General features: G+C 22.9%; 8 protein-coding genes across 8 annotated transcripts; 3 read left to right on the top strand and 5 right to left on the bottom strand.

Moving 5' to 3' along the window:
- Positions 1-17285: 17285 nt before the first annotated feature.
- LOC134834401 (chymotrypsin B-like) lies at positions 17286-19697 on the bottom strand. Its single transcript, XM_063849087.1, has 4 exons — positions 19680-19697; positions 17823-17991; positions 17537-17765; positions 17286-17478 (listed from the first exon to the last, which is right to left on the bottom strand). Exons 1-4 carry the CDS (start codon positions 19695-19697, stop codon positions 17286-17288), a joined length of 609 nt encoding a protein of 202 aa, XP_063705157.1.
- An 18812-nt stretch (positions 19698-38509) lies between these two features.
- Positions 38510-45929, top strand: LOC134833570 (uncharacterized). The gene is made up of 5 exons (XM_063847971.1): positions 38510-38545; positions 43342-43550; positions 44271-44583; positions 44653-44783; positions 45503-45929. Exons 1-5 carry the CDS (start codon positions 38510-38512, stop codon positions 45927-45929), a joined length of 1116 nt encoding a protein of 371 aa, XP_063704041.1.
- Positions 45930-49418: 3489 nt separating this feature from the next.
- On the bottom strand, positions 49419-51085 carry LOC134836806 (trafficking protein particle complex subunit 12). The gene is made up of 2 exons (XM_063852038.1): positions 50930-51085; positions 49419-50874 (listed from the first exon to the last, which is right to left on the bottom strand). Exons 1-2 carry the CDS (start codon positions 51000-51002, stop codon positions 49478-49480), a joined length of 1470 nt encoding a protein of 489 aa, XP_063708108.1. The 5' UTR covers positions 51003-51085; the 3' UTR covers positions 49419-49477.
- A 1595-nt stretch (positions 51086-52680) lies between these two features.
- LOC134831383 (phosphatase Herzog) lies at positions 52681-97622 on the top strand. The gene is made up of 5 exons (XM_063845106.1): positions 52681-53242; positions 87253-87491; positions 95370-95551; positions 96921-97074; positions 97134-97622. Exons 1-5 carry the CDS (start codon positions 53170-53172, stop codon positions 97428-97430), a joined length of 945 nt encoding a protein of 314 aa, XP_063701176.1. The 5' UTR covers positions 52681-53169; the 3' UTR covers positions 97431-97622.
- A 7496-nt stretch (positions 97623-105118) lies between these two features.
- On the bottom strand, positions 105119-106206 carry LOC134831440 (large ribosomal subunit protein uL15m). Its single transcript, XM_063845173.1, has 2 exons — positions 106022-106206; positions 105119-105960 (listed from the first exon to the last, which is right to left on the bottom strand). Exons 1-2 carry the CDS (start codon positions 106121-106123, stop codon positions 105175-105177), a joined length of 888 nt encoding a protein of 295 aa, XP_063701243.1. The 5' UTR covers positions 106124-106206; the 3' UTR covers positions 105119-105174.
- A 1326-nt stretch (positions 106207-107532) lies between these two features.
- Positions 107533-115531, bottom strand: LOC134833212 (protein artichoke). The gene is made up of 7 exons (XM_063847493.1): positions 115359-115531; positions 113112-114491; positions 110800-111664; positions 110485-110739; positions 109467-109590; positions 107623-109407; positions 107533-107549 (listed from the first exon to the last, which is right to left on the bottom strand). Exons 1-7 carry the CDS (start codon positions 115529-115531, stop codon positions 107533-107535), a joined length of 4599 nt encoding a protein of 1532 aa, XP_063703563.1.
- Positions 115532-122597: 7066 nt separating this feature from the next.
- Positions 122598-126646, top strand: LOC134827175 (L-threonine 3-dehydrogenase, mitochondrial). The gene is made up of 6 exons (XM_063839745.1): positions 122598-122780; positions 123231-123607; positions 124529-124676; positions 126082-126187; positions 126275-126435; positions 126492-126646. Exons 1-6 carry the CDS (start codon positions 122636-122638, stop codon positions 126632-126634), a joined length of 1080 nt encoding a protein of 359 aa, XP_063695815.1. The 5' UTR covers positions 122598-122635; the 3' UTR covers positions 126635-126646.
- A 581-nt stretch (positions 126647-127227) lies between these two features.
- On the bottom strand, positions 127228-133873 carry LOC134836936 (alkaline phosphatase-like). Its single transcript, XM_063852223.1, has 3 exons — positions 133369-133873; positions 129061-129889; positions 127228-127892 (listed from the first exon to the last, which is right to left on the bottom strand). Exons 1-3 carry the CDS (start codon positions 133696-133698, stop codon positions 127270-127272), a joined length of 1782 nt encoding a protein of 593 aa, XP_063708293.1. The 5' UTR covers positions 133699-133873; the 3' UTR covers positions 127228-127269.
- Between the last annotated feature and the right edge of the window lie 10306 nt (positions 133874-144179).

Genomic DNA, 144179 nt, shown 5'->3' with positions numbered 1-144179 from the left:
AATAATTTTTATTTTTATTTTTTTTATTATTTAAATTCTTTATTTATTTTTTTTATTTTTTCTTTATTTATTTAAAAAAAAATTTAATTAAAAAGTATTTTTTTTTTAATTTTTTATTTTTTTAATAATAATTATTATTATTTAAATAATTTAATTTAATTTTCTATTTTTTTTTTAATTTTTACAATTTCATTCATTAAAAAAATTTATTTTTATTTAAATTTTTTTACATTAAATTAAATTTTATTTTTTTAATTTATAAAAAATTTATTTTTAATAAATTTTTAAATTTAAAAAAATAATAAAAAATTTAATGACTAATGGAATTTTTAAATTTAAAAAAAAATAATTAAATTATTTAATACCCAATGTGAAATTTAATATTCCTTCTATTTTTTGTTTGAAAATTTTAACCCACAGAATAATTTTGAATTTTTGCCCCAATGCAAATTTTAAAAAAATTATAACCAAGTTGGATCATATTTTAAAAAAATGAAATGCACTTCAATAAATATCAGAAAAAGATAATGAACTAAGCAAAAATACCTGCCTCTCTTGTCTTCATTCTTTCAATGCAAAATTATTTCAATATGTTTTTTTGTTGTTCGACAAGAAAATCATAAAATGCAGCATAAAAACATGCAAATTTATGCAGAATCGATTTTATTCATATTTGAAAATCCTCTTTTTTTTTGCATTCCCTACGTTTCAAACAAAAATAATAATGTTTATAATGAAAGTAGTGATTTTATTTATCTATCAAATAAATATCTCAGGCAGACACGAAATTCCGTTTGAAAGCTAGATCAGCAACAAAAATCTGCATAAATCCATGTCTATCTCCTCTAATGCATAAATAATATCAAAAAGTATTTGCCGAAATGAAGCCAATTCCCATTCAAAGTTGATCGTTGTCGTCGTCGTCGTTATCGTTGCTCGTTGAGAGAAATCGTCTGTAAAGTGCCTAAAATCGAGTTTATTTGATGTTTATGGGAGAAAAGTGCATTGCTGCTGATGTTGATGATGATTATAACGGAAATTAGAAAATTTTCTAAAGAGAGATTTGATTGTTAGATGAACCGGAATCCATTTTTTTTTTGCTAATCTGATCGAAAAAAAAATATTTTTTTATTGATTTTCGTCTCCCACACACAAAAAAAATAATTACGAAATTCGGTCAATATTTGCATTATTTGCCACGTGGCGAACCCGTAATTACTGCGTCAACTTTGGCATTTTATGAGTTAGAACAATCACGGTTCACGGTTCGGTTGAGTGACACCTGCTTGCAATATTTCCGCTTCCGATGGCTTTCTATTCACGATAAATAATAACAAAATCAATAAAGGTGCGTGTTGCGATGAAAGAGCTACGCACGCGAGATGAAAAGTAAATCAAATCAAATCAAGTGTGTGGGGAATTATCGCATCAGTTGTGACGTGACCTGTAAAGCCTGTGCTTGACACTCACTCATGGTTTCTTGCGTGAATATGAGAAAAATTTGAATTAGATGGAAAATTATTTATGAAAAAAAAAATTTTTTTTTAATGAATTTTAATTTTACAAAAATTTTCTAAAGATTAAGAAAATTTTAATTTTTTAAAATATTTTTTTTATTTTTTTAAATTATTTTCTAAATCAAATTTTAATTTTTTTTTTTTTTTTTTTGAAAAATGAAAAATTTTAATTTATTAATTTAAAATTCTTCAAAAATTTATGAAAAATTTTTATTCATTAATTAAATTAAATAAATAAAAATTAAATAAATTAAATATATAAAAACTAAAACAATTTAATTTATTTTAAATAACATAATTATAATTTATTAAAAATTTTTTGAATTAAAAAATCTAAACTTTCTATATTTTTTTCAAAAATTCTTGGACTCTTCAAATTTTTAAAAATTTGTTGTTTTTGACTTAAATTTTTCTTTATAATTAATTTTAAAAAATATTTATATTTTATTAATTTTTTTAATATTTTTATTTTATTTATTTTTTTTTTTTTTAAATTAATTTTTAATAATTTTTTTAAATTAATTTTTAATTAATTTTTTAAAATTAATTATTAATTAATTAAATAAATTATTTTGTATTTTTGAGTATTTTTGAATTGAAAATTAAATTTTTAATTTAATTAATAATAATATTTTAAAATTTTGATATTTTTTTTAATTATATGTTTTTATATTTATCTTATTTTTTTTATTAATAATTTTTTCACAGATAAAAAAAATAATTTGAAATACGGATAAAAATGGGGTGAAAATATTTTTATTTTGTTATATTTTTAAATTATTTTACCTTCTAAATATAATGTGTAAATGACTAAGCCAAAAAAAAAATAATAATCATAATCAGAATAATAACACAAAACGTGAAAGGTGTTCAAAAAAAACTTTTTTTTTGCATTTTTGTGTGAAAAAAATTAAAATTTTCTACCTTTTTCCTGTCTGTCCCACAAAATCTCTTTTCATCGAAATAAATTTCCATGAAAAAGGCACCATCTGCGTGATATGCAAATAAATCTCTTGATACCTTTCGCAGTCAAACGAACACGTAACTCCGACAACATCATAAAACTAATCATAAAAAAGCACGTTAGAAGTCCGTTTGAACCTCTTCCTTGCTTTCTAATGTAAACACACACGATGATTTTTTCTGTGAATTTTTTTGAAACAAGGTAAAATAAATGTAAAACGCTTCCCTCACATGACTAATAAATGAATGAATGCATGATGATACCGACAAAAAAAAAGCGTATGTTTACTCATCAAAGAGGTCATTAAGTGCTTTGGTAACGCCACGTTAGTTTTTTGTGCGGAGGGAAAAAAATTCGAGCACGTAGAAAGTTTTGTTCATTCATCGCTTAACGAAGCAAAAGCACGACGACGACGACGTCATTGAACGAAAAACAGGCTATTGAAGGATTTCTGTGGAAGTATGGGTAAGGGAAGGTCAGCTAATGAGCGAACAACAATTATTATGACAATCAAAAAGACAAATATTGATTTTAACGATAAAAATAGAATTATTTATTACTCTTGAGGTCAAAAGTCGTTTTAATAGCAATTTTTCCTATTTTTAATATTTTTTTTATTTATTTAATACAAAATTATTTTATTTATTTTTCTATAGTTTTGATATTTTTTATTTTATTTATTTAATTTTATTTTAATTTAAAATATTAAAAAATTCAAATTTAATTAAAAAGTATTTAATTTATTTTACTTAATTTTTTTTTAATAATAATTTTGAGTTTGATGCAAAAAAATAATTTATTTTTTTTTTAAATTTAAATATTTTTTTAATTTTATTTTTTTTAAATTTTAAATTTAATTTTTAAATTTTTTTTTTTTTGGTTTTAAATTATATTATGAGTTATTTTATTAAATTAATTTTTTTTTTTTTTTTTTTTTTTTTTTTTAATTTTAATTTTAAAATATTTTTTAAAAAAATTTATTTTTTAAATTGGCCTTTATTAAATTTTAATTAAAAAAAAATTAAATTTTAAAATTAAAAATTTAAAATTTATTTTTTTAATTTTTTCGATGAAAAAATATATATTTTTTTTAATTTAAAATTAATAAATAAAATTGTTTCATTGAATTTTATTTTTTTTTTAATTTTTTTTGGTGAAAAATTTTAAATTTAAATTAAATTAATAAAATTATTTCATTTAATTTTTTACAATATTTTTTTATTAAATAAAAAAAACCTTATAAAAGAAATTTTTTTTCCATGAAGTCACGTTCCTCCTTCAAAATCATCAACAAGAGGACAATCATTAATTTTAGTTTTTAAGTGCCCTAAAAAAAGGGGTTTAACGACTCACACGACGGTATCATAAGGAGACTTGTCTCCGGTTCTTGTCATCCAAAATACTCGTTTCGTTATATAAATAGAAAAATATGATGAATTAGCAAAATTATTTACAACTAACCTATTAAGTAGCTCGTCGAAAAAAAAAATAAGAAAAACTCCAGGTTACTTGACCATTTTTGTGTCACGCACTGCTCTCTGTTGTGGTCACTGTCACGCAAGTCAAACAGCGCAATTTACGAACTATTGTACGTTCTTTTTTTTTTGCACGAAAATCATAAATCATAGAAGAAAGTTTTTTTTGCTGCCGACATCGATTCGACGTGCTGCGTGCGATGTTTGAACAATTGTGAACTAATTTAAAAATATTTCGAGGAAAAAAGTTTGGTTTTTACTGCATTTCGATGTAAAAAAGTGTATTTTCATGAATTTGTGTCTTTAAAAAAAAATTCAAAAAGTCACGTGGTTAAAAAATTTTAAAATGTGCATTAGGGCGAAAATTTTAAATTTGCATTGGGTCAAAAATTTAAAACTTTCATAAAAAATCGAAAATTTTTAAAATAATATTTTAATGGGCAATAAAATGTGCATTGGGCTTAACTAAGTAATAAAATTGATCACGTGGTTAAAAATTTTTTAAATACGTATTGGGCAAAAATTTAAAATTTTTATTAAAAAAATTAAAAATATAAAAAATATTTTTAAGAAGCAAAAAATGTGCATTGGGAAAAATTTTTTTAAATATGCATTAGGGCAAAAATTTTAAATTTGCATTGGGAAAATAATTAAAAATGTTTATGTAGAAAAATGAAAAATAATAAAAAAAAAAAAAAAATGTGCATTGGGCTTAAAATTAAAAATGTGCAATGGGAAAATTTTTTAAAATAAATTTTTAAAATTTTGTAAAATGTCAACTGGGATAAAAAATGCGATATTTCAAATGAAAATTTTTAAAACGATAATTCTTTAAATATTTTTTTCTCGATTCTATGAAAAATTTTGTCCGAGGAACAGAAGTGACTTGATTGCAATTTAATTTAAAATTTTTTCTTCATTAAATAGCAAGTCCATTTTTTGCCAAGAAACAAAATTATTCGAGAATTTTTTAGTTTTTTGTTGTCCCTTTTTCTTCGTATCTGTCGGGTTATTAAATATAAATAACAAACTCAACTTGACTTCTCTCTTTTCACTTTTTGCCCAATTGCAAATGAAATGAACATTTTGTATGAGATTTCTCGTCGACTAAAAGTTTCTGTTCAATGAACCTTGCTAAAAATACATTTTGGATGACATGAGAGTGGAATGTCGTAAGTTGTTCGGAGTCATCTCATAAAAGTTTTAATTTTGGAAATTTTTGTCATTTATACAGGCACTTTATATGCAAAATGTCTTTTATTTTGCTTTTATCTGTATAAGATTGAGTCTCATTGAGGTACTTTTATCCTTTTTCTTCTGCTGCTGAGCATTAAATTGTCTTGTTTTTCACCCGAGCTGCAGGAGGACGACCAAATTTTAATATTTATATCGTATTACAGAAAGTGTCGGGTGTGTGTTCTGTTCATCTGGCTTGTGTCAAAAACGGCATGAATGTTGAGAAGAAAGGGCACAAAACAACACAAAAATCGCATTACATTACCATTTAAATTAATATATCCGGACTAAAATTATTGCTGTTGAGCAAGCCAATTATTGTAACTTTTTGTTTTCTTTGAATTGCTGAAATTCTCGAAAGAAGTGACGACAAGGATAATTGAGATAAATTGTGTCATTAGAGTTGTTTAAAAAGAAATTGACAATTTTGAGAAAGTGTCCTTTTATTTTATTTTTGTCATTTCGGAGTCTGAAGAAATTTGGTCCTTTTGAAAAAAAAATATTTGCTTGGTTTGAATTAATTGGAAAATATTTTATTTAAAAAAAATAAATATCTTTAATTAAAAGTATATATTAAAAAATTTGTTAAAAAAAATAATTTTATATTTTAATCTAAAAATTAATAATTTTATTTATTTATTTTTTTTATTAATTAAATTATTATTTTTATAACTAATTTAATATTTTTTTTTAATTAATTTAATTTATTTAAATAAAAAAATTTTAATAAATAAAAATTAAAAAAAAATCGATTGTGCATTGGGTAAAAAAATTAGTTATATTATTAAAAATTTTATATTATTTAAAAAATTTAAAAAAATCGTAAAATTTTCACTGGGCTCAAAATTAATTATAAGAAAGTTTGAGATTCAGAGTGTGCATTGAAATAATTTTTTTCTTATATAAAATATTTATCATTAATTAAAATTTTTCATTTTGTATAGTTTTTAAAATTTGCATTTGGACGAAATTTTTAAAATGTGCATTGGGTTTAATTTTTTTTGTACGAGAAAAATTTTTTTTCCATAAAATATAAACATGTCATGTCACAATAATCTTAAATAAGTCTTAAAATACCTCAAAACGTTCATTAAACCAACAAATGGGAAACGCATGGTACTTTACTTTTATCCCATACAAACTTTTTCCGGATTATCGTTAATCGAGTTCTGTCTGTCACACTTGCTTCGTAATATTTAATGCTCTTCACGCGTCTCATCTTCATCACTTTTACTTTTGCGCAAATTGAAAAAGTAGTTTTATTTTATTTTTATTACCTAAAAACACTTTTCCTTCCTGAAGACATTTCCGCCGAGCTATGGCTCATCTATCATTTTATTCATCCGAAAAAAAAATTGAAACATGTTTATTGTATCTGCTCTCTTTTATTATTATTTTATTAGAATTACTGCCAATCTATCATTATGCCTTGGTACACGAAGCTGAACGAATTCGATGACAAATTCAAAAAATTGAAATATGAGAATTTGTCGCTTGTTATTTATTATTAGGCACGAAATTTTCACTCAAATTAAAAGGAAAAATTTTTTTTTAGTAAATATCAAACACTTTTTAGATTGGAAAACACTTTGTTGGCGATTTTAAGGGACTCTCGAGGAAAATTTCAAATTAAATTAAATTTACGCATGGCGGATTTTCTCATGGAACGTAATTATACGAAAATATTTTTAATTCGTTTCGCGAACGTACGACGAACGAAATGAAATGGAAAATACAATTTTTCTGTTGTTTTTAGATTTTTTTGCTCCATTGTTGGTATTTTTGTCGTAAACACCGCGCTTTTGTTTAAAAATTATTTATTATGATAATGGCGCAATGTTCATCAAACGTATTTTGGCGTTTTTCGGAGGAATGAGTAATGAAAATATTTTCTTGTTATTCTTAATTCACATCACATTGTTGTCTCATTGTCTCCTTGTTTCCATTAAATGTGGATTAATGCCTTTCGGAAAACCGCACAATGGAGGCGCGCAAGCTAATCAATCAATTCTTTTTTATTTTATTTTTTTTCCTTGACATTCTCTTCCCCTGTAGCAGCTTGTTTCTCCTTATTTATATTTTTTTTTGTATTTTTTTATGAAAAAAAATTTCTTTACAATATTCATCAGAGGGATGGATATATTTAAAGTTGCTTCAGTTTTCTGTCTTTATGGAAAATCGATGTGACATTTGATATTTTGTAGTAAAGATTTTACGTTTTGTTATGAAGCAAGCTATCAAGATTTGATTAAAATTGAATGTTGTCTGCTTTTTGATGGGCTTTCATTTGTAATTTAATACAAAAGTTGGAAAAATAGTGATAATTTTATTTTTTATTTTAAAAATATTTTTTAGGTAAATTTTAAGTTTTAGCACGTCATAATTTTAGCTTTTTCTTAATTTTTACTTTTTTTAATAAATTAATTTTTATTTTCCTTTTACATTCAAACTTAAAAAATTCCTTTTGAATAATTAATTTTAACTTTTAATTAAAAATTTAATTTAATTAATTAAAAAATAAAAATAATTTTTAATTTTCTTAATATTTTTAGAAAAAAATAATAAAAGTTAAATTATACGATTTTTATTTATTTTATTTTTTAACAAATTTAAAAATTATTTTATAAAAAAATCTCATTATTTACTTTTTTAAAATTTTATTTTTAATTATTTTAATTATAATTAATTTTTTTTTTAATTTTTAAAGATAATTTTTTTAATAAATTGATTTTATATTTTTTATTTTAATTTATAAAAATTTTTTCGATAATTAATTTAATTTAAAAGTTATTTTATAATAATTTTTTTATAATTTCAATTATTTTTTTTTTAATATTAAATAATTAATAAAAAATAATAATTTATTTCATTTTTATAAAATTTTAATTTATATTCTTTTAACAAATTTAATAATTACTTCGTATTAAATAATTTTTCATTATTTATTTTTTATTTATTTTATTTTTTACATTTTTTTATTATTTATTTTAATAATATTCAATTTGATATTTAATTCAAAATTAATTAATTAAAATAAAAGGATAGAAATAAAAAAATAAAAATTAACATTATAATTAAAATGAAGAATTTAATTTAATTATAAAGAATTAAATTTTTATTTCTTTCAAAATAAATCCATTTAAAAAACTAAAAAATTTCTCATCTGTCAAATAAACGTCACTTCAAAAAAAAAGCAACGTTAAAAATTTTTCTGTCTCAAGCAATTTCATTATATTTCAAATCAACGTCATCATCAGAGAGAGACCTTGTCGCAGTCTACCACACATTTAATTACGTAATCTTTTATTTTTAATTTTCCTATTTTTCCGTGCTAACGACCATGATAATGACTTTTGCTGGATGACAAAAACCAACAAAACTTGCCTGTCTCGCTATCATAGTGGTTCACTCAGGAAATGAAGAAAAATAAAATTACATTACAGAAAGTCAAATATTTTTTTGCTTGTTGTTGCGTTGTGAATATGTGGCTCGTGACACACATAAATGTAATTTAAGAAGTGTAATAAAGATTCATTATTTCAATGTACAGAAGCCAAAATGCGGGTTTGTTTACTTTTTGTTGCGGTATCAAAGGACATTTTTGCATCAGGATCATCAACATTTTGACGCCGCCCGCAACTTTGTTATTATTAAAAGCATCATTTACCGAGCGACATCTTGTTTGCTCAAGTGACATTTTTTTTTGTCGTCGTGTTTCGCTTAAATTATTCATGTTGATGGTTATTTTTTTGGCATGCATCAACGATAACTTTACATTAAAAGGCATTTTAATGTTAATTATATTTTTGTTGTCGCTGCTTTTTGCCTTCGGGGCGTCGAACGTAGATGCAACAGTGCATTTTTTTTTTGAACCAATTTTTTTTTTGTGGAAAAAAAATAAATTGGATGAGATTCGAGAAACTATCATCATAAAATCATAATTTATTTATACGGAAATTTCGTTTAAAATAAATAAAATTTCCTAAAGTACCGTGGGAAATTTTGTTTATTTTTTTCCTCTTCATCTTTTCTCTCGTAAAATCAAAAAAAAATATTAAAGGAAAAAAAATCCGGAACCATAACTTTTATAAGTCGATTAAATGGGATAAAAAAAATTCGCTTCATTATGAATTCATGGCGAACGAGACGCGTCAACTTTAACCTTTTAACCGATGCAAATCTCTCGCGCGCTTCAATTTCAAAAATAAATGAGTTCAAAGAGACAGAAGAGACTTAACTAATTATAATTGGATTTCACAAAATCAAGTCATCACATTGTGGTTAAGAGATACATGAGAATATCGAGTGAATTGAGGGGAGTTGAATAAAAAGAACGATGCAATATTCAGGTAATTTTAGACAATTCGAATGAAACGTGCCTCGAGAGCAAAAGCAAAGTATGTATTGCAGTGTTATTTAATGAAATTTGAGGTTATTCTAAAATCAAGAGATTCAAGGATGGAAATATAAAATTTTTTCTGAAGACTCAAAAATTAAATATTAAAAAATTTGATTTTTATTTTAAAAAATTCAATTAAATTCATAAATATTTAAAATTTTTTTAAAAAGTTCAAAATAAAAAATATTTAAAAATTTTTAAAAAAAATTCAAAATAAAAAATATTTAAAAATTTTTTAAAAAATTCAAAATAAAAATATTTAAAAATTTTTTTCATTTAAAAAATATTTAAAAATTTTTTAAAAAATTCAAAATAAAATTTTTTTTAAAATTTTAATATAAAATTTATTTAAAAATTTTTAAAAACTCAAATTAAAAAATATTTAAAAATTTTTTAACAAATTCAAAATAAAGAATATTTAAAAAATTCAAAATAAAAAATATTTAAAAATTTTTATTTCAAATTTAAATTAATTAATTTCAATTAAATTAAAATTAAAAATTAAATTTTAATTAAAATTAAATCAATTAATTAATTATTAAAAATGTTTGAAAAAATATTTTTTTTAAAAAATGTCAGTTGAAATTTTTTATTAATTTCTTTAAAAAGTTTTAAAATTATTTAATTTTTTTTTATCAAATTGAAAGAAACTTTAAAACAAATTAAAATTCAAAAACTTGAAATCCCATCACTGCGAAAATTTCCCTCAATAAAACGACAGTAACTGCAATTTTACATCGCATTGCATCGTCATATTGTCTCTCCCAACTATTGAATCGTATATATTACATAATGATACAGTTGAATGCATGTCTTTGAAGTTTGTTAAAGCACCATCTCCTCATGTGCAATTCAAAATGAGGTTGCACCAAATTCCATGCCATGCCATCCATAAACTGCCGTCAATATACGAGCATTTTGCGACTTTTACGTAAGTAACGATCCTCTTTCTAATCTTCGCTCGCAAAAATATTCATTCTTGCAAAATAAAGTTGAAAAGTTAATGAAATAGATTTTTGGATTGCATTTTCCCTCCTCCATTTCTCGAGTATGCTGCTTTCGTGAAGCGAGAAAAAAAGAGACGACCTGAGCGGAATATTTTATTGCTTCACGTAATTTCAACCGTGCCAGTGTTCGCAACATGCCTGCTGAGAAAATGATTAAGTATATAATGCACTTAGGCGAAATTGAAGTTGGTAAATCAGTGATAGGTAATTTATAATTCGTGATGTTTGTTTGTCTGGCTTGCCTGCTTTTGGAGAAATTTCTGCCATTAATATAATGATGTTACATTTCCACTCGTTCATTCGTTCGGTTTTTCGTGCCTCGTTCGACGGCCGATAGATAGAATGGCTGAATGGGTTTTAACACATAATTGCCGCAGGAGTTGTCCACAAACGAAAGTAGGTACTAATTATCTGCATTCTAAATATAGAAAAACGTCGATTTTGGACAGTGATGGATTCAAATTTTTTTTGTGGTTATTTGGTTTTGCTGAAAAAAAGTAAGTTTGCTTGGTTTGAATTAATTGGAAAAAAATTTAATTTTTTTTTATAAATTAATTTAAAAAAATTTGATTTCATTAAGTTTCTAAAATAATTATTTTTAAATTTTTATTTTTTGAATTTAACTTTAAAATTTTATTTTAAAAATTTTATTTTTAAATTTTTTTTATTATTTTTTTGTAAATTTTATAATTTGAAATATTTTTTTAAAAAATTTTAATTTTAAAAAAAATTATTTTTAAATTATTTTTTTGTGACTTTTAAATTTATTATAAATTTATTTTTTTTTCATTTTAATTTAAAATAGAATTTTATTTTTTGTATTTTTAATTTAATTTAATTTTTTTTTTTAATAATTTCATTTTAAAAAATTGATAAATTAAATTTTAATTTTTTTGTGACTTTAAAATTTGTTTAAAAAATTTTTTTACTTAATTTGAAATTATTTTAAATTTTAATTTATTTAAATAGTTTTTTTTTTAATTTAATTTTCAATTTTAAAAAATTTCTAAATTTATTTTTTTTTATTTTCAAAATTATTGTAAAAAATATTTTAATTTAATTTAAAATAATTAATTTTTAACTTTAATTTAACTTTTTAATTTTAATTTTTTTTTATTTTTTTAAAAAATTAAAAAATTTAATTTTTTTTAAATTTATTTTTTTTATTTTAAAAAATTAAATTTTAATTGAGGTTTAATTATTTTTTTTTTATTAATTTTTAATTTTTATTTAATTTAAAAATTTTAGTTGATAAAATTTTAAAATAATTTTTTTTATTATCTGAAAAATTAAAAAATTATTTTTTTTTAGTTTTTTATTTAATTAAAATAAAGTCCGTCACTGATTCAGCAAATGATAATTGCTGTCGAACAAAAGACGGAAACATCATTTGTTTATCCGATTCACAGATAATTCGGTTGTTTTTCGAGGGTAGAACACAATCCAGTTAATTTGGTAACGACTTGCAAGTTTTGCTCGACACAAAACGAAACGTAATTAATTGGATTCCGCACGATTTTCGATCAAATCAGGTCAACTACTGTCCCGAAGGAACGACAGAGACATCAAACAACCATCATCATGGCATTATTATCGACACTACAAGACGATAACGATATTAATAATAATAACCTTTTTTATTCCACACCCTCATAAATAAATCCGAAATAAATGCCTATTTAACGAAAATCAATATTCCGGAAACTTGTAATAATAAATTATTACCATTATTTGACCCGTAACCACATCGAGAGTAGGCTCGCACGAACACATAACATTAAAAAAAGGAGAGCTATAAATAATTCATTTACTCGACGGCGGCGCGCAATAAAGAGGATTGGCTATAAACGATCCGTCAACGGAAGACAGTTCAATGTCAGGATAAAAATTTGTTCCTCGTTAACTCGTTGCAACTTCATTAAAGTCGGCAAACGTAATCTGATTAAAAATCAGTGCAAAGCTGAATTTCAAATTAGAAAGCAGCTTGTCGATTATAATCTCCAACTTGATATGGTTGAACGTTGCATTCCAGCTTAAAATTTTAAATATCAGGAAGGAATTGATTATAATCTGCTACATTTTCTCCATCCATCATTCAATTCTTTCATAAAAAGAAAAAAAAAGTTTTTCTTTATAAGAGCTTAAAAAGTCCTTAAGTTTCCCATAAGTTTCCATTTTATTTAGTTAATAGAACATTTAATCGGATAAATAATAAGAGAGTTGCGAAATTGATTGAAATTGAATTTAAAAGCCACTCTTGAAGTAATTGATTACTTTAGTTTCGAACTTTAAACTTTTACGAATTGGTTGGATTGAACAGGATATTTGAGTGCATTTTGTTACGTTTCACGAATTGTACTCTTCGTTGAATTGATAAATTTAATGTTTATGAACTTGTTCAATAAATCATTTAAAGCTGTAAATGGACTCGATTTACATTCGTGAATTAAGTTAAATATTGAAAAGTTTAAAATGTTTGTTCGTTTGAAAAGTACAAGGCGTTTCCATTTTATTATGATAGGATCTTGGTTTTGGCGGGAAAAATTTAAATTATTATTTTAAATGGAAAAATTGGTTTAAAAAATTTAACTTTTGGGAAAAAAAAAATAATATATTTCGAATAAAATGTTATTTAAAACAAATATTTCATTTTAATTGAAAAAAATTAATAATAAAAGATTTAAAAATTTTTGGCGGGAAATTCAAAATATTGATTTTTGAGAAATTTTTTAATTAATTTTTTTTATATCGAAAAAATTTTGTTTTTAAATAAAAATTTCATTTTAATTCAAAAAAAATTAATAAAAATTTCATTTTAATTCAAAAAAATTAATAAAAAAATATTTTACAATTTTTGGCGGGAAAATAAAAAACAATATTTTTTGAGACTTGTTTTTTATTTTAAGAATTATTTTTTTTTATTTGAATTAAATTTTAATTTCAATTTAATTTTAAATAATTTATAAAATTTTAATGCCAACACGAATTTCATTATTTTAAAGAATTTGGCTTCTAAACTGAAAATTATCTCCTTCAACGACTTGAACATTAACTTAAATGTAGTTCACATTCCAACAAAAATTCAACCATCTCTTTCATTGTTCCTCTTTTGTTAAAAAATTCTAAAATTTTCTTTCAACTCACTTTTCAAGAGTTAACATGAAAAATATTCAAAATGTGTTTTTGGCATGAATTCTGTCTCTCTTTTGCGTGCGTTGAGTGCTGTTGAGCAATATTTTATAATTCACATGCATTTTTCATGTTTCCTCATATAATATTCCAAAAAGAAAGGAGAAGATGATTCATAACGAAGTGTTTTGTCTACTGAACAAAAAAAAATCATGTACAAGCGACATATGCACTTTTGCTCCCCATTTTGGCAAAAAAAAATTTTTGGCTTTTCATTCGTCTAGTTTTTTTTTCGTGTGTGCTTGAGACTCTTGATGATGCATTAAGGCAAGGCAAGCGAGAGATATTTTACTGTCTAATGTGTGTTGCCTGATGATATTTATTCACTCGCTCGAGTGACTTGAGTTGAGATGAAAAAAAAACTCACAAGTAAGCGACTGAGCAGTAAAATAATGACGATGATAAGAGAGAGTAAAATTTTCTTGTCTTGAGGAAAGGGAGAGACATAATAAAAATGTTTTCTGGTTTTTAGTTAGACACAAAATTCTGAAACAGAAATGAAGGAAAGTTTTGAATGAGCTTTTGTGAAATGAGAAAAATTTATGGCGTATTGCAGATAAATAAATGTCTTGAAAGACTTTCTCGCATTAGGGATGTTTTCTTGCAGAGACGGATAAAGATTTAAAACTAAAATATTTTTTAGGACAAAAATTTAAAAAAAATAAATTCTATCGAATTTGTTTTTGTTAAATTTGTAAAAAAAAATATTATAAATAAAAAAATTAAATTTTAATTTTTTTAATTAATTTAAATTTTTTTTTTAATTTTTAAAAATTTATTTTTAATTATTTAAATTTTAAAAAAAAAAATAAAATAAAAAAATAAAAATTAAAATAAAATTTAAAAAAAATTTTTTTAATAAAAAATTTGGTTAATTTAATTTTTATTTATTAATTAAAATTAATTTAAGTCGAAAAAATTGAAATTATTATTTTATTTTAAATTCATATCTTTTTTTTAAATCTTTAAATTTTGTCTTTAAAATTAAATTTTTAAAAAAATAAAATTAAATTAAAAATTTAATTAATTAAATTAAAATTAAAAAATAAATTAAAATAATGAAACTTTAATTTTTTTAATTTTAATTTTAAATTTGATTATTTTAAATTTTTTAATTAATTTTTTAATTAAATAAAAAATAAATTAAAAAAATATTTTGTAAAATAAAAAAAAATAATTATTCAATTAAAATTAAAATTTAAGTCGAAATATTTTAAATAATTATTCTTAAATCAATTAATTAATTTTTTTTTTTAATTTTGTAAATTCTTTCTTTTGAGTTTCAAGAAAAAAAAATAAAATAAATAATATAAAGTTTTAAAAATAAAAAAAAGTAAGCCCGATTTTAAATCTTAAGAAAACTTAAAAATCTTCCATCTCTGACTTATTTTATTATCCCAAAAAGAGGTACTTTTTAAGAAGAAATAAATTCTAACCTTCACTAAAGTTGAAAGTTTTGCGGTTTTCGTGTTAAAAATGACTTCATTAGTGCATAAATCCACTTTTTGGTTAAAAACACTTCATTACGTTCATTAAAAAAACTACTTCTCTTGATTACCGTCATTACGGCAATAATTACTTCAAACTTACGAATAATTGAGCAAAATCAAATAATGCGACCCATAAATATGATTGTTATGATAATTATTAGTCATTAGCGTGTTATTTTGACTTTTCATCGCCCGCCTTGCCTTTTGTGATAAAGTATGATGAGTTGTCTGCTCTTAAAAGCTCTCATCGCGGCAAAACATCATTTTATCGCACGATAACTTAATCATTCGGAATAGCACGCGTTTTTTCCTCCTTCAAAATTTTTTTTCTCCCACACCTTCAACAAGTCAACACACGAAAAAACAACAAACATAAATCAAATCAAACCCACAAACGGAATTTTTATGGATAAGGAAGTAAGTTGAACAGTGAAAAAACAAGCAACACAACAGATGTGATCGCAAATAAAGACTGTTTGTTCTGATGTGTGAATCTGTGTGTGTTTGTGAGGAGGAACGTGTGTTAATGATATTTGTGTTTTTATTTGGGAGAGGGAATACACAAAAAACACATCATAAACACAAATAAGAGAGTGTGATATGGAGCTACGGTAGACAAAAGGATTCCGAAAGTATGAGCTAATATAGAAATTATTAAAAAAAATCGAATGGCAAAAATTGTCCATCCGCAATTAAAAAAATAATTTTTTTTCTATTTTTTTTTAAATTTTTGATCAAAAATTATTTTTTTTTTTTTTTCTTCATAAATTAAAATAATTTTAATTTAAACGAAAATTTGTTAAAAATTATTTTTTAAATGTTTAACAATAAATTGATAAAAAATATTTTTTTTTTTAAATTTTAATTTAATTTTTTTTCAATTAAATTTTTAATTTCATGATTTTTCGAAAAATATTTAAAATTAATTTTTATTTGTTTTTAAATTTTAAAAATACATTTTTTAATTTATTTTTTTTATTTTCGATGAAAAAACTTTAATAAAAAATTTTGCAGCAATTATTATTTTTTTATATTTTTTGTTAGAAAAGTTTTAAAAAATATTAGAATAATTTCTAAAAATAATGAAAAAAAATTGAAAAATTTAATTTAAAAAATTAAAATAATTAAAAATTTTCATTAAAAATTTTTAAAAAAATAAAATTTTGCTCAAGAAAAAAATTTTATTAAATTTTTATAAACCTAATTAAATTTTTTTTTTTTGAATTTTTTTTTTAACAATTTATTTTTTTTTTTTTTAATTATTTGAAAAAAAAATTTTTTTTTAATAATAAAATTATTTAAAAATTTTTAAATTATTAAAAAAATAATTTTATTAATTAAATTATTTTTTTTAAATTAAATTTTTAAAAAATACAAAAACTTACCTCAAAAAGACGCTCAAACATCATTCGTCGAGTTTTTATAAATTTTTTCATTTACTTCACTTTTTTTCTCTCTCTTGATTTAACCAATGTGCGGGTGCGGTGAATCATTCTAATAAAAGCATCGGCATTTTTTCCGCTTTTTGTTGTTATATCTCATTGTTAGCATATCAGAAAAAGGAACAAAAAAAAACTCTGAATACCTTCGCAAACATTAGGAGGCACACACAAAAAAAAGTTCCTCATTTCCCTCATCACATGACTCATTTTATGGCTCTGCGTTGCTTATTCGAAGCATTTGCAAATGGAAAATTCCTGCATTGTCTCGCACTTTTTGTATCTCTCTCATACAAAGGATTATCTGCCGATTGTGAATATCAGACACTTTTATACGGATAAAAACCAGCAACAGTAATAAAAATAGAAAAAAAATGTTTCAACAGGTGAAAAGTTCAAGGTTCATCTGAGCACTTGCGGAATGAACGAAGCTAATAAATATTTTCTACAAATGGAATTTTTGTCACAAATTGACTCGTCGTCGTCGTCGAGCGACGATACAAATTGCTATTGATCAAAAGGAAGATAAGCTTTTACATTTGATTGATAATTTTGTTTTTTGTCATTGATTAGACTCCAGTTTGTTGTCTGATAAATGATCGTATGCCCGGATGAGAGATATTTGTAAAAACAGCTGGTTTTGCGCCATCGCAGCTTTCAGAATTTTTGATATTAATCCCGATTTGTAAGCCACAATAAACCAAGGCGCCTCCATTGTCGCTTGAACATGTATCATAACCAACTTGCCCCGCACAAATCGCTCTGTTTGAAAAAAATTTGTTACTTGACCTTGAAATGACCTTTTAAGTAATTCTCTTACGTTTCAGGTATTTGACGATTCCATGCTTCGGAACATTTCTCCAAATCCACGATTGGCAAACTAACTTTATGTAAAATGTTTTCTGAAGACGGATCTTGGTTGTTTCCCCATCCAGCAATTTCAGCATGAAGTCCTTCGTACATGGGCATTCCTTGGGTTGAAAGTTTTACAGGGTTAATATTTTTGCCGATGAAAGGAGTTCGAACTTCGATAACGACGATGTCAAAAGCTGAAAATTTTTTGAAAATTACTGTTGGAATGAAAAAAGATCTAAAATTTAATTTACCGTTAGTTTCAAAGTCAAAATCTGGATGAAAAATAAATTTGGAAGCTTTAGCTAAAAGTCCATTAGATTCTGATGAAATATCTGTAGCTCCTGCTAATAACGTGATTTGCTCGGGGTATTTAAATTCCAAACAGGAAGCAAGAGAGAGGGCGTAAGTTTCAGAAATTATCTAAAAATTATTTTTATTTAGAAATTTTTGAGATTTTATGATTAAAAAATTCTTACAGAAGCTCCACAAATATGAAATCCATAAAATCTCACAGAAAGTTGATATGGATAGTTTTCTATTTCAGTAGGTTCTCCCCTAAAATAATTTTAATAATTTTTAAATATTAATTTTTAATTATTAATTTTTTTTAATAATTAAAAAAATTATTAAAACTAATAAATAAAAAATTAAATTTAAAAATAAATTAAATAAATAAAATTTAATTTCATAATATTGAATTATTCAAATTAAATTTATTTAATTTTTTTTTCAAAATAATTAAATTAAATTAAAAAAATTAAATAAATAAATAAATTATTTACCTAATTATAAAATTAAATTTATTTTTTTTTATTTTAATATTTAATTTTTATGAAATAAAATTTTTAAATTAAATTCAAATTAAATTATTTAATAATTTTTAATAACATTTTAATTCATACCCAATAATTTTCGGTTCCTTCCCCAACAATTTATCCAAGAAACTGCCTTCTATGGAAACAATTGTACAAAAAATTACAATTAAAAATTCCTTCATGATTCTTTTTTCATCGACTTCTAACTAAAAAATATCGATAAAATCCCGTACGACACAAAATTTATAAATTTTTAAACTCTTATCTTTCGATGAAGCGTCAAATATGACAATTTATTAATATTGATGCGATTTTGATTGTAACTTTTGTTTTGTTTCATATCAACAGATACGGAAAGATACGGATGAAAGTTAACGATCAATAAAAAAATATTTCAGTCTAATTTTGATTAAAATTTCATGAGGAGTTCCTCGAATAGACAATTGCGTGATCGCAAATATTTGCACATTATTATCCGGTTCACTTTTTTAAGAGCATATTTCGAAAAAATTAAAAATACGCTTTCAAGCGAAATTACGAGGTTAAATTTTTTGAAATGTGCATTGGGTCAAAATTTATAAAAAAACAAGGAATTTTAAATATGCATTGGGCTAAAAAATAAGAATTTTCATTAATTTTATAAATTTTAAAATTTGAATTAGGCTTTAAGGTAAAAAAAATAAAAATGTGCATTGGGTCAAAAAATTTAAATGTTCATTAGGAGAGAAATTTGAAATAATTTTTAACCAAAAATTCATAATTAACTTCAGAATAAAGTTAAAAACATTTTCTGAAAGAAAAATTTCAAATTTGACATAGGCAGACATTTTGAAATGTGCACTGGGCTATCTCGTTATTCAAATTTTAAACGCGATTCGATCGTTAATAATTTTTATGACGACAACTTTTAACATGTACGTTTTAGTATATTTCCCAATGGGTCCACTTTTTTCCTTTCAAATCGAATTTATATGCTAACAATATGTTTATTTTGCTATGAAAATTTTTTCTTTTGGGTAGACTCCAGAGTACACAACGACTGATGCGATGATGATGTTTAAACTAATCCACTTATGTTTTCGTCGTGTGTGTTTTTCCACAAAAATTCATAGAGCAACCTCCGCACAGCACGAAACGAAAAGAAGAAGACACAAATTGCCAAAATTGTCTCGTTTCCATTTTTGCCGAGTGTACCTGCCGAGCGGAGCTTTTTCCATATCAAAGCCAATTTAATTCCCCTTTTGTGTGTGCTTGTCGCTCGTCGTTTGTTTCTCTGCTCTCCAATCAACTCACTTTGCGCATAAATAGCATCTGAATAAATATTCCGGCATTTTTATAGATTTTTTTCTCGAAAGACAAACACACACAAAAAGATTGACAAATCCGTAAATCCTTTTGTTTGGTTTTTGAATATTTTGTTGAATTGATTCTTTCACGGAAAATTATACACAGACAAAAAAGCACACCTGAGAGCGAGTTCATGAATAAATAAATCACCAGACGTCTCCTTTTTTCGGCGATTTTACTATTTCCTTCCTAAAATAATATTTATTTTGTTGAAATTTTTCGTAATTGAAAATGGTTGTTTGGCTCCGACTTGAGTCAAAAGTAAAATATTTTCTTAAAGAGGAATTTTTTGCGTCGATTGAAGCAAGAGACGGAAGCAAAACGATGGAATTCGAGCAACATTTCACATCATAATTGAAAAGAAATTCTTGGAATTATAGTGCGCGAACATGTTTAATGAATAAATTTGTATGTTTTCGCGAGGAAATGGAAAAATTGAGAACGAGGAAATATAAAAGGGTTAGAAATGAGTTTTTTGTCGCGTTGGTCGATTTGATGAATTTTAATATTAATTTTTTTTTCCACAAATATCTATAAAAAGTTACACTTCCGGTACAACCTTCGGGCAAAGGATAGAAAATTGAATTAATTTTATAAGTTTTCTTTTTTAAATGAGAAAAAAAATTAAAAAAATATATTTTATAAAAAATATCAATATTGAATACAAAAAAATTAATTTAAATTAAAAAAAAATTATTTGAAAAATATATTTAAAAATAATTAAAAAATTTAAATAAAAAAATTAATTTAAATAAAATTTAAAATAAAATAAATTTAAATTTTTTAAAAATTAATTTAAAATAAATTTTTAATTCAAAAAATAAATTTTTAATTTGAAAAAAAAAATTAAAAAAATATTTTAATTGTAATTTAAATTAATTAAATAATTTAAAATTATATTTTTTTTCTTTTGAATTTTTTTTTTAATTTCAAATTTTAATAATAATTTTTTTAAAACTAAATTTTATTTAAAACATAAAAAAATTATTTTAAAATATTTAATAATTTTTTCAAGTGCAAATAATTTTTTAAGTTAGAATTATCTTAAAATCCAACAAAATAATGTTTTAAGTTAGAAAAAAATATATATTTTAATTAAAATTAATTAAATAATTTAAAAATTATTTTAATTTTTTTTTAATTTCAAAAATTTATTTTAATTTAAAAGTTTAATTAAATTTATTTTTTTATTAAATTAAAATTTTTTAAAACTTAAAAAAATATTTTTTTTTAAATTTAAATAATTTTTTAAAAATCTAAATAATTTTTTTTATTTAAAAAAATCATATCAAAATCCAACAAAACAAAATTTTTCATGCAAAAAATATAATTTGTTACAAGTTTCAGTGAATAAATAAAAAGGAACAAGAAAAAAAACTTTATCATAAAGTTATCTTATTTGCGGGTAATCACTTAATGGATTTCATGGTTACACAAGTGAGTGCGCGTCAAGCGAGTTTCTGATCAATTTTTCCCTTTTCGTCTCTTTTTTCATTCACTCTTCAAAGTAATCGAGAAAATATTTTACAACAAACTTTTTTTTTATCGTAACTTCCCCCATTTTTTCTCGTTGTCAATTGAATTAGTCTCCAATGGGCAACGAACATATTTTTCTCACTTCTTCCTCTTGTTTTTTTTTTGTCGTTCGTTGAATGAAGAAGAGTGAAAAGTGAAGAAACTTTGGTGACAAATATTTTTACAACTCAACTCACTGAAGATAAATAAATAAAATATCAAGACGAGTCTTTGACTTTTTTAAGTGTTTTTACGTGACAGAAATGCATCCATTTGCGGTTCTTACTCCCTCGGTTGCCTTGTTGACGACGTTAGTTAGTTGCTAAAGATGCTAAAATGTTTTTAATGGGGAACAATTTATATTTATAAAGTTTTGAAGGCGGCATTATGGTGTCATAAACTTTTGTGCAAACAAAGGCGGCGTGAGATGCAAAAACAAGGCACGAGGATTAATGACACGTTTTGGAGATTATTATTTGAGGTGAAAATTCGAGAAATCGAATTTTAGTGAAAAAATTGATGAATTTTAATTAATTTTTAATAAAAAAAAGAGTTTTAATTAAAAAATTAAATTAAATTAATTTTTATTAAATTTTAATTTTTAATTAACAATTTAAATTTTTTTAATAATTTTTTTTTATTTTATTTTTTTTTTAATTTTAATTTTTAATAATTTTAATAATTAAGATTCAAATAAATTGAAAAAATAATTGAAAATTAAATAAATTGAAAATTTTTAATTTAATATCAATTTATTTAAAATTAAAGAAAATTTTAAAATTTTCTGTTAGTAATTTAAAATTAAATGCTAATATTAAATAATTATTTTAATTAATTTTATTTAAAAAAATTATATTTTATTTAAAAAAATTACAAACAGATTTTTTTTTTAATTTTAATTAAATTTTATTTTTTTTATTCATTTTTATTTAAAATCTTATAAGTTTTCAAATAATTTTTTGAAAAAGAAAACTTACAAAAACAAATTTAAAATGTAATCTTATTCAATTTAAATAAATTAAAATTTTATTTAATTAAAAAATTAAATTGAATTTAATGAAAATTTAATTTTTAAAAATTTTATCTTAAAAATATCTTGAGTTAAAGCGTTACAAAAATTTTATAAATTTTTATGATAAAGTTTTGACCTCAAAACCAAAAAAAAAAAAATAAACGTGAGCCTTTTAAAAAATTAAAATAAAGAATTTTAACCAAAAAATATTTTCTCTTGATATTCTTTAACTTTTACATTTTTTGTGAGCAACTAAAAGTCTCATATAAGCTTGTGTAACATTTCTCAAAAAAAAAAAATGTAAAATTATTCTATTATTCTCTAATGCATTGTTATGTTGTACATTTTCCTCCAGACATGCAGAAACAAAAGATTTCCTCTCCTTTTTTTGTTAAAATTTCTTTACATCCAGATTTTTCTCCTTACCACAAGAAAACTTGTCTTTAGACAAAAATTTATTTAAAGCAAAAAAAAATCTAAAATTTTTTTTCTAATGGACTAACGGCAAAATTTATCATCAAAGTAGTTCAGTAAATAAATCAATAACATGATAAACCGAGATAAATTCAGAAACATTTCAAAACCACAAAATACTTTTTTTTTGTGGAATATTTTATCTCTCGGTTGCAAATATTTAAGGATAAAATTTTATCGATTTTTGGATTTAGTTTGTAAATGCATTAAAATTGCGAGTTAAATAAGCTAACTCATCATTTATCAATCAGGCAAAGCCTTGAAAACGTTTTTTTTTTCTATCCTAAAATCACACGTCGCTCGCCAAGGGACTTGAATAAATATTTTTTATTTAAATAATTCATGTTTGCCCAAAAAAATCAGGAAAAACGGAAGCAAATAATCACGTCGCATTGGGGAACCACAAATCCCACTTTTTGGCGAGATTTTTGTCAGTATTTAAATATTTACTGAAATAATATTTGTTGACATGTTACATCATTAAATCTTGAATTTCACTCAATTTCGAGCTAATTTGATCCTTTTTTGGCTTAATTACAGTTAAAATGTTAAATTTTTACTTCACAACTCAAAATAAGTGAAAATTGCGGTAAAAAACATAAAAACAAGCAATAAAACAAAACTCATTATTATCAATAAACAGCATCCGGAGTCGCAATTTTCCGCATAAATTTCCCAAAATTTTATGTAAATTTATTGCGAGCTTTAGTGCGCGATGCGGATCTCGTTTCGTTACATTAAACGGCTTTTGTTCGCATTTATTTACTTTACAAGGCATAATCAATCATAATTTTGATCCTACATCGTTGTGCACCTGGCCTTGAATGTGAAGTAAATCTGAGAGCACCCGAAAAAATGCGTCGTAAAGCAAACAAAACATAATTTATCACAAAAGCTTCGTTATTGTTTTTCCTGCGTGACTTTTCTGCAAAGCTATGAGAGAAAATGTCCCTTGTCCGACCTACTTTTTCTTTGTAATTCTTCATTATCCATCAAAGTTTATTTCTTTCCATATGGAATGAAGCTAAAAGCGACGAGCAACAATGCACTTGCTCAAGTATGAAATGAAAAAAGTCATGCACGAGCGTCGTTCGTTATGAAAGCGGAACAAAGTATCATGGATTAATAATAGTTAAAAGATGTTGAAGGTTTTCATCAAAAAGGATGACGAAGGATTATAATGGATTTTTATGGAAGCCCAGTGCACATTTTAAAATTTCTTTAATTTTTTTTTGTTATTTCATTTGAAATTTTACTTTAAACGAAAATTTTGAATTTAAAAAAAATTTGCAAAAAATTTTTTTTAACATTTGCCCCAATACACATTTAAAATTTTTGACCCAATGCACATTTTTTATTTTTTGTCTTATTTTTTCATTTAAAAAATTTACTTTATATTTTCCTATAATTTAATTTTTTTTAATTTTATTTTTTTTATTTATTTTCAACAAATTTCCCAATGGATATTTTACTTTAATTTTTTTTTCAAATATTTAATTTAAATTTTATCCCAATGCAAATTCAATATTTTTGCCCCAATACACATTTTGTATTTTTTTTACAATTTTTTTTCTAAATTAAATAAAAAACATTCAAATTTTGCCCTAAAAAGCATATTTTTATTAACTGACCCAATGCACATTTTAAATTTTTTAACTTAAGTTTTTTCTAATTTTTTAAATATTTAACCCAGTTAACATTATTTAAATTTTCCATGTGATAATTCTTAACTCTCATATTCTAAAAAATTTGAATTAAAATCTAATTTATAATTCTTGAAAATTTGTCCCAATGTGCATTTCAAATTTCCTTATGAACTTTTTTTTATTTTTGCCCCAATGCACACCTTGAAATTTTTATTAATTTTTCTGTATTTCTTTCAAAAATTTTACTTAAAATTAATTTTAAATTTTTTTACAAATGCAAATTTAAAATTTTAGCCCCAATGCATATTTTGAAATTTTTAAAGTAATTTTTCATCAAATGCGGAAAAATTTTATCTCGTCTACGGGTTAAATTTCACTCAATTTACCGCCATTTAAATAAAGGAAGAACACAAAAAAAAAGAAATAATAAAATATTGCCTGTCTATGATCTTCACAGCTGATAACGAAAAAAAAAATATAAAAGCTGGAAATAGACCATCATGGCTAAGTGTTAAATTCGGTGTTATGCATGCGATGGAGTAACACTTACTTGATGGTCTATTGAACTAAATAACGTTCCGCATAGCAGAAAACAGACAACAATGCGAGAGATAATCGAAATTGGGTGTGATCGCGTTTGTCTGTAGAAAATTTTGCACGATGGCAGACAAGAAAAGTAAGCTAAATGTTCACTAAACGGTTTGCCAAAGTTATCTGATGGCATGAAGGTTTTGTGTCTGGCAAACAATTGGAAGAATTATTTATTTATGAGTCTATCAAATGAATAGCAGGGAAATGGTGAACTTTTGACTTTTCGGAGTGACTTTTGACTTGAAATATTTTTCATGAGAAAAACATTAAAGAAAATTTTTTTTTTTCGATATTAAATAATTTTTTTTTTTTTAATTCAGGAATTATAAAATTTTAAACTTAATTAAAATTTGTTAAAAAATAATTTAAAAAAATATTTTTTTAAATTTATTAAAAATTATTAATTATAAAAAAAAATCATTAAAAATTTTAAAAATAAAAAAATAAAAAAAATTAAAATTAATTTTAATTAAAATTAGTTAAAAACATATTTTTTTTTAATTTATTTAAAAAAAAAAATGATTTTTTTAATTATTTAAATTTATTTAGTAATTTATTTATTTCATTAAAAATATTTTTTTTAAATCATTTTTTTAATTTTTTTATTTAAATTATTATTGAGATTATTAAATTATTATACAATTTTTTCATGAAAATTTAAAAGCAAAAATATTCTTCAATTTTATTCCAAGAAAAGTTCATTGCCAAAATTCACAATAAAAATCTTATTTCGTGTGACATCAAAGACATAAATCCGATCATCATGTCGTTACTCGACAATTCATTCAAATTTCATATCGAGTCGCATTTTTTTATTTTTTCGCATGTGACACGATCAAAAAGAACCAATTCCAATAATTTTCTGAGACACCGTTGGCAACCTAATTAAAAACTCATTTTCGTCGCGTATCTCGTCGCTGTACAAAGCAAAACGCAAACAAACAAAAATAAACACCCCCGAAAATTGCCAAACAACTCGCAAATGAAAACTACGGATTTCCGGCGAACGTTAATACAACAAATTCAGATTAAAAACTTTTAATTAATTTTCTATGTTTTGATACGACAAATCGAACAAAATGTATCTGTCGCACATAAAAAAGGGCTCAATTTTATTAACTACCTTAAAGACAAACAAAAACTAAAAAGGGATTTTTGTCCTTTTGATTTTTTGGTTTGTTTTGTTCATTAACCTCATAAATGTCCCCTGAAGGACGATCCACGAGACATGTGTTTCTGATTAAAATAATTTTTCATTTTGTTTTTTTTTGCCTCTCTCTCGTTGGAAATGCAGAAGAAAAATATCCTAGAATTTTTTGTCGTGCTAAAAACTACAAAAAAAGAAAGAAAATTGCGCCATAAAACAAGGGAAACAAGGCGACAAAAACGGCACTCATGTTCAAGTAAATTATAATGAGCGGAAATTCTACTACCAAGGTTATCAAGATATATGACACGAGAGCCTCGATGCCGACGAAAATAATTATTTTTACTCTTTCTTTTTTTCTACGACGTCGTTGTTGTTCTTTTTGGGTTGCTTTGTGTTTTTTTAAAGGAGAAATATTTTTTTATCGCATTTTGAAGTAAAATTTAACGTGCTTGAAATTTTAAAATGTGCATTGGGATAAAATTTTAAAACGTTAATTGGGACAAAAATTTTTTAAATTTGCATTAGGTTTCAATACAAAAATTTGAAAAATATTAAAATTGTGCATTGGGCATTTATTTTTTTGTAAAAAAATTTCAAAAGCTAAAAAAAAATTTAATTTTATAAAAATTTTAAAATATTAACTGAGCAAAAAAAATGTGCATTGGACTAAAATTTTTAAAAAATATTTTTTTATTTTTTTTAATTGTGCATTGGGTTAAAATTTAATTTTTTTGTAAGAAAATTTCGAAAATTAAAAAAAATTCAATTTTGTAAAAATTTTAAAATATTAACTGAGCAAAAAAATAAAATGTGCATTGGACTAAAATTTTTATTTTTTTTTAATTTAAAAAAATTAAATGAATGTCAATTTATTGAAAAAAAAAAATTATTTGAGCAAAAATTCTAAATGTGCATTGGGATAAAAAAAATAAAATGTTCATTGGGGCAAAAAAAAAATATTTTGCATCAAGATAAAAAAATTCAGATTTTAAAATTTTTAAACATTTTTAAAAAAAATTAATAATTAATTAATTAATAATTAAAAATGTGCATTGGGTCAATTTTTCAAAAATTCTTTAGTGCGAAGATTTTTTTATTGGGATAAAATATCAATTTTATAAAAAAAATAAAATATTAATTCAGCAGAAAATTGAAAATGTGCATTGGGCAAAAATATTTTTGTAAAAAAATTAAAAAAATGTGCCTTGGGTCATAAATACGATTATACGACAATTTTCAATATTTTTATTTTTTTCCAAACAGAAAAAAATTGTTATGGTCACTGATCAAAGAATCTTGTTGATAAAACAAAAAAAAAGTTATTTTCCTTTCACAAACAAAAAATTCCTCTTGAACCACATTTTCCCTTTAAAACGACATTTTTTCGTTCTTTCCAACATAAAATCATAAAAATAATAATTTTAATCCCTTCTTATGTGCGAGTTGATATTTTATGAGTGAAGCATTTTTACGTTATTTTTTTTTACTTTTTCACGTGATGAACTTGTGTGTGCTACAACAACATAAAACTTAATCCATCCCCCTAAAACCTGGCTTTGCATAGATTTTTGCATTGTGTAGCTGGCAAGCAACACTTACTTACTTAGCAATCGGAAGTTCTGTGTAAGTACAGGAAAAAAATTACTCATATTGTGTTTTTTTCACGAGCAGAGGAAAAAAAACTCGTGAAATTATATATGAAGCAAGTAAATATTTACTGCAGAACATAACATTAAGTTAAGGTAGATTTTTGTGGATGAAGTGAAAATTGTGACACGAAACGACCTTATTTTGAGTTTAACGGGACATTAAATGGAAACGCCTGGTCATTTGTTTGACGTTATGTTTTTTTTTCATATTTTTTGAAACAAAAAAAAAATGAAATGGAGGGAAAAGCAACAAAAAAATTACAAACATGACACTTTTCGAGCACATTTAATAGTTTATTATATGGTTGCAAACAATTCCCAAACACCTTTTCTCGCAACTTTTGCCTCACTATTATTCACTCTCCATCCTCTCGTCGTCGTCGTTCAACTGTTGCCTCATGTCTCAACATGAAATAAAACTACAAAAAGAATTCTCTCCGAAAATTTACTCGTCGTGCACGTGTCATGTACCTACTCAGACGTATAACATGTAATAAGCTTACTCGGTTGCATGTAGAAAGTTTACCTCGACCCTTTATGAAGTACAGAGTGGTTTAAAAATTGTTTTATAATTTATTGAGCCTTAGTTTTTATACATTTTAATTTTTTATTTTTAAAATAAATTTAATAAAAATTAAAAATAATTTAAATTTTATTAAAAAAATAAATTAAATTTTTAAATAAATTAATTAAAAATAATTTAAAAAAATAAATAAAAATAACAAAAAAAAAAAATATAAGAAAATTTTTGAGCTAAATTTTGAATTAAATTCTTTTACATTTTATTAATTAAAAATAATTTTTTTTTATTTATTTTTTAAAATAATTTCATAGAATTTTAAAATATTTAAATTTTACGAATAAATTTTTATTTAATTATTAATTTAAAATTTTTTTTTTTTTAATTTATAATAAAAATTATAATATTATAATTTATATTTTTATATTCAAAAAAAAATATTTAAAATTAAAATTTTTTAAAAAATATTAAAAATTTATTTAATTCTATTTATTATTATTTTTATTTTAATTTATTTTTTAAAAATTCAAAAAATAAAAGAAAATTGTAAAAAAAAATTAAAATTATTTTTCAAGTCAGAAAAATTTTATTTTTTTTATATTTAATTTTTTTAAGATCCTAAAAAATTATCGAAAAAAAATATTTTTTTATTTATTAATTTAATTTTATTTTTTTTATTCATAATTTAATTAAATTTATGCTTTAATTATTTTTTTGAATAAATTTATGAATTTAAAATAATTTTTAAAAATTATTTAACTAAAATTTATTATTTAATAATTTAAAAATTTTAAAAATAAAAAAAAACTTTATGAGAAAAAAATTTGGAACCTCCCTGTACAATTCTCAGACGACGACAAGAACGAATACAAGTCGTCGTTGTCGTGCGAATGCTGTTTTACATGATGTTGTCGTATTTTTTGCCGTACGAGAGTAAAAGCGGAGGTAAACTTTTACAACTTCACGTAAGACCAAAAATTTCCTCAACAGTTAGTTGCTTCGTAGACGTCGTTGCATCCTCGTCATAATTACGTTGTAGCAAAATTTTTGTACACACAAACAACGATAATAATAATAATAAGTTTATATAGCAAGGAAGAAAAAAAAAATAAAAATAAATATAGTATAATGTTATGCGGTAAAGGAAGCGGACTAAGATCGATTTTCACAGTTTTATGTTGGATATTTTTCGTGTTATTTAAATTAGTTATTTTATTATTTTAGTTAATATTTTTTTTTAATTTTTTGTAATTTTCTGGAATGTAGTTGTTTAAAAAATTATTTTTTTATTTTTATTTTAATTTTTTTTATTTAATATTTTTTGTGAATGTTCAGTGTTAAATGTTGTGAAAAAAAATCCCAGTTAAAAAAAAAATAAATAAAAAAATGTAGTGAGTTGATCCTTGTAATTTATACAAAAAAAATAGTAAAATCCCTTAAATAATATTTTATTATTAAAATTATTATTAATAATAATCGTAATATGTTTGTAGTTAAAATCCTATTAAAAATATTTAAATTTATCTTTTTTGTTCGTGTAAATTTGCGCAGCAGTAGCAAAATGTAACAACAAAAGTATCCAGTGTCGTTATAAAATAATTTTAAAATTTATGCAAATTAGATGTTTTTATATCTTGTATAATATTTTATCATCAATCATCATCCATCCGTGTGACACGACAACCGACATCGCATCATTATCATCATTTTACAAAGCAAAAACGGGCAAATGTGGATATTATTTTATGTGTGAAGTAATTATTTTAAAATATGTAATTATGTTTTGCTAAATGCATGAAATGCTGATTTTTGTTTGAATTTTAGATTATTGTTCGGATTTAAAACAAAAAAATATTTAAATCTGAATTTAAATGGAATTTAAATTTAAATCGATTAAAATAATGAATAAAATGAAAAAATGAAATTTATCCATATTCGTTAAATATAATAATATTTTTGTATTGTTCTGCTAATAAAATTACAATTGAGTGATTGGTTTGTGTGTTTTTGTTTGGGGATTTAATTTTTGAAACATATGTGAATTAATGCAAAAATTTTAAAAATTGAAAAAAAAAATTTGATGGAAGTTGTATGATATTTAAAGAAATTTTTTAATATTTAAAAAAATTTATATTGTTCAAAAATATTTTTAATAAAAAAATTAATTAAAAAAATTAAAAATTAATAAATAAAATAATAATTTTTTAATAATAAAATTTTTTAAATTAAAATTATTATTTTTTTTTTTTAATTTTCGATTTAATTATTATTTTTAAAATAAACTAACAAAAATAAAATTATTTTTATAAGTTTAATAATTTTTTAAAATAACATAAAATAAATTTTTAATTAAAAATTTTAATAATTAAAAAAAATTAAATTAAATTTTATTTAAAAAAATTAATAAGGCCGCTCCAAATTTATTTTGAACTTTTTGTCCCAAAAGCATTTTTTCAAAATTAAAAAAAAATTTTTTTAAATATTAAAAAAAAAAATAAATTTTTTTTTTGTCTTAAAAATTTTAAAAATTGAATTTGAAAATTTATTATTAAATTTAAAAATTTAAACAAAAAAATTTTAAAAATAACTGTTTATTATTTTTTTTGATTTTATTTAAAAATTTATTAAAAATTAATATTTTGTAAAAAATAAAAATTTGAAATTAAAATTTTTATTTTTTTTTATTTTTGCCCCATTGGATTTTCGACTTTTGAAATTAAAAAAAAAAAATTTGTTTTTAAAAAAAATATTTTATTTAAATTTTAAAAATAAAAAAGAAAATAAATAAATAAAAAAAAACTATTTAAAAAAATTATTATTTTAAATTTAATATAAATTTTTAAAATTAAATTAATTTTTTTAATTTTTAAAATTAAATATTTTATTTTTAAAAGAATAATTTTTTAATTTTTTAAAAAAATATTTTAAAAAATTAAAAAAAAAATAAATAAAAAAAAAAATAAATAAATAATAATTTTGTTGCAAAAATTTTTTATATGGACCTTCAATAAAAATATTTCTACACAAAAATTGAAAATTGACAAAATAATTGAAAAACTTAAAGAAAACAAATGACAAATTCATAGAAAAAAGCATTCGCTTCAAAATTCAATTTGTCCCCAAAATTGCACAAAAACCTCATCAACAGCCAAACAAACAAACAAACATTGGCACGCCGCAAAGATAAAATGCAGCAGTTTGCATTTATTTGTTTGTTTGTCGCCGCCGCCGCACACACATTTCCATTACTTCTTTTTCGCCGTATTTCAATTTGCGTCTCTTCATTTGAAACCCGCTAAAAAGTGAATTATATCATCGACGAAGCATATGTTTCTTGCACGAATAGTTTTCCTGAACAAAATGCGAACTGATATTTATTTGTATATTTTATGAACCGAACAAACGAACGACGAACGTTGTCATAATTATATCACTGTTTGCGAATTTTTTTTCCTTGTTGATTCAATCTCAACACCCCCGAGAGAGACGCCGAACAAAATTTATTTATCTGGCTTTTGTTTTTCGGTTAGTTTATCGACGACGAGCGAATTCACAGTCAGATACCGATTTTTTTTTGCGTTCATTGTTTTCATCATCATCAGCAGCAGCGCGATATTTTTCCCGACAATTTATCTCTGTTCGGAAAAAAGCAAATATAAATTTTTTAAACATTGAGGGAATGTAATATTTTTGATTAAATTTATACCTACCGCATAGGAGGATAATATTGAACAAGCAAGAGTTACAACGAACGATGCGAAAAAAAAAAACATTCATCTCCATCGGTTCGGAGTTATTTATTCATGGCGAAACAGGAAAAAAATTGTTAAAAGTTGTCGTCACAAAAAATTAAAGCGTTTTTTTTTATTTTAAGCCCAATGCATATTTAAGAATTTCTGCTTTTTATGAAATTTTTATCCAAAAAGTTTTCTTTAAATTCTTTCCAAAGCAATTTTTAATTTTTGACCTAATTCGTATTTCAAATATTTTTCACAATTCACATTTCAAAATATTTTTCCAATACACATTTTAAAATTTTTTCCCAATACAAATTTTAAAATTTTTTCCCAATACACATTTTAAAATTTTTCCCAATACAAATTTCAAAAATTTTTCCCAATACACATTTTAAAATTTTTTCCCAATACACATTTTAAAAATTTTTCCCAACACAAATTTCAAAAATTTTTCCCATTACACACTTTAAAATTTTTCCCCAATACACATTTTAAAAAATTTTCCCAATACACATTTTAAAAATTTTTCCCAATACAAATTTTAAAAATTTTTCCCAATACACATTTTAAAATTTTTGCCCAATGCACATTTAAAAAAATTTTCCCAATACACATTTTAAAAATTTTTCCCAATACACGTTTTAAAAATTTTCCCAATACACATTTTAAAAATTTTTCCCAATACACATTTAAAAAATTTTTGCCCCAATGCACATTTAAAATTTTTATCCCAATGCACATTCCTAAAATTTTATTTTCGATAAATTTTTGCAAATTTTTTCCTACATAATCCAACGAAAAATTGCTTGTAACCAAAATTGAACGATCAATGTCATTTCAATTTAACGAACAAACATTTTTTGGTCATTTATTTAAAATAAAATAAAAATTCGTATAATATTAAATAACATTGTATTGGAAGTTATCATTAAATTTCGGTGTCAATCAATTTGATGGCAACATTTTGATCGCCCTTCGTCACAACATCTCCATTGCTGACACTGACTTTCAGCACGTTTCTGACACCAATTTGGGCATTTGTTCTCGTATCAAACGTTAAAAAGACTTCATTGAAGCCAGTTTTAGTCAATCCCGTTAATTGTCTTTGAACATCATCCACGAGAATGCAATCTTTTAAATCACATTTGTAACTTTTTGTTCGTAAATTGTCCTTTTCTGTCGTTTTTAAATTCAATTTTGTGATTTCGCATGCCCCAATGGGCATTTTAACTCTTTCACTTCCCGTTACTTCCGTATAAGGCAGTCTCAGTAACTCGCTGTGATCTCTAAAAAGTTCCGTGATGACCATTTGTTTGATCATCCAAGCAGCTGGGGAGCTTTTCGCCGTATCAACGAATTGTGTCTCTTTCTTCCTTTCAATTCTGGCTCGAAATTCTTTGTCTAAGCCATGTAACGAAACTTCGCTTTCGTCACTTGTATTTTTAAAACTCGATTCTGACAACTTGAAACTGAACCAATTGTCTTGAAGGAGTTTCACGGTCATCACAGCTTCCAATTGGATCGTTGTCGTTAGAGGAATTTCCAAATTTTGCTGATCCGGAACAACTGAAACTCGTTCATAGTCGACCTTGAACTTGTACTCTTTGTTTGGTTCGAAGGCGACGAAAGCCGTTGTTGACATTTTCGCTACGAGAAAAATTACGAAGAATTTCGAAAAAATGTTCATCGAACTCGAATGTCGCAAAGACGGGCGAGAACTGAGCTGTAAAAGCGTCGAAGAGCAGAGAGACATCGGTTTAAATCGAAAAATTACGACAAAGAAGACGGCGGTGAATTATGTCAAATAAACAATGGAGCGTGTGTCAAACACATAAAGAGTGACTCAATTGAATTTGTCTCGCGCGTTGAACGTGATTAACAAACAAAAGAATAGAAATTTATTTATTTGTGTGTTTGTTGCTTCTCTACTATTCTGATAGTGACTGAATTTACGGAATAAAATGAGAGAATCGAACTCTCTTCTCATGATTTTTATTTTGAGTTTTTTAAAAAATGATAATGATTTTATGTGTGAGTGGCGAGAATGCAATAAATTTTTTAATCATCTTTAATCACAATTTCGAGGTCAAATAAGAAACAAGACAGAACATGATGATTATACGTGATGCAACCAAAAAAATAAATAAATGAGATAAGAGAGGTTATTAGTCTTTGTTAAAAATAAAATAATTTTTTTTTTTGTAAGAATTTGTTTGAAAAAAAAAACAATTTTTTTCAGTAAAGAAACCCCTGAAGCTATGCAATGAATTTTTGTTTTTAAATAAATGTGAAAAATTATGCAATACACATTACATGTTAAATTTTCAATTTTTCAAGGTTTTCCAAATATTTTTTTAAAATTTTTTAGAACAAAAACCTTCAGGTTATTAAAACGAACAAATTTTCAAAAAGTCATAAAGTGACTTTTTAAACAGAATTTGAGTTATTGCGTTACAAAAATTGTTTGGAAATGTGTAAATAATTTAAATTTAAAGGTTAAATTATTGAATTTAATTTAATTAATTAAAAAAAAATAGTTTGAATTAGTAAAATAATAATTAATTAATTTTTATACAAAAATATAAAAAAGTAAATTATAAATAAATTATTATTAAATTCAAATTTTTTTTAGATTTTCATATAATATTTTAAATTTTTTTATCTCACAGCTTAAATTTTTAATAAAAAAATTAAATGAAAATTTATTTATTTTAAAAAAAAAAATTAATATTGAATAAAAAAAATATTGTTTTTAATTTTATTATTTTAAAAATATTTATTATTACTTATCATTTCTTAAAAAATAAAATTTAATTAATCAAATCAAATAATAAAATAAAAAAAAATTAAATTTAAAAAAAATAATATTAAAAAAATTAAAATTAAAATAATTATTTAAATAATTAAATTTATATAAATTTAAAAAAAATTATTATTAATTTAATAATTTTCATTTTTTAACAATCTTAAAATAAAATAATCAATAAAATAAAATAATCTTAAATAAAATTAATTAATTAAAAAAAAATAAATTAAATAATTATTATTCAAAAAATATAAAAAAAATTTAATTAATAATTTCAATAAAATTAGTTTTTTTAAAAAGGTTTTTTTAATATTTCAAATTTTATTTTATTTTTTGTATATTTTTTTTAATAGGTAAAATAAATCTAATCGAAAAATAATTTTGTTTTTAAAATTAAAAAAATAAAATGAATTAATTTAAATTAAATTAAATTAAAATTAATAAACAAAATTCTTTACGCCTCTTTTATAATTTCTAATGCGATAATTTAAATTATTTTATAAACAAATATTTATCGCACGTGAACAATAAATTATAATAAAAGATAGTGAAATATGACTCATTCAATAAAATAAAACAAAAATGATTCATTGTGATCAAAAGGTCTTTGTTTGGTGCATTTTGAGTGCATTTAACGATAGAAATTTTGTTGCAATTTTCTTCCTGATCAGTCTCAGTTGATAGTTTTCCGTTTATAGATCAACTTTTTCATCTCAAGTCAACTTTTTTTCTTACAAAAAAATATTTTGCCGAAAAAATTACGTCATCATGGAACGAATATTATTCGGAATAGTAGCAACTGTCAGTTCAGTAATTTTAATTGGACAAATATTTATTGCAATACGTCACAAAATTCATTCGTTACTGAATAATTCGGTATCGAGAAAAAGATGTCGGAGACTCTCAAACACGTGTTGGAGTGCTAAAAATAAAAAATTGACGATTTTCATGGAAATTTTCTTAAAACTTCTTTAGAGAAGAAAAAAGTTAAAAAGTAACTTCTCATCATTTTTTGTTTTTATTTTTTCAAATGAACAAATTTTCATGTCAACCTGAAAAAAAAGAAAATTAAAAATAAATTATTCAAATAAAAAAAAATATTTTATCAAAGAAATCTCAAACTTTTTTTTCTTTTAAAACTAAAAAAGGACTAAAATCCTCCCTAATCTGTACTTTTTCTCTGAATTGAGGTACAAATCTGAGCATCCTCTTTGCTGTCCTTTTAATGATAAAAATTAACCTATTTCACTTTTCTCTTTGCTTTTTGCTTAAATCCTTTCCCTGATTTTAACGTAAGAGGCACTTTCATCAAGTAAACAGCAAAAAATTCTTCTGATGTTTAAAAATATAATTCTTCAACTATTTCTGACTTTTTTTTTTGAAGCGATGATGAACAAGCCGGAAATGTTTTGCAACAATTTAGGTCAAGAGCACTTTTTGCATCCTTTTTCACTTTTTTTTTTAAAAAATAAATTTTTTCTGACATTTTTTCTTAATTTTTTTCTTTGCAGATTTTCCGGAAGAAATCCAACGCAGAAAACGAAGAAGATTGTGTCGCTGCGAAAATAAAAGTTGCTGCAAGTCTTTCAAAGCCCCAGATATCTAAATTAAAATCATAATTACAAACAAAAGGGAAAATACGTTGTGGGGATGAAAACAAGTAATAATTGCGTGCAAAATAATGCAGGTAAGAAATAAATCATCACTCGAAATAATTCAAAAATGCTCCGAGGACCGAAACGAAAATTTACTTCCGAGAAATTTTTACCAATGAAACGACAGAGGATTGAAATGTATTTTTAGACAATTTCATGAAACATTTACAGAGAGAGACAGATAAAATTCCGTATCGATCGACCATAAATGGACTATTTAGGCAAACAAATATATGCTTTTAGTGGTGATCGTATTTAATTTAAAAACACATTATGCAGTGAAAATGTGTCGAGAAATGCAGCAGGCACACAAAAACAAACAAGCATCAATGTATTTAATAAATATCGAATGCTTCAAAACTAAATTGCCAGAAATTCGTATGGAAAATGTGGTTTTGCAATGGCATTTTATTATCGTTATTATTATTGTTGATATAGTAATAATTAACATTAATTGAATTCCAATTAAACTTTTCTCGATGTAAATATGGGGGTTTTATGCTATTTTCCATGCATTTGTTGTGCAAATAAATAGACAGAATTGTGGAGAATGAAATTTAATTAAGAGAAATCGAAACACTTCATTAACGTTAAATTAAAATATAAAAAAATTTGTAAGACAATGAAATAATTTTTTTCGATTTAATTTGAAAATAAAATTATATTTTCGAAAATTTTAAACTCATTAAATTATTATTTAATTTTTTAATTAAATTAAATTAAAATTACATTAAATAAAAAATTAAAATTAAATAAAATTAAATTAAAATAAAAATTAAATTAAAATTTAATAAAAATTTAACAAAAAATAAAATAAAAATTTAATAAAAAATAAATTAAAAATTAATAAAATAAAAAAAAATAAAAATAAAAAAAGAGAAAAAAAATAATTTAATAAAATTAATTAAAAATTAATAGAAAATTTATTTCAATGTAATTATTCAAAATAATTTACTAAATTTTAATTAAAATTTTTAATATAATTAACTTAATTTTTGAAATAAAAATTTTTTTATAAAAATGCTTTATTATAGAAATTCAAAATTAAATATTTTCAATTTTCGAACATTTATTTTCAAATTTTAATAGAAAGAAATAAATGATTTTCAAATTATATTTAATTAAATTTCATAATATCATTAATTTATTAACTTTGATAAATTTATTTATGACGAAATTTAAAATTGAGAGTCAATTTATTTTTTGTTTGAACTTATACAAGTATATTCAATTTCGAAAATTTTAAATATATAATTCGAATTCGAAAATTTGTATCGTCATTAATTCGAATTAAATTTTATGAATTTCGAAAATTATTTTTTATGAAATTTAAATGAAAAAGTGAAAATTTTTACTTTCTAATTTAAGTTTTCAATTCTTACAAAGTCAAAATTTTTATTTTTGTTCTATTTCGAAAAAAATGATTTTCGAAAAATTTTAGTTTAATTATTTCAAATTTTCGAAAATCATAATTTTTTCGAACTTGAATAAAAAATCATTAATTTTAATTTAATTTTGACCCATAAAATCTAAAAATTATTAAAAAAAAATTTTTTAAAAATTTAAATTGAATATTTAGGAATTTGAATTAATTAGCTTTCAAATTTTCGAAAAAAAAATTTTTTTTTCGAATTTAAAAAAAATTTTTTAAATTTGACATAAAAATTATTTATTTATTTTTTTTTTTTGAAATGAAAATTATCTAAACCTTGAAGTTTGTTCCTCTTTAACATAATTTCTCTCCAAACAAAAGAACGTTCGTTAATTCATGCACTTGATTGTTTTTAAACAAAAGTTGCTTCAACTCACATCATTCGAAAACAAACAAAAATTTCTTGATTACTCGACACTTTTTCGTTCGTTCTTTATCTCCGTTCCTCTTTAGGTCAAAACAATCAAGTAAATCTCTCACTTTTTCTCTCTTTCTGGATGAAATCCTAATAAATGCTGCGTTACCGATAATTTTCGGCAAAGTCATAATGACGGTAGAGAGATCCCTTTCGCACTTTATTTAGATAATGATGCCTCACAAAGATAAGCGCGAACCGAATAAAAAGGTGAGAGAATGCTCCTTGTTCCAAAATCGAGGCGAAAAATAGTTTCTCGGTAATCTTTTAAATATTTGGAGAAGTTAATGGATCATCACATCAAAAAACAATCAAAGCGTGCTCTTTAGACTGACGGCGCACTGTTTGTTTTAATTTATTTGTGTTTTACCCCAATTTTCGACGAAAACAACAATAAAGTTGAAATGTTGTGAATGACGGAGCAATAACAAGAAAAAATAAGTTGATGTAAATTATTACACGAAAAAAATGAAATGGAAAAAAAGCTACAAATGTGCTTTTAATCAATTGCGTTTTCTTAATTCGAAGGTCAGATAAAGGAAAAAAGGTTGTTCAACCAAATTTTTATCAAAGATCAGATTAAATTTCTACTTTGCTGAAAAATGAAAAATATAATTTATTAATTTTTTTTATTTAAAATTTTTAATTTTTGCCCCAATGAACATTCTTAATTTTTTTTTTCATTTAAAATTTTTAATTTTTGCCCCAATGAACATTCTTAATTTTTTTTCATTTAAAATTTTTAATTTTTGCCCCAATGAACATTCTTAATTTTTTTTTTTTAAAATTTTTAATTTTTGTTTAAAATTTAATTTTTTTTATTTAAAATTTTAAATTTTTGCCCCAATGAGCATTCTTAATTTTTTTTCATTTAAAATTTTAAATTTTTGCCCCAATGAGCATTCTTAATTTTTTTTATTTAAAATTTTTAATTTTTGCCCCAATGAGCATTCTTAATTTTATTTTTTAAAATTTTTAATTTTTGCCCCACTTTTAATTTTTTTTCATTAAATTTTAATTTTTTAGCAATTTTAAAAAAATATTAAACTAACTAAAAAATTTTAATTTAATTTAATTTTTTTTAGCATTCAAAATTTTAAAAACAATTAAAAAATCAGTTTTTTATAATTTAATTTTTTTTTAATTTGAATAAAAATTTGAAAAAAAATCAGTTTCACAAATTCCGTGCAGACATCAATTTCCATAAAATTTCATACATTTTTTTTTCTTAGAAATACGATGAAAAAAAAACAAAACAAGCAAAAAATCAATAAAACACACACAATAAACTAATAATTGCTCTTATTATGGCGGGTCTGTGAACACAACGAAGGTCTAATCGCTCGCTCGGACATCCATCGCCCAGCTCATTTGAATAAAAGTGGATCGCAGCACGCGAAATTTTTACAGGGAACTCACTCACTCACTCAGATTACAGACCTAATAACTTTTTGGTCAATGAAAAAAATAATGCTAATGATACTCCGCTCTCACTCCGACGACGACGTACGACATAAAATTACAACAAATAAAGGAAATGTTGTTGTCACGCGATTACTCATGGCAATATAAATTTTTTTTGTGGGTTTTCTCGTAATAAATAATTTGTTTACCATGAAAATCTCCGTCGTTGCCTTTTTTCGGCTTGCCCGACTAATTGAAGCTGAAGAGAACTCCATTCTGACAACTCAAGGATAATTTAGTTAAATTGAAGCACTCTGAGTGCCCTCTAATTGACAGATAAAATGACGTTCGCTGGAATTCTGAAGACATAATTTCACAAAAAAAAAATATTTTCGATTTATTCGTGCGATGAATAAAATTTTACAATGTCACAATATGTTGCTGCGCTGCACTATTTAATGCAATAAAAAAAGTGAATTTGAGGCAATTTTAGACAGATTGCAAAATGTTGGGAAAATAAAAACATTTTTCATTCATTGAAATTTTTATAGGCAATCCGCTTAAAGTTTTTCTGTTCAGATCGAAAGTTTCTATTTAATTTAATGCTTTTGACACTTTTAAAAGTTTAGGCAATCAAGCGGTACAAATTTTTGTGTTTGTCATTTTTTTGTTGAAAATTTTGTTTTTTAAAATAATTAAAAAAAATATTTAATAAAAATTATATTTTATAAATAATTATTTAAATTTTTTCAAAAAAAAAAAATATTTTGTTAAATTTATTGTACAGAAATTAAAAAAAAATTTTGAAAATTATAAATTAATTTTTTAATTTTTTATCCTATTTCGAAAATATAATTTATTTTCCAAATTCACAAAAAAATAAAATAAAAAAATAAATTATTTTAAATTTTATTTTAAAATAACAAAATATAAAATAAGAAAGAAAATGGGACATTTTAATTAAAATAAAAATTTTTAATTTTTTTTTTTAAAAAAATTTAGATTTATTTATTAAAAAAAAAATAATTTATTCTTGTTAATTTTTTTTTCAAAAAAAATTTTATTTCGAAATTTAAAAAATATTTAAAATTTTTAAAAAATAAATAAATTAATTTTAAAATTTTAAAAAAATATTTAATAAATTTTTTTTGTTATTTTTAGAAAATAATATAAAAAATTTAAATAATTTTAAAAAATGTTTTCGCAAATAAAATTCGAAAGATAAGAAATTCAAAATTAATTATTTTTTTCCTAAAAATATCCGAAATTTATTTAATTTTTTTTTTTTCAAAATAAATATTTTATTAAATTTACTGTACAGAAATAAAATTTTTAATTAAAATTAAAATTAAATTTAAAATTTATTAATTTTTTCGAAATTTGCAAATTATCTTTAAAAGAAAAAAATGAGAAAATAAATAAAATATTCAAAATGAAAAAAACCATAAATAAATTTAAATTTAAATTAAATTTAATTTAATAAAAAAATTAAATTTACCTAATTTAATTTAAATTAATTAATAAAAATTAAAAATACGAAATTAATTATTTTTCAATAGAATTTGATAAAAACTCGCCTGAAATGATCAAAAATATAAAATAATTTTTTTGCTATAATTTCAAATATTCAAAAGGATATTATTTAATTCAAATGCATCTTTCACATCATGTAACTCTCAATAAAAAAATCCTTCAATTCTGATTGTTCGAGAAAAATTTTCCAATCGATTTCCGTTTTTTCTCATTTTCTCATCCGTGCCCCGAGCCAAGTAATCTCCCATCGTATTTTACTTAAAAAACATTAAACTTACAGCAAACAAAGCGCACAAAAAAAAATCACAAATGTTTTATTTTATTCTTTAAACAATGCCGTGCAACATTAACTACTAGAAAAAACAAAGCACATCCACAACAATAAAACAGCTTGTTTCACGATTGTTTTTATTTTATTTCACTTTTGTATCTCCAAACGTACCTTCATCGCCATCGCCGCCGCCCGCCATAGTTCAGGATCCGTTATTATATCGCGCGCATTGCATTTTTATTCTCGCATCTTTTGTTACACTTTTATGTATAAAAATGAAATTATAAGCAACACACATTCACATGCTTGATTAAGATATAAAATATTAACAGAAAATGGAAATTGTATTTCCGCCTTCCTTCGTTTTGCTGCATGTTGAGTTTTTTTTTTTATTGTTCAGACATTTTTTTGCTTTGTCTGTCCGTTCTTGATTGAAAAAACTACGCTTTCAAGGAGAACGTATGAATGTAACATTCAGGAGTAAATTTTGTTTTATTTTTAGTTGAGCCATAAAAAGGCTTTTATTGTATTAACAATTTGAGTAATGGCTTAAATTAAATGCTGTTTTGTTTTTTTTTTTTTTCAAGATTAAATTTTAAATTTAATTTTTTACAATTTCTTTCTACCGTGAAAAGTTTTTTTTTTCTTACAAAATGTCTGAAATTAGCAGAAAAAATAATTAAAAATTAAAAAAAAAATTAAAAAAAAAAATTAAATAAAATTTTTAAAATTATGTTGAAGTAAAATAAAATAAAAAAAAATTAATTTAAAACTAAAAATATTAAAAATTTTTTTTAATTAATTTAAAAATTATTTTGAACTTTAATTAAGTTTAAAAAAAATAATAATTAATTTGAAACTAAAAAAATAAATTAAATTAATTTAAAAATTAATTTAAACTAAAATTAAATAAAAAAAATAAAAATTAATTTAAAACTAAAAAAAATTATTTTAAAAAATTATTAATCAAAATATTTAATTCAAAAAAAAATTAAATAAAATAAAAAAAAAAAATTTAAAAATTAAATTAAAATTAAATTTAAAAAAAAAATAAATTAAAAAAAAAATTATTTTTTAAAATAATTATTTTGCTCCTATAAGTATGCAATGAAGCTCAAACTAATTTTTATTAATTTTTCAAGAATTCTTTGAACTTTTTTCATTTTTTTCTGAACATAAACTTAGATCTAACCAATTTCGATAAATTAGAAAAAACCGTAAAGAAATTCATGAAGCGAAACTTGAGTTAAAGCATGTCAAAATTTGCATGAAAATTAAATTTTCAAGTAAACAACCAGACATCTCCATTTGTCAAGTCGAGTAAATCGAACAAGTTTTTCAAATAAATTAACAATTATGAAGATGTTACTTTTGGAACATAAACTGCCAACAACAGACCCCATTATCGTCTTTTACGGACAAAAACGTGTCTCTCTATGTGCATGCATTTAAAAAGATGTTTGTCGGTTGAAAGCCTCATTAGACATTCATAATGCATCTATAAATTACAGTGAAACACACATTCCGGGCAGATACGTTCCCCAAGTTAAGTAATTGTTTGTACACGCGTTGTTTGTCGTTTTCTTGTGCTTGTCCGTTTTTGTGAGAGGGAGAGACGAGGAAGGACAAGAATGCGAGACAATGGCACAGTTTATCAGATGTTTAACAATTACCCGCAAGCGTCTTTGTCTGACATTTACAGACGATGCTTTGTGGTGAATTTTCGGACTAAACTTCTCAGAAGCTGAATACATTACGGGAATTAATGATTTTTTGTCATTTTATTTTTTCTTCGCAGAAACCAGAAAAAAGACGCGAATTGCGTTTAAAAAAGTTTTGGCATACTCCAAGGATAACCACGTCATCAGAAGACTCGTGCGGAGCAGAAAGTCCCACAAAACACGCAGCAAGCATAAATGCTGTCACAAAGTCGTCGTCGTCGCCACAAAAGCCTCCCACGTGTTCGCTTCCATTGTTACAAGTTTGGCCAAGTGCTGACTCGCCAAGGTAGGTTTTTTTTTATTAAAATCTGAAAAAAAAAATTTTTTTTTTTTTTGAATTAAATTATAATTCTTTTAATTATTTTTCAATTTTTTTTATTAAAAAATTATTATTTAATTAAATAAAATTAAAAAAAAATATTTATTTATATTTTTTTAAAAACAATTTTTAAATATTTTTTTAATATTTTTTTTTTAATTTAAAAATTACTTTTCATTTTATTTTTTAATCTTTTATTTTATTTTTTTTTTAAATAATTATTTATTTTTTTATTTTATTGAAAATATTGATTTTAATTAAATTTTTGTTTAAAATTTTATTTTTTTTTTATAAAAACAAAAAAAATATATTAAAATAATTAATTTTTATTTAATTTCATTTTAAAATTTAAATTTATTTTTAATTATTAAATAAATTTTTAAAATAAATAAAAAAATATATTATAATTTTTTTTTTTTTCCTTATTTATTATTTTTTAGTTAATTAATTATTTTTATTCAATAAGTTTTAATGTAAAATATTTTTTTTATTTTATAATTTTTTTTATATTTAAAAAATTTTTTTTATTGATTTTTTAATCAAAAATAAATTTAAAATCAATTAATTTTAAACATTTATTTTTTTTTAATTTAAATAAATTTTAAAAAAATATTAATAAAAAATTATCTTTTGACAATTAAATTTTTTTAAGCAAAATAAATTAATTAACAAATTTTTTTTTTTCAGAGGAGAAGCCGACGGTCAAAGTTTTATCTTCCCCATTATCCAAGATGATCAACATCCGATTGATCGTCGTAACTCATTGTTCTGTGATCAATTACACGCTGGCGGCGGCGGCGATTCGGGAATTGATTCGATACAAGCGTCGCCATCGCCCGTAGCATTACCTGATAAGAATTCTCCGAGCACGACGCCAATTGGGTCTCCGAATCCCTCAATTGGCGACAGACGACACAATAGAAGACCATCAAGTGCACTTTTACATCCAGACCATGCAAGATTATTGGCCTTGAGACAACTTCATACATCACCGGATAATGTAAGGAATTTTTTCATTTTTCAATTTTTTTTTACCTCGCTTTCATGAATTTTTTAATATTTTGCACAGACATCGATAGAAGATGCGAACGAATTTACAAATGGAATCAATAGTATTCAAATATGTACAGCAACATCGTCATCGACATCATCCCTGAATTCGATAGCGCAAGCTTTGAGCATATCTGGAACACATCAAAGGTTAGTTTGAATTTATTTTTTAATCAAAATTTATTGAAATTTAAAAAAAAATTAAAAGCTTAATTTAAAAAAAAGGTTTAATTTTTTTTAATTTAATAAATAAATTTTTAAATTTAAATTTTAATTAAAATAATTAAATTTTAATTTAAAAAATTATTAAAAAAAATTATTAATTTTAATTAAAAATTAAAAACAAAAAATTTAAAATAATTTAAAAAAAAAATAAATTATTATTTGCCTAAATTAAATTGAATTTTAAAAAAAAATATTTTTTAAAACATTTTAAATTCAGTTATTTAGATATACACAAATTTAAAATTTTATTTCAAAAAAAAAAAAATGAAAAATTTTAAAAAAAATTGAATTAAAAAATTAAAATTTTAAAAAAAATAAAAAATAAAAAAATAATAATTTTAAAAAATTAATAAAAAAAATATCAAAAAATGAACTAAAATGTGTAAAACAACCCTCTTTTATTTATTTATTTTTATTTTTTTTATTTTAAATTAAATTATTTTAATTAAATAATTAATTTTAAATTGGTTATTAAATTAATTATTATTAAAATTAAAATTATTTCTAAAAATTATTTTTTAAAAATTATTTCTAAAAAAATATTTTAAAAAATTTTTTAAAAATTAAAAAAAATAAATAAATAAAAAAATAAAAAAATTAATTTAATTAAATAAAAATTTTAAATATTTTTTTTTCTCTTTCAGACTGTCAGATCCTTGGTTACACACGCAACATCACAGTTTAGACAAAGAGCAGCAATCCACGTCGCAGCAACATCAACTCGAACCGGAGCGTCGTCGTTCTTCGGGTCTTTCAGGCAGATTATCACTTTTCGACGCCCTGGATCTCGAATACGCCCTTTTTCGTGCTGCTGCTCGCGGAAGTGTTGGTCCATATTCGCTCACGGGATCTGTGCACAAACTAACTTTCACACAATCCTTGGCATTTCCGAATCTCGCACGAAACATGGCAACGAAACGACGTTGCTCGCCAACGCAAGACGCTCACGCTCGACCCCTGAATCCGAACGAAAGCGGCATCAATACGTGCGCAAAAATCGCAACCGCCCTCATTCTCGTGGCAATTAGCTTTTTGGTCTTTTTCATAGTTTTCAAGTACGTGAAGACATGAGGTTTGTTGGTACAGGACCATGTCGGTTCTGTACCTCCCACGACAGCGACAACCGTTTATACCACAACTGTCGTCAACATGACGAACCGCACGCTCTCTGGTTTCAGGAAATTTTGGCCTATCGGGCAGGAACTCGCTAACGAACCCGTCGACAAGACATAGCTAGTTTATGTAAAATTTGTAATTATTTCATGATGGGCCTAAAAATAAAAAAAAAATAAATTATGTTAAAATTTTGTTAAACCAAAAAAAAATTCTAAATTTGATTTAAAAAAATATTTAAAAATTTCAAAATAAATAGAGAGAGCTCTTCTAAGCACTTTAACTTTAAAAAAATCTTAAGTAGAAATAAATTTGTTTAAAAAAATAATTAAAAATAAAATAGAAAATAAATAAACAGACGCTTACATGAACCTATATAAGTTGCAAAGTCAATCAATAAAAAAAAATAAATAATAATTAATTAATTATTAAATTTAAAAAAAAAGAAAAAATTATATTTGAAAAAAAAAATAAAATAAGAGAGTTTCAAACAAGAAAAAAAAACTAAAAATAGGAAACGCTTTATATTTGTAGATATTGCACTTATTGTGCTGCCATATCCCTTTCAGTTTGTAAAAATAAAATAAAAAATTTTTATTATTCAATTTTGTCAAATTTTGATCGTTAGATAATTAAAAAATAATTTATTCAAAAATTAATGAATTAAAATTTTTCGATTCTTTGAAAAATAAAATTTAAAAAAAAATAAATTTTGGTAGCTTAAAAAAAATAATTAAGAGCAATTTGGTTGTTTAAGTTGCAAGTTTTGATATTGTCATGACACGTTGTAATTAATTATAAGAAAAATTTAATGAATTAAAAAAATAAAGAAAATATGTTTAAGAGAATTTTTGTGTTTTTTTCGTAATTTTTAAATTATTTTAAATTTTTGAGAAATTTTACTTAAAATTTTTTTTCTAAAAAAATATTTTTTTTTTAAATTTTATTTCAAAAATTTATTTTAATTTTTTTTCTAATTTTTAAATTTTAAATTATTTTAAATTTTTGAGAAATTTTTATTTGAAATTATTTTTCTAAAAAAAAAAAATTTTTTTTTTTCAAAAATTTTTAAAAATTTTTATTTAAAAAAATATATTTTTATTTTCCTAAAAAACACAAAAATAATTTTTATAAAAAAAAAATATTTTTTTTATCTTAAAAAATTTATAAAAAAAAATTAAAAAAATGAAAATTATTTTGAAGCTTCAATTAATTTTGGCTTTTAGTTTTTTTATTATTTTTTTTATACATGATAAAATTTTGAATTTTTTAATATAATGTGAATTTAAAAAAAAAAATCATTTAAAAAAATTTAAATAATTTTTTTTTATTTATAAAAAAAAATCAGAAATTAAAAAAATTCTTTAAAAAAAAGTTAATTTATTTTTTTTATTTAAAAAAATGTTCAAAAATAAAAAAAAAATTAAAATAAATTTATTGAATTTTTTCCTCGCTCAAAAAGGAAACCTCAATTTTCTGACTTGACAACACGACATTTCCATTTTTGGGATTCATCAACTTCAACGCGACATACAAACGAAGTCCAACTTGCTTCTCCGTTGCTGTGTCATAAATCAACGTAACTTCCGTTGGGCTATCAGCAGTTGGATGATCGAATCCCATTTTCTTCAATTGCGACAAAATTTCTTCGTTAATCAAACATTTCGGTGCCGTGCTGTGAGCTTTGTAATATTTCAGTCCTTTGTGCGTCTCTTCCGTGACATGAGCTTCGCATTTTTGCCCGATTGGCATGTCAATTTGCGTGGTTTTGATGTGAAAATTTCCATTTTCAATTAATTTGACAATTTCACTGCGATCTTTAATTATTTGCTCGATGACTTGCTTTTTCTTGCGATTTCCTTCGTCAGTTGAGGTTCCATTGCTGGTAATTTCCACAACTTTATCTCCGTCGATTTTTACCGTGAACGGAGTTTGGAGCTCTTCTAAAAAGTCAAAACCTTCGCCGTCAGTTGAACCGAGTTGACATTCAAGAAAATGATCGGGAAGAGCTTTCAAAGTCAAAATTCCGCCGAAATGACGAACATCGCGAGTGTTTTGGATGCCACGATGGAAAAACGAACGCTCCTCGACGTGATATTTGAATTTGTAAATGTTGCCTTCGACGATTTCCTCAAAAGCGAAGGAAAAGTTGAAAAATATGACAAAAGTCAAAAAAGTAAAGATTGAACGAAAAGCGATCATTTTGGATTGAATGCACAAAATTCGTTCAAATTCAAAATTAAAACTAAGAAAAAAATTTAAAATACGAGAGAATTTATACTTTTTTTTTGGGTAATCTTTGGATGACATAATGCAAAGTTATCAATTTCGTGAAGTAATTTTTTTGTTCTAATTGTCATTAATTGCACAAAATTATCAAAAATTAATTGGCGAACATGAACTTGAAATTTTTTTTATCATTTTTTAATATTTTTTTGTAAATAAAAAAAATTAATTATTCTCACGTGAATATTAAAATATTTTTTTATGGTTGAAATATTTTTAGTCAAATATTTTTTTCGAAATTTTTTTAAATTTATTTTATTTTTATTAAAAATATTTTTATAAAATTTCTTACTAAAAATTAATTTTTAAATTTGAAAAAAAAATTCATTTAAAAAAAATTTGAAAAAATAATTTATTTTTTATTAATTTAATTTTTTTAATTTAGTTTAATAATAATTAGAATTATTTTTTCTTTAATTTAAATCATTAAAAATTTAAATAAATTAAAAAAAAATATTTTTATGATTTTTTTTAGATTAATAAAAAAATTATTTTTTTTATTTTATTATTTTTTAAAATAAAATTTCTTTTCAGAAAAATAAATTGAAAAATGTAAAAAAAATAAAAATTTAATTTGAAAAATATTAAAAAAAAATCTGAAGCTTCAATTTTTTTTTAAAAACGCACAAAAAAAAATAATTTCGGCTCGTATTTTTTTTTATTATTTTTAAATTAATTTTTAAGTATTTTTTTTTTAATTCTTTAACAAAATGAAAAACAAAAAAACAAAGCTTAAATTTAAAAAATTGTTCAGAAATTAAAAATTTATCTTAAAAAAATTTAATTTATTTTGTTTTTGAATTTAAAAAAAAAATGTTCAGATATTGAAAAATTATTTTTAAAAAAATTTTAAGAATTTAATTTAATTAATTTATTTTTTTAATTTTAAAAAAAAGTTGAAAATTAAAAAATAATTTTTAAAAAAATTTCGAAATTAAATTTAATATTCCAAAAATTTAAAGAATAATTTTTTATTGTTCAGAAATTAAAAAAAATAAAAAAAATCAAAAATTAAAAAAAAATTAATTTGTTTTTTTTTTAAATTTTAAAATTAATTAAATATTCTTCAAAAATATTAAAATAATTAAAAATTTTTAATTTTAATTTTTTATTTTACCTAAAAATTATTTTTTTTTTAAATAAAACAAAAAAAAATTATAATTTTTTAAATCGTCATAAATTTTTATTAATAATTAATTTAACAAAATAATTCCAACATTTTACACGACATAAGTATCCTTTTTCTCCATTTTTATCACAAAATCATCCGTTTGTCTCTTATACTCTAATTTCAGGCAAACCTCGACGCTGCAATTCAAATCCGGCTTATAAGTCGCTACTTTTCTCAGTAACGCCAATTTTTTCGTTCTCGCATCATTCGACTCCAGCTCGTACAACGTCGACAAATTCAACAGCAAATTTTCGTTCAACGCTTGATGCGGATTCAATTCAATCGCTGTCTCAAATTGCCTTATCGCGTTCTTCAGTTGCCCCGTGTAAAGCAAACAAACTGCCAAATTATTGTGCAACATGATATTTTTGTCATCCAATTCGAGTCCTTTTGTGAAATATTTCAAAGCTTCACCAAATTCTGCTTTTGCCACGTGAACTAACCCTCGGTTGATGCATTCGAGCAACGTAACTGTGTCGCGTTTCTCGCCAAAAACTCGCGTGAAGCAAATTTCCGCACTTTTTATGTCGCCAGATTGGAGAAAAACTCGCCCCAACGCTAATTCAAGTGATTTTTTCTCGTCTTCGTCGTCGGTTTCGCGTAAAATTTGTTGAAGCAACTCCGTCGCGAGGGCATGGTCCTTCTTCATTATCGCACAATTGATGATGGAATGCATCACGCGGAAAATTCGACGTTGCCAAAAACGTCCCGCATCCGAATTTGTCCTTTCAAAGTAAGTTTTTATCTTTTTGCATGTTTCCAAGAGTTCCGTTAAATTATTCATCGCTTCATTTAAGCGACTTTTGTAGATCGGCAGTTCCGCGAGCAGCAATCTGAAGGAAAAACTCGCCAAAGATCCTTTTCTCCCGGGATAAAGTTCGGGATAATTCTCAAAATACATGTCGGGATTGTTCAATTTTCCAAACGGCTCCGCTTCTTTGACACAAATGTCGTATTGCCCGAGTCTCAAGAGCAGCGAAAGTCTCGTGAACCACAATCCAAGCGAATGCGGCGTCGATTTCGAGACTTGCCCGACGTTATTGAAGCCTTGCCCGTAAACCGACAACAGTCTCGAAGTCAAATTCAAGGCAGCGGAAAAACATCCCGACAAAATTAATTGCCTCAAACCGCGATCGTCTTGCGTGACGTCATTTTCCGACAAAATATCCGAACGTTTTGCCACTGCCTCGATTTTTCCCAATAGCGCGGTTGAAACTTCCTTGATGTAATCCTGATAATCGACCGACGTGTACATTCCGGGAAGTGTCAAAGGCGGCGGCACTGAAGATGTCGAAGTTGCACTCAAATACGGGGAAGGCTCCCAAAAATCGATAACTTCATTGGGGACATTTGGTTTCGTTACTTCCTCATTCAGCAAATGCGTGACGTCAGGAAATTTCATTGGAGGATCAGAATTTTGGATTATTGATAATTGTTGGGGTTGAACTGAAAAAAAAAAATTTTTATTTTTTTTAATGAAGAAAAAATTTGAATTTCGAACCTAATTCGTCAAATAAACTCGGAGGATCGTCAGCAAAATATTTTGTAAGAGATGAGGAGTCGTTTTCAGCCATTTTTAGTACTTTTTGGGAGTTTTCTTGTGAATTTTTTATAAATTTGGGAGGAAGTACGAAAATTTTAGTCAATGTTTATTTACTTTTGGATTTTTGACGTTTATGAAGTTAATGGTATACAAATGAAAATGTATAACAGAATTGAGGTTATATTCGAATGGTTTGTACCGTACAATAAAAAATTAACGTACGCATCGGTATTTTCTAATAAGAAATAATATTTTTTTTAAGTTTTTAAATTTTATTTAAATTTAATTTTTAATTTTAATTAATTTAAAAATTTAATTTTTTTTTTTAAATTTTAATTTTAAAAAGATTTTTTATTTTTTTATTTTAAAGTCGTTTAAAAAAAAAATTATTTTTATTTTTTTTAATTAGTAAATTAATTTTTAAATTTAAACTTTAAATTTAATTTAAAAAAAATTATAAAAAAAAAAATATTTTATAAAACATAAATATCAAGCTTCAAAAATTTATATTTTTAATATTAAAATATTTAGAATTGGAACAAATTTTCTAAAAAAATAAAATAATAAAAATTAACAAATTTGATCAATCATGAACAAAATCTAAATTTCCCGCCAAAATTTCTTTTTAGAAAATTTTATTTATAAAATAAAAAACCCTTGAAAATTATTTTTTTTTTCAAAAAATTAAAAAAGATTTCAAAAATATTAAAAAAGTATAATTTTTTTCTAAAGTTAAAAACAAATTATTTTTTTTTAATTAAAAAAAAATATTAAAATTGTCTGCAAATTATCTTAATCTTTCTTTTTAAAAAAAAATTTTTAAAAATAATTTTTTTTTTAAAAATTTTAAATATTTATTTTATAAAAAAATTTAATTTTTAAACTCTTAAATTTTTTAAATTTATTTTTTTATTTTCTTTTATTTTATTTTTTAATTTTAAATAAAATATGAAAATTTTTAAATTTATGAATGTTTAATTTAATAATTTATTTTATTTTTTTAAAATATGAATATTTTAAATTTCATAAAAAAATTAAAAATCATTACTATTTATTTTTTTTTTAATTAAATTTTTTTTTATTTAAATTTTCTTTATTTAATTTCATTCTTTTATTTATTTTCTGAAATTCTAAATATTTTACATTTCATTAAAAAATATTTTGTCAAATTATTTGAAATATTTTGAATTTTTTTTTTTTCTTTTTATTTTAATTTTTTTTTTAAATTTTAAAATATCATAAATTTTTAATATTTTTTAAAACTTTAAATATTTTATATTTCATAAAAAAAAATAAAAATCATAACTTTTTATATTTTTTAATAATTTTTTTCATTTAAATTTTTAATTTTAAATTTTTTAAAAATTATTTTCTAAAATTTTGTAATTTTTTTTTTAAATATTTAAATATTTAAAATTTTATTTAAATATATTTTTAAAATTTTCTATATAAAAAATTAAAAAAAATGCACTAAAATTTCTACTTGGGCACAATCGTACGCTCGTTCTATCTTGTCTGTCAAAATTACGGTACGACGAAATCCACACTCTAACGGTACAGTAACATATTGACACACACATCACGTACAAGCCATTTTCGTGTGTGCATTTGCGTGAGTGTGTGCGTATACCGACATTCGACGTTCGAGACAAGAGAAGTGGTTCATTCATTCCCTTCATTCTTACTACAACTCAGTTTCGTTTTGTGCTCGCGATATAAATACTAAACTTTTTTTGTAACTGTCTGCTTTTTTAGGTGAAATTAATGCATAAAACAAGGCAGAAAATTAGTATTTTTTACCGAAAATTTCAATCAACTGCATTGCAATTAAGTGTATTTACCTTAAAATAAGGCAAAAATTATACCATAAGAGGCGAAAAATTGAAATAAAAAAATAAATTTAACTACTGAGTGTTTGTGTGTTGTACTAAATATATATACATCCATATAATAATATATAAGAAGAAAATATTTGTATAACAAAAAAAATATAAATAAAAAAGTCTAATGGATAAAAAATAGTCACGAAAATTAATTAAATAAAAAAAATAAAAGGAAAAAATTCATAAATGGTGTTTCCGACCGCAAAAGTGACTAAATAGTGGAAATTCTTTTATATACCAATACAATCACACGACGACGAAAATATCAGCTAATTATTACTAATATCGTCGAAATATTAGTAGGAAAAAAATACGATGGATGCAAATTCAATAATCACACAAGTTTCACGCGATGATGAACAATTAAACGCATTTACGAACGAAAAAGGTACGTTTCTAATTTTTTTCACAGCTGCCCCATTTTTGCAACCTCCCGACGAGACAAAGTGTCTTCCGACGAAAAATTCCCGTGAAAAACGTTGAAAAAGGCGAAAAATCTTGCACAAAAATGATAAACAAATATGGGCGTTGAACAAAAACGTCGTCGTCGTCGTTGTCTCTTGAATTCATACAAATACTCACAAAAATTTCATACGACGTAGAAAGTGAACTGCACACAGCTGTACGACACACAGATGAATGAACGGTGCTCTTTTTTCGTGTTTGATTCTTCCGTGGAGTATTTATTATTTAAATGAATGGAGAATCACACAAAAAAAAAGTAAATAAATATTTGTTAGCTAATATTGTGCGCGATTATATTTCATCAGCAGCAGCAAAGTTCGCAATAAATATGTTTGTATTAGATGTACACATGTGTGTGATGATGATGATAGAGAACAAAGTAAGACACTGACTACTCTTGACTCGACGCAATTCAGTCAATTCAACAACAAAGCAAATGATTTTTTTATTTATTTATTTTGTCAAACGCAAAAAACAAATCTTTCAATGAAAGTTTTCATTAGAAGAAGAATTAGCGGGTTATTTTAAATTTTAACCACGTGACTTTTTTTTAGCCCAGTGAACATTTTTAAATTTTTCCTATTGAGAAATTGAAATTTTTGTCCTTCTGAAAATTTCGAAATTTTATCCCATCGCCAATTTTAAAAATTTTAACCCAGAAAGTATTTTAAAATTTTTCTTAATATAAATTTAAAATTTTTGACCCAATACACATTTGGAATTTTTTTTTAATTTTCTGAACATTTTAATATTTTTTTTTAATTTTTATTAAATTTTATTTGTTAAATTTTATCTTTGTTGCATTTTAAATAGTTTTTCTAATGAAATTTTGTTCAGATAAAGAAATTTAAAATGTATGCCCAATGCACATTTTATAAGAATTTATTTATTTTAAATTAAAAAAAAATTAAATTTATGCAAATTTTTATGATGTTCCTATATAGTTTAACGTTTTAATTTGAAATTCAAATTTTGAATTGAAAGAATATTATATTTTTTTCTTCCATTGAACCTTTTAAAATTTTCACCTTAATGAACATTTTAAAAATTTTTATATTTATAAATTGAATTTTTTGTCCTAATGAGCATTTTGAACTTTTATCCCATCGCTCATTTAAAAAATTTTCAACCCAGAAAATATTTTATAATTTTCTCAGTATAAATTTGAAATTTTTGACCCAATGCACATTTTAAATATCCTTCAAAATTATAATTTTTAACTATTTCAAAATATTTTTTGATTATTACTTCATGAAATTTTTTAAATCTCATCCCTGATACATTTAAACAGTTTTTCTAATGAAATTTTGTTCAGTTAAAAAATTTAAAATTTTACCCTGTGCACATTTTCAAATTTTACGTGTCCCTATTTTAAGCCACTAAATCTTTGATATAAGAAAAATATTTACAAAATTCTTCAAAATTTTAATTTTCAAATATTTTGTGAAAAAAAAAATGTTTTTTTCGAAGAAATTAAATTTTTACCCAATGCACATTTAAAAAAAATTATCAAAATTTTTAAATTTTATCGAAATTTTTTATTTTAAAATTTTAATTAAGTGTGACTTTTTAATTTGAATTAATTAAAATTAATTATTTGTCCCATTGCATATTTAAAATTTTCATCCCAATGCACATTTCAAAAATTTTCCAAGAGACATAAATCCTTGCAAAATATCACATTTTTTTTTTCTTTGAAACGCAAAAAAAAATAAAATAAATTTATTACGAGATGAAGGGAAAAAATTCGTCGTACGTGCCTTTGCTTAACTTTTGGATGGCGCTTCGTTACAAAAATTGTGTCGCGTCGCGCCATGCTTACAATTGATCAAAAAAAAATTCTCTCTCTCGTTACTGCTACTACTACTTTCGCCTGTAGCAACATCAATTGACGAAAAAAAAAATTATACAATCGCACGCTGTTCTCGTTGCTGTTTTTGATGGCGATGATGACGAAGGTCTTATGCCAACCACCTTTTAACGGGCGACATCGTCATGTGTGATTGTCACTTCTAACGAAGAAAAAGAAAAAAATCTTGAAATAAAATTTCTGACAATCATTACACCTGTTAGCCAAAATAAAAAAAAATGACAAGGCAAGAAAAAAAATTTGACGGATCGAATTGGATTATCAATTGTTCGGAATACATTTTGAGGCTGCTTAATATTTATTGGAATTAAATCCGTGTTCGAAATTAATTCAGCAAAAGTAGCAAAGGAAAGAAATGAGATAGAGATCAAACATCAGTTGCTCTCTTGCCAGAAAATAAATGGCTCGGAAAAAAAGGAAGACAAAAATACATTCGGAAAAGTAAAATATATTAAGAAAGAGAGGAAAAAACGTGTGTAGCAATGATTTTATTAATATAAAATGTAAATTATGGTCTCTACTGAATTTTTTTGGATAGCAATTTTCCCTGCCAGATAATAAAAAGTAATTTTAGGGATGAAATTTAATGTTGAAGAAAAAGAAAATTTTATTTAAAGCTCAGAATTTTAGAAAAAATTATTTAAAAAAAAGTTTTCATAAAATAATATCTTGAGAATTTTTTTCATTTTTAAGAAATTTTGAATTTTTTTCTAAAAAATATTTTTTGAAAAAAAAAATTAAAATTATTCAGAAATTAAATTGATCAAAATTAACGAAAATTTTATGCAAACTTTTTTTATCTTTAAATATTTTTTTTTATTTTTAAAAAATTTTTAAATTAATTTCTTTAAAATATTTGTTGAAAACAAAAATCAAATTTAATCAAAATTTAAATTAATTTAAAAAAAATTATAAAAAATTATTTTTTAAACATTAAATATTTTAAATCTATTTTTTTATTAAAATAAAAAAAAATAAGACAAAATGAAAATTTAATTAATTTTTTAAATAATTAAAATACAACAAATTAAAAATTTATTTTCTTTTAATTTTATTTTATCAATTTATATATTTTTTATTTCATTAAATAAAAACCTCAAAAAAAATTAAAATTAATAAAATAATAAAGAAATTTAATTTTAATTTTTAAAAAATTTAATTTAATTTGTTTAAAAATTTATTCTATGAAAATATAATTCATATTATATTTAATTTTTACTATTTTTAATTTTAAAAATTAATTTTTCCTTTTAAAAAAAAATAAAATTCAAATTTAAAAATTTTTGAGGTTATGTTTTTAATAGATCAGTTTCTAAAACATAACCTCAAATTTTTTTTAAATTTCTTTTTTTTTTAAAAAACGAAAAAAAAAATTATCACTCAATTAAATTCAAAAATTTATTTAAAAATAAACAGGAAAGAAACCGTAATTCTTCATCGAACATCATCGACCGCCTCTTTTGATATTAAAAATAACTCGTGTTAAATTTTCACACAAAACAAAAAAAAGAACCTCTCACGTAAAATAAAAATATAAATGTCACTTGCGACGAAAAAAAATTGTTTAATTGGGTGAATTGTGTGCAAAACAAAAAAAAATATATTGGCGAACACTTGTGTTAATAAAAAAAAAATTAAAATAAAAAACACACACGTGATAACTTAAAAAATTCGTTAATGTGTGTTGTTGACTCTTCTTCCTCGCATTAACCTTGACACCGTTTAACTACACGAACAAAAAAAAACGCGTTAAAATTTTCCCAGACATCAAAAAATATTTAGCTATAAATTTCAAAGTCATTTCTGTTGTTTACTTTTTTTTAATATTTATTTTTTGTGTGTTGAATCAAATAATATTCATATCTATCCGAAGACCGGTTGTGACAAAATAACTTCAATAGGTCACTTAACACACAAAGTGAAGTGAACGCACACGCAAAATCAAAACCAAAACCACTACAACGATAAAAATATAATTATTACGAGCGCGAGAGTGTGAGAAGCCGCAACGTAATATGCGGTAATATTTATTTAAACGACAACTCTCAACTCGCGACTCGCGCAAATTATTAATAGAAACGAGCAACTCACACACAAAAAAAAACTAGAATTTTGCTCGTGCTCGTGTAATTTCATAATAAAATAGTAAATAGAGGAAAAAATGAGTTAAAACCTGACCAAAAGTTGTCTCCGCACGTCGCACGTCTCACGTCGAATAAATGTAAATATATGGAAAATGTGTCGATTATTGTTAGTTGGCGTGATAGTGTGAGTTGGTTCGTGTGACGGAATGCAGTTGCGATGGAGCTCAGTGGTTGTAAATAATAATTCGAACAATATTTACAGTTTATTGAGCTATTGTTTTTCGGTGTTTATTGTTTTTTTTCGACTCTTTGTGCGTTATTATTTGGAGAAATGGACAAACAGGAAATTAGCGTTATGAAAGTTTAATGAAATGACGAATTATTTTTATCAGGGGGAAATGGAGACAGAAATTGATGGTTTTTGATATATTTTTGGATATTTATTAATTTTTTAAGAATTTTTTAAGGAAATTTTTATTTGAAAAAATTTTTAATTTTTAATTAATAATTTTATTTTATTTTTAATTTAATTATTTATTTTAAAAATTTATTTAATTTTTTTTTTATTTATTTTTTAATTTTTTTTATGAAAAAAAATAAATTACAAGATATTAAATATTAATTAATGCTAAAAAAATGAAATTTAATTATTATTTAATTTTTTTTTTTCATTAATTGCATTTTTCAAAATTTTATCTTTATAAGTTTTTAATAATAATTTATTTTATTTCATTTATAAATTTTATTAAATAAATAAAATAATTTTTTTTTAATAATTAATTTTTATTTAAAATTAGTCTCAAAAAAAGAATTCCAATTTGTTTTTTTTTTCTTTTTTTTAAATAATTTTCATATTGATAGGTATATTAATTTGTATAATTAATTTTAAAAATAAAAAAAAATATTAAAAATAATAAAATATTTTAACAAAAAATTATTTTTTAAAAAATTAAATTATTGAATTTATTAAAATATTATTTATTTAATTATTTTATTTTTTTATTATTTTTTTAAAATAAATTTTTTTATAGCTAAATTAAGATTTTAACAAAATTTGTCTTTTTTTAACTCTAAAACCTTTTGCATTAAAAATTTCAATTATTTTTCTTAAAACAAATTTTTAATACAAAAATGCAGTATTTTTATTAAATTAATTTTTTTTTTGCCTAATTTAAATTATAAAAAATTTTTATTTTGACCTTTTATTTCAAAATTGAAATAATTTAATTAAAATAAAAAAAATAATTAAAAATTAATAATTTTATTAAAAAAAAATTTCCTCAAAAATTTGTTTTTATATTTTTTGATATGCGTTTCTGTTCAAAAAAATTTCATTCCAACGTAAAACGTAAAAAAATTTTCCTGGAATCAAATTGAACTTTCTTCCACAGAAATCATTGAATTTCATCTCGAACTGAATTTTCCAATTTATTTTCAATGCGATTCTCTGCAATGTGACTTTTAAATCATTTTTCTCGGAGAAACAAGAAACCATTTCCTGAAGCAGCAGCTCAAGTTTCTAACACAAAATTCCTGTTTCGCCGAATTTCCTGAACATCCAATGTCATGAAATCTGCTCTCCGAATGATGTTAGAGCAAAGTTGACGTCATCCCCCTTTGGCTTCGTTGTCAAAATGTGCATGCAAGCTCTTCATTAATTCACTGCTTCTTTTGTGTATTTGTTTAAAATTTCATACAAATTGTGTATTTATTTGCTTAGCGCGAGATAAACTGAACGAGTTTCTATTGCGAGCTTCGCAAACTATCGACACGAAATTGCCTACGAGAAATATTTACTTGTACAAGTGAATTCTCTTTGTCTTTTGTTTCAATACTTACGGGTACGAAATACATTCAAATATTGCGTCTTCGTATTTCTTCTGGTATTTATTTCCGAAAAAATATGTGTCATCGGAGGGAGATGAGTCATCTGAAAAAAAAATCATAAATTTTTTAGATGGAAAGGGATGAACATGCTCAGATAAAAATTTTTAGGTACAATTCTTGAAGTGTATTTTTTCAAAAATTATTTAATAAAAAAAATTAAAGAAATTTAAAAAAAAATATATTTTTAAAATTAAAAAAAAAAAATTAATTAATTTTCTAATTTAAATTTAAAAAAAATTAAATAAATTAATCAAAATAATTTTTAAACTAAATATAATTTAAAAAAATTAAATTAAATATAATAAAATTAATAAAAATATTATTTTTATCAATTTTCGATTTTTTTAATAAAATATAATTTTTTTTAAAAAATATTAAAACATAATTTTTTTTATTTAATATAATTTATTTAATTTTAAAATTATTTTGTAAAATTATTTTAAAAAATTTAAAATTATTTTTAAATTAAATTAATTAATTAAATTTATTTTAATTTTTTTATAATTTTTAATTTTTGATTTTATTTTAATTAAAAAATTATTTTTAAAATAAAAATAAAATTAATTTTTTAAAATTTAATTTTTTTAAAATAAAATAAGAAAATAATTTTTTTTTTAATTAAATTTTCTAATTTTAAAATTTTTTTAATTAATTATTTTTTTTAAAATAAATAAATTAAAATAATTTTAATTAAATTAATTTTTAATTAATTTAAATGTATTTATTTAAATTAATTAAAATTAAATTTTTAAAAATGTAAAAAAAATTGTTTAAAAAATTTTACCTTTTCAAATGATTTTAAAACAAATTTTTTATCTGAGTAAAAAATATGAGAAAAAGGAAGAGAACCGATAATTTGGTACCTGTGCCGTATTTTACAACTTTGTCCTTGTACCTTTCTCGTATCGTCCTTTCGTTTTATGTAAATAATGACAAAATAATTTCGGTGTGAGAGACAAGTATCAATACGCCTCCCAATCCCCCAATAAAATGACAAGTATATTTGATTTTGATCACAGATTGAGTTCATTGCCTTCCTCCTCTCATCATCAGCAACAATTTTTGAGGTTCATGGAATTGCCCGTTGGCAAGATTGTACACGACGAAAAACTTTTCAATAAACCGATAGCAAAAACTTTTTTGTGTTCAAACTTGTTATTACGAGGAAAAGACATGAAATTTGACGAAAAATTATCTCTGACCAGATTTGGAAAGTCAAAAGACGAGACGAGACAAGACAGTAGACGACAATTTCATCAAAAATGGAAACAACAAAATTTTACCTTGTAAGCACTTTGTCACTCAAGAATTTGTGTGTGGGCAAAACTATTCTGACGTCGTCGATTTAAATATTATTTGCCTCCTTCGGTCTTTGCTACTCAAGCAGAGCAGAGCAGATACCTACACATGGCAACTTTTCACTTTGAATTAATTTTCGCATAGACTTCATTTGTTTTTAAATAAATGCGGAACGTACAACGCCGCGAACATATTGTTGTAATATTTTATGATTATTTTTTTTTTGTTCTATAAAAATTCCTTTGCTATTTATGGTTGCTGCTTGAGTGTTATGAGTTGAGGTATGGCGTAATCAAGGACGCTTATGGGTTGATTCTAATGTAAGACGACAATTTGTTGGAATTTTTTCGAGTTGAATTTATGTCAATCAATGTTCTTGTTGCTTAGTTACTGCTGTTCGTCGTTGTTAAGAGTTTTTAAGATAAAAGGAAAAAATACTTAAAATTTTTTGGAAAAGTTGTCAAGGCAACTTATTTTAATTTTTTAAAAGAATTTTTCAAGTTTTAATATTTTTTTTTTTAATTTGCTTCATTTTCAGTAAATATTTTGCAATTTTTATTAAAATTTTTTCAAAAATATAATTTAAAAAATTAAATAAATTTTAATAAAATTAAATTAAATTAAAATTAAAAATAATATTTAATTAAAAATTATTTATAAAATGTAATTAAAGTTTAACTTAAATAATAAATAAGTTTTCAACATAAAAATTAAAGTTTAAATTGGTTAAAAAGAAATAAAAAAAATTTTCTTAAAATTAATTAAAAATAAAATAAAATATTTTTCATAATTCAAAAAAAAAATAATTAATTTACCTAACTTCTTTTGAAAAAATGTGAAAAAAATTAATAAGATTTTTAAAATAATTTTTTTATCGATTTTAAGCTTAAATAATTAAATAAATTGAAATAAAATTAAAAAATTTTTAAAAATTTCTAACTGAATTAAAAATTTTTTTTTTCAAATATTTTAATTAAATTAATTTAAATAATTTTAATATGCCGGCTAATTTAATTTAATTTTAATTTTTAATAATTTTTTAATTCTAAATAATTTTTAATTTATTTTTTTTATCATTTTAATTATTCTTTTTTTTAAAATTTTTTTAATTTAAAATTTTAAATAATTTTAAATGAAAAATTAATAAATTTTAAAATAAATATAAATTTAATTTATTTTCAAAAAAATTATTAAAAAATAAATTTAATTAAAAAAATGATAATATAAAAAAAAAAAAATGAATTTTTTTTTTTAAAGTTTTGTAATTTTTTTTTAATTCTAAATTTGTAAAAAATAAAATAAAAATTACTTGGAATTAAAAAATTATTAAAAATTAAAATTAAATAAATTAAATTTATGAGATTAAAAACAAAATTAAATAAATAAAAATTTAAATAATTCTATGAAATAAAATAAAATTTAATTATTCTTTTCTAATTTTTTAAAAAATTTAAAACATCCAAACAAATTTTTATGAATTTTTGTAACTTTTTCAAACAAAAAATTGACTTTTTTGACTTTCATGATGCATTTAAGGCACTTTTCAGTCAATTTCTCTGCCTACATGTGACCTTTCTTGGTTCATAAACACCATTTACCTCACATTTTCTCATATAAGAACACAAAGAAATGTTCTCTCCAAGCCAAGATGTGATTACATTCCTCGCCATTTTCCTACATTTACTACAATGTTGTTACAACATACAATATTATTAAATGTTTACATGAGCAATTTGCATAAATAAGGCGGCTATCAGTGCGGCGCGCGCGTAACACACAAAACCAAAGTAAAGTTTTTTTTTTTTGCTTCATCCAAATCCAATTTATAAATAATATAGCATTTTTTCTGTATTTCTCTAAGTTTTAGTAGCATGTGTTTCTGCTTGTTGTATGCATGTCGTTAGACATTTTTTTTCATCTCAAGGTTAAATCGTTTTGAATATAAAAATCTCGGCGCGGCATACTTAGACATACACTTCGCTTCTCTTCTCTCCGTCGATAGAATTTAATAATATTCACGAAATATTTCTGTTTTTTTTTTTTTGTTCAGATATTTATCATCATGTATGCACAAAATTAACTTTTTTTTATTTCTCACATGCGAAACTTTTATGCAGCTCCCAGATAATTGGCGTTTAAAAGCTTGTCTGAGTGAAACAAATAAAAATATCGGTTGCTAATTTTATTGAAATTCTGATGAAGGAAAATGCACGTGCTCGATTTGTATTGTTTTTGTGACAAAACACGCAGAACAATGCATTTGTTGTAGAATTGTTTCGAGTACGAGAGTGATGTCAACATTCAAATGGGTTGGACAAGGTTTTAGGTGCTAATTATTCTGGCGTAAGTATCGTCATGTTAACATTCGTTTGCGACTCGAGTGAAAATTAAGAGGGGTGAGTGTGAGATGATGATGAGTGTTTAATTATTGTTTAAGAGTAAAAAAGTTAAAGATGGTAATTGAAACAAATTTTGTGCTAAAATTTTGTTAAAGTTAAAATTAATGGAAAATTTATTTTTTTTTAATTTTCAGTAATTTAATTATTTTTTTTTTTATTTTTGAAAATTATTTTTTTTATTTTTGAAAATTATTTTATTTTTAAATTTTATTTATTTAATTTTAATTAATTTAAGTTTAATTTAAATGTATTAAATTTAATAAAAAATGTTAATTAATTTAAAAAAATTATTTTTGAGTAATTTTGTTAAAATTTTATTGATAATTTAAAAAATTTGAATTTTTTTAAATTTTTATATTTTTTTTATTTTTTATTATCAATTTTTTCAATTAATAAATTTATTTAAAAAAAAAATAATAAAAAATTTAAATAAATTTATATTTATTTACAAAGATTTTATAAGGTTTTATAAAATAATTTTTTATTTTAAAATTAAAAAAGTTTTAATTAAAAAGAATAAAAATGATTTTAAAAAATATGAACAAATAATAAAATTATTATAAAATAAATTTTAAAAAAATTAAAATTAATTATTTAATTTTTTTTTTTTATTAAATTTAATTATTTTTCTTTAGATTTTTTTTTTCAATTTATTTAATTATTTAAGCTCAAAATTGTCTAAAAAAATTATTTTTAAAATCTTATTATTATTTTTTCCCATTTTTCAAATAAAAATTTACACAAAAAATCCATCAAACAACACTTCATTGAATTTTATTTTTTAAAATCACACAAAATCCCAAAAGAAGTAAATTGCAATAATATAAATTCTCGCCTCAAGTAATATTTTGCACCCAATTATGGCACAGAAAAAAAACTTTTTTTCACATCGTTACGATGTCATGTCATAATAATAATAAAATATCGATAAATAGGTTACCGAGCAATCTGTTGACAATTTTTCTGAAAATGTCTTCTTTTCTCATCTAATAAAACGATTCATTAAACACGCATAGGATCAATTAAGAATAATTTAATAATATATCGAAGCAACAAAGATACGGAACGATAAATTATTATTTTATTTTTGTCTCGTCTCGTTGTCATTGTCGTGAATTGCGGTCGAGCCGAGTGGATAAAAATTTACATTTTTCTTTCTCTCTCGGACTATTATTGCATTAACTAAATGAATTATGCTAATCATAAATAATAATAATAAATACAATGGCTTGCTCAGTATTTTAATTAGAAAATAATTGTAAATTCTCTTCTTTTCTCTCTTTGCTCGCGTTAACCTTCGTCGTCGTGCCTTGTCATCATCATCACGACGATTAATTTGAATAAATATTCAAAGAGTTCACCTGACGGAGGATCGTCGGGTGCTTTTGTGAATGGAGACGATTAAAAAAGCATTCTACTGGAAAGGAACACGAGCCAGATTTTGGGAGAGAAAATTTTATTTTTAACCCCGAAAAATTTTTATTATTCAGTAATTGACCTGAAAATTTGTTCGGTATAATAATTATTCAAACACACACGGGAAATTCGATTTGCCTATTTTTAGAAGCAAGCAGGCAGCATAAGAGAGACAAGAGTGACAGTATGTAACAGTTTAAATGCCGAACAAAACATTAATTAAAAGGACGACTATTAATATGCAAGTGACGCAGTGTGAATTGTCGGCATATTATATTGTGCTTGTCATGACTTCGAGAAAAACAGAAATGTGTTGCGGTTGTCGGTAATTTATTAGGTAAGGGACTTTCCATTTGAGTAATGAGGCGATTTAAAAGCCTTGACATTTTTGTTGGAGTTATCTAAGGTTTAAATGGCTTTAAAAAAATAAAAGATCTGAAAATTTTTCTCAGAGGAAATTTAAAAAAATTTTAATTTATAAAAAAATTAATTAATTTAAAAGAAATTAAATTTAATTTTTAAAAAAATTATTTATAATTTTAAAATATTTTTTTTAATTAAATAAATAAAAATTAAATTAAATTAATTTTTTTTTAAATTTTTAATTAAATTAAAAAAAATAATTAAATTTTAATTTAAAAATTTTTTATGAAAAAAAAATAATTCGACAAAAATTGTAAATGAAAAGAAATTAAAAAAATTGATTGAAAATTATTTGTTTAAAATAAAATAAAATTTTTTATAAAAATTAAAAAATTTAATAAATTTTAATAAATAAAAAATTTGATTGAATTAAATTAAATTTAATTAATAAAAAAAATATTAATAATTTTGAAATATTTTTTTTAATTAATCAAACAAATAAAAATTATTTTTTTTAAATAAAATAAAATTTAAAAAAAATTATTAAAATTTTTATTAAAAATTTAAAAAAATAATAATTAATTAATTTTTTTAAAATAAAAAATTCGAAAATTTTTAATGAAAAAAAAAAATTTAAAAAATTGATTGAAAATTATTTGTTTAAAGCAATGGGTTTCTGTGAAAAAATACAACTTTTGTCCCTTTTGTGAAAAAATTTAAAGACGATATTTTGCTTGGTTTGGATTAATTAAATTATTTTTGCTTGGTTTGGATTAATTAGAATAATTTTTAACCTGAAAAAAAATTAAACTTTTTATTAAAAAATTTTTTTAAAAACTTACCAAATTCCTTAACTTCCTTTTGCTTCCTTCCTTCGCCAAATTTTACCACAAAGATCCATTTAATTGCCATTTTAAACAACTTTGCTTCAGTTCGCAAGCAAATAATTGACAGTAATTGAATTGACTTGTTTTGTTTCTGCTAATTTCGTTATGTGAATATATTTGCTCTCAATGTACCTACACCGCGTTTTGTATTTGAAACTAATTAATAACCCAACCACCTACTGAACAAACTTTTGTCGTGACGCATATCACGTTGGCAGTCGACATTATTTGCCATTTCCTGCCGTGATACACGAAAGCATTGAGATCGGCTTAAAATCTTTGAATTTCTGAAGAGTTGAATATCCTTCAAGTTGAATCCTTTAATTATCATATTTTCTCTATTTCGAAACAAAACAAACAAATGAAAGTCATTTGAAACCTCTTACGGGCTTTGAGACGCAAAATTACTATTACACAACTTTCTTCATTAGGAAAATCTATTCAAGTATTTCACAAGCACCTTATTTGCTGAATGTTTGTAACTTTTTATGCCTTTGATGGTTAAAAGCCGGTTTATTGATTTGTGTTTATGTAAGAATTGTGTAAATAAAGAGAATTTAATTGCTGATTTTAAACCGAAAAATCATCTCCGTTAATTGCCGCAAATATTTTAATTAGTAATTGATTTATTTAAATTATTTTGAAAAAAAAATGTGCATTGGGTCAAAAATTTAAATGTGTATTGGGACGATGATTTTAACTCTAAAAGAAAATTTTGACGTAAAATTTGCATTGGGACTAAATTCAAAACAATTTCTATGGAAAATAATTCAAATGCTCAATAGGCAGACATTTTAAAATGTGCATTGGGTCAAAAATTAAATCTCGATTTGTGATAAAATTTTTAATTGTTTATTGGGAACTAAATTTAAAGAAATTAAGTTTTTATTAAAAATTTGTCTTAAAGTAAAAATTTAAAAAAATATTAATAAAAAAAATTTTCAAAATGTGCATTGGGTTAAAAATTTCAAATGTCTATTTGGACATTTATTTTAATTCTTAAAGTTAATTAAAACTTAAAATAAGCATTGGGACTAAATTAAAAACAATTTGTATGAGAAAGAACTCAAATTTTCATTGGGCAGAAATTTTAAAATGTGCATTGGGCCAAAATTTGAAATTCGATTTTTAAAGATAAAATTTTTTATTTTTTATTGGGAACAAAATTAAATAAATAAATTCTTTTATATTAAAAATTTGTGTTAAAATAAAAATTAAAAGAAAACTAATGGAACAAAAAAATTAAAATGTGCATTGGGCTCGTGGTTAAAAATAAAAATATTTATTTTAGAACGTAAATTGTTCAGATGATTTATCGCAATTTTTCTCCATTGTAATTATTCTCGAATGATATAATTTAATGATTAACAGCGCAAAATAGTGGGAGGCATCTAAAAATAGGCAAAATAAAATTATCAACTTTGCCATTTAAAACATAATAATAAAATTTTTCTCTACTAAATTCTCGTTGTTTGCGCATTAAAACATTCAAAATGCGTTCAGTGGTCGTCACAATCCGGATTATGATGAAATTTATCAAATTTTAATCGAGTTAAGGGGATAAATTGCTCATAAAAGGGTAAATAATGATCATCATTGGAGATGAACAAAAGCAGCTTTGATTTCTTGTCAAAAAACGAGAGAAAACGAGCTTGATAAGTGTCTCAGATGTAATCTTATCAGTTGGAATTGAATTAAGTGAAGGAAACGGAGCAAAATCATCAATAATGAATAAAATAACAAAATCATTGAGCAATTTATCGGGTAACGTCGTTGTTATTTGAGGCATGATTTATGTTTACTTAACATCGTTAACCTTCAAAACGGATCAATACGAGTTTGGTCTAATGACTTTCCTGTGGTTTTCGAGGAAATGGATTGAAGGTTATCTTCGTATTTTTTTTTTGCGAAAACGGAAAATGATCACAGTGACTAAGAGAAATTATATTGCAAAAAGCTTTTAGATTATTGGTTAAAATTTTTTATTAAAAAAAATTTAAGAGAGGAAGAAAAATATTTTTTTATTAATAAATAATTGATTTAATAAATTTATTAATAAAATTATTTTTTTTTAATTAAATAAAATAAAAAAAAATTATTAATTTTATTAATAAATTAATTAATTAATGAAATTAAAATTATTTTTTTAATTAAAAAAAATTAATAAAAAAAATAATTATTTATTTTTTTTTAAATTTTATCAATAAATTAATTAATTTAATTTAATTATAATTTTTTAATTAATTAAATTAATTTTTTTTTAATTAAATTAAATTAAAATATTTTAAAAATTATTTAATTTGAATTAATTTTTTTTTATTTTTTTTTATTTTTATTTTTTAAATATATTAATTAAATAAAATTAATTTTTGTCTTAAATATTTTTTTATCATAAAAAACAAAAAAAAATTAAAAAAAATATTCTAACTAATTTTTTTCACTGCACTTAATCGCCTGTCTTTTATTCATTCATTCACTTTTATATTCAAATACTTATCTAAAGTATCACGAGCTTTAATTATTATCAAAGCACAAATAAAAAAAAAAGATTTTTTTTCATTGCCTCAACTTTTGCTCGACTTCGTGTCAAAGGAACACTACTTAAAAGCAGACTAACTAATGAGGGTTTAAAAATAATGTTGTGCTAAATTACAAACTTGTACAAATATTTCACCTTTTTACCTACAAAACGTATTTTCACATGGATGACATTGAAAAAAAAATGTTTTTGTTGGAGGAAAAACGGCGGAATTTCGACGTAAATTATTTTTCGTGTGATGTCCTTATTACTTGGAGATAATAAAAAAGGGTAAAAAAAATCACAAATATTTCGCTAAAAATATCCAAATGAAAATATCAAACGACCTTGCTTCAAAGAATGACCAAAATTCGTCAAAAATGTTTAATTGAAAATTTTTTTTTCGACTGAAAGCATTTCGTTTGGTACGAAAAAGTTAATTAAAAGCTGTCAAAAATTTCAATGAGAGACTGCTCGCTGTTTTTCTCTTTGACAAGTTTTTAACTATGAACGCCGGAAAATTCCAAACATATCAACAATGGGCTCGTTACCTATAGCAAAAATGGCATGGAAAATTTTTGTGTGTTTGCTCAGAAAAAAAAATAAACAAACAAAATTTTGTGAAATAAAATCCTTCACGCTTTGTTAAAATGCATTTCTAAATGAAAAATTTTGATTTTTTGATGGAAATAAAGTCTTTTTAACATTGAGGAGTAAGAAATTGTGAAGTGAGGAGTACAAAAATGTAAAATTTGTCGATTTGGAAGCTCAAAAAAGTATGAGGAGTATCAAAATGTGAAGAAAAATGCAAAATAATTTTTTTTTAATATGAAGACTCGAATTGAGGGGTATTAAAATGTAAAATTTAATGAAAAAAATAACATGAGGAGTACAAAAATGTGAAAAATTCACAAAAATACGATTTAGTTCACTTTTTAAATCAGACAAATGACTTTAAATCTTGTTTCATTAGACAACATTTCCCTCATTTTCACCTCAAAAAGCAAAATATAGCAAAAAACAACAAAACATCGTGCGCAGCAGGAACGAGTCGAGCAAAGAAAAGTGATATATGGCGATTACATTTATTTTATTCACTTTCCGTACATATGACACTTTTAAAGAAGAAAAAACTTTTACGGCATTAATTTAAAAGCATTTTCCCGTGCGCCATACGAGAAATATTTTAAAACACAACTCCATATATCTCCGACTTTTTTTTTTTTGCCTCCGCGTCTCGTCTGAATAGAGGAAAATTTTATTGTTATGCCTCATGTAAATGTTGGCAATGGCGCAAATAATAATAAGACAATAGACGGAATTGTTTCTCATAAAATTATATTTCCTCGTGATATTTTACCTGACTCCTTTCTGCTTCTTCTTAATATTAGCCACGTATGCATTTCTGTCAAACAAGGCGACAAGCAGCAAGCAGGTGAATTGCGATAATAACAAAAGATGAGAAAAATTTACTGTTTTTACGAGTTTCGTGTCACTGAAAATGATATGGAAGGAGATTAAATACAGAAATTTTTCTTGGATGGTTCGTTAATGCTTTAATAATTTTTTTCTGATTTTTTTTTAATTAAAAAAATTTATGAATTGAAGAGTTTATTAAATATTTATTGAATTTATTAAAAAGAATTCAATATAATTTAAAATTATTTAAAGTAAAATTATTTTCTTAATTAATTAATTTAAAAATTAAAGAAAATATAAAAAAATTAAAGAAAATATAAAAAATTAAAAAAATATTTAAATATATTTTTTTTTATTTTTGATTTAAATTTTATTTTATTTATTTAATTTTAAATTATGAAAATTAATTAATTTTATTTTTTTTAATTAAATTATTTTAATTATTTAAATTATTTTTAATTTTAATTAATTAATAAATAATTAAATTTAAAAAAAATAATTTAAAAATTTTTAATAATTTTTATAATATTTTTTATATTTATTTATTTTATTATTATTTAAGTTTAAAAAAAATTAAATTATTTTATGAAACAAAATTTTTTAAATTATTTTTAAATTAAAAAAATTTTATTAAAAAAAATGTTTTATTAAGAATTGTTTGAAATGATATTTTTAATATTTAAAGGTTAAATTTACTTTCATAATTCCAACAATCGTACATCCTTCTCGACAAGAAGTTCTGGTAAACCTCCCTTAAGCGCCGTAATTTAATTTGTTTTTACGACACTTTCAGCGTAACTTCGTATTTCATTTTTTTTTCACTCAAGTACTCAAGTTACGAAAATAAAAACAAAAACATGGCATGACAAAGTTAGCGGTTGGGTACTTTTTTTGCTGAATATTTTTTTCCTCTCCTAATGGAACGGAAATTGAACTTTGTTTTCCAAAACGACACAAAACTTTTCTAAAAATAGCTTTTCACGTGTTTCATTATTTTGCCGTTATTACTACTTTTCTAACGATTTTGGGATTTTTTTTCCAAAATTATTTTTTTATGCAAAGTCAAGGTCGTGAGGTGTCACGATAATTTAATAAAAAAAAATTCTCAAGTTGTCAAATACCGTTAAATAAGGTTGACAGACGAAAAATTAATAATTGATAAGCAAAGTGAAATTTGGGTCCCTTTTTCACTTCACGAACAAAATTTTATCAAAATGTATCGAATTTTATTGCGTCTTAAAATTGTTGTTGAGTCTTTGCTGCTAATGGGAATGTGTGTAAATAATTTCATTTCATTACAGTGGATGGATAATTGGAATCCATTTACGCTTTAAGTACGTCGTTGTTGGGGCTTAATGATGATGTGTGTTTATATGGAAAAAATTGAATTTAACAAGTGTGTCGAGTAAACGACTTGTAACGATTTTTTCAATTAAACTGCTGAGATGTCGTTTTAGCTCAATTTCTTTTAAAAAGACATTTTTCATGAATCATTTAAAATTTTTTATATTAATTTAAAAATGATTAACTTAAAAAAAAATATTGAAAAATAAAATAAAATTAATCAATTAAATAAATAAAAAAATATTTTTATTGAAAATATTTAAAAACAAACTTTTTTTTATTTTTTTTTTTTTTTTATTTATTTTTTTTTTTTTTTTTTTTTTTTTTTTTTTTTTTTGTTTTTTTTTTAATTAAAAATTAATTAATTAATTAAAAAAAAAAATTAAAAAAAATAAAAAAAATTAATTTAAAAAATTTAAAATAAAAAATCTTATTAATAAAAAATATAATTTTAAATAAATTAAATTTTTAATTATTTTAATATTTAATTAATAAAAATTTAATTAAATTAATTAAGTATTAAATTTTAATATTTAAAAAAAATAATTGAAAATATTTTTATAAATTTTAAGTTGATAAAAAAATATTTTTAAATTAATAAAAAAAAATTAAAATTCATAAAATTAAAATAAAAAATAATTTAAGACAATTATTTTAATTAAAATTAAAATTTTTAATTCATAAAACAATTTTTTAACAAATTTCTTCCTTTTTTTTCTCATTTCAGGTGAGTGAACGTTCAAAAACTCATCATTGTGTCAACAGCAACAGACCGAAAAATAAAATAATGTCTGAGCGCCAGCAGAATAATCGAAAAATCCTCTTACTGTAATCCAACAAAAGATACACAAAACGTAAAAACAGATACTTAAAAAAATAAAATCTGCGTAAAATTTCTCTTTTTTAATTAATAAGAACAATAATTAACATTTTCTGTTACAACGCGAAAAAAATAATTAAAATCTGTCACAAGGTCATTTTTCTTCTCTTTCCTTTGTGATCTCATTAATTTTTTTTTTATCGATATGACAACCGCCCAATCGAGATCAAGTTTTCAATCAAAAGCAATCATGTTCAATCAACTTGAGTTTTTTTCTTTTGGCACGTGGAGGCGGTTGGTATTTGATTTTTTTTAATAAATTAAATTTTTTTTTTTTTTAACGAAAATCAAAGCAACCACAAAGTTTATCAGCAAAACTTCAAAATTAATGTTTATTTGTGTCAAGTTTCAAGTACAATGTCATTTCTCTCATTTTCTCTCGCAAGTACATGGCTCTCCATTAAAAAGACAGAAATTTTGTTTACGAGTCTCTTTACTGCTATGGCAACCCACATTCATACACGTGCTTGATAAAATCTCAACAACAAAAAAAAAAGTTACAAGTGTATAAAAGTTTGCAAGTTTATCAAAGATGCGTCATTTGTACTTACCCGAAAAAAAAATTTGCGATGCCAAAAAATTATTTTTTTTGACAAAAGAAGAAGATAAAGGAAGAAAAGAAAGATTTGACGCCGCAAAAAAAAATTTTTTTTTCAAGAAAGGAAAATATATGAATCACCCACATAGACAAACGAGCTTTCAGATCATTAAATTTATTATTATTGTTGATACGTCTTCCACGTGTTGCTTAATTTTTCTTCGATTTTCCTCATTTTTCTATTTTTTGTAAAAAAAAAATTTTTTTTTTTTAATTTTTTTTTCAATTTTTCTATAAGAGCAAAAATTCAATTATCCAAAGCAAGAGATACGAATCTTGTCCCAGTTTCTGATGTCCTTTTCATTGGCGAGCAATCGTTTAGTGTTTTTCGTATGTTTGCCACAACTTTTGAAAAGCTGTTGTTAATGAATATTTTATCTCGTTCGTTCAACATGTTGCTAAAATTTTCATACGTTTGGAAATACATACGGAATTTCCCGAGAGATACTCTTCACTTGATTTAAATTAAGAGCTTTGTGGGCACAATCGTTGGTCTCGAAAGTGTCAAAAAATGTGATATGAGAGACAGGACGAAAATTGAATGTTGATCCGAGATTCATTTTTTTTTTGTTTTTATTTAATTTTAGCCATGTCTCAATGGAGATTGGTTTAATAAAAAAATAAAAATATTTTGTACGATTTTTAATTAAAATTTTTAAATTTAATAATAAAAATGGCGGGAACTTAAAAAAATAATAAAAATGGCGATCAGTTGATCATAAATTTTATTAGTTCTCGGATTTGCCGACAGAGTCAATTATTTTTTTATAAAAAAAATATATTTTAAAAAAATTATTTTAATAAATATTTTCTATTTTTAAATTTAAATGTTTGAATTAATTTTTTATATTGAATATTTATATAAAATTAAAAATTTAAATAAATTGAATTTTTTTATTAAAAAAAAATTAAATTAAATAAAATAATAATTTAATTTTCATTTTATTTTTTTAAAAATATTTTTTTAATATTTAAAAATTTATAATTCTTTTATTAATTTTTGAATAATATTATTAAAAAAAAATAATTTTTATAAAATATAATAAAAATGGTAGGAAAACTAAAATAAAATAATAGCGATCAGTTTTTTTTTAATTTTTAAAAATTATCCAATTAAAAATTTTAAATTCTATTAAAAATTAATTAATATTTTTTTATTGTATATTTAAAAAAAAACTAAAATTTTTCAAACCTTAAATAAATCAATTTTTTATTTGAAAAAAAATAATTAAAATAAAAAATTAATTCATTTTATTTTTTTTTTAAATAATTTTTTAAAAATATTTTTTAATATTTAAATATTTTCAACTATTTTATTAATTTTAAAATAATATCTTTTATTTAAAACAATTAACATTTTAAAATAAAATAAATTAAAAGCGAAAAAAATATTTTAAATGAAAAATCAATTTTTCATTTCTTTTAAAATAAAATTTAAATTTTTAATCAAATTATCTTTAATTTTAATTAAATTTATAAATTTATTAAAAATAAATTTAAATTAAAATTTTAATTAAAAATAAAATTCATCTAACAGAAAATTCTCGCTTCAAGATATTAAAGATAAAATTTCATCTTCAACTCGAAGACAAAAAAAAATTCTCGGAAATTTATTGCGCGTGACTTTTTTCTCAGGTACGAGCTTACTCTCGTTTTCCTGGATTTTATTTAGTAAACAACATCAGCAACACGGACAGCAAACAATTAATTCGCATCAAATTGTCTTCTAGTTTTTCGATTTTATTCCACGAGAAGCTTCTATTTGCGAATTTTTTCCATAAAAAAAAATAATAATTGCGTGCTAATTAATCCAGTTTTCCTCATTTGTGAATTCAACCAAAACACGTGTAACGACATTCTTGATGTGCTCCAATAGAAACGATTCGAAGTGAATGCATAATTTATCTCTTCTCTGTCTGTTTGGAAGACGAACAATGTGCTACAAGTGAAGAAAAGACAGTAAAAAGTTGTTTATTGTTATTGTTATCGCAAGCACTCACTACTTGACAAGAGAGGAGGAGGAGGAGCAAGGAGCAAGAGATGACAATAAAAACAATGAAATGAATGGCAAATGTGATGTTTCCTCATCTCATTAAACCCGAAAAGTTGCCTCTTCAAATAAATTTTCACTAAAATTTAATTAAAAAGGGTGTCGATACTCGTCGACGACACCGCAAATGACCTTGATAAAGTTTTGTTTGCCTTGCGATAAGAGTCGAATACAGTCGAGATAAGAGCCATCGAATGGCATTTAGATAAAAACAAATTACAAGTAATTGGTATGAGAGCAAAAACGAAGAGAAAGAGAAACCTGTCATGTGCTTTTAATTACAATTTTAATGCGATTTTCGAAGAAAAAGGGGGACAATGCTCCTTTTTTTACACTGGCAACGACAAAGTTCGATTCTCAAGAGATTAGCAGCAAAGTGCTCCAAGTTAGTTAGATGGTTAGTTAATGCAAAAAAAAAAACGTGGCAATAATAATAAAACTTTTTTTTTATTGATGATAAGCCATCTATTTAAAACTGTTCAACCAACTAATGAGGCGTAAAAAAGCCACATTTCGTGTCGTCCTTTTTTATTTATTTTTTTTAAAGAACAATTTTCAAGAATTCCTTAAATTTCTTTGTAACTATTTGAACAATATAAAAATTGGGACAAAATGTTTTTTTTTTATAAAGTTCGTCAACTTTTTTTTGTTACTTTTGATGATTTTCTGTCATCCGATTGTCACACGCCATTCCCATTTTTATGCCTTTTTTGACAAAGACGGAAAATGAATGAATAATGTGACAAGAATAATGGATGGAAAAGGACTTATATGAGGGCTTTAAGTAATTAAAATAGAAACAAAAGAAATTTGTTTGAATCAGAATTAGTTGAATATGAAAATGAACAAACAATATGGCGATCTGTTGTTTTGAGATCTTTGTAGTTCATGGATTTGCCGTCAGAGTTAAAATAAATTTAAAAAGTAAAAAAAAATATTTCAAAAATATTAAAAAAAAATATAAAAAAAATATTTAATTTTTTTTTAATAAAAATATTTAAAAAAATTGTTTAAAAAAAATATTAAAAATAGATAACAAAAAATATATTTAAATAAATTTTATTTAAATATTAATTTAAAATAAATTAATTATTATTTTTTTAAAAATTAATTTTAATTAAATTTAAATTTTTTTCTTTAAAATTTTTTCTTTAAAAATTAAAATAAAAAAATTAATAGTAGATATTTTATTAAAAAATATTAAATAAAATTTAGATTAATTTTTTTTATTATAATTTTTAAAGAAATATTTTAAAGAAAAAAAAATTAAATTTAATTAAAATTAATTTTTATTAAAATAATAATTAATTAATTAATTAATTTTAAATTAATATTTAAATTAAATTTATTTAAATATATTTTTTTTTATCTATATATATTTTTTTAAATTTTTCATTTCAATTCTTTTCCATTTTTTTTTAAATTTTAAATATTTTTTTATATATTTTTTTTTAAATATTTTTTAAATATTTTTTTTTTATTTTTAAATTTATTTTAATTAAAAATTAAATAAAATTATTAAATTAATTAAAATTTATTAAATTTTTTTTTTTAAATTAAATTTTTAACATTTTTAAATTAATTTTTTAAAAATTAAAATAAACAAAAATTTAAATTTTTTATTAAAAATAACAAACTATGGTAAAACGAGAAAAATCCTTATCAAAGCATCCATACGTCAAACTTTTCATTTTTTTTCTCTTTTATTGTTAACGACACAAAAAGAACGAAAAATAAAATAAAAAAAACTCTTACATGTACATTAACCCATGTGCACTCGAGCAAAGTCGTTCCATCATACAAAATAAAATTAAATTGATATTTTTGGATCGCAGGTGCTTCTAAATTAAAAACAATGGAAAAGTTCAAGTTGATGCGGCAAAATTTTCTTTTTTTTTTGGCACAAAACGTGTAACTTTCAAGTTTTACCTTCCACGAATCCCATTTTTGAATTTTATATTGATCGAGTATCTTTTATTGTCAAAAAAGTTATTAAATATTGCTTGTCATTGACACACGACACCGGCTTCGTCTTCTTCATTTCTCTGCTTTTATTTTCCGCAACAAAAGACAACAGAAAATAATGGGATCAATATTTTATCAATGCAAAGTGTTGGTACTATTGAGACGACAAAATTTACTTATCCTTGTCTTTATTTCATGCCATGTTACTCCTTTTCATTAAATCGCTCTCGACAAAGCATCTTAAGGATGTGTTTGGCAAAAGACAAAGAAGGCGTTCGACTACGACAAAATTCCCGATTCATTATCTGACAAGAAGAAAATGAAATGAAAATAGCTCACGTGAAGGATTTTCTTCGTCTTGTCGTATTTATTTATGAGAAATTTAATAGAATTTCAAAAAATCAAGAGAAGGAGAAGAATTCGATATGAACTAACATGACATGTGAATGAAGGCTTAAAAAGGTACATGACACATTCATGGAAATGTTGTAAGTAAATAAAGTACTCTTGAAGTAATTTACAAGTCTAATTTCCCAAATACAGATTGTCGAATAAATCTGAATAATAATGGGGCATCCATAAAATGTATTAGTGAGCATGTTGCTCCAATTCGTGCTTAGAATACATTTTTGTGTGTTCGTGTCTCGGGAGAATCGTTCGCGCAAAGGTGTCAAAAAGGACATTTTTATCGGGAAATATGAGGAAATTTTTGCGATTTGAAGTTTTTTGACAGATTTTGAAGGTCAAATGAAATTATTGAGAGATTTTCAAGGATTAAAATTTATTATTATAAAATTATAAAAAATATAATTTTTTTAAAAAATTGCTTAAAAAAATTTCACAAAAAAAAATATTTAAAATTTAAAATTTATTTATATTTTTTATTTTATTTTATTTTTTTTATTTTTTTTTTTATTTTTTTTAAAAATTAAATAAAAAAAATTTAATTTAAATTTTAAAATTATATAAAATATTTAATATTTTTAAATTTAATTAATTAATTTTTATCTTTTAAATTTTCAATTTGAAAAAAAAAATATTTCAAAAAAATAAAATATTTTCAAATATTTTTTTATATTTGGATTTCAATATAATTTTTTTAAATTTTTTAACTAAATTTTATTTCTTAAATTTTCATATTTAAAAAAAATTTTTTATAATTTTTTAATTATTCAGAAAAAAATATTTTTATTTCAAAAAAAAATTAATTAATTTTTAAAAAAATATTTTTCATTTTTTTTATAATTTTCATTTTATTAAAATATTTATATTTTTTTTAATATTTTTTTTTTTCAAAAAAATATTTTAATTAATTTTAAAAAAATATTCTCGTTCTTCTTTAATATTTTTTTTTTACATCTGAAGAATAAAATTTTTTTTTTTGCTTTATAAACTAATATTAATTTTTCAAAACAAAAAAAAATATTCAATACTTTCCATTAAAACTAAAAACCCGAGTTCATAAAAAATTTATCTCGCCGACACATATTTTTCCAATTCATATTTCCATTCTTTTCATGTTTTTATTATCAATATTTTTCATATCTCTCAATACTAAACAAACACGGAAACAATCACCGCCTATATGTGAACGTCGTACAAAAGAGAAGCCAATTTGTGTATTTTTTCCTCACACTTTTTTCTCGCATAAAAATACATTAGCAGAGCTTAGCCAGACGTCGAAAGTGTGTGAACAAAATATATAATAAAATATACTTTTTTTTGCACCACATTCTAAAATATAAATGCTAAAAATAGAAAAAAAAATATAATTGATATCATGTTGGTTCATCTTCTTTTATCTTCTGTTTTAGATAAAAATAGCAAAAAAAAATTTTTTTTCATAAGTTTTTTTCATCACAACATCTATCACACTCGCCTTTCTGATCTCTGATATTTGCTACAATTTTTTTTTGCAAAACACTCACATATGGTTTAGATCAATAAATAGCGATTTAGATATGATTATGGGAAAAAATGTTATTTTATATTTTCAAAGTCGTACATTGCTTTCAATTAAATTAGCTGCAACTTTTTTGTTGTTTTGTTTGTCATTTCGAACTTTGACCTTTTGCGCCCGCCATATCGTCATGTCGCCGTCATTCAAGTCAAGCAAAGCTTTTCGCTACATTAACGATTTTTTATGTTGCTATTTAAATGAACCGTAGTTCTCCTTCGTTTACTATTTTTTTTGTGAGAGAAAAAAAGAAGAAAATGTCGCCCGGAAGCCTACTTGCAACAACATTCTTTTATGGCTTTTATCGTTTCTTACTTAGCTGCTGTGAATGACAACATACGTCATTAATATCAGTAACAACAGCAAATTCCGAAATTTTTCTCAAACAAGCAGGATAAAGGTAACATGATTAATGGTTGCGTCTGGTTCGCCATACCATTAAAGAAAATACCTTTTCGAACGGTGCGAAAATTCCTGTGGGATACGAAAGGCAATTCCAATATTTTCCGATTATTTTACTTAACCAGCTGTTGTCGGTGTGCTGCATGAATTTTTTAGCACGCATAAAAATCAATACTTTACAAACAAAACAACATTCCGATACGAGTTGCATGCCTCGTGAATCGAAAAGGGGCGAATTTGACACCTTGGGGATTGAAATTTGACAAGAGAGTAAATAGAGCTTCTTATGAAAATTATTGAAGAATCCTTGAAACGTCAAACGGTGAATAAATTGACGAGTTAAAGAGTAACTGTCAAAGAAAAATTATCAACTAATTCATTTAGCAGAAAATATTTCAACATTGAGAGCTGTCATATTCCATAGTTTGTGTATCTGAGGTCGATCTAAAGAGCATAAGAAAAAATTACTGTTCCTTTTCTGCTCTTTAGTTTTAGACTTATTTGTTACTTAGTTTGCTTAATGCAGTATCATAGACTGTTATCTCGATACTTTCCTTATGACAAATAGTTCATGCTAAGAATAAGGCTTTCTATTGAGATACAAGCTGCAGTTCATAGTCGTTTGGTTAAAATTTTGCAATTGAAATTTTAGAACATATGAAATTTCTTTAGCGCATCAATTTTTTGTTCAATGCCTCTAAATCTACATTTGACTATTGTGAGTTTCTTCATTTTCGAGGTCTTTATACTATCAGAATCTTGTGCTGAAAAAAATTGCTTGAATGCCGCCATTAACTGAAGGAGCTAATGAGGAATCTTCTTCGTCTCCATTTTGGTCTATATAGCTTTTCGTTTCTCTTCTTCCAATAATTAAGTTATCCAATAACAAAAAATGTTAGAAGTGCCTTATATGAAAAAAAATGTATAATTGTAAAAGTGTCATTGTTAAGTTATCAAAACCTGAAAAGGAAAAAAAAATTAATTAGAATTAAAAATTAATACTTCAAAAAAATTAAACTTACCTCTTGATAGTTTTATAAATCCTTAAAGGTAAAATTATAAGCTGTAAAATAAAACTTACCTCATTAAAATATAAAAATAGATGAAAAAGTTTAAAACTATCTCTTCAAGTCTTAATTTAACCCCTTTTCATGTCACAGAGTAGAACAACGACTTCCATATTCGATTGTTGTTGAAAGTGTCTGTATCATAGAAATGTTCTTTTTATCGGTCGTCGTATTGTATTTTGCAGCTAATATCGTAAGCGGCACTGTTTATTATGGTTTCTGTCGTCCATCCAATGCGCCTGTATCTACATCCTTCTACCGTCCCATACAAAAAATGACCATGTAGTGATGCAATGGCATTGACACTTTGTATCTTCTTCGCTACATGCTTTTTACATTACATAATTGGATTATAATGATTAGAAGAATACAGGAGAAAACTTCTCTTAATGTATATTTGACAGACTTTAGCAACATTTTGCGCTAATGATCTCTTAATATCAGAAATTTCCCGCCAAAAATAAGTTTCTGTCGACATTTGACCTTAATCGAAAAAATATTTTTCTTTTTCCTGTAATTCGATCTAAATAATTTGTTTTATGGCTGGATATAAATAAATCGCGTATCAAATTTCAAACAAAAAAATTGATCCAAATCGATCTATAAATTGATGAGTTTTTTTTTGTGTTGTCAATTCGTTCCGCTTCACTTTGGGCTGTAAAAATCCTTTTTTATGTCGTTAAAAAAGTTTTTTGTTATCAAATATATCGAGTAATTCAAATAAAAAAACTCAATAAAAGAGCCTCCTTTTTTATATAATATTAAAAAGCCACAAGACACGTGCGATGAATCTCTTCCTCCCCTTTTTTCCGAAGAAATTCTTTTTTTTTTTTGAAAGTGTTTCCAAAGAAACGCACCGAAAAATTATTGTAGAAAAAGGTACTTATCATTACCGCGCTATGTAACAATATTTTTACTACATTTGAAACTTTTTATATTAAATTTTGTTCACAGTGAAGTTTTTTGTGAGTAATTCGATTTATTTATAAGGAGCGACTTTTTATGTCAACTTATATTTTTTTTTATTTGGTTCACGGCAAGGTTTTTGAATGAGAGAGAAGAGTGAATCGAGCACGTGGTGACATAAATTTTCGTTTTAGGAGTTCTTTATTTGAAGATATGAATTACGTGCCGCTTTCGGAAGCATTGAATTGTGTATCAGACGTGTGAGTGTGTGAGATGGAGTCAAATATATACAATTTATATCAAAGAGATAAACAAAAACAAATGGATTTATAAGAAGCTTTCAGTTGAAAAAAATATTGCGTGAGCGTATTTTTTAATTAAATTATATAAGATTTTAAAAAAATTATTTTGTTTGAAAATAAATTAATTAAAATTTAATAATTTAAAATAAATAAAAAAACATTTTTAATAAAATTATTTTTAAAAAATTATTAAATATATTTTTCAAATTAAAAATTTAAATAAAAAAAAAATTTATTTAAAAAAAAAATATTTTTAAAAATTTTAAATAAATTTAAAAAAAATTATTTTTTAATAAAAATTAATTTAAAAAAAATAATTTTTTTTAATTATTAAATAAATAAAAAAAAATTTATAATTTTTTAAATAATTAATTTTATTTAAACAAATTTTAATTTTTAATTTACAAACATTTCAAATTTAAACTTAAAAATTAAAGAAATAAAAAAAAATATTTTAATTTATTCATTAAGCTCGAAAAATAAAATTTTTTTTGTTAACAAAATTTAAAATTTAAAAAAAACTTTTTAATAGAAAAATTTTAATTTTTTTTTAAATAGTTTTTATCACTTTTTTAGAGTTTTAGAGAAAAATTTATTCAGACAGACACAAAATATTTTTAAAAATTCCTCAAAACACAAAAAAAATATCACATATCGAGCCCATTTCGGATTGTCAGGGATTTCTGCTTTAAGCTTTATCGTCTCCTTCTCCCTTTTTATTTTATTTAATATCAAAACACGATTCAAACAACATGCGTGTTATTCCTAACATACACAAAAATATCGACAATAACGACGAAAGGAAAACAGTAACATCCTGTTCGTTTTTTGCTTCATTTTGCATCAATCCAACCATTCGAGGGGGAATCACTTTCTCGTAAGACGCTTTTCCCACATAAATATTTTATGTATGTAAAAATAAAAGCCGAAGACGAAGAAAAAAGCAACCGACATCATAAAATATCATCATCATTATTATTATTGCTATCTTACCGGCTGCCATGACTCCGAAACCGAATTCAAAGAAAAAAAAAGTCGGATCAATAACAAACAAGGAGAAAAAAATGATCGTAAAAAATGATTCGAACTTACCAAGAATTTTCAACGGAATTTTCCATCATCGAGCGTCACAAAATGCAAAAACCGATTTGATTTCAATCCGATTTTACATCAACATCAATCACAAAATCCTTGCATTCGTTTCATTTCCCTCCGCTGCTGATGCGTTCGACTCGAAAATGCACATGATTTGATCAGTAAAATTCTGATTGATAAGCACTCGAGATACTTTTGTGTCGCTTGTCACTTTAAATTTTGCCTGTCTCGCATTGAAAGCTCAAAACAATAAGAAATTTTTGGAAAGTGATTCAACAGGTTCATGACGCGAATTGTCAACGTCTTTGGGGTAAAAATAGCGTTTCCGTTACGATTTAAAAATAGCACGTTAAAAGGCATCATTATTCATTTTATGCATTCGGAGACAAGATTGATCACTATTTTCATAAAAATGTTCGAAATAAATTTATTTTGTTGACTTTTACTTTTTTTGAGATTTATTTGGGAGAAAATTGCATTTTTTTTCTCTGAATTTCTTCAATTTAAAAAAAATATAAATAAATATTTTTTTCATTAAGAAATTCATCCAAATTAATTAATAATTTATAAAAAAAATAATTTTATTTAATTTAAATTAAATATTTATTTATTTTTAATCTTTTTAAATTAAAAAAATATTTAAATTATTATTTTTGAAATAATTTTTTTATTAATTTTTTCATTTAATTTTTTTCATTTTATTCAATATTAATTTTATATTTATTAAAATTAATTAATTTAATTAAATTAAATTAAATTAATTAAATTTAATTAATTTGAAGAAATTAAATATTTTAAAATTTAAAAAATTATTTAATTTCTAAATTTTATTTATTAACTTTTAAATATTTTTTTATTTAATTTATTTTTTAAAAAATTTTTTTTTAAAAAAAAAAATATTTATTAAATATTTTTTTATCAATTCAAATAAAAATAATATTTTATTTCTCTACAAAATGAGAACTTAACCAACAAAAAAATGCAAACTACAAACTTTTTTAAAAAATCTCATAACATTTATTACTTCGAGAGGCAGTAAAATTTTGCAAATAAAACGTTCATTTTAAGCGTTTCATAAACGATAAAACTATAAAAAATTTACATTTTTATTGGAAATGAAGATTTGAATCTCATGTGCTGTCATTTTTTTCCTCATTTCCCCTTCATTCAACAATTTTTCAGACAAACTTCGAAAAAAAATGGAAAATTGTAAAAATTTCGATTCGAATTCGATTCGAATGCAGTAGCAAGGAAAAATCCAATAGTGCGTATCATTTTTTTTTCCTTTTTCCTATAAAGAGATTATCTCGCATCACACCCTCTTTTTGTCTGTAGAACATTCTGAGCCATTCGAGAACGCAAGAGAAATGAAATGGATAAAATCGAACAAATAATAAACAAACAAACAAACGAGACGAACACATAGGATGAAAAAAAAATGAACAATGCAAACTTGTAACATAATCCCTGGCAATAAAATTAAGTGTCGTTTTCTGGCATGTTTCGTTCACATTTTTCTTTCTTTTTCTTGCTTTTGAAGCTTTGCAATGCTTTGTTAGATGGACAAATATTAAATAAACTTTGAACCTCATACGGAAAAAATAAACGAAAAATGATGTGTTATTATAGTGCATTCGCCCAACAAGCAGGAATGTCCTGCCGTAAGTGTTTTGCTTGGGAGGACTTAATTTAATTTTTGGAGTATTAATTTAATTTTTTTCTAATATACTTAAATATTTTAAAAGAAATATTTTATTAAAAATCAATTCAAATTTGCCAAACTTTGAAACTCATAAAAAAATTATTTTATTGTAATTTTATTATTATTTTTTTTTTTCATATAATTAATTATTTAAATTTTACAAATTATTTTTAAAAAATAAAGAAAAAAATTTTCAAAATAAAATGTTAAATTTTTTTTTTAATTATTTAAAAATTTTTAAATTAAAAAAAAAATAGAAAAAAATAAAAAACCTCATGAAAAAATTAATTCGATTTAATTTAATATTTTTTTTAAATTTTAAATTAATTTTATTAATTGATTTTTTTTCCATGATTTTTTTTATTTAATAATATTAATTAATTAAATTAATATTTATTTTTTTTTATTTTTAAAATAGTTTTTAAAAATAATTAATTCAGTAATAATTTTTAAAAAAATATTTTTTTTATTTTTTTTTCGATTTAATTATATTTCAAAATATTGAATCTGTGATAAAAGATTTTATATTAAAAATATTTTATTAATTTAAAAAAAATAAATTTAAAAAAAAATATTATAAAATTAAATTTAAATTAATCAATTTTTTTTTAAAATAATTTTTTTTTAAATAAAAATATAAAATTTGAGATAAATTATTTGAACACTCTGTATCGGATTAGACTTGAATTTCATGTTATTTGTTGGTACGACAATGACACGAATCCTTGTCTGAACAATTCAAACAATGGGAGAGACAAGAAAAGAAGAAAAACATTAAATCTCCGTTATTCTTAAACCAGTGAACACTCAAAAACTCTTTAAAAAAGTTTGTGAGATGAGAATTTTTCTCATTTCCTCAAATTTTTTTTTTCTGTTTTTGGCTTGACACTTGAGTTACGAGTTTATTTCTTATCAATTTAAAACTTTTTCTTTGCATTCAAATATTTTTTTTTAAATGTAATTTTTTACTTTTTACAAATAAATGCAATTTTTTCCGTATTTTTCTTTTTTTTTGTCGAACAAATTTCCAACGAATCGATAAAATAGCTCGAAGCTTCGATAAATGACACTCGTGCCATAGTAAATAAATCTATTAACATGAATAAATTATTAGCCGCATGCACGAAAACTGACCAATTTTGATTGAATAGATTCATTTTCACGTACAAACGGATGGAAATTGAGCTCAAAATATCATGCCGGTGTTTTTTCACTTTTTTTTTGTAATTCTGGAAATTTTTCATTGCATTCCGTTGCACATAATTTGTCGTGCAAATAAAAATTTAATTAAAACTACCCTCTTAGGTATGCACACAAATTAAATTTAAAAATAAATAAAAAAAAACACAAGAGACCGTTTTTTTTTGCTCTGTTCTAAGCAAATTGTTACTCTTTTGTGTGGGAGACTTTCGTAAAACCCGTTAATTGCTTGTAAAATTAATTCTACAACACGAGCATGGGCAGGGCAGAGAACAGGAAAAATTATAGTTTTAAAAATAAATTTAAATTATAAGCTTCCTTGTTCTCTGCTCGAGCCTATTATTAAACAAAACTACAGAAAAAGGAGAAAAAATAATTTTTTTTTCGAATAAAACAAATGTAGAACAAGAAATTTCTTTCCAAATGAAAAAAAAAATATGAAGGATAAAAAATGTCTTTTACCTTTTCGTCTGCTTAGTTTTTTTTTATTATGAAATGTCGTTTACTCTAAAACCAAAATAAAAAAGGATAAGACGAGAAAAAAATTAATAAAAAGTAGTAATAAAGCAATTCTCGGAAGGAAAATAACCTAAATCTCTATTGTATTAGAGAGCAATGTTAAGTACATTTTGATGAAAAAATTTTGGTGCAAATATTTACGGAGCGCATTTTTAACAATTTTTCCTTTAATCTCTTAATATTTGGAAGATAAACAAAAATTTTATAGTTTTAGGGGAGTTTTAGAATGTTTCAAGGTCATAAGAAGGTCAAATATTTTTTAATTGGAGGAAATCATCAAATTAGCTAAATTAAACGTTAAATTAAGAATTTTAAATTTGTGAATTGATTTAAATTATTTATTAAAATTTGAGTAAAAATTTTATCTTTAATTAAAAAAAAACTTATTAAATATCATTTTGAATATGAAATAATTTTTTTTAATATTTTAATAATTATAAATAATTTATTTAAAATTTTTTTTTTATTAAAAATAAATAATTTTTAAAAATTAAATAAAATAATTTAAACTTTTTTATTTCAATTTATTTTAAAATATTTAGTTTTAATTTTGAAAATAATTTATTTTTAATAAAAAATATTCTTAAAAATTTATATATAAAAATTAATAAAAATAATTAATAAAAAAAAATTAGAATTAAAATAATTTTTTTTAAAATTAATTTTATTTTATTTTTCTTAATTTATTAATTTTTAAGAATTTTTTTAATTTATTATTTTTTTAATTATTAATTTTTACTAAAAAAAATTTTTAAATAAATTTAAATTTTTTTGAACTTTGAAAAAAAGAATAAAAAAAAAGTTTTAATGTATAAAATTATAAAATTAAAAATTAAAAAAAATAATTAAGTAAAAAAAATCAAAAATTGATTTAAAAAATATGTTTGTATATTCTATTTTATTTTAAAATATTTAAATTTATTAATTTTTCTAAAAATTATTTTTTTTTTTAAATTTAGAAAATAAATGAAATTATTTATATTTTATATTTAATATTTTTTTTTAAAATTATTGGTTTAAATTTCAATAACTCTCAGAAAAAAATTCCATTACAAAAAATATATCAAAAAGGAACTTACCTTTGTTTGGATCAAAAATAGCAAAAATTTGATTCCTTTGTTACAGACAAGTTTTCAGACAAAAATAAACCAAACAAAGAATTTTACATTTTACCTTGTTAAACCTACATTCTTGTTCTGCTTTCTGATAAAAGACTGCAGCAAACATTTCCAGATGAACAAATTCCTGGAAGCTATTTCATTTTCTTTTCATTCAATCTCTTCAACGATTTTCCAATTTATTTATTCGAAAAACAAAACGAAAAAAAAAAAATAAATTATTAAAAAAAATATCTAGACACGATTTTGCTTGATTTATTTCGAAAACTCACCTTTTTAACAAAAATCGCTTTAAAAATTAAGTGAGACAATTATTTTTATTGCATTAATTTTTTATATGAGTCGAGACACGCAATTATTTTCGACAAATTCGGGCGCGTCGAGCTATATTTGAACACTCGTTGCGTTTTAAATGGCAATTAAAACGATTTGTTTCAATCGTCAAACTTCAAAATGGATGGCAAAATGATAAATGGTTGTCCTTACCTTGACATTTATTTCTCGTGTTGATGACAAAAATAATTCTCCTAAAAGTTTTTTTTTTGAGAGACAAAAAAGAGGATATTAGATTATTCTGCGGTAATTTATCTAAAGTGACGAATTGCGTCATTCTCACACAATTTTGATGTAACATCCTCCTTAATATCCGTTTTAACGATTTTTTGTTGTTTTTCTTTCCATTTCAGTAAATGATGTAGATAGACTGAAATCGCCAAAACGTGGCTTCCTTCAATCATTATTTTGTTGTTGGAGGACCGTTAGGACAAAAACAAATCAAAATGGGACACCGATCGATGGCTCAATCACGCCGCCTCCTTTACAAGGTCAACCTAAATATCTCTTACCGTCAGTTAGGCATTCAGACATGCACAAAAAGTGCATGGTAATTGATTTAGATGAGACATTAGTGCACAGCAGTTTTAAGGTAAGGCTTCTTCTTTTCTTTCTACTTTTTACTTTTAATTAAATATTTTTTTTTCAATCAGACATGCAACTTTTCTTTGCTTTTTAAAATTATGAAGAAAATTTATTATTGTTTCTTGAGTTAGAAAAATATTTTTCTGACTCTGAAGGAGTTTAATTTTTAACCACGTGACAAGCCCAGTTGACATTTTAAATTTTCATCCATTTGATTTTACTAAATTGAACGTTTTAAAATTTTGCCCAAATGCAAATTTTGAAATTTTACAAAAATCTGCATTAAGAATTTCGTCCCGATGCACATTTTAAAATTTTGCCCCAGTTCATATTCTGAATTAATATCAATCGATTTTTTTTTATTTTCCCAATGCATAATATTCTATTTCATCGCATTTCGAATTCTAAACAAATCCCAATAGAGAAATTCTAAAATTTTTAGCCCAATGCACATTTTAGAATTTTACAATAAATATAATTGAAAATTTACCCCAATGCGCATTAAAATTTTTTGCCCCATTGAACATTTTAAAATTTTTCTATAAAAATTTCTAAAAAAAAAAGTATGACCCAGAGCAAAATTCTGAACTTTATAAAAATTTTTAGCCCAACGAATATTTAAAAATACCGTTATTTTATATTTAAAATTTTTAACCCAGTTGACATTTTAAATTTTCATTCATTTAATTTTCATAATTTTTACTAAATTAAACATTTTAAAATTTTGTCCCAATGCACAATACAAAATTTCATCGCAATTCGAATTCTAAACAAATCCCAATAGAAATTCTGAAATTTTTAACCCAATACACATTTCAATATTTTTTTCGTCGAATTACGATACAAAAACTATTTCCACGAAACAAACACGAAGAAAAATGACTTTACCTTGTCCCACTTTGGAAAATAATTTTCCTTAATACTTTAATGTTATACTTATTATTCACATAATAAAATACTGTAATTTAGTGTAACATACATACCGCGCTGCTATTTTCCACACATGTTATTAAACCATTTATTATGTACGAACCGGCAAAGCACTCACGATCCTTGTGAATTTCCATAACAAGAGAGAGCAGATGATTTGACCGAGAAATACATTTTTTAAAGTCGGTCATGTAAATTTTATGTGTCATCATGTCGAACGAAAGCTTTAGTTATTCATCTTGTAACACGCTTGATTCTTACTTGCTTATACATGGGCATTGATGAATCATTGAGCAATTCGAGTAAGAATAATGCGGTTGTGTAAGAAAATCTATGGAAATTTCGTGATTTTGCTTACAATTGATCCATTTTTGATGTCGCATGAAGCTTTGATTTTTTTTCTTCATTTATTTTTATTTTTTCTTGACTTTTGATTTTTGTAAGGATTAAAAAAAAAATGAATCAAAAAATAAATAAATTTATTTATTTAAAAAATTTTCTTGTTTTTTTTTAAATTCTTTTGATGAATTTATTTTAATTTTTTTATTTAAAAAAAATCAATTAAAAAAAATAATTTTAATAAATAAAAACTTTAATTTTCAAATTATTTTTTTCCAAAAAAAAATTTAATTTTTATATTTGAATATTATTATTTAATGATTTTTCTTACATAAAAATTTAGATTTTTTTGATTTTAAAAATTTTATTTAAAATAAAAAAATTAAAGAATTAAAATTAATTTTCAAAACAATAATTTAAATTAAAAAATTTGCAAAAAAATTAAAAAATATTTAAAAAATTTTAAAGCTCAAGAAAATTTTTGGAATTTATTTTTTCAAAATTTAAAAAATTTTTTATTTATATGTAAATATTATCATATATTTTTTAATCATTTTTGATTTTTTAAAAAATTTTAGATTTTTTTTTAATTTAAAAAAATTGATTTAAATTTAAAAAAATAATTTTAATTTTAAAAAATGCTTTAGATTATCAATTTAAAAAATTTTAAAAGCTTCAGAAATTTTTTTAAATTTATATTTTAATTATTCAAATTTTTTTTATTTATTTTTTAATTAATTTAATTTTTTTGTTAAATATTAAAAAAAATAATTTATTTTTTTAACTAAACTTTAATTTTTTTTTATATTTTTTTTAAGCAAAATATCTAAAATAAAACGCATTTTATCGACAAAATCAATAAATAAATAAAACGCAAAATATCGAAAACCAAACAAAATCTTCTTGGAAAACCTGATATGATTGAACAAAAATATTATTTTACATGCATGCCAATTTTTTATTAAAAATTTTCAAATATCTTTTGTTTAATTTTATTTTTAAACAAAAATATCAATATTCAATTAAAACTTCAATAAACGACAACTGACGAGAACATAAAATCTGTCTCTTTTGTTTTAACTTTTTATTAAAAAAAAATCATTTATTTTGTTCTGAACCAAAATTGAACAATAATTTTCCATGTTTTTTATTTATTTACAACTTTTATGGATTTCTGGTTAACAATAAAACAAAAAAAAAATAAAATAAAATGCTGGTCAATTTATCAAAGAATTTTTGCACCGAAAATTGACCATGCGTTCATAAAATAAATACGAAATAATGAAATGTTTGCTCATTAAATTCATATTAAATGAAAAATTTATTTTCGAAATTTAATGTTCGATGGGTAAAAAACTCATTAATTGAGATTAAGTAAAAAAAAATTAAAAAAATCATTTTTGGATCAAAAGTTCAAACAAATTTTCCCAAATTTCTTCTTTTGTCAAAGAAAATTTAATAAACACCCCAAAAGGATTGATTTTCATCATTACACTTTTCACCATTCTTCGTTTTTTCCGAAATTTATTACTTTTTTCATTGTTAAAAGTTGAACCGATTCGATTACAAAAGGAAAACTTTCCTTTTCTTTACACAAAGTTTGATTTACTTACATTGGTAAATTTGTAATTTCATTAGGTTCTTATCGAATTTGACACAAAAAGTGTCGAAAAAGGGGTGAAACAATGGATGATAGCCAATAAGTAATTTTTTGTTTCTTTTTTTTTTTAATTTTCGTTCGAAACAAAAAACCACAAACTCGTATGAAGAGAAAAAAAAATGCGAAAAAAAGTCTAGACATCAGTTAAAAATGAGTTATTCAAAAGTTTCGTGGTTGTTAACCTCAAAAAAAAATTTCGTTTGTTACATGAAACGTTAAAAAAAAAGAATTTATATGATTTTGAAACTTTTGTTCACTTTTCAGTCAATTTCGTTAAATAATCCTGCTAACGGGTAATTTTTTATATTAAAATATTTCATAATCTTGAGAAAAAAAATTTTTTCTATGAAATTCTGTCTCGAGACAAGAACAAGAGACACATTTACGGCTTTTCTCTTTCGATGATTTATTTAAATTGTTTCGTAATAAAAAGTAGAAAAATCTCGCAATTGATCATTTTATTATTTTATTTCGAGTCAAGTTGCAATTTTGTTTGAGATATTTGTGTAACAAGTTATTTTCAAGGTCTGAAAAGTAGCAGAGTAGCAATATTAATAGGTTTACGATCGTAAAATGTTACGACTTCGATGTCGATGACGAGTGAAACACGAACAATTATCACAACTTACACGTAATAATATTGCAAATAAAAATGTTATATCAGAAAGTTGTAAAAAAAATACGAAGCCGGTTAGTTAGTGATTTCCGTGATTGTGGTTTTTATTTATTCTAATTGCGGTATGAGTTTTAAATTAATTTATAATTTATTTTTTATTTATATAGAATTTTTTTTCTAATAATTTTTAAAATTCTTTAAAAAAATAATTTAATTATTTTTTTATTTAGAATTAATTTAATTTTTAAAATAATTATTTAAATTAAATTAATTATTTTTATTTAATTTTTAAAATTTTTTAAAAAATTATTTTAAATTTTTTTCTTTAAATATTTTATTTCTTTTTTTTATTTATTAATTTTTTTAAATTATTTTTTTTATTTTTTTTAAACCTTTAAAGAAAATTTGAAAAAAAAAAAAATTATGATTTTTTTTTTAAATTGGGATTATATTTTTAAAATTAATTTTTAAATAATAAAAATAAAGTAAATTATTTTTTCTTTGAAAATTTAAAAAAAAATTATTTCATGAAATTTTAAAAATTATTTTACTTAAATTGATTTCATTAATTATTTTATGTAGAATCCAAATTTATTTTTTTTATGAAATTAATAATTTTTTTCTTTTAAAAAATTTAAAGATCTTAAAATAAAATTTAAAAATTTCTGATTAAATTAATTTTATAATTTTTTTTATTTAGAATTTGATTAATTTTAAAAAAATCCTTAAATTAAATAAATAAATTAAAACAATAATTTAAATTAAATTAAAATAATATTTTTTTTATTTGAAAATTTTTTAAACATAAAAAAAAACATAAATAAAATTTATTTGATAAAAATATTTAATAAATAAAATAAAAAAAAATAAAAGAATGAATAATTTATTTAAAGATTTAAATAAATAAATATTTTTAAATAAAAAAAATTAATGAAATATTAATCTTGGTTTGAATTTACTCAAAAAAATATTTTATAGAATTTTTTTCTACAATTGCCTAAAGTCCCTGAAAAATAATTAATTAAAAAAAATATAAAAGAAGATTAGTGAGTTACGTTTTTTATACTTACATTTCATAATGTACAAAAGGACTTTTAATGCAATTATGCAAAAAAAAAATTACATATTTACTGCCTCAACGTAACACTGTCACGAACATTTTTCTTCGTAATATTTCAGCAATAAATCCTTGTCTCAACTAAAATTATATAAAAAAAACATATGTTACGTGCTAAAAAAAGCAAAAAAAAATATCAGACAATATGCTGTCAAGATAACCGAATAAAAGTTGTTTGACCGACATTTTTCCGAGAATCCACAAAATACAAAAATAAAGGCGACGACGTGCAGACAAAACAATGAGACGGAAAATTTTTCACTATTTTCTTCTCTTCTAGAAATTTTTTTGGTCAATGTCATGAATTTTCCGAAAGTTTTGCCCTTGAAAAAATTTTACCATAAAAATTAATCCCGGAAATTTTTTTTTTATAAAAAAAAATACATTTATCGTAATAAGTTGTTTACGAACAAAAATCCAGAATAATCCTATTAATTCTTGAGGGCACAATTAATTTTTGTTGTTTTTCTGAACAAAAAAATATCCGTAAGAGGCAATTTTCGTTGCACGAGTGTAAAAAAGAATTTATTATGATGATCATTAAATAATATTAAAAAGCCGGTTGCAACGGAAACTATTTACTTTACTAACTCTCTTTTTACTTTACAAGCCGGAAAATTAAATTAAAAAGAAGACTTTTATAAAAATAAACAGTAAAAGTTATTTAAAGTTCAAGGTTTATTTACCATGTTTTTTTTTCTGCGGTGTGACGTCATATCAGGACAATTTATTTTTTTTATAAAAAAAAGTTTAATTAAAACTTTAAAAAAAAATTTTATTGTCCAGCGGAAAATTAAAGTAAAAAAAAATAAAATTGAAAAGAGCAACTGAGATGGAAGTAATGCAAAATTATTCGTCGAAAGTTCAAGGTCGAATATTTTAATATTAGAAAAACGATGGAAAAACAATTATTTATTCACTTCTCTTCCCTTTTTCCCGTAATTTTTGTTGAACACACCTAATTTTGCTAAATTGTGCAAAAGCTGCTTAGACTAAGTATTTAAGTCGAAAGTATTCACACAAACACACACAAAAAGGAAAAAGATATCGTTTTAATGCCTTTTTTGTTCGTGGCTTTCATTTTTGCTTTGTTGATCTAGCCCAAATATCACAAAAGAGTGAATTCTAAAATAAATAGCTTGCTTTCAGCAACACAAAACTGAAAGGCAAATAAAATAGAAAATGATATCAACGAGCCAGTTTTTGATAAGAAAAGAGAGATAAAATAATTGCAAATAAATGTTTGTTTGGATTTTTAGTCAACTTTTGATATGAAAGTGCAAAAAACTTGAAGCTTGAAAAAAAAATCGTTTCAGGTGAAATTTGAGTTTTTTTCATGAAAAAATAGTAAAAAAAAACTGACGTTAAGGGAAAGATAAAAAGCGAAGTTGATGTTTTTTGATAGGAAAACCCACAATTTTTATGTTCTTTGTCTATTTTTTTGCCTTTTTCGTGAGAGATTTAAGAACAGACATAAAACTACAGCTGACAGTGATTGATGAAGACTGTCGACATAATTTTTTCGGGATTATATTTTTTTTGTGTAACTTGTGAACTTGGGTTCATTTTTTTATTTTATTTGTATTTTAATTAAAGTTGCGAGTTCATAAAATTTAATTTAACGTAAAAAAATTAATAATTAAATTTTATATAATTAAATAATTTTTTTAATAAAATAGCTGTTTAAATGAAAAAAATATTTTTAATTTTATTTTTAAAAATATTTTTAAATTTTTAAAAAATTATTTTGAAATATTTTTAGAATTTTAAAAAAATTTTTTTTTGTTTTTTTCCAATATTTTTGGATTTTGATTTTTTTAATAAAATAGGTATAAACTGAAAAAAATTATTTATAATTTTTTTTTTAATTTTATTTAATTAAATTAAATATTTTTATTCTGTTTTTATAAAAAAAAATTATTTAATTTTGATTTTTTTTATTTTTAATTTAATTTATTTATTTTTTTATTTTTAAATATTTAAGTATTTTAAAATTTAAAAGAATTTTTTTTTGAATCAATTATTTTGTCGAAAAAAAAAATATTAATATTTTTTTTTATTTAAAACTTTGTTATTTAAAAAAAATAAATTTAAAAATATTTATTATTTTTTTGTATTATTTTTTTTTAAATTTAATTTAATTTAATAATTTTTATTTTTATTTTTTTTTAAATATTTTTTTAATTTTTAAATATTTTTTTTTTTTATTTTTTTTTTATTTAAAAATTTAAAAAAAAATATTTTCTCAATGATTTGACCAATTTTTTGAATTTCAAATTTTTTATTTAAAATAAAATATAAACTGAAAAAAAATATTTATTAATTTTTTCATTTTTACAATTTTTTTTTAATTTTAATTTAATTAAATATTATTTATTTCTTTTAATAAAATTTTAAAAAAATTAAATATCCTAAAATTCTTTAAAAATTATTTTTTTTTTTATAAAAAAAATATTTTATCAAGCAAAAATTCAACCTACCTTGAATTTAGTTCAAATTGCGTGCAAAATGCCTTCCAGACTCCTGTCATCCCATCATCATCGCCAAACACAAAAAAAAATCCAATAAAGTTGTTGTATCAACAGATGTCGTTCCGTCGTCGTTGTCGCCGCTGTCTTGTAATAAAATTTCACTTTTCCTTTTTTTTCCGCCCAACTGATTGTCTCGCACAAGAAAAATAAATAAATAAATACTTTTCACAAAGAAATAAAGAAAATAACGAAAGATATGCGCGAGAAATTCCTGCGGTTTCCCCCTGAAGATTTCTTTTAATGATGATAAAATATTGTAAACAGAGAAAAAAAGCAAAAATACACAAAATTTATTATTTTTCGTCGTCTAAGTGAGTAATTTGTTATTCACCAGGCGCAAGCTTGCTTGATTAATGAATGGATTGGGCACAGATGCACGAAAATAACAAATTTTGCTGAAAAACACAAGTCACCTCCATCTAAATTTTATTATTTAATTTTTTCTCGTGACCATAATTTTGTCTTCCCATAAAATAAAATTATCTAAATTCTTTTATTGTTCACAATTTCATGGAACATAATAATTACGGCTTTTGTAATATTTATCTCTTGGGAGGGAAATTCATCCCCTTTTTTCGTCTTCTTTATTTGTTTACGCGCAAAAATAAAGCAAAGAGAAGTTGCCTCCGACACAGAAAAAAAATAATAAGCTCATTGTAAAAAAAAAATAATTTCTTTTTGAAACTTTGCAGCCAATCCCAAATGCCGACTTTATCGTGCCCGTGGAAATCGATGGCACGGTACATCAGGTGTACGTGTTGAAACGACCGCACGTTGATGAATTCCTGAAACGAATGGGAGAATTATACGAATGTGTACTGTTCACAGCTTCACTAGCCAAATACGCGGATCCCGTTGCTGATTTATTAGATAAGTAAGTTCATTTCTTTATTTTTTATTTTTTGCTTTTCTGCATGGAAAAAGATTAAAATACGTCAAGAAAATGAGGAAAATTATTATAGGCGAGTGCAATTAATGGAAGAGTTTCATTTTATTTCAAAGGAATTTTGAAGGAAATTTTATTTTTTTAAATTAAATTAAATTTATTTTAAAAAAAAATTAATTTTATTTATTAAAATAAATTTATTTAATTTATTTAATTTAATAAATTCATTTTTTCCATATTTATTTAATTTAAAAAAATAATTTTTATTTAAATTAATTAAATTTAATTTATTTATTTATTTGATTTAAAATTTAAGTCTAAAAATTTTAATTATTTTTTTTTCTTTAAAGATTTTTTAAATTTATTTCTCAAGAAAATTGAAGTAATTTTATTTTTTTTTAATTTTAATTAAAAATTTTATTTAATTTAAATTTTCATTATTATTTTTTTTAACAAATAAAAATTGAAAAAAAAAGAAATACAAAAAATTAAATAAAAATCATTTTTCTATTTAAAAATTTTATTTTCATTATTAAAATAAATTTAATCGAATATTAAAAAATTATTTAATTTTAATTCATTTAATTTATTTATTTTTTTTATTTAAAAATTATTTTTATTCAAAATAATTAAATAATTTTAATCAATTTGTATTAAAAATTAACTCTAAAAATTTAATTTAATTTTTTATTTTTTTTTTTTACATTTTAATAAATTGATTTTTATTTCTCAATTTTTTCTTTCAAAAATTAAAAAAAAAATTAAATTAAAAAAATAAAATTGAAATTATCATGAAAATTTTTTTAACAAATTTAAAAATTTTTAATATTGAGTTTTATTTAAAATTTAGTTTACAAAATTAAAAAAAATAAATATTTTTTTAAAAAATATATCATTTTAAAAATATTATAACAAAAAATAATTTTTGAATATATTTAACTATTTTGAATTATTTTTTAAATTTTCAAAATTTGTTTAAAAATATTAATAAAAATCTTAAAGTTTTAAATTTTTTAAAAATTTTATTTAAAATAAAAATACAAAAAAAAAATTAAATAAATTTCAAAATAAAAAATTAAGATAAAATTAGAAACATTTTAATTTATTGCCCTTGCCTAATGTGAAAAATGACAAAGAAAGAGAGTTGAAAAGAAAGACCATTAACGTTTATGCATCGCTCTTTCCTTATTATTATTTCATTTTATGTTTTTCTCCATTATTTCACTCAACAACGAGACGCTACTACGAGGAGTGAGGGTGAATAACTAATACTCACTTATTTACTTACTGCGCTCTTTAACATTCGGCAAACTTTATTACTTTCATTTCCTCACAATTTTCTCTTTTTTTTTTTCAGATGGAGTGTTTTTAGGGCGCGACTATTTAGAGAATCCTGTGTCTATCATAGAGGCAATTACGTTAAAGATTTGAATAAGCTTGGTAGGGATTTGCAAAAAATTGTTATTGTAGATAATTCGCCAGCCAGTTACATTTTTCATCCAGATAATGCGGTAAGTTTACTCTTTTTTTCGTTTTTCGCAATTTTTTCAATTTTTTTTTATTTTTTTAGGTGCCGGTGAAATCATGGTTCGACGATTTATCTGACTCAGAATTATTAGATTTAATACCACTTTTTGAGAAATTAAGTCAAGTCGATTCAGTATATACGGTATTGTGCAACTCAAATAATCCAATTAATCAATCAATTTACAATACGTTAAATAACATCGCGAATGCATCATCAAATCAACACATACAATCAAGTGGGCAGCAGCAACAGAGTCTTAGCTCGTCGTCGAACAACAGTAGCGGTGCCACGAGTTGTAATAATCTAAATAATACAAATGACCTGGTCAATAGCACGTAACATTTACAAAAATTATTCGTCAACATTTATATGATTTAAATTTTTTTTTTAATTTTATTGAAAATTTATACATTTAAAAAAATTTTACTAAAATACATCAACAACAATTTTATTTATTAATATAGATTATTATTGAAAATTGCGAAAAAAGAAAGGAAAATATTCAATTAATATATAAAAAAATATAAAAATCATCAAAAACACACTTAACTTCTAAGGGACGACGACGCGTTTGTTTTAGTTTTAATTTATTATTAAAAATTTAATTTCATTTTTTAAATATAAATATACATTTAAAAAAAAATAAATATAAAAAAAATAATTTTAATTAAAAAATATATTTTTAAGTTAAAAAAAATATAAAAATAACAGAACAATATATAATTTTGAGAATTCTATATTATTAATTATTATTATAAATAAATATATATTATATTAGTATAATTTAATTATAAAAAAAATAATATATATTATTTTAAGATAAAAATTTATATAACTTTAGAAATAATTATTTTTAAATATAAAAAAAGTGCAAGTCGAATCATTTAATTATAATTAATTGAGGCCGTTACGTACATTTTAGTTTTAAGTTTTTTTTGTCTTGTGTATTTTTTGCGTTTCAGATTTCAATTACCTTTGAAAACATACATTTATTTTTATTTATTATTAAATTTAAATAAAATTATTATTTAAAAAAAAATTAATTTAAAAAAAAAATAAATAATTTTTAATAATTTAATATTTATTATTAATATTATTGTTTTTAATAAACACTAAATTAAAAAATAATTATTATTAAATTAATATTAATTTAATAAAATTAATTAAATTAAAATATCAAAATTTATTTAATATTATAATATTTAAATTTTATTAAATTAATATAATTAATTCATTTTAATAAACTTTAAAAACATATAATATTAAATTTAAATACATATATAAATTTCTAAAATTTTGTTATATTAATATTAATTTAATAATAATTTAAAATTAATTTAATAAATTTTTAAATTTTTATAATTTTTTTATATTAAAATTTAATATTATATATTTTTTTAAATTTATTAAATTAATATTCTTTTTAAAAAATAATAATTTTATTTTAATTTTAATAATAAAAAAATGTATGTTTAAAAAAATAATAATAATGATACAATCTTAGATTACCTTTCACAGTTAGCATCAGTTCAATATTTGAATTCATACAGAAAAATTTACCGAATTATTTTTAATAATATTTTTATTTATTATTAAAAAATAAAAAATCACAAAATATGCAATTTCTAGCTTCTTAATTAAATATTTAATTTAATTTTACTGCAAGAAAACGTTTTTTATTAGTTTAAATTGTAAACAACAACGTAAATTATTATTATTATTTTAAATGAAAATAAGATATAATGATAAAATACGAGAAAAGACACGCTTTTTTGTGCTAATTGTTTTGTTGACACTTCTTTCTATTAAATATTATTATTATTATATTTTAAATGCAACTATAATGATAAACGAAAGCTATTGTCATTATTATTATGATTATTATTATAAATATTTGTAGAGAAAAAAAAACAACATTTTGAAATTCTGAATGAAAATATAAATAATTATTATTATTTTAATATCGTTTTATTATTTTTTTTTTGTTTGTCTCTCTTCATTTTCTGTCAAGGAAAATTTTTTATCAGCAATTTCCACGCCGCAAGCTATTTATCTTTTCTTTTTACCTTTTTTTATTATTTTTCTTTTGTGTTTCATAATAAAATTGCTTCTGGGTCAAATTTTGTCATGTCCCCGTTGTAGAGTGCCTGTGTGAACAATTAAAAAATGACAACAACAAAAAAATCATTTTCCTATCTTTTAAACGCTAAACAATAGAAAACATGACTGTTTTTAGTAAAAAAAAATTTCAATCCTAAAAAAAAGTTAATATACATCAACACTAAAGAGGAGGAACAGAAAATATGTTAAAGGTGAATAGACTGAAAAAAACTAAAATAAAAAATAATAAAAGGTATGTATAAAAAAAATACATTTTATCAATAAAATAAAAAAAAATAAGAAAGAAAAACTTATATTGACATTTTTCGAGTTTTCTCCTCTTGATAATTTTTTTTCTGATAAAAATAAAAAAAAATCATTGTATTAAAAAAAAAATAAATGAAAATTAGCGAAATAATTAGCTTTTGTATGGCATTTGTATTTTATTACAACAACAACAATATAATAAAAAATAATTAAAAAAAAATAAATAAAAAAATACCACTAAATAATAAAATAAATTTGTACACTTCATTAAGAAGTTACAATATTTTTTATACCATGATGATGATGATGATCTATTGAAAAAAAAATTAAATAAAATAATTAGTCCCCGTAAAATAAAAATAAATCTATATCAAATTAGTCCCTCACTAGTTTGTAAGTAGTCTCAAGAAAAAAAAACTCAAATTAAAAATTTAAAATTTATTTTTTTATTTTAATTTATAAAAAAATAACGGAAAATATTTTAACGAGTGAGAATTTTAATTAAATAATTTTTTTTTTAATTTTTTATTTAAAAAAAAATAATTATTAATAACCCGCTTACTTATGAAAACTATTCTATACTTAACCTAAACTGCTATCCTATCTTGTGTGGACCATATATCTTTAAAAAAATATCTTTTTTTATATTAAAATAATGAAAAAAAAAATTAAAACCGGAAAATATTCTAAAAAATTAAAATTTTTTGGAAGAAAACTCTCTCTTTATACACCTACAGCTAGCTTATATCAAACAATTATATATACAAAAATGCTTATTTACCTACCCGAAAAATAAAAAAAAATATTTTACTCACAGAAATTTAAAAAAAAATAAAATTTTGACTGAAAATTTTCATGAAAATATCACAAAATATTATTTTTATTTAAAAATTGCTTCTTATATATATTTTTTTTTAAATTTTATTTTTAATTATAAAATTTTTTTTTTTTAAATTTTAATTAAAACTTTAATAAAAAAATTAAAAATTCATAATAAAGTTTTAATTAAAATTTAAATGTAAAAAAATAATTAAAAATAAAAAAAAATAAATTTATTATTTTTTTTAAATTCAAATTAAAAATTAAAAAAATATTTTACTCACAGAAAATTTTAAAAAGTAAAATTTTGACTGAAAATTTTCAATAAATATCAAAAAATATTATTTTTAAAAAAATGCTTTTTTAAATAATTTAAATTTTTTTATTTGTTTTTTAATTAAAAATTTTTATTAAAGTTTTAATTGAAATTCAAATAATAAAAATTTAATTTATATTTTTTTTAACTTTCAAAATAATTAATTTAATTGGAGTTACCATTTCTTTTTAAAAATCTTCAATAAAATTAAATAAAATAATTGTATACCGAAATCCACCAATTTTCTTCAAAAAAAAAATCACAACTTAGAAAATTTTACGTTAGAATCGTAGTCAATAGAAAATCTATAAAAAAAAAAACATTCCGTCCAAATGTTAGAAGAAATCATCATCTGAGAAAAAATAATGGTAACTCTTTCACTGCGCTGTCCTTGTCCTTCAATTTTTCTTCATTACTCAACTTTGTCAATTTTTTTTTCAAGGAGTGTTCTAATTTTTTTTTCTTACTTTGACACACAAAAAAATACATCAAAAACCACTCACGAGATTACTCTTCGTTTTATTTCCTTTGCCAAGTATGCGCTTCGATGTCATCATCATAGTCGTCATTGTTAGAAAAAGTTCCTCTCTGCTGCTTCTTATCGTTGAAGAAAAAAAAATGTTAAATTGTTTAATTAATTAAATTAAGTGAAATTCAGTGTTATCCTTTTCCAATCAAAATAAAAAATAGCGAAAAATTGTCTGTTTCCAATTTTTTCAATGTTTAGCATCAATAGATTTTTTAAGAAAAATGGCAGGACAATAAATAACAAGAAAAAGTTAATTTGCATCTTTTATTCTGCAATTTCTGTTATTTATTTATTTATTTAAAAAAATTAAAAAAAAAAAATAAAAAAGGAGAAAAGACTTAAAATTTGTTTAAAAAATAAAATAAAAATCTATTTAACGGAAAAATATCAATTTCAAACATAATCAAATAAAATTGTTTAATTTACAGATTTTTTGTATTAATATTGACTAATTATTAATTAATTATATTATGAACTACTAATGTACACTACCTATATTATAAAAATTAACTTAAAATTATGATAAATTAAACTTAAGTACGTATATACTGTAATTTTAACAAAAATAAAAAAAAAAATCGTGAATTATAAAATTTGAGTATTTCAGTGACGAAGAAGTCATTCAAGCGAAAAATGAGTGAATGAAAATAAAATTAAAATGAAATAACAGCAAAAAATTTGTTTTTTAATTTTTTTCGTAGAATAAAAAAAAAATTTTCCATTGTCGAAAAATATTTTTAGAATTTATACGTGAAAAAGTTTTCAATTCTGGAGTAAATTTTCTTATTTTCTCAATTCATCATTTTATTTTTACCTTGACATTCTGCTCTTGAAGCAATAAATTTATTATTGTCGAATGTGCTTTTCCTTGACTCGATGATCGTTCTATGTTTACTTTATGAACTTCACTTTTCCATTTGTGAATGAAGGATTCATAAGTTTTTCAATCATATGTTGAATGAAGTTTACTACCGTGAGTTAACTTTTTTTCTCTATTTTTTTTTTATTTTATTTTTTAAAAAAATTAAAAAAAAATTAAATTTTAATTTTGAAAAAAAAAATTAATTTAAAAAAAAATTTTTTCTTTAATTTTTTTTTCTTTATAAAAATCATAAATTCATGAATTTTTATTTTTTTTTATTACCTAACAAAAAAAAATTAATAAAAATTTTAATTAAAAAATTATATCTTATTAAGTAAAATTTTGATTTTAAAATAAATGAATAAAATATTTTAATAAATACCTAATTAAATATAATATTTTTTTAAATAATTTTTTAATTAATTCAATTAGTTTTTGTTTAATTTTTTAATTTTATATATATTCGATTAAAAAAATTAAAATAATAAATTTATTGAAAAATAAAATAAAATTAAATTTTCATTTTTTTTTAAATTCATTATATTTTTATTAAATAGATAAATTCTTATTTTTTTTATTAAAAAAGTAATTAAACGCACTGTAAAAATTCTTGCTTGAAGAAACTTGTTGACAATCCTCATAAAATATTAAAATATCAACTTTTGGCTTCAGTTTCGTTTTTCGTTGTTACTTGTACCTAAATTCTGTTGGATCACGACGATAATGTAAGTAACAGTAGCTGATATAATCTAAAAATATAATTAAATTTTAATTAAAAAAAAATATATTTTAAATAATTTTTATTTTTTTATTTTAAAAAATTATTATTAATTTTAAAAATTATTTTTTTTTAATTATTTTTATTTAATTAAAATTTATTTTATTAATTATAAAATTAAATTAAACAACTTACTACTCGAATCAACGAAAAATTACATTCAAACATTTCCAATATTCTCACTTTGGGACTCTCATGCAACGTTTGAAGGACAAAAATTTCCATTTTTGAATTTTTTCTCGTCTCCAAAAGTATTTTTTGTAACTTTTCCGCTTCAACAAGCAATTTTTGTGGTCCTTGAGTGATAAAATAAATTTGCGCTAAAATCCTGAAGCTGATCAACAAATTCCATAACAAATATCGAACAATTTCAAACTGTGAGGCTTTCGTTTCCAAAAAAAATACAACTGATAATCGCGTGTAAAGTGACGTAACTTCCGCAACGAGAGCTATAAATGCCTGAGAAACCATCAAAAACATTATTTGGTTCATAAAGTTGTGAATTTTCTTGTAATATTTTAACAGTTTTTGGTACCAAAAGGAGATTTTTTGTTCATTTTTCGTCGTTTTAAGAGCTTTGCAGAACATTTTGACATGAAAAACGCAAAAAATAGAGGAAAAATAGTAAATTGTCGTGATGTAACAACAAACAACGATAGTTGCTGGTTGCAAAATGGCACAAAGAAAGTTCATCTGAATTGGATTAAGGATGAAATTGTAAAAATATAAGCCAACTTCTATTGCTACGATGAAAAGGTCCATCGACATTTTTACTGCAAACTCAATTAAAATCCTTTTGCGACAATTTTCCATCGAATTTTTAATTTTTTGAAAAGTTTTTGTAAATTTTTCGTGTTCATTTAATAATTTCAAAATAATTTTCTGTCCAAAAAATTGCTTCCAATAAACGAGAATTATCGTTACACTGTAAATTACATCAAAAATTAACACCAAATAGGAGCTTATCACATTGTTAATTGGTTCGTTCTTGTCATTCACAAAATTCAGATAATACGGAAGGTAAAGCAGAAAAATCGTTTGAAAAACAATACAAAAAATCATCCAAAAATATTTAAATGAAAATTTTTTGTAAAAAATAAATTTTTGTTCTTTTAATGAGAATTCACAAGATAAAAGTCCCAAAATTTCTCCGACTTTCAGGAAAATTTTTGTTAAAAAATTATGAAAATTTTGATAAAAACTCGTTGGATTTGAATAAAACATTACGAAAGGCTTTTATGAACTGACCTGAAATGCAGAAATTAACTCAAAAAGTGATGACATTAATTAGTTTGAGAGTTGAATATCGATCAATTTTTTTATCGTTCCTAATCAATTAGGGAAAAAAATTAAATTTTGGTCAGAAAATTGTCTATCTGAATAAATTTTTACATATAAAAATTTAAAAATTTAAGAGTTTTTAACAAATTTTTTTTTATAAATCTACAATTAAATCTAAAAATTTTGTAAAAGTGTAATTTTCAAAATAATAAAATTTAATAAAAATTTTTTAATTAATTTAATTTTATTTTTTTAATTTTTTTTATTATAATTTTAATTTTAATTTTTTTTTTATTTTTTAATTTTAACAGAAATAAAAAAAAATTAAAATTAAATTAAAAAAAAATAAAAAATTAATAGAAGAAAATTAAATTAGTTTGAAAAAAATGCGCTTAACTCGAATTTAGTTGATGGAAAAAATTTAAGAAAAATTAAAATTTAATAAAAAATTAAAATTTAATAAAAAATTAAAATTTAATAAAAAATTAAAATTTAATAAAAATTTAATTTGTAATAAAATTTAAAATAATTGTTAAAAAATAATTGGAAATTCAAAATTTAATAAAAAAATTTAATTTAAAATTTAATAAAAAATTAATTTGTAATAAAATTTAAAATAATTGTTAAAAAATACCAATAATGGGAAATTCAATTTAAAAAACTGTATACATTTTTTTTAAGTATACCAAAATTTTAAAAAATTAAAAAATAAATTAAAGTTCGAAAATTAAAATAAAATAATTAAAAAAATAAAATAAAATTAATTAAAAAATAATTAATTTTAATTAATTTAAGTTAATTAATTAGGTATTAATTAATTATTTTTTAATTAATTTTATTTTATTTTTTAATAATTTTATTTTTTTTTATTTTTTAATTTTAACAGTAATTCAAAAAATAAAAAATTAAAATTAAATTAATAAAAAAATTAAAAAAAAATTAGTTAAAGAAAATTAAATAAGTTTGAAAAAAATGCGCTTAACTCGAATTTTGTGAATGGAAAAAATTTTTGTTGTAATTTAATCAATTAAAAAGGTTCATCACGTTCAAGGTCATTACAGGAAACAACAATCCATCAATTTAATAATATTTTTTTTATTTCTTGACTAAAAATAGTACTAAAAGCTAAATCTACTGCTTTGCTTCTTGCTTTTCTGCCTGATTCTCGTCATTTTTCACCGGCTTAATGATCGCTTTGTCCTTCAAACTCACAACCCATCCAGTTTCGAGCCCGTAGAAAACTTGCCTCGGATCTTTCGCCCTCGTCAGCATCTCATAATCCGGATCTTCCTCAATTTTTGGCAACTCGTAGCCATATTTTTGCGCCAACACAAGACGATGTTTGCTAATTTCATCGGGATCCGCCAAATATCCGCGATTTTTCGGATCTGTGTAATAATCGACGGCATTTCGCGGCGGAATCATCCTTTTCATTATCGGAACGCCGCGTTTGAAGAATTTTTCCGGATTAACGAGCGCTTGCAAGGAGTGCGTGTCGTAATATGCCGTTCGAATGACGCCGCCGTGCTTTTCGATCATCGCGATGGCAAGTTCCGTGGCGTGTTGCACTTCGATGTTGATTTTCGCCTTGAACATGTCGGCGCCTTCGTCGGTGAGTTGAAACCCGAAATGATTGAGCGACGGTTGGCAATCCAAAATTCCCGTGTTGCAAAGCGACGTGACATCAATTGGCTTCCGGGTGTCAATGCGGTCCGTTTCGATCATCACTTGTAACTTGTGCAAGCTGATCGGCGGGTATTCGCGACGCAAATGATGCCGTTTGTAGTAAGGCTCGTACGTGAAACGACAGAAAAAGGGATTTTGACCCGTTGCATAACCCAAACGCATGTAATTCTGGTGAACGCCGGATCCTTCGCCGTGTTTGTCGCCGCCGTGTTGACCTCTTCCGCGATGAGTCTGAAAAATTTAACAAAAAAAAATTAATTGACATGAAAATAAAAACATGTGAAAAATTTACCTTTGCTCTCGCATTCGGATTTGGGCGTAAATTACCGAGAGACACGCGCGGCAAGAAACGAAGAAGGTCGAGGGCTTTCTCCGTTGTTTGTTTGCTTGCCATTTTTAGCCAAAAATTCCTTAATTCTATGAAAAATTATATTTTTTGTGAATTTTTGACGACAAAAACAACAATTGTGAAGCAGTGAAATTAACCCAATGTGAATTTGTCAAAGAATTGAAATGCCCAGGACACATTTGAAAATGTTAAAAATAATTTGAATTTTTTGTTTGATGAAAATTCGTTATTTTTTTCGAATTGAAAAAAAAATTTATTATTTAAAATTAAATTCAATTAATTTTTTTAAATTATAATTTTTATAAAATAAATAAAATAAAATAAAATTAATAAATAAATAAATAAATAAATTTTAAAAAATAATTTAAAAAAAATAATTAAAAAAAAATTATAAAAAAATAAATAATTATTAATTGAAAAAATTTTTAAAATAATTTATTTTAATTAAAAATTTTAAAAAAATTAAATAAAAAATTTATGGAAAAAAATTAATTTAATTTTTTTACATGAAATACTTATATTATTTTTGTAATTTTTTTGATTTTTTTAAATTTTTAAGTGAATTCAAATTTTCATAATTTTTTTAAATTATATTAAGCTTCGAATTTTTAAATGTTTAACTTTTCTTGTAAATTAATGAGATTTTTTTTTAAAAATATTTTTGAAAAATTAATAAGATGAATTTATTAAAAAAAAATGACGAATTATTTAAATTAAAATTAAAAAAAAACTAAATGAAATGGAAATAAAAATTTTATAAAAATTAAATCCCTAGTTTTTTTTAGCAAGCAAAAGCTTTAAAAAATATAAAACTTATTATGGCGAAAATTTATTTTCGTAAAATTTGTGATTTTTTTTTACTTGTTGAATATTTCATTATGCTTAAAATTTACATTTTTTTCGTCAAATTTAATAAAAACATAAAAAAAATATTTTTTTTGATTTCTAACAGAGAAGAAAAGTTTAAAAAAAATAAATTTAAAAAAAAACTATTTTTATTTATTTTTTTTTTTTTGAAACAAAATATGTATTTAATTTTTTTTTTAATTATTGATGAACATTTTTAAATTTATATTTTAATTTTAAAGATTTAAAAAGCAAAAATTTTGATTTAATAAAAAAATAAAATTTCAAATATTTTAAAATTAAAATAAATTATTTTATAAACTTACCTTTAAAATTTTTTAATTTCTTATGTAAAAGATTTTTTTTTGTGAAATTAATTAATTTATTTATTTATTGTACATTTTTCTCTCTGTTCATAAAGTGTCTCCTATTTACAAAAAAAAAATAAAAAATCTTAGTTTTGAAATTCGTGTCAATAATTTTAAAATTACAAAAGATTTGCCTTAAATCAATTTTTTAATAAAAATTTCCGCCACCCGAAAAGAAAGAAATAAAAGAAATTAATTATTAATTAAATTAAAATTAAAAATTTTGAGTAAATTAGTAGATCAGAATTGCTTTAAAACTAAAAAAAAAATATTTACAAAAAATTTCTCATTTTTAAAACTAAAAATTAATTCTAAAAATTAACAAACTACTTAAAACAACGACAACTAAACTACTTTTCCTCTTAACACTCGAACTGGAATCCTGCAAACTATTCAATCCAGGCTCATATCCATAACTCGGTCTTTGTTCGACATAATCTCCCGTGTGATTGTACATTTTGTAATACCAATCCATGCCGTCTCTCCGTGTCGCTGGTTCCTCATCGTACGTATCAAAAGTCGCCTTTGTCACAACTTCATTCGAATGCGATCCCCCAAAATCGTTGTCGTAAACGACATTTCGCTCCGTTGTGCTTGTCGCAGATCTCGCTGTCGTTCCGCGAATTTCTTCGACATTTCCCGTTGAATTACTCAAACGATCGTGAGTCGGCTGCAAATTATTTCCGCCATAAACTTTTTCAATTGTCGACTTGCGGTAGATGCCTTGTTGAGCTCCCGGCGCTACGAGAGCCGACAAAAGACTCGGATTGTCATTTTTGTTGCCGTAATACTCTTCTTTGTGCGAAATTTTGTAATTTTGATCCTCAACCGAGGCATCTGCGTTATTGACGGGACTCAAATTTTCCGAAATATTTTCTTCGCGCGGCTTTTGCGTCGTGCCGAGACTCGTTTCTTCATATTTTGACAAATTTTCGTCGCTATTTGTGTCAAAATCGGGTTTAAAAGTCGTTTTTTCCGCCACTGGAGCTTCAGTCCATCCCGGAATTACAATTTTTGGCGTGACCGGAGCTTCAGTCTCGAGTTCCTCCGCTTCCACGGAATTTTGTTTGTTACGATTTTCGTATCGCGGGATGGTAGTTGGGTTAATTTTGGGTTTTTCCGTGATCAGAGGGACTTTTTCGTGAAAGTCGTCGGGCCAATCGGTGCCTCGTTGCACGGGAGGTTTCGTAACTGCTGCATTTTTCGGGGTTTCTTCCGCTTTGGAGTCGTTCGTGGGCACGGAAATGGGCTTGAAACCCTTTTCGCTGTTCGGGATCATGGGATGGAAACCGCCTTTTTCGACGTTGGGAGGTAAAAATGGCGTCTGGAAATACGGGCGATGGAATAAATTGTTATCCGAGGGCGGGCGATGGTCTTTTGTATCTTGCCCGGTTTGATCTTTGTAATTTTCCGTCGCTTGTTCGGAGGGTTTTGCACTCGTTTTGTGATTAAAATCGCCCGGGCGGTAAACTTGAACTCTTCCACGGCCTCGCGTGCTGCCATTTCCGCCATTTGCGGCTTTTACATCGCGCTGATTCCCATTTCGACCTGTCCCGAAGATGTTATTGATGCTCGGGATGGGAACTCCGAAGAACGTAAATGGGGAATTATTTTGCGGCGGCAACGGAGGTCGACCAAAATTATTAAATTTGTTCTTATTGAAGTCAGTTTCGCCCTTATTTGGTAAATTTCCCGCGTTATTTGGTCTTCCGCCGTTAATTAAATTCACGGGAGCCGAATGATTGCTTGTCGCAAGGAACGTTTCGTTAATCTCGTTTGGATAATCCACGTACTGATCGTAAAAATAATCACTTTCCTCAGGCGATGGCGGTAAATTGTTGTGATAACTTTCGATATTTTCGAGTTCACATTGATCGAAATCGGGAGATTGGCGATTTATGTTGTTCGAATCTGCGGAAAATGTGTCGCCATGATCGTTCGTGAGTTGTAAATTGTTGTTGTCGCGAGTGTCGGGCAGAGAACATTCGCTTCGGGATAAACGCATTTCACGTAACATGCTGCCATCGCGACAACGAGGACCGGGATAGTGATTTTCTGTTTCTTGGAGCCATGAACGGAGCCATAGCATGTCGCAGGAGCATTCAAGGGGATTTCCTAAAAGTAAAAATAATTTTTTTAGAAGAAAATTTTGTGAAAAATGAAAAATTTTTTACCATCAACGTCTAAAATTGCGATGTTACTGCGAATGCTTCGGAAAGTTCTTTCAGGTATGATCGTCATTCGGTTATTTCTGAGACTCAAAACTCGTAGACGGGGCATCGATTGGAATGGTTCTCCCTGAAAATATAAAAAAAAAATTAAATTAAATTTTTAAACAATTTTAAATTATTTTTTTAAATAATTTTAAATTAAATTTTTCAACATTTTTTAATTAAATTTTTAAATAATTTTTTTAAATTAAATTTTTAAACAATTTTAAATTAAATTTGAATTTTTTAAATAATTTTAAACTAAATTTTTAAATAATTTTAAATTAAATTTTTAAACAATTTTAAATTAAATTTTTTAATTAAATTTTTAAATAATTTTAAATTAAATTTTTAAATAATTTTAAATTAAATTTTTAAACAATTTTAAATTTTTTTAAATAATTTTAAATTTAATTTTTAAACAATTTTTTAAATAATTTTAAATTAAATTTTTAAAAAATTTTAAATGAATTTTTTAAATAATTTTAAACTAAATTTTTAAATAATTTTAAATTAAATTTTTAAATAATTTTAAATTAAATTTTTAAATAATTTTTTAAAAAATTTTAAATGAATTTTTTAAAAAATTTTAAATGAATTTTTTAAATAATTTTAAACTAAATTTTTAAATAATTTTAAATAAAATTTTTAAATAATTTTAAATTAAATTTTTAAACAATTTTAAATAAAATTTTTAAACAATTTTAAATTAAATTTTTCAAAATTTTTTAATTAAATTTTTAAATAATTTTAAATTAAATTTTTAAACAATTTTAAATTCAATTTTAAAATCAGAAAAAAAAAATAAAAAAATTTCAACTAAGGGACATTTTTTATTAATAAATATTTAGTTTTTAAAAAATATTTAAATAAATTTAAAAATATTTAAATCTATTTTTTAATTTAAATAATTTTTTTTTTTATTTTTTAAAAAATAATTTTCAATCTAATTAAAAATATAAAATTTAAAAAAAATCCTTACCTTAATTCCACAAATCCTATTATTATCTAATTTCAATTCAACCAACCAATCCAAACCTCTAAGAGGCGTACCCGCAACTCTTCTAATCTCATTATTTGACAAATCCAAAACTTCCAAATTTCTCGCGCCTCGTAATCCCGTATTTTCCATATTTTTAATATTATTCGAAGATAAATTCAGATAAACAATCGACGGCGATCTATGAAAAGCATGAGGAGCAATTCCTTGAAGCACATTTTGTTGCAAATGAATTGCCTAAAAAAACAAAAAAAAAATAAAAAAATTATTTTTATAAAAAAAAAATAAAAAATTCACCTGTAAATTTGGCAAATCCTCAAACGCTCGATCAGGCAACTCAACCAATTTATTGTCAGCCAACACAACTTCTTGCAATTCGGGCAAACTTCGAAAAGCTCCCGGTTGAATTTGTTCCAATTCGTTACTTGACAAATCCAGATATTGCAAAAATGGTAAATTTCGGAAAGAGCCGTGTTCTAAAACGGGCAATTTATTGTTGGAAGCTCTTAATTCCTCTAAATTTCGCCATGCAGCGACGATACTCGGTTTTAAGTCCGTTAATTGATTAAAACTGACATCGAGCTCCTTCAATTCCTCCAAATAACTCAAACTTTCGGGAATTTCTCGCAAATTATTGCTACTGACATCCAAAACTTTCATCGCTTTCGACCTTCTGAACGCATCGGGAGCAATTTCGACGATGTTATTCCGCGAAAAATCCGCTCTTTCCAATTTTTGCGACTCCGAGAAAACATGATCGATGAGCAATTCGACGCGATTTCCTTGCAAATTTATTTCCCGTAAATTTTTCAAAGGCTCCGTACTGCGATCGTGAATGCTCACAACGCGATTGTCTTGCAAATTGAGCCGCTCCAATTTTTCCAAACCAGCAAACATGTCGTCATCCAAGCTCTGAAGATGATTTTCGGCGAGATTTAAAATTCTCAGTTGGGGCGTTGTGCGGAAAATTGAACGCGGGATTCGATCGATTTTGTTGCCGCTGATGTCAAGCATTCGCAAACTCGGTAAATCCATCAAGCTCGAAGGCGGTAAAGGTAAGTTGTGAAGTTGATTGTTGTTTAAAATGACACGTTCGACGGCGCCGGGTAATCCGGGGATCATGTCGGGAAGTTGGTTGTAGCCGGCGTCGATTTCGAATAATCTGTTGAAATAATTTTTTTTTAATATTTTCAGTAGAATTAATTATTTTTTTAAGCAAAAAAAAATTATAATTAAAAAAAATTAAAATTATTATAACTAAATTATTAAAAATTTGAATTATTTTTTTTTATTTGATTTAAAATTAATTTGATTAATATTTTTTATTTAATTTCAAATTTATTATTTTTTTGAATTCAAAAAATAAAAAGAGAATTTTTTATTTTTTTTCTTAAAATTTTTTATAATTTACTTTTTTATTTTCTTTTATATCTTAAAAAATTTATTAAAAATAATTATTTATTTAAAATAAATTTAAAATTATTAAAAAAATTCATAAATTTAATTTTATTCACATTTTACGATAAAAAATATTAATAAATGTAAATTTGTTGAATGTTAAAATTAAATTTAAAAAATATTTTAGATTTTCGTCAAAATTTAATTTAATTATATTTTTTTAGCTTTTATTTAATTCAATTTATTTTTTCATTTAAAAATTTTTTAAAAAAAATTCAAAAAAGAAAATTTTATGAAAAAAAAAAATTTTTTCGAAACTTTTTCTGAACTTGAAAAATTCAATTTAATTAACTATTTTTTTTAAATTTAAAATTAATTCAATTAGAAATGTTTTCATTTAATTAATTTTTTTTTTATTTAAAAAAAAAAAATAATTATGTATTTTGTTAATTTATGATAAAATTTGCTTTTTAAATTTTTTCATCAAAAAATTTTTAATATTTTATTACAAATGATTATTCTTTAATTTTGTAAATTTATAAATGACTTTTTTTAATTTATTTATTTTTTTTAAATTTTGATTAAATTTTTTAATCAATTTAAAACAATTACTTTCCTTTTACATTTTACGATAAAAAATCTTAATTTTAACAAATGTAAAATTATTTAAACAAAAAAGAATTAGTTAGTTAAAATAAAATTTATAAAATATTTTAAATTATTTATTTTAATTTCAGCTTTAATTTAATTTCAATATTTTGTGAAGAAAAAAAAATTCCACAAAATTTTATGGAAAAAAAATATTTTTAAAAACTGAATTTTTATTAAATAAAATATTTTTTAAATTTGAATAAAAACAATGAATGAAATTAAACAATTTTTAAAATAATTTTTATAAAGAAAAAAAAAATCCACAAAATTTTATGAAAAAAAAAAAAAAAAATTAAAACCTTAATTTAAAACATTAAATTTAATTAAATGAAATATTTCTTAAACTTTAATAAAAAAAAATGAATTAAATTAATTTAAAAAAATAATTTAAATAATTTTAAAATATAATAAAATAATTTTAAAAAATAATTTAATTTAAAAATTGAATAGGTATGATCGAATAAAAAAAAATTAATTCAAAAAATTTGATTTTAATTCAAAAAATATTTTTTAAAATTTTTCATAAATTTTTCTACTTAAAAGAAAATAAATTTTCTTACCTATCCAAATCCCTCAACGTCGCTGGATGAATATGCACAAGCGCATTTCTCGAAATATTCAACGTTTCCAACATCGGAGTCTTCACGAACGCCGCCGGATCGATACTTGCCAAATTATTCCCACTAATATCCAATCTCCGCAGTGACGGAAGTCCCGTAAGCAAATAACTATCCAACCTCCTAAACCGATTATACGACAAATCCAGACCTTTCAATCCGGGCAAATTCCAAAAAGGCATCGGAAGCAGATCTGAAAGCGTATTATTCCTCAACCGCAGTTCACGTAATCCGGGCATCGCCATAAAAGCATCCCTTTCGATAATTCTGATGATATTATTGTCCAAATAGAGCTGTTCAAGCGTTCCATGACCCCGTAGAGCTCCGTAAGGGACATCAGCAATGCGATTGTCGCTCATATCCAAAAATCGCAACATCGGGAGCGTATCCAGGAGTGACCGGAGCTCTTCAATTCGGTCAATTGCGTTATTTTCGAGATGAACAGTCTCAACTCCGCTGCCCGAAAGTTGCAAAAATGACTCTGGATGGATTCTTTGGATGAAATTATTCTCCAAATGAACGATTTTCAGCTTTGGCGTTCGATGAAAAGCTCCATGGAAGATTTCCGTGATCGCGTTGTCGTTCAAATAAATTTCCTTTAAGCCATGCAAATCGACAAAACTGCCCTCAGTTAAAATTGTGATCGTGTTATGGTCTAATTTGACAACTTCCAAGTTCGACAAGTCCTTAATTGACCTTCCAACCATCCCGGCGTTGTTAATTCTGTTCCCGCTAAGCTCCAAAGTTCGCAAAGAAGGAAGTCCTACCATCGCTCGCAAATGCAACCAATTTATCCCGTTGTCCGACAAATCGATATGCGTCAATCGGGGCAAATCTTGGAACAATCCCGCCTCGAGCCTGTTCAAATTTCGTGATTTTGTGATGTGAACCGTCTCTAAATTCATCAAATCACGAAATCCTTGACTCGTGAGGTCGAGTAGAGCGGTACTTTGGATGTTGATATACCGAAGTTTTGCCAATCCCGAAAAGTCGGGAGCTCGTTTGAGATTTTCGCTTTGAATTGTGATCGCTTCGAGTTTGTGCATGCCAAAGAGACTGTCGATGGGCAAGGAACGGAGTTCACGTTCAACGATATAAACTTCGACTAGACTGTTTTCCAAATCGACAAGCCATCCGCCCGATAAGCGTTCGAGCCCGTTGTGACGTAACATGAGACGCAAGACTTTGAGGGGCGAAAACGCTCGACCCGGAAGCGAAGGCAGGTAGTTATTCTCTAAAATTAGCTCGTCGATGGGACGACGAATTACTTTTGCTACGTTTTTGAGTCCTCCGAGGACGCGAGGTAAGTCACTGTGTGAGCACCTGTTGGAAGAAAATTTATAAAAATTAAATTAATTTTAAATTAAATTTGAAAAAAATAATTAAAATTACGATTTTATTAATTTTTTTAATTAAAAAAAAATAATTTTGAAAAATATTAAATATTTAAATTTATTGAAAAAAAAAATTAAATGAAATCAATAATTAAAATTAATTGAAATAATGTTGAAAATTTAAAAAAAAAATAATTTGATGAAAAATAATTTGAAAAAAATAAGAAAAATAAGGCTAAAAAAAATAATTCATGCTAAAATTAATAAATCTTAATTAAAATAATTTAGAAAATATTTTTAAATAAAAAAAATAAATTTGATTAAATTAAATTTAAAATAAATTAAAGAAAAATTTAAAAAAATTAAAAATTAAGATTTATAAACTGAAATTTTAGAAAAAAGAATTATTTATTTTTATTTTATTTATTTATTTATTTATTTTTTTTTTTTTTTGAAAAATTGAATTAAACTCACTTTTAATTAATTTAAAAACATTTAAAATTATTTTTTTATTCTAAAAATAAAAAAAAAATTCAATTCAGTTAAAAATTTAAATTAAAAAAAAAATTATTAAATAAAAAAAAATTTTTAACTTTCAAAAACTCTTATCCATTTTAATTTTTTTTTATTTATAAATTTAATTTTTTTATTATATTTATTCATTCATTAATTAATATATTTTTAATTTATTTTTTTTTATTAAAATTTTTATATTAAATTAATTAAATTTTTTTAAAAAATTAATTTTTATTAATCAAATTATTTTTTTCTTTTTCAGCTAAATTAAAATTTTATCATTTAATCCAAACCAAGCAAATAAATTAATTTTTATTTTTTTTAATATAAAAAAACTTACCATATCTGAATCTCATTAGAACGACTCGAACATCGACATGGCAAAATTGTGTCTTGTGGCGGGCATAATCCATCTCCCTTTCTTATGCCTTGTCCTAACCCATAATTAACATTCAGCAACAAAACTGCTATTATTAATACTTTTGTTACAATTTTCTTTACTCGTAAAATCATTTTAAATAATTTTTTTTTTATTTTTTAGTCACTTTTTATTTTATTAAATTTTTTTCTTCAATTCAGTTTGTTGTCACTTTGAATAATAATTTTATGAACAACATTATGTTTGTTACACTTGGTCATATGCATGACGATATTTTACTTCCTTTTTTTCAATTCTTTATCGCAAACAAATAAAAAAACATGATTTCTTAGTGGTCATTGTTTAGTTTTTTTTCTATCACTTTTTTTAACGAAAAAAAAAATATTTCCTCTGGTTTTTTTTTCACAACATGTCGTGCACAAAACGGGAGTTTATGTAATAATTGTTGTTGATGCCATTGTGTTTTTCTCGACGAATTTTGGTGTTGTTGGGTCTGCAAAAATAAAAATAACAAGAAAATTTTGTTAGTAAACGAGACAAAGTGTAACAAAAACAATGAAAAGTGTTGAATAATGGGTGCAAAAGTTGCGTCATCGATGTGTTTTGTGGATGGAAAAAACGCAAAAAGGCGTTAAATTTATTCCGATATGTATTAAAATTTTTTTTTAGAGTGGCGAAGGCGATGAGACGTTTTTCATTTTTTTATTTGTTATTTATTAAAAATTGTTTTGGTAAAAATAAAAAAAAAAAATAATTTTTAATATTTTAAAAAAAATATTACTCTAAAATAATTTTAATTAAATAAAAATAATTTTAAAACATAAAAATAATTTTAATATTTTTAAATTTAATAAAAATAATTAATTTTTTTTTATTTTTTTAATTTAATTTTTTTTTTAATATTTTGATTAATTTTTTAAAATAATAATAAAAAAATAAAAAATAATAAAAAATTTAAAATATTTTTATTAAATTTAAAAACATTAAAATTATTTTTATTTAAAAAATATTAAAATTTAATATTTAGAAAGCAAAATTTCTCGCAAAAATAATTTTATTTATTTTTAATTTAATTAATAAAATATACAAATAAAAAATTAAATTTTATCAAAAAAATTCAATTTTTATCTCAAATTAAAAGAAAATGAAAACATCTTCCATATCAACAACTTTTCTGACATTTTTAGATTAAATCCATATTAATAAACTTTTAATTTCTTCATTTATTAATAAATAATGAAAAAATAGAGTTTGAATAATAAAAAAATATGTAACATTAATAGTGCATGCAATTTTTATTTTAAAATGTTTTGTTTTTTTTTATTTTTAGTTTCACATTCACCAAACATTTTTTGCTTAAATTGGTTCAAATATTTAGCTTCCATTTTTATGGTTATGAATTTTTTTATTAGTCAATTAAATTCCTTACTTCCTAAAAAAAATTAAAATATTTTTTTTTATATAATTTTTACTAAGCCACAATTTTTTTTCATTTAAATTTTTTTATCTTTAATATTTATGGAAATTTTTTAATTTTTTTTACATTTCGTCACGTGTTAAACTCTCTTTAATGATTTTTTTTAAAATAATTTTTAATAATAATGAAGATTATGCAATTTTTTTCATCACATAGGGCAAAAATTGACTCCCATTTATTTTACGCAGTTCGTCGTTAAATTTCGCGTTAAAATGTAAAACTTGCTCCAAAAGTGCGTCGAATATGTCAAATTATGATGTTATTTATCTAGCGGAACGTTTTTTTAGGATGAAACTGCGAGATTTGAATCTACGTTTTATTTAAATTATTTACTCGTAATTTTGGTAAAAATAATTATTTTATTTTTTCGTGTTAAGGAAGAGGTTCGTCGCTTATTAAAGCTCTATGAACACTAAATAAATTCTTAAAATTTACAAGATTTAAGAACAATCAACAAAAGGCAATAAAGTTCCTTTTTACGTTCTACTCGATAAATAAATTCCGAAAAAAAATTTACTTGCAAGATTTTTGCTACTAAATTGCATTGTTTTCCGCCAAATTTATGATTAAAATTCCAATTTTCAAGGTTTCCAATCACCAATTATTCTTTTTTTTTCATATAAAAAAAAATTAGACAATAAGTAAATCCATCATCGAACAATTCTTCTTGCATTCTCGATGAATTTACGAACAAAAATTACCATAGAGCCGGTTCATAAATCGACAAGTTCGAAGACAATGACTTTGAGTAAACAAGATAGGAACTGCACTTGATTACAAAAATTAAACTTTAAACGACGAAAAAAGTTATTGTCAATTTTCCGCTTGATCAGAGATTTTTTTCTTGTCTTGGAGTTAAATAGCGACTTGACATTGTAGGAAAATTTTCGCTTAAAAAATTTAACTTAACCTAAACCAAAAAGAGGCAAGCACAAAATTTAGTGACATGTGAAAAATGTTACAGTTTTTGGCTCAAAGTAGCAAAGTAGCGTGAAAATCATGTCTTTAAAAAGCGACAGTTCACGTACGTGTGCCTCTCAAAATATGTGATTAAAAAAATTGAGTAAACACGAATTTTTTGGATTTATGAATTTTTTTTTTGTGTAAGTCAACAACAAGTTCAAGATGCTCAAGAGGGAACCGTTAATGTTAACGTTAATTTTAATATTTATTTGCGGATTTCTTGACATTTTTCTGTCGAAGAAGAAAAAATATCATAAATCATACGGTTTATTCTACTAAAACGTTTAGTTACGCTTTTGTGCTAGTTTAAGCATTTAGTCTTGTGAGAAATTTGCGAACATTTGAGAATATGTTAAGGTATTGGAGTATGTTAAAATGCATAGAATATAAAAGTCGCTTTAAAAAATTGACAAATGGGTTTTTGAGCTTTAAAAATTTCTTTAAATTAAAATTTGAATTTTTTCTTCTTAATGTTTTTTTAATATTTTTTAAATATTTTTTTAAATTATTATTTTAAATTAATAATTATTTTTAATTATTATTAGGTATCTTGATTATTTTAAAAAATATTTTTTAATAAATAATTTTATTATTTAAAATAATATTTTTTTATTAAATTTGTAATTTTAATAATTTTCCATCCAGAAAATCAAAAAATCTCAAATATTAATTTTAACTTTTTAATTTCTATATATAAAAAAAATTAAAAAATATTTCTGAGCTCCAAATATTTTTTTAAATCCTAAACTTAAACTTTTGATCCTAAAGTTATTTTAATTTTTTTTTTTATAATTAATCAAATAATTTAATTTAAATTAAAAATTTTTATTAAATTTAATTTTTTAGTTAATTTTAAAATTAAATTATTTTTATTAAATTAAATTTAATTAAATTATTTAAATATTTATAAAAAAAAATATTATATTTTATATTAATTATTTTTTCGATCAGAATATCAGTAAAAAATTGCAAATATTAATTTTAAATTTTTCTTGTCTGAATTAAAAAAAATTATTTAAATTTAAATATTTTAATTTCATATAAAAAAATTTTTTTTAAAGCTCTGAAGAAATTTTTGAACATTTGTTCATTTTTTAAAAATAATCCTCAGAATTACGAGTTTTACGAATTTTAGAATTTATGAAGTAAGCAACTTAAGAAAACAGTTAAAAATGATAAAAAAAATTTTCTTTTATTGTTTGACTTAATTTTTTTTTACACTCAAGTACTGTTAAATAATAATTTTGTACATTTTTATTGAAAAATCGCACTGCATGAAATTTTCTTTTATATTACATGAACTTTTATTAATGCAGATGCAGTTTACATTACATCAGTTATTCAGTATTTAATCACTTTTTAATTATTTTTTTATGTCACTTTATGATTTTTTTTATTTTTAATATTTTTTTTTTAATTCAAGACATTTTTCACTGAATATTTGTTTAAAACTAAATTTTAAAATCCTTTTTTTGAAGTTCATCACAAATCAAAATTTATTTCCAATAACAATTATTTGACATTTTCTGCTCATTTAACTTTGAAAATTTATTTCCAGTTCAATCACAAATAAATTACTTTTTTTCTCATCTTTCCTTATTATTCAAAATTTTCTTTTTCTTCGTTTTTATTCAAAATAATTTCTTTTGTCGTAAATAAGTGGTTGAAATGAATGCATAAATTTATTACTACAAACGTACGTTTTCTTTTGTATTTTGCTATAAGGCACTTAAAAATTTCACTTTGAACATTTAAATGACTTGGAACTGCTTGTTTTTTGATGGAGAAGAAGCTACTTCCTTGCTATTGTTTTCTGACAGATTTCTTTGTTGGTAACTTATTGGTTACTTATGGATGTTTTTCTGACACATTTCCTCATCATGTTGATTTTTTATCTTTTTATTTCGTGCTTCAAATGAACTAGTTAGATTTACTCACTTCCTTTCGAATTTTTGTATTTTTTTTAATTAAAACTTTGTATTAACAAATATTTGTGTTGTTTTAGAGATTCACTTTGCAATCGTTTTATTTTATCTTGATTGTAAATTTTTTGTATTTCATTATTTTTTTGTATTTTTTTACACTACTTCATATGCGAAGATCCATCCATAAAGCACACGTAAGTCTTTCTTGGTGTGTAAAATTTTATAAAAAAGAAAAAATGGTCACGCTTGGCTTCGATCTTCACTTACCAAAAAGCACGTCTCTCTTTGAAAACCGTCAAAACTCAACTGAAAACTTATTTGCTCGAAATGAAAATGTGTACGTTTTTCGTCGTGTTACCTATCGGTATATGCAACACAATGGAAACAAACATAAGTGTACCAATTTTTTTCGTATTATTATGAAAAAAGTTGGTTCTGATGAAGAAGCAGCACACACATGTCTCATGTACCTCTACGAACAATGACATAAATAAACACACAACAAGAAGAACTGCAATTTTTTCGGTTTTGATTTGAATGAATTGTGTAGCATTGTCTTCTTCAAAGCTATTTTCAAAGGGCTTTGATTCGACAAAAATGAATGGAAATTCAATGTGAGGTCAAGTTTTGTCAAAAAAAAAAAATTAATAAAAAAAAACTCAAAACTAATCATAAATTAAGAGTTTTACTACCTCGTCGATTGTCGAGGAAAATTGAATGAGGCACTCCGAAAGCCATTAACATTGATCTCGTTTCGCACAAAAAGTACAAATTGTTTGCAACCGCTAATGAAATGCGTTCTGTTATAAAAGAATTAGATCAAAAATCTAATTATGTCAGTCAATTAATCATACGTTGAATGAATAAAAATAAAAATCAATTGGGATTGATAGTAAATTGATTCGACAGGTAGAATAATAGCAACATATGTTATCAATGCGAATCATCACACCCAGTTTGGATTATTACTATATGTTCTACTATATTGTACGTAGTTGCAAGAAAATGTGTTGATTTTAGGCATTTGAGAGCTTTTTTTAAAATTAATTTAAATAAGTATTTTTTCGAATTTAAGCTAATAAAAATTTTACTATGAAAGGAAAAAAATATTTAAGCTTTCAAAACCTTTTGATTTGAAAAAAATGATTTTCAACAGAAAAATTGAAGGATTTGTATATCAGACTTTTGCTCTTCTTGTGTTTAAAGTTTAAACAGTAAATGACGTTGGTTATAAGATATTCGTAAAACATTTCATAATGGTAGTACAATAGTAGGCAGTAGCTTGGCAAATTCTTCTAACCTTTCGATAGATTGTTCCATCATTGATAACTCTTCCTCTTCTATCTTCTTTACATTTGCTTCATATAAATTTATGGCTTATGGTTTAAAGAAGGCACTTTGTAACAAAAAACCGGGATGTATGGTAAACATTTTTAAGTCTTTATGTTAATTTCTTCCATTTTAGTTCGAAGCTGTAAATAAATTGCTTCAGATGCTTAGCATCATCATTATTAGAATATCCAGAAGCTCCTTTTTAAAAAATTGGTTTCATGTTTTCTGTAATATGAGAGTTTGTACAATTCTCGAACTCAAAGTTATTTGCTCTGGGTTTGGATAGCAAGCTCTAACCTTTTTCGCTTTTTAATCGCATAAGTAAAATGAGAAGATAAAATTTAATCCTTGTATGCTACTCTGTATTGAAAAAAATGCTTTTAATAATTTTAACAATGTAAATGTTCAACTACTTACCTTTAAGATGAAATTTTGTTGAATCTTCCTCATAAAGCCAATTATGTTTAAAATTAAAAAGTTTCAATGTTTTTTTTTAACCTAAAAAAAATTTTTAACTTTAACAAATCTTCAAAGTTAAAAATGCTAAATTATACTTACCTTTTATTTAATCCGAAAAATATCCATAACAAACCTCAAATTAATCCCCTTCCTTACCTCAGGGCACTTTTGCCATATTCGACTAAAAATGCAGACTGAAAATAACCCGAAAACTCTGTTTACGTTTTGTGCCATCATAGTCACGTGGGTTACAATTCCTCCGTACTCATCGTTGAGCTGAATGCCTTGTTTGAATGAAATGAGTGTGTAAAAAAGCGTGCTATATCGCAAGTAGATGTATATAATTTTTTTCATCGTATTTTGTAAAGGAAGCACCAGCCCATGAAAATTAAAATTGTAGACGCGTGAGGTATTTACAATATAATAATAGTAAACAGCGGAGATGTAACCAAATGGAAGACGAAGTTGTCGTGTATCATGTGCAATATAATAGATGGAGGAAAAAGACATTGTTTGTACAAAAGGAAAAAGAAAGAATTGTACAGTTTTATGTCGTCATAAGCGTTGACTTGAAGAGCAGTTATAACAATGTATGTCTTCTTCAAACGTCAAGTTGTAAAAAAATTGCATCATCTAACTTTACATCAAAGATTTTAAAGAAAAATTTAAAAAAAATTCTGATTTAGCAAAAATTTAGTTATCAAGGTCAACTAGATTCTATTCTAACATGAGACAATCGCTCGTGTCATAACCCAAACACATCATAAAAGATTGAATTTAAAATCACAAAACTGGTTTCAAATTCTTTCTTTCTTCAACATACGAAAAATCGATGACAAGCCTCCTTTCTGCTTGTCTCTATACGAATTCTCAATTAAGTATCTAAACTCTTCAAAATCAAAAGTGGCTCGTACATAACGACTTATCAAAAAACACGTTTGTTTCTAATTCAATTTAAAATCTACGACGACGACGACATAATGACGATACGTTAAATTGGTAAAGTTGTAAGTCAGTCATTCACGATCGCTTGACCGAACAAGATCACTTTCTTAAACAAAAATCGGGTTTTCGTCAAAAAAATGTTGAGTAAAAAAATTTTTAGTACAGTGTTCGGTTTGGGAAGACAATTGCCGAAAAATTTGCAACAAGGAGCAGTTTGTTTAACCTCAAATAGATTCTATTCGGGAAACGGAAATACTTCAAAGCCAAAAATTTTGATAACAGGTAAAGAAAAATTTGAGACAAAAGCATAGCTTGCTTTGATAAGTCGATGAACGAGCAACTTTTACTCTCATTAATAAACGTAAAATGTACTTACCTGTCAACCGGTGTCGTAAATCTCTCCGCAATGCAGTTTCTACAGTCTTCGCGTAGCAAATCAAGTTCATTGCATAAGTGCCTCGTAGTACCGCTACAAGGAAATGCATTCCAAAAAGTAACCCAAAAACCGCAAGTCGAAAACTTGTTTATGCAAATTTCAGTAGAATTTGAGATCATTCACTTTTTCTTCAATATTTGACTTAGATACGAATTTTGTGTTACGTAATCCAATTCACTTTATCTTCGCATTCTATAAAGTTCAAGATTTGTTACTACGTACGACGTATTTTATCGTTTAATTAAAGTAAATTACCTCGTTTACAAGTTTCGCTTTCGTTTCATTCACAAATTTAGGCGGACTGGGTCAATTGGGAACAGAATGCGCCAAGTTGCTTCGTAAGACGTTCGGAAATGAGCAAGTTATACTTTCGGATATTATCAAGCCGAATGAGGAAATTGTCAGTGCGGGTCCGTACATCTTTGCGGATATTCTGGATTTTAAGGGATTACAGAAAATTGTCGTTGATCATCGGGTCGATTGGATAATTCATTTTTCGGCGTTGTTGAGTGCGATTGGAGAGCAAAATGTACCGTTAGCGGTTCGAGTGAACATTGAGGGAGTTCATAATGTCGTTGAACTGGCGAAACAGTATAAGTTGAGGATTTTTGTGCCATCGACTATTGGAGCGTTTGGGCCTGATTCGCCGAGAAATCCAACGCCGAATGTTACGGTAAGAATTTTTTATTAAATTTTCTACGTTATAAAAAATTTTAAAAAATTATTTTCATGCCATTCATCAAAAACTTGATTATAAATAATTATTTTTAAAATATTTTTGCTTATTTAGAAAAAAAAATTAATTAAATTCAAAATCAAAAAACTTTATAAAAGATATTAAAAAAATATTTTCAAATTATTAAATTTTTTAAAATTTTCAAAAATTAATTTATTTAAAAAAAAAATAATTTTCATAACAATTAAAAAATTTAAAAAAAAAATTAAATTGAAAAAAAATTGTTTAAATATTTATATTTTAAATAAAAAAAAAACTCAAATTTAAAAAAAATCATCAATAAAAAATTCAGACAATAAAAAATTATTTTTTTATTTTTTAAAAAAATTATTAATTTTTAATTTTAATAAAAAGAAGATCAATTAAAAAAATTTTCAAATATTTATTAAATAATATTAAATAATTTTTTTAAAGAAACAAAAAATAAATAAATAAAAGATATTAAATTAGGTTTAAATTTTTTTTATTTAAAAATTATTTAATTAAATATTTTAAATCGATCTTCTTTTTATTAAAATTAATTATTAATTAAATTAAAAACATAAAAAAAAAAATAATTTAAAATTTAAAGAAAAATAAATTGTATATTTTATTAAAAATTAGATAATTTTTAATTTTACTAAAAAAAAGATAAAAACATTTATTTTTTTAAATTTCCTTTTTTTTTTTAAATATTCAAACATTAAAATTTTCAAATTTTTTTAATTAATTTTTTTTAAATTTTTTTAATTAAAATGAAAATTATTTTTTTTTAAATTAATTAATTATTTTTTTTAAAATAAATTAATTATTTGAAATAATTTTTTTTCGTAAAATTTTGAACAAATAATTTTCATTAATTTTTTTCATATTTTTCAGATCCAACGTCCCCGCACAATTTACGGCGTATCAAAAGTTCACGCCGAACTCATGGGAGAATATTATCATCACAAATTTGGACTTGATTTCAGATGTTTGCGATTCCCCGGAGTAATTTCATGCGATCCGCCAGGCGGCGGCACAACAGGTAATTTTGTTTTTCTTACTTTTTTGCGAAAAATTACAATGAAAGGTCACACGCAGCACGAAAAAGACGATGAAAGAATGGCGCATTACTCGCTCTAATGACACTTTTTTGTCTTTTTTGACTGACTACTGAGTGACAAGACAAACAGGAATTGCTAAACTTTGCATTCAACGACAATTCTGGAAAAAAAACGAACAAAAATTGTTAACAATATGTCATGAAAATTGGTTTCGAGGACGTCGTTTATGTGTAATTTTGCATAATTTTTTTCGTTTCTGCGATTTTTTTGTAGATTTTCGTATGAACACATGTACTTTTACTTTTCTTTGCCACTGCATACGAACAATAGAATCGCTGCAATCATCTTTTCGTGTGTGATTGCTACAAAAATCGTGAAAAAAAAAATAATTTTTTGATGTTTTGCCCTAAATTGCACGAAAACTTAAAAATTTTAACATTTTTCTCTATTTTGTTAAACCAACATTGACGAGCCCTCGATCTATTATGAAATTTTTTACATCGAAATTATGCAATTTAATTTCATTTGTTATCAAGTGACAAATTTCGTTGTCATGCAATCTGATAATTTGATTTAAATTTTTGATATGGCAACAATTTGTATCAAAAATTGCATTTAAAAAGGCTTAAAATTCCGCATTCCGAGGAATTATTCACGAATAGTGTTATGGACTCGAAAACAATGCAATACGATGACAATAATAATTGAAATATTTTGAATTGAAGTAAAGACGGAAGTCGAAAATTTTAATTAAAATTACCATGAAAGGGCGATTTAATTGAATTTTTCTACAATTTATAGAAATTTAAAATAAAATAAATATTTTTAAAAAAAATTAAATTAATTAAAATTAATTTTTTTTTTAAAAAATTTAAAAAAAAAATTTATTTAAAATAAAAAAAAATAATTAATAATTAAAATTAATTTTCATATTTTTTTTTAATTTTAGATCATTAATTTTAAATTTTTTTTTTTCTTAATATCAAAAATATTAATTAAAATCATTTAAATTTTTTTAAAATAATTATTTAATTTAAAATTAAAAAAAATAAAAAACATTCATAAAAATTAATTTAAATTATTAATTAAGTTGTCATTAATTTTTTTTATTTTGAAAATATTTTTTTAATTTTTTATTATCAAAAAAAAAATAATTTAAATCCATTTATTTTTTTTTAATATTTATAAAATTATATATTTTTTCATTAATCATTTATTTTAATTTGTAAAATAAAATTATTTAAATTAAAATTAATTAAATTTAATTGAAAAATTATTTAAAAACTTTTTTTTAGGATTTTCATTAATTTTAATTAATTTATTATTTATTCAAAAAAATTTAGTTTCATTTGAAATAATTTTTAAAAACTCTAAATTTCCTTCCAGATTACGCAGTTGCAATTTTCTTCGACGCCTTACGCAGCGGCAAATACCAATGTTACTTGAAACCCGACACTCGTCTCCCCATGATGTACATCGAAGATTGTTTACGGTGCGTACTTAATTAGCCATGCGCGAAACTTTCAACCTGATAATTATTTAAAATAAAATTATTAAAAAAATTTCTTCGTTCGTATAGATCACTGTTGGAGTTCATGACCGCGCCAAGTGAAAAACTTCAACGACGATGCTACAACGTGACGGCAATGTCATTCACGCCTGAAGAACTTGCCACGGAAATTTCAAAACACATTCCAGAACTTACCGTGACTTACAATCCGGATACGAGACAAGAAATTGGTGAGAAATGAGAATTTTTCGAAAAGTTTGAGGTTAATTTAAAAATTTTTTTGTAGCTGATTCATGGCCTCAAATTTTCGATGATTCAGAAGCTCGTGCAGATTGGGGATGGAAACACAAATATGATTTACAGAAATTAGTTGAACGAATGATTAAAGATGTGAAGACGAATTACATCGACAAAAATGGCGACTTGTGATCACTTTTTTGGCGGGAAAATTATTTTTGTAAAAAAAATTGTGAAATAAATAAAAGAAAATAATTTTTAAAAAAATATAAAATTTTTACTTTTCATTTAAAAAATTTGAATTTTAAAATTTTTTTTTTTAATTAAAAATTCTTTTAAAAAAATAGAAAATTATTTTTTTTTATGAATTTATAAAAAAAATTCTTACAAAATTGATGAAAATAAAATTTAAAAAATAATTTTAATAAAATTAATTAATTGAAGAATTAAAATTGACAAAATTTAAAAAAAAAATTAAATTTAAAAATTTTAATAATTAAATTTAACGGTCTAACGGAACACCAATTTGAGGCTCGTGACTGAATTGCATAGGAAATCCAAGTGACGGAGTGAGACGATCGAAATTGATACTGTTATATGCTGTTATAATTGAGGCTCGTGACGACTTGCACGAGGAAATCCATAGTGACTATGAGGGGGAATTTAAGACGAATGAAATTGATAAAAATTTGAAATTTTCGGTTTGAAATAGACCGTTGAATCGGTTAAAATCGTAAAATGAGCAAAAAGTGCATAAAAATTAATTTTTTTTATAAAAAAATCCTCCTTAACACAAATTTATTCAACATAAAATTCATTCCAACAGTCTATAAATTAACAAAAACCGCACTAAATGCTACGAAAAATAAATAATTGCTACAACTAGGTCTCCAATCGCTGTTACTCGTTCCATTGGTCTGCATTTCAACTTCAGTTTCGTTATTCACGAGCAACAGCGACGCATACATCTCTTTTCTCTCAACGTGAGAATTGTAAATATCAAAAACTTTATTTTCTTCTTCGACAGTTTCTTCCTCTTCCTCAGACGACGCCGAAAAAAGATCATCGTGACGATTACAGCGATCGGAGTGAATTGAAATACAGAGAGCATAAGAAATTGCTTGCGGAATATAAGTTTGGTCGAAGGTCCCCGTGAAGAGAGTTGACGACAATGGACCCACAGCGAATAACGGGACATCTTCTCCGCCGTGATTTCCCCACGATTTTGGAATTGTGGATGGTTGGAAAGTTTCTTTCGAATGTTTTTTGCGCTCGTACGCGTAATGTCCGGGACCCGCAGCGTAAGTTAGCACGGGATAGTGTTTGTTGTCGACATCTGATGTTGAACGATCAACGCCCATGATGTCAGTGCCAATTGGAGAGTTGTATCCGCTGAAGATCATTCCTTCTGCGTGATCTGCAGTCACGAGAATTAAAGTTTCTTTCAGGTCTGAAATTGAAAAAAAAATTTATTAATTTAATTTTTTTTATTTAAATTTAATTTTAAAAAAAATATTTTAAACTTAAAAATTTTTTTCTTTTTTATTTTAAGAAAAAATGATAAAATTAATTAAATTTTTAATTCAAAGAAAAATATATTTTTTTAAATAATTTGGTTAATTTGTGGTTTTATTTATTAAAAAAAACGAAAAAAAATTAATTAAATAAATAAATTATTCAATTAAAAATAAAATAATTTAAAACATTTATAAAAATATTTGAAAAGATGAATACTAAAAATTTAAAAAAAAAATAATTAAAAATTAATTTAAAAATAATAAATAAAAAACCAAATATTAATAAAAAAAATTATTTAGAATAAAAATTATAAAGAAAATTAATTTAATTTTAATCTATTTAAAAAAAAACAATTTTTTAATTAAATAATAAATTTAATTGTAGGTATTAAAACAAAGTTTAAAAATAAATAATTAATATGATTAAAATTAAATAAAATAATTTTTAATGTTATAAAAATATTTGAAAAAATTATTAAAAAATAAATAGAAATAAATAAATAGAAATTGAATAGAAAAAAAATCAAAAATAATAAAAATCGTTTGGAAAAAAATATTAAAATTAAATAAATTTTTACATTAATAAAAAAAAATAATAAAATAATAGAATTTTAAATTAAAATAATTTTTAAAAATTTAATTAAAGAAAAAAATAATAATTTTAATTTAAAATCCTCAACTATTTTTTTAATATAAAAATTTAATACATTTTAATAATTTTGTTTTCCTAACTTTTTTTTATTATTTTTGGTTTTTGATTTATTTTTATTTTTATTTAATTTAATTTTTATTTAAATCAAATTTTAAAAATAAATTTAAATTTAATTTTTTTTTATTGACTTTAAATATTTAATAGTTTTTTCAATTATTTTTCAATATTAAAAATTAATTAATTTTTATTTAAATTAAATTGAATTAATTAAGTTTATTTTTTATATAATAAAAAAAAAAATTTTTAAATAATGAAAAAAAAATTTTTTTAAATAAATTAAAATTAAATTAATTTATAAATTTAAAATAAATTTTAAAATTTCCAAAAATATTTTTAATCAAAAACTTCAAAAAAAATTTGAAAAATTGAAATTACGAAAAAAAACTCACCAATTAAATCATTTTCAATGACATCTCGAACAGCTTCTTCAAGCGCCAATGTCTCATCTAACGCTCTAAACGCATTATTATGATGATGAGCATGATCAATTCTTCCCGACTCAACAACCAACATAAATCCGCTGCTATTAAACTTCAAAACTTCCAAAGCTTGTCTTGTCATTTCCAACAAAGTCGGCTGCTCCCGTGTTTCTTCATCTTTACTTCGATCTGCGTGATATTCCAAATGCGAATACGAGAACAATCCGAGTAAAAAATCAACTTCTTCTGAAATTTGAAACATTTCACTTCGCGTCGTCACATATTTCGCTTTGAATCCTTTGTGTTGCTTGTCTTTGAGCCATTCATAAACCAAATTTCGCGAATCCAATCGTTTTCCTTCTTTTGAACTTCGACGATGCGATGTCTGATTATACTCGGGAGGCATTAAAGGCAACCAGCTTCGTAATCCGCCGCCCATGATGACGTTAATATTCCTTCCCGGAGTACTTTCGACAAGTTGTCGCGTGATATCTTTGCAATTTTTGCGGAAATTCACGGGAACTTTTGAGTCGTCTTCCCAATAACGGTTGCTTGTGTGCGCGTAAAGAGCAGCTGGGGTCGCATGCGAGACACGAGTTGTTGTAACGAAACCAGTTTTCATGCCAGCTTCTTGGGCCCAATCGAAAATCGTCTGAAGCTTCGTGGGTTTTGACGTCGAGCAATTGTTATATTGCATTTTTCCGTCGAACCCGATCACTTCGGCGTTTGTTTTGACACCTGTGAACATGGCAGTTGCGCATGCAGCACTTTCGCCTACCATCGTGTTCGCTGTGAACGTCTAAAAATATTCAGAAGAAAAAAAAAAGAAAATTAATTTTCACACTTCATAAATGATTTTCTGGACATTGTCGTCATGTGTGCCGCAGAAAATCTGTTTTGTTTTCATATTTTATTATTTTTTGTGTGAAAAATTGGCTCATTCGTATTAACACGACATCACGAATTGTTGATTTTTTTTTGTGAATGTTCGAAAATGAGGCAGATGGAAATTTATTCGACATTGGGAGGAAAATTTAATGCGAATGTTATGAAAATAAATAAAAATTTGCGGTTTTTTTTTATTTTTTTTTTGTAAAATTATCAAAAGTATATCAAAATTAATTATAATTCAATTTTTTAAATAAATTTTTCAAATATTTGAAAGTTTATTGAAGAAATCTTAAAATTTTCGAAAATTCGTAAAAAAAGGCATTTTTCGAATTTTCGAAAATTTTTTAATTATTATTCAATTTTTCGAAAATTTGAATCAAAATGCTTTTTTCGAAATTTAAAATTTTCGAAGATACTTAAAAATTTTCGAAAATTTGTAAAAATTCCTCATTTATTCGAAATTTTATCATAAAATTTGTCAAAAGCTTTTTCAAAATATTTTTTCGTTGAAATTTTTTTTTTTTTTTTAATTTTAAAAATTTTCGTAAATTATAAAAATTTTCTGAGAAATTTTCAAATACCTATTCGAAATTTTTAAAAATTTAAATTAAATATTTAAATTAAAAAATTTTAAAAAAAAATTTTAAAATTTGTTAATAATTTGGATTTTATCAAAAAAATTTTCTAATCAATTTTTCGAAAATTTTCAAAAGCTTTTTGAAATTTTTATTTTTCGAAAATTCGTAAAAATTGTTCAAATTTTCGAAATTTTTAATAATTTATTATAAAAAATTTATATTTTCGAAAATTTTTTAAAAATATTAAAATTTTTTTTCGAACCAATTCACAAATTTTCGAAAATTTGTATCATGTTCGAAAATTTGTCTAAAATAAATTTAAAAAATTGTCCAAATAACGAAATTTTTAAAAAAATTTATCAAAAACTTCTTCGAATTTTCAAAAAAAAAAAAAACAATAACTAAATTCAAATTTTCGAAAAATTCTTTCAAATCTTCGAAAAATGTTCGAAAACTAAAATTTTTAATTGAATTTCCCTATTTACACAAAAAAAATCGCAATAAAAAAATCTATTGGAATGTCTCCAAAATCGTTCGTGTCAAAAAAATGCAAAAAATTTCCCGAAAACAAAAAACTATTCGTGTCACCGCTAAACAAATAATTGTTACAGACCATTTGGCCATTAAAAAAAGATCAAAGCCAATAATGTCTCCGAAAATAGCATCACCTCACTTTCAATTTTTATTCTCGTTCACGTTGAATGACTACCGCAACACCGCAATGAAAATTCCTCTATTGGCGGAACATTCGTCGTCGTGTTTAATTAGAACAACATGACAATTACTTGACGTCGTCTTCGTGAAGGGAACATGACTTTAATTACATCTCAACGATGATTAACTGGAAAAATGAGGACAGCTCGTTCATTTTTTTACGCGCAGAATAATTAAGACAAGAAAAATGCATGCGCATCGTCGTTGTTATGGCACCAATTCACCGTATTAACCAAATAAAATAATAAAATTTGTTTGTTTACATCGACAAACAATTCACTTTTGTGCATCTTGAGCACCGCACGACGCGTAATTTTATCGCCAAACGTTTTTGACTTTGAAATAATTTTCTTATCTTTTTGGAGCGAGAGAAAAAAATTGCATTTTGTAGTAAAATTGAAGCAAATTCCACACAAGTGACTGTCAATGGATGAGATAATTGAAATCACAGCGGATTCAAATCCAGCGGAGCGTCAACAGAGTGTCGATCATGTTTTGAGTATTTTGAGGGAGTTGACGCCCGAGGAAGCTTATATCTTTGATCGGGAGGATGCGGTGTCGGATGTTAGTGAGTTATCAGATCCCTTTGAAGAAATGGCGGAATATCGACCAAAGCCGAAGCCGAAAACGGAAATAAAGGTAAATTATTTATTTTAATTTTTAATTATTTTAAATTTAGATTTTAATTTAAAAATAATTTTAATTAATTTTCTAATTTATTTAATTTAATTTAAAAAAATATATTTTTTAATTTAATTTTAATAAATAAATTATTTAATTAATATTAACAAAAAAAAATCAAATTAATTTTTTTAGTTAAATTAAATTCAAAAAATTTATTTAATTTTTTAAATATTTTTTTTTTTTTGAATTAATTTTAATCAAAAAAAAAATTTAAAATTATTTTTATTATTTTTTTTTTATTTTATAAAATAACATAAATTTTATTTTCATTTTTCGAAATAATTTTTTTTTTAATTTAAATAAAATTTCAATTAAAAAAATTTATAAAATTTTTTAAATAATTTTTTAATTAGTTTAAAATCAAGTGAAATTTTATTAAATTATAAAATAATTTTTATTAAAAAAATTTTTTTTTAAAATAAATAATTAAAAAAAATTCAGAAAGACGACAAAGGAATGAGTTTCAAGCAAACTCTCAGCGGATACCCGCCTGAAGTTTCCAAACTCTACGAAGACGTTTATTTACTCTTAAAAGAAAATCCAACTGCCAAAATTGATGAAAACCCCACAAACGACGCCCTTTTCAGCGGATTCAAGAAAAATCCAGATTTCAATAAAAAATGTCAAAATATGATCGATGCTGTGGGTTTTGATCATTATCTTTTGGAGAAAAAACGAGAAGAGGAACGTTTACGCAAGAAAAAAGCCGGAAGAAAATCGCCTCCAATAGAATTTGACATGGAAAGTACTTCTTTTCCATCAATGTGGCGACAAATCGAAGCAGAAGCGCAAAAAGGCGTCTTTGAAATAACTCAACCGGGTTACAATCGATACGAATTCGTGACACTTGATTGGATTAAACGAGAACAACCACAAGAGGAAAAGATGGAATTTATTCGTGATAAATGCGAAAAGTGGTTGAAAATTAAAAAATAATTAAAAATTTTAAAGAAAATAAAAAAAAATAAAAATTAATTAAATTTAAAAAAATAAAATTAAAATAAATAAAAATATTTTATAATTAAAATTTTGAAAAATAAAAGGTTTAAAAAATTAAATAAAAATAAAATTTAAAAAAAATCAAAAATTAATTAAATTAAAAAAAATAATTTAATTAAAATAAAATTAAATTTAAAAAAAATAAAATTTGAAAGAAAATAAAAAAATAATTTTTTAAAAAATTAATTAAAATAAAAAAAATATAAAAAAATAAAAAAATATAAAAAAAAATAAAAAAATATAAAAAAATAAAAAAAAATAAATTTACTAAAAAAATAAAATAAAAATTTAAAAAAATAATTTCAAATTTTACGTGAAAATTTTTGCCAATTAATTCAAACCAAGCAAATAATTAAATATTTACGAAAACAATTCGAAATGGAAAAGAAATTAAAAATCACAAAAAACTCACCTTAACATGTGCAATCGATGGAAATTCATCCCATATCAACTTTTCCATTTCTCCCGATCGATGATTTCTCTGTCCTTTTAAAATTCTCGCTGACGTGAGAGTATTCAAGCCCATCCCGTCTCCAATGAACAAAATTACATTTTTCGCACGCGGCAAATTTTTCGCATCCAACGATAAGCCCAAGTTTGAGAGACGTTTCTTGATCTCAAAAATATTCTCCCTGACCCAATGATTCTTATCGTACATGCTGTCGACGTGCATTGCACCTCCGCCATATCTCACGACGATATTTGATAAGACAAATACTGTGACAAGCCAAATATTTCGCATAATGATTTTTTTTTATTTTGTGAGACGAGAAATTAGGTCGTCTTTCTGCTTTTTCACTTAATTTATTAAGAAAAATGAATAATTCTTCATAAATCAAAACATATTTATTATTATTTTGTGTAAACAACGAACACGAAGCGATTTTATTAATTTTAATTTTTTTTCGTTTTTTTTTAATCACCGCAACGCGAGTCTTAATCGAACGGCGTCTAATAAATATCTGAGTTGAGTTGCTGCCGCGCAAAATTTACAAACACAATCGCGACATTCTCAATACTTTTAAATAGCGAAACATATGTCTCATCTACATACATGAGAGTTACAGGTAGTACGTCACTTTAATTACTCAGAGAGCGAATTTTTCGATTTTATTTAAAAATAAAACAACATAAGTCGTTCGCTGCTTGCCTCCGACAAAAATAAATAAATAAAAATATGACAAAGATTTCATTCTTTTATTGTTTTTGTGACGAAGCCGGGCGCCCTTATGTAAAATTTTACATTTTCTGTCATAATTCAAGCAAGTAACGAAAAATAAATTAACTGGTCCATAATGAGATGATGTGACAAAGACAGATTTATTTATATAAAGAAAATTTCTTGCACGTTTTTTTGTTATTTTTTTTATTGTTTGAAATTCTGTAGAAGTTTTGTAATTTTTTTATAGCGATCGTAAATGAGTAGGAGGTGATTGCATTAGTTTATAAATAAAAAATAAATATTAAAAATAAACAGCTGTCGATTAATAAAATTATTATCAGATTGTTAAAAAAAATCACAAGGTCATTAAGAAAACAATCCTATCAAAACATTTAAAAATTATTTAATGTTCTTTGAATTGCCTTGAACCTATAGAGATTATCAATGAGCAATAAATGGATTTTTGATAAAAAAAAAAAAATAATTAGATTTGAAATTTGGCGAGATTTTTTTTAAATTTTATTTTTTTATTTAATAAATTTTAATATTTATTAATTTTAAAATTAAAAAAATAATAAAAAATAAATAAAATTTTTAAAAAAAAAAAAATAAAATTTCAAAATTTAAAAATGTTTTAATTAACTTAAGAAAATTAAAATTTATATTGAATTAAATTGTTTTAAATTAAATATTGATTTTTCAGATATTTTTTCTATATTATTTTTTTAATATTTAACTTTCCAAAATATTTTATATTTATTTTATTGTTTTTCCTTTTTTTTTTTGAATAATTTTAATTCTAATTATTTTTTTAAAATTTTTAAATTAAAAAAAAAATTAATTAAAATTTTAAAAAAAAAATAAATGAAATAAAAAAAAATTAAATTCAGTAAAATAATTTAAATAAAAAAAAATATTTTAAAATTTATAAAATAATTCATTAAAATTTATAATTAAAATTTAATTTTATTTTAAATTAAAATTTTAATAATTTTAATTAATTCATTAAAAAAAATTATAAAATAAATTTTGAAAAATAATTTTAAATTTTAATTAATTTATTATTTTCTCATCAAAATTTAAAAAAATGTTAAAATAATGTAAAAAAAAATATTTTAAAATTTTAACAACATTTGTTTTTTTAATTATTTTATTAACGATAAATAATTAAAATATTTAACAATGATAAAAAAAATAATTAAAAAAAAATAAAATTTAAAAATTATTACAAAAATGACAAAATTACATGAAAAAAAATTAATGAAAGATAACAAATCGTAAAAACGTCACTTTTTGTCAGTCAAACATTTACTTGTCTGTCCCGTAAAGTGGTTCAAGAACATCAGCACTTACTTTGTCGCAACTTCTTATCTTAAATTACTGATAATTACTCATTAATGACGTTATTTCTGGTTACCGACAATCCGAGATAATTACAATAAAATTTGTTATCAGAAGGCGGAAAAAAGATAAAAACCTAAATTTTATCATTTTTTTCCTAACAACTCAGTACTTTATTTTTTGTCGAACGAAAAATGTCAAATTTGCATGAAAAAAAATAAAAATGGCTAACGGAAGTAAACTCGACGCGTGGCTTAAAAATTGCTTTTTCACTCGTCCCCGGAAACGTCAAAAAATGCCACAAAGAAATCTCATGAAAAGAGCGAAAGTGTGACCCCTTTTATATTTTTAATGCACGATTACAATAAAAATCAATATCAATTTATATAAATTTTGATAAATCACACACACTTCCAACTTTTTCACTCAAATGCGACGAAAACTGGGCAGGGACAAAAAAAAATAAGTCACCAATATTTTGTGGTTGGAATCATTTATTTTTATGACACTTCATTTGTGACAAAAGAACGAAGGGAAGATCAAATGATGATGCATCATCATCCAATATCACAAAAAAAGGACAATGAACGGCATGAAATTGTATCAAAAAAGTGCAACAATATGAATTTTTATGTTTTTTTCTGTTCTTTCGGAGAATCGCATTCTTCAAAATTTTTTTTATATCAAAAAATTAGTTTCAATTAAAAAAAATTTTTTTTTTGTCAATCAACGTTTTTTTGTAAAAATTAATAGAAATTAGAGACGTTAAAGGTAGCAAATTAAATAAAAGGTCGGGTTTTTGGGATGAAATTCAAGAAATAATAGAAAACGGTGTGACATTCAACGCGCGCGAGATAAAAGCCGCAGATGTTCTTCAAGATAAAAGAGAAAAAAAACTTATAGAAGCCGTTTAAACGGTGAATAAAGAAAATATGAATGCATTAATGGAACGTGCATCGATTTTTAGAACACCTGAAAGATATTGAAGATGGTTATTGAGGAGGTTTATTGTCATTGAAATTTAAAAAGAAAAGGTGCGAACGCGTGATTTACCTGAAAAAATGAAAAGAAGTGAGCGAAAGTGGGTTTGGATGATTTTTGTTTGATTAATTTTAGAATTTTTGACTTTTTATAGTTTTTTTTTTTTTGAAAAAGTCGCGTTGAAGAAATTATTTTTGATGTGTTAAGATAATTTTTTCGATTTAATTAATTAATTTAAAAATAAATAAAATATTTGAAATTCTTATTTTTTCAAAATTTTTTAAATTTTGATTTAAAAAATTAATAAATTATACAAAAATTATTTAAAATAAATTAATTAAAAAAATATTATTTAAATAAAAAATTATATATTTTTTTAGTGAATTAAATTTAATGAAAATTTATTTTTTTTAGAAAATTATTTATAATTAAAAATAATTACAAACGTTAAAATAAAAACATTTTGTTTTTAATTAATTATTTTTTAATTTCAATTATTTTCAAATATTGGATAAAAAAATTCTTTAATTTATTTAAATTGAATTCAGTAAAAAAATTATTAATTCTTAATTAATTAATTTTATTTTAATTATTTTTTAACATTTTTTTTATAATTTTTGTTTTATTCATTTTAATTAAAATTTATTATAAAATTTTTAAAAATAATTTTTTTTAATCAATATTTTTTTATTTATTTATTTTAGGTATTTTTAATTTTTTTTTAAAGTTGTGTTGAAAAGATGATTTTTTTATATTTAATTATGTATTTTAATCTTTCGGAAAAATTTATAATTTTGTTAAAAAATAAAAATTAATTTAATGAATTTTTTTAATTATTTTTTTTAAATTTTCGATCAAATATTTTTAATTTATTTTTTCTTTAATTTTTTTAATTTATAATTTTTTTTCTTTATAAACCTTCAAATAATTTATTTAAAAAAAATAATTGAATATGAAAAAATCAAACAGAAGCTCTTTTTCTGACTCAAAATGAGACAAATATTGATCGATCAGTACCACGAGACCCATTTCAACCCTTTTCATTTCCATAACTGATGCATCATAATTTGTCTGAAATGTTGTTCAAACACAACAATTGTCGACAACGAAAATTAACCAAACACATCCAGGTGATCAATTAACATGTCAATTTCAGAAAAGGGTTTATTGGATTTTTTATTCCGAGAATTTCTACCAGATTTCTCCGAAAATCCATAAAATTTGAATCGGTCAATTGAAAGATTTTCGGAGTCTCTCTGTCTGTCGTATCTCTAAAGGTCATTAATAAATTTTTCTTTTTCAATAAAAAAAATCGAATCCATAAGTTTCAATAAAATTCATTAGAAACGCACAATAATTAAGACATTCATTGACAAAATTTTTCATTCAAAATCATTTATATGCCTTTTAAATCGCATCTCTCGAGTGCTTAGGTAGAAAAGTAATTTTTAATAGACTTTTAATAAAAGGATCGTTGCTAATTAATTTTGTTCGGTTTTTTACGATTCGGCTTTTGAACTACAAATTGATCCTTTTTTCATACACTTCTCTTTATTTTTATGGGACATTGCAGTTCCCTTTCTATTCTTTGTGGTTTCTCAATGAAAAAAAAAACTCGTAATAAAATTAAATAAAAATGACTTTACGCTTTAATTTATTGTTATCAATTTTCTTTAAAGCGACCCGATTCCTCTCAAAAGGACAAAAAATGTGTGAAAAGGATTAATAACCACTTGAACGACTTTATTGAAGCGCATTTCAAGAGTCCCTTTTGCCAAAAAACCTTCAGAAAAAATATGTTGCATTGTTTGTCCATCCATCGTTCCATCCTCCATTATCCGAAATTAATGAAATGTGAAAAAATAAAAAGATGGTTCGCACTGAAGAAGATGTTTAATAACTTAATCGGCAACCGCATAAAAGCACACCGAACGTGTATTAATGATGTCACGGCAAAAAAAAGGTACGAACGGAGGATTTTCAAAAGGTAAAAAGGAAGGACGGGATAGTTTGCACGAATAATGTTGATCCGTTAAAGAGATTTCAACACCTTTTGTTGATGTTGTAAATCTCTTGCGGAGAGTGCAACAAAGATGCACTTTCGTGATTAATGGTTTCGCTCTTTTTCGTTCAGAGAGGGGTTCATTGTTTGGTTTCATCAAATGGAACGAAATCAAAAGTGAATTTTAAACAAGATTTAAGTGGCAGAGCGAATTTTATTTTTTTGACTTTTAGGTAATTGAATTGATGGTATTGTGATAAATTTTTTGAAATAAATTATTTAGGAAATATATATTTTTTTTTCAATTTATAAAATAATTTTTTTTACTTTATTTAAGTAAATAAATTTAAATTATTTAAAAAAAAATTAACAAATTTAAAGTTTAAAATATTTAAATAAAAAAAAAAATTTTATGTCAAAGCAATTTTTGTCAAATTTTGCTCCAAATGGATAAAAATTTGTCAGAGGGCTCTAATTTATCATTTTTAATCATTTTATAACTCAAAACTGCCAAAAAAATGAAACTGAAAAAAAATTTTTTCTTTGACACAGTTTTGTTTTAAAAACTAAATCAAGAGCAAAAAAACTGTGTCAAAGCAATTTTTGTCAAATCTTGCCCCAAATGGATAAAAATTTGTCAGAGGGCTCTAATTTATCATTTTTAATCATTTTCTTACTCAAAACTGCCAAAAAATTGAAACTGAAAAAAAATTTTCCTTTGACATAGTTTTGTTTTGAAAACTAAATCAAGAGCAAAAAAACTGAGTCAAAAACTGTGTCAAAGCAATTTTTGTCAAATTTTGCTCCAAATGGATAAAAATTTGTCAGAGGGCTCTAATTTATCATTTTTAATCATTTTATAACTTAAAACTGCTAAAAAATTGAAACTGAAAAAAAAATTTTTCTTTGACACAGTTTTGTTTTAAAAACTAAATCAAGAGAAAAACTGTGTCAAAAACTGTGTCAAAGCAATTTTTGTCAAATTTTGCTCCAAATGGATAAAAATTTGTCAGAAGGCTCTAATTTATCATTTTTAATCATTTTATAACTTAAAACTGCTTAAAAATTGAAACTGAAAAAAATTTTTTCTTTGACACAGTTTTGTTTTAAAAACTAAATCAAGAGAAAAACTGTGTCAAAAACTGTGTCAAAGCAATTTTTGTCAAATTTTGCTCCAAATGGATAAAAATTTGTCAGAAGGCTCTAATTTATCATTTTTAATCATTTTATAACTTAAAACTGCTAAAAAATTGAAACTGAAAAAAATTTTTTCTTTGACACAGTTTTGTTTTAAAAACTAAATCAAGAGAAAAACTGTGTCAAAAACTGTGTCAAAAACTGTGTCAAAGCAATTTTTGTCAAATTTTGCCCCAAATGGATAAAAATTTGTCAGAGGGCTCTAATTTATCATTTTTAATCATTTTCTTACTCAAAACTGCCAAAAAATTGAAACTGAAAAAAAATTTTCCTTTGACATAGTTTTGTTTTGAAAACTAAATCAAGAGCAAAAAAACTGAGTCAAAAACTGTGTCAAAGCAATTTTTGTCAAATTTTGCTCCAAATGGATAAAAATTTGTCAGAGGGCTCTAATTTATCATTTTTAATCATTTTATAACTTAAAACTGCTAAAAAATTGAAACTGAAAAAAAAATTTTTCTTTGACACAGTTTTGTTTTAAAAACTAAATCAAGAGAAAAACTGTGTCAAAAACTGTGTCAAAGCAATTTTTGTCAAATTTTGCTCCAAATGGATAAAAATTTGTCAGAAGGCTCTAATTTATCATTTTTAATCATTTTATAACTTAAAACTGCTAAAAAATTGAAACTGAAAAAAATTTTTTCTTTGACACAGTTTTGTTTTAAAAACTAAATCAAGAGCAAAAAAACTGTGTCAAAAACTGTGTCAAAAACTATATCAAAGCAATTTTTGTCAAATTTTGCTCCAAATGGATAAAAATTTGTCAGAAGGCTCTAATTTATCATTTTTAATCATTTTATAACTTAAAACTGCTAAAAAATTGAAACTGAAAAAAATTTTTTCTTTGACACAGTTTTGTTTTAAAAACTAAATCAAGAGAAAAACTGTATCAAAAACTGTGTCAAAAACTGTGTCAAAGCAATTTTTGTCAAATTTTGCTCCAAATGGATAAAAATTTGTCAGAAGGCTCTAATTTATCATTTTTAATCATTTTATAACTTAAAACTGCTAAAAAATTGAAACTGAAAAAAAAATTTTTCTTTGACACAGTTTTGTTTTAAAAACTAAATCAAGAGAAAAACTGTGTCAAAAACTGTGTCAAAGCAATTTTTGTCAAATTTTGCTCCAAATGGATAAAAATTTGTCAGAGGGCTCTAATTTATCATTTTTAATCATTTTGTAACTTAAAACTGCTAAAAAATTGAAACTGAAAAAAATTTTTTCTTTGACACAGTTTTGTTTTAAAAACTAAATCAAGAGAAAAACTGTATCAAAAACTGTGTCAAAAACTGTGTCAAAGCAATTTTTGTCAAATTTTGCTCCAAATGGATAAAAATTTGTCAGAAGGCTCTAATTTATCATTTTTAATCATTTTATAACTTAAAACTGCTAAAAAATTGAAACTGAAAAAAAAATTTTTCTTTGACACAGTTTTGTTTTAAAAACTAAATCAAGAGAAAAACTGTGTCAAAAACTGTGTCAAAGCAATTTTTGTCAAATTTTGCTCCAAATGGATAAAAATTTGTCAGAGGGCTCTAATTTATCATTTTTAATCATTTTATAACTCAAAACTGCCAAAAAATTGAAACTGAAAATAAAAATTTTTTCTATCGTTTTTTCGTTACATTAAAGCTTTCTTCTTCTGAAAAAGTAAAAAAAAATATCAATTTTTATTTTTAAAAATTTTCATGAAGATACTTACGCAAGTGTTCCATCCTATTAAGTCATTCATTGTCCTGAAAACATCATTAAAAGACTTTCTAATTTTTTTAATAACTTAATCGACTAACGACGGCCCTCAAAATAATTTAAACGGATAAATTATAACACTTACCGCCTTCGATCTTCCCATATTTCATAAAATTCACTTGAAAAATTTCCTTTCTTCAATTCAAAAAATTTCAATAAAATTTTAATAATCACTCAAATCCGATTAAAGTTGTAAGTTGGACTTTCTCTTCATCACTGGACCTGAAAAAAGAAAGAAAAAACTTGAATGAACACTTTTTTACACTAAACTTACTTGATACTGATCTACGACAGGATTAAAGATGTAATCTTCAAATGTGTTCACTCACTTTTCGATTAACAAGTAACACCTTTGAAGTCCTTTCATTCATTCAAAACTTTTTTTTTTCGTTTCATTCAAAAAAAAAGCCGCATTTTAGAAAATTTTAAATTTGAATGAAACTTTTTTGTTTATTATTATTTGTCCTACTTGTATATTTAAAACACCTTCCTTTCATCGCCTGAATGCTTCTCGTTCGGCACAATAAGTACTTAATCCTGTTGTTGTTACCTTTTTATTCTTCTTTCTCCGATTTTTTTTTTTGCATGCAGCAAGCTACTTAAAAATTTTACGTTCAATTTATTTTTCGGGACATTTTGTTTGTTTATTCAAGCACTGAAATAGATGTAATTTAATTTGCGCACAATGTCAAATACACACGATACGGATTAAGGGATTTGCCAAATATTTTTTTTCTGTGCGGAGTTTACCAAGAATCAATGATCGGGTATTGTTGCGACGAATGTCCATTGAAGGATCAGCACTTCAGGAGAAGTGGTCACGATTTGCTTTTTTTTCTTTTTTGAGTTCCTGTTTTTTTTTGTAATATTTGATAATAATAATTGTAAATTGAATGATTGGCAATTATTTGTGTCATTCATAAAGTGAAGGACAGTCAAGATGTGTTCGAGAAGTTCAGCTGCTCGAATGTTTGTTGACAGATATTGATTTGAATTGGATTGGAGATTAATTGTTTTTTAAGTGAGGATTTTTTTCTTTGACTGAAAATAAAAAAAATAATATTTAATTTAGCGCCTTTTTTGATTGAATTTTTTTTTTAAATAAATATTTTACATTTTTAAAAAATTAAAAAAAAATCTCAATTAAATTTCAATTAAAAAAGTTGAAAGAATTAAAAATAAAGTAAAATAAATAAATTAAATAATAAAATATCAATTTTAAAAAATGTTAAAATTAATTTTAATTTTTTAATTAAAATTATTTATTTATAAATTATTTAAAAACTTTTTTAGTTTAAAATAAAATTTCTTTAAAAAATACACATTAAGTCTTCAAGAATTTCTTAATTAAATTTCATGTAAGTTATTTATTTCATTATAAAAAAAAATAAAATATTTATATTAAAATAATAAAAAAGAGTAAAAAAATTAATTAAAAAAATAAATTAAATATTAAAATTTTTATTTTTTAATTTAATAAAATATAAGGCTTAATTAAATTTGCATTAAAATTTAATAAATAAATATTTAATATTTTTTTCAAATTTTTAAATTTTTTAATATTTGAAAAATTTAAAAGAAATTCAAAATTAAATTTCCATTAAAAAAATTATAAAAAAAAAATAATAAATTATTTTTAAAATCTAAAAAAATATTTATTATTAAATTAATTTTTTTTGCAAAATATTTTAAATAAAAAAAATTAAATGTTAAAATGTTATTTAAAAAAATATTTTTTAATTAAGTCAAATATTAAACTTTATTAATTTTAAAAACTTTTTAAAATTTTAATAAATTTTTTATTAAATAAATTAATTAATAATTTTTAAAAATATTTTTTTAAAATTTTAATAAAATAAATTTTATTTAAAAATAATTTTTAAATGACAAAAACGCGTAAAAATAGGCGATTTTTGTCAAAAATTAACGATCGCCAAACAATACATACCTCTCAAGAAACAGCTGTTGAACATTCAATTCCTTTTTGTTTGTCATTATTTTGCTTTTTTTCTCCTTTCCATTCTACGATTCTCGAGACAACAAACACAAAACTGCCAGACAGTATGGTGCCAAAACTTGCAACGATCCATGTATAGATAAAGGCACGTAAATGATTCTTAGAAGGCGATCTTTCTCCCATTATGACTTTTATCAAAAAATAAAGAAAAAAAAAACTTTTAATTCATTGTCGATTGAAATTGAATTAAATTTATAGCCAATTTTGGTCCATTATTGAAATTGTCAACTTGAAAGCCTTTTCTTTCTCCTTACAAAAAAAATTAAGAATAGAAAATTATTTTATATCAATTTAATTCAATTTCTTCCTTCAATTCATTCAAAAGACTTTCGTTGTTGCAACTTTTTTTTCAATAAAAAGTATAAAAGACGCATTTTTCTCCCCATGTGAGAGATGTCAACCTCCAAAAGAAATTTTTATTATTAAGAAATAAAATTTTTTCGTACCTGTATTAATTTTTTTTTTTGCAACTCTGACACTTTATGATGTTACTTTTTGACTATATTTGTGGTTAATATGACATAAATTTTGATAAGGGAATAAAAGACGTTTTTATAAAATTTTTAAATGTGCAAGAAATGCCACACAAGATGCACTGCGAAATAATTTCTTGAATCTCCCTCCGAAATATTTTGTCGACAAATTTTTGGTGAGAACGGAATTTTTGCCCACATTAACTGCAAATATGATGCAAATTTTCGTAATTTAAGGGAAATAATTTCTCATTGTCCAGTTTGGTGCGAAACTATAATGTAAAGGACAATAATTATCACA

The sequence above is a fragment of the Culicoides brevitarsis genome, chromosome 1 (genome assembly GCF_036172545.1).
Source record: "Culicoides brevitarsis isolate CSIRO-B50_1 chromosome 1, AGI_CSIRO_Cbre_v1, whole genome shotgun sequence".
In the NCBI taxonomy this organism is placed as follows: Eukaryota; Metazoa; Arthropoda; class Insecta; order Diptera; family Ceratopogonidae; genus Culicoides; species Culicoides brevitarsis.
This window is presented reverse-complemented; position numbering and strand designations above follow the sequence as displayed.

Bases quoted from the DNA above. Each gene is read 5' to 3' on its own strand.
- LOC134827175 (XM_063839745.1), top strand. From the start codon at position 122,636: ATGTTGAGTAAAAAAATTTTTAGTACAGTGTTCGGTTTGGGAAGACAA. The intron at 123,608-124,528 runs GTAAGAATTTTT...CATATTTTTCAG, and splicing joins ATCCAACGCCGAATGTTACG to ATCCAACGTCCCCGCACAAT. The intron at 126,436-126,491 runs GTGAGAAATGAG...ATTTTTTTGTAG, and splicing joins GGATACGAGACAAGAAATTG to CTGATTCATGGCCTCAAATT.
- LOC134833212 (XM_063847493.1), bottom strand. From the start codon at position 115,531: ATGATTTTACGAGTAAAGAAAATTGTAACAAAAGTATTAATAATAGCA. The intron at 109,591-110,484 runs GTAAGGATTTTT...TTATATTTTCAG, and splicing joins ATAGGATTTGTGGAATTAAG to GGAGAACCATTCCAATCGAT. The intron at 109,408-109,466 runs GTAAAAAATTTT...TTTTACTTTTAG, and splicing joins CGCAATTTTAGACGTTGATG to GAAATCCCCTTGAATGCTCC.
- LOC134831440 (XM_063845173.1), bottom strand. From the start codon at position 106,123: ATGGCAAGCAAACAAACAACGGAGAAAGCCCTCGACCTTCTTCGTTTC. The intron at 105,961-106,021 runs GTAAATTTTTCA...TAAATTTTTCAG, and splicing joins ATCCGAATGCGAGAGCAAAG to ACTCATCGCGGAAGAGGTCA.
- LOC134831383 (XM_063845106.1), top strand. From the start codon at position 53,170: ATGGATGCAAATTCAATAATCACACAAGTTTCACGCGATGATGAACAA. The intron at 53,243-87,252 runs GTACGTTTCTAA...TTTCCATTTCAG, and splicing joins CGCATTTACGAACGAAAAAG to TAAATGATGTAGATAGACTG. The intron at 95,552-96,920 runs GTAAGTTCATTT...TTTTTTTTTCAG, and splicing joins GTTGCTGATTTATTAGATAA to ATGGAGTGTTTTTAGGGCGC.
- LOC134833570 (XM_063847971.1), top strand. From the start codon at position 38,510: ATGCCTCACAAAGATAAGCGCGAACCGAATAAAAAG. The intron at 38,546-43,341 runs GTGAGAGAATGC...TTTTCTTCGCAG, and splicing joins AGCGCGAACCGAATAAAAAG to AAACCAGAAAAAAGACGCGA. The intron at 44,584-44,652 runs GTAAGGAATTTT...TATTTTGCACAG, and splicing joins TTCATACATCACCGGATAAT to ACATCGATAGAAGATGCGAA.
- LOC134836806 (XM_063852038.1), bottom strand. From the start codon at position 51,002: ATGGCTGAAAACGACTCCTCATCTCTTACAAAATATTTTGCTGACGAT. The intron at 50,875-50,929 runs GTTCGAAATTCA...TTTTTTTTTCAG, and splicing joins GAGTTTATTTGACGAATTAG to TTCAACCCCAACAATTATCA.
- LOC134834401 (XM_063849087.1), bottom strand. The intron at 17,766-17,822 runs GTAAATTAAATT...AAAAATTTTCAG, and splicing joins TTTTGACTTTGAAACTAACG to CTTTTGACATCGTCGTTATC. The intron at 17,479-17,536 runs GTAAGAGAATTA...TTTTTCAAACAG, and splicing joins AATCGTCAAATACCTGAAAC to AGCGATTTGTGCGGGGCAAG.
- LOC134836936 (XM_063852223.1), bottom strand. From the start codon at position 133,698: ATGCGAAATATTTGGCTTGTCACAGTATTTGTCTTATCAAATATCGTC. The intron at 129,890-133,368 runs GTGAGTTTTTTG...GAATATTTTTAG, and splicing joins CATCGATTGCACATGTTAAG to ACGTTCACAGCGAACACGAT. The intron at 127,893-129,060 runs GTGAGTTTTTTT...TTTCAATTTCAG, and splicing joins CATTGAAAATGATTTAATTG to ACCTGAAAGAAACTTTAATT.